Source organism: Carassius auratus, chromosome 46 (genome assembly GCF_003368295.1).
Source record: "Carassius auratus strain Wakin chromosome 46, ASM336829v1, whole genome shotgun sequence".
NCBI lineage: Eukaryota > Metazoa > Chordata > Actinopteri > Cypriniformes > Cyprinidae > Carassius > Carassius auratus.
In genome coordinates, this window is record NC_039288.1 from 9,778,774 (window position 1) to 9,922,952 (window position 144,179).

The following is a 144,179-nucleotide window of genomic DNA, read 5'->3' on the forward strand; positions in this document are numbered from 1 at the left end:
TTTCATCAAAAAACAACAACTTTTTGTAGCTGTATGCTGTAGAATTATTTGTTACTCGATCTGTCTAATTAGCACATAATGGCTACACTTTACCCATTTTTTTTTTTTATTATCTTTGGTTTTGAAATCTAAACCTTAGGTTATTGTTCGACTGAATACGAGCCTTAGCATAAATGTTTAGCATCTATGTAACCACACATTAAATTAAGCTGGTTTCTATATCTCTAGGAGAGGGATTTTTTATTATTACTGTATTATTAATTTATTTGCTGCCCTCCCCAGATACTAAGGAACTCAATTTTCTGTCAGTCTTTTAAAGAATCTTTGTCTTCTGTCTTATTCGCCACACTTGAATGCATTTTGGATCTTTGCTCCCCTAAGAGGAAAGAGCAAAGGAAGGACTGACTGGGCATTAAGATGCTTCCTCAGTGCTCAAAGAACAGCCCAATTCTCAAATCTATCATGGGACTGATGCCTCCTCCTACTTCCCCAATGACTCTAGTACCCGAATGCATGAGCAGACTGCAAGGCCTGAATGAGGTGTGATGTTATGCACAATGGTGCAATTGTTACCCACTGCTTGATCTTCAGTCAGATGCTGTTTCAATATTGACATAACATTTGATTACTGGTTAAAAAGGAGTTGATGTAAAACCCCAGGAACTGCATGCATGGATTTATTTTAGCGACAATTATACCAGACATGATGTGTGCAGACGTTTCAAAGCTGTTAGACAGTGAAGACATCCTGTACCTGTCTCCAAGGACATGTCTGCATTATTCTCCTCTTATTCCTCCTGCAGAAATCTGGTAGTCTGAAGGAATTCAGGGAAATGGATAATATCAAGAAAAGCATCATATGACACTCACATACGTGTGCACTTGAAACTGGGCATTTACTGTAAACCTTTTTCTAGTGTTAAGCAATCAGCTTATATTTTTTGGAGTTTTATTTCTATTTCAATTGCTAATACAATCAAGACATAATGGGCAGAATGTGAGTTTATATTAACATGAGCCCTATTGCGTCTTTCAATCCTCGAGAGAGCAGAGGCTATTCGACTGGTCCTGAAAGAGAGCTGATGTGCCAGTAATGCACATCAGTTTTCTAAATGGATAGATGGATATTGGCCACAGGGGGAGAGAGTTGTAGTGATTATTTGTGGCAGCATTATAGTCAATTCTCAGGTCACTCGATGTATTTCAGCCATGCGTTTTATTAAGTTTTTAAAAGATGGATCAAGATTTAGATGGCAGTCATAGGAGGCTTGGCTGGAATACTATTAGGCAATTGTTTTCAGACTCAGACCAATGTTTGCAGGCTTATGCAGACATTCCCACATTGGATTTGAGAAAGAATGCCATCTTATGAAGCAAAAGGGACTCTGTTGGCAGCTTCTTCAAATTCTTGAGAGAAATTATGACTGTGACAAGTTATCAGTTCTCTCTTTCTCCCTCCTGTAATGATAGCACTCAGTTGGATTGGATTTTAGCCAAATCCTCCATATATATATTCTTTTTTTATTTAAATTCTTGTATATAATCTTTGTTCTTTCTTGAATTTGATGGCTGAAAGGCATCTTTTTCCACATGTGCAAAGATTTTTTTTAAAGTTAAGTTAAAAAGGCTGTGAAAATGAGAAGCCGTTCATTTTGCTTTGAAGCAAATTTTTGATTACTCTGATATTAATGTTATGTGATGTTGCAGTGAAATGCGTAAGTTTTGTGTGAGTAGTTAAGTGTTTACACTTGTTTACTACAGTAGTGATTGTGAGTGTGAATGCTCCTCTTTAATGCTGATGAATGTGAAGAGTAGCAGGGCTGATGAAGTGCACTACACTTTGAGGACCATCAAGTGACATTATTAAAATGCAAAATTAAAAATATATATATTTTATTTCAGTTAAGAAAAGGTTGGTTGCTTTGTAATTCTGTAAATTAGGAATGTTGTATTCTCTGCCTGTTTGCGTTTTGACTTTTGATTATGTTTTTGTTCAGCAGGTCGTGTCATCGTGATTTTCCTGTGTTTTTTCTACTGCATCACTGTTCTTTCATTTGATGTATAGCTGCTCTTGACAAAGCTGCCAGCGTAATCCTATCCACCGACCACACAGCCAATTCTACAGATTGTTCATCATTAATTTGCTGGATATGGCTCAATGGCCCCTTGCCTTTGGGTGCAGATTAAAAGATATCCATCCAAGAAAATGTCAGTAGATTCCTTTTTGATTAAGGTGGGTGGTTTTCATTTGCTTATGAAGAAGTGCTCCCTGTCCTTTGTGTATGGTATTAATGGGTCAATTTGGCCCCCTGGGCCTTTATTACACCACTAAAATATGAGTATTTTAATAGATCAGACTTTCTGCTTGGTTTCTCTTTTTTCTCATTGTCCTCATTTTTCTTTATCATCTTGTGTGTGTGTGTGTGTGTGATATCTTCACAATTATCCAAATATTCTCTTTTAAGGAGAGGGGGGAAAACTTGTTTTGGTATTGTATTTGCCCAGAATATTTCATCATTCTTCAGGTATATTAAATTAGTACTTAAACATACACATTTATTAGTTCAATAATTTAATATACATGATTAAATAAAGTATCTTACTTAATAACAAATGTTATAAATAATTTATTTCAATAGAAATTCCATACATTGCTTCTATTAATCTTGATTCACCAAGATCACAAATATATATGATAATAATAAAATAATAATAATAACAATTGCCTCCATTCTATTGTAGGATACTGTCCTAATCTTGAATTAATCAACATTTTATATTTATGAACATGATTTGTCAAATCTTCAGTTTCAGAAATCATAGCACATGCAGTTGGACTCTAGTTAAATTGCTGCCATTCTTTTAGTTCCCCAAATGTTGAAATCTTTTTTTCCCTTTCTTCATCTGTGCAGGAGCCGCATCAGACGTGTTCGGCCAGCAGAGAAACATTGCTCATTTTCAGTACAGTGACGTTTTCAATTGGTCCACTTCTCAAGAAGGCTTGTTTGTGAAACTTCCATTAAATTTGCCACTGAAGCCATCTGTTTGCGTCCCATGGCGCTCTGATGAAACTGATCAAATTAGAGATCAGCGAGTAACAATACTGGCATGTGAATCTAGTGGCTGTGCCAGATTTCTAACCTTTTTCTTTTTTAGGAGTATCATAGAAGCCGGTTTGAAGAGAGAAAATGATAACAGAAATACAATGGCAAATGCCATGAGTCAAGCGCAGCTGTCTTGTTAGGCGTCTGGCACCAGAAAACCTGCCAGACAGTATGTGTAGATGTGATGTCACAATGAATGTTGGAAAGAGAAACCCATGTGACTGCAACAAATCAGCAGCTTGGATAAACACATTGTGTCACCACCAATCTGGAAGATAGATCCACACTAACGCTTTGGGTTTTGTCACACTGATTTCTTGTCATTGTAAAATTGAATGATGACTTCTTTGGGAAGGGATTACTTAATATCCCATCTTTGTGCTCTTCAACATAACATATGGGGAGGAGCGCCTCATCTAAAACTAGGCGCCTGGCAAGGGAATATCTGTATCTGCTCTCTCTTTTCATGTGGAAAATTACATGGCATCTTAAATGGTAAAGTCGGAGTCTGAGGAAAGCGCTTGCCAAACGTTGACAGATCTTCCACTTCTCTTCATTGCACATTGGTGTTATCTCACTACACACAAAATCTGGGGCAGAACCGAGCACCACATGTGGCATGGTTAATTCAGGCAACCATGTTCCTGTATTTGTGTGCGGAGTTAAAGAGCTGTGACTCTGGGTATCATTCTCGAATTATTGCATAGAAGTTGCATACTCTTCATGCACATTTTAAAATAATCCATTCAGTTTATGTATAACATCATATATCATTTAAAAAACTATTGACAATTTAGGTATGTACTTAATGTGTGCAGAAAAGAATGATCAATCATTTTGTTACATTGAAATAAGATATTGTAGGGTCGCTTGCTTATTCAAATTTTATAAAAATTAAGTATATGCAAAACATTTTCGTTTTTTGTCATGCATACTTAATTTTGTCCTGAATTTATCAATGAATCTTGATTTTTGTGTTTGCAAACAGGCTTCATGCACAAAAGTGCACATCGGCATGCCAAAGAGACTGGAGAACATGAAGGCATGCTGAAAATAAGACAGGCCCAAGGCCCTTTTCCCTTCTCCTATTTTTTAATCATGAAGGCAACACTGACTCTGTAATCAAGGGAAAAGCACCAGGCCTCTTTCCCGCAAAGATCCAGTGGCTAATTATTGGAGTGCTTTGAAAGGGTTAGCCGTTAGACCGTAGGGATCCATAAATCAGACTTCCCTCCCGCTTGCTTTCCTTACAGTTCCAGTGTCAGTATGGATGCAAAGAGGCCAGCACACCCTAAACTTGCCACTCGTTCACATGGACTGACACGTAAAAAAAACACAGCTGAGCCCAAACATATTAGCAGAATGGATTTAGGGAGACAAAGAAGGACGATGGTGCAAGGAAAAGGAAACCCAGAGGAGGGAAGAAGAATCAAGAGAGGGCCCTAATGTTCTTTTAGGCCTCCAATACTCAGTGAAGGTCAGCAAATGTTTCCAACACTAAGGGGGGGGGAAGGGAGCCAAATGAAGAAAGAAAAAAGTACTGTACAGAGCTGGAGTGGCGGCCCCAGCTTGTCAGTGAAGCAAGAGAGATAATCCAGTTAAAATGAGAAATGTGAATGTCAGTGCCTCTCCATTTGTCTACATTAATCCATCGGTAGATCCATGTGCACTAATGGTTAAAGTGATTAGGATTGATATTTTCAAGCTCCAGTAAAGCTACCAGATGCACTTGCGATATCGACAGAATGTTTTGTGGCTTTGCCTAAACCAGTAACTATTTTTAATCCCTTTGAAAATGTGAAGGGTCATGTGCTCATCGCTGGCTAAGTATAGATGCATATTTCAGACCTCAGAGTGTTGTTTATCGGGTGTTGAATGGGAAAGCTCACTGATCTGGCATGGTGACCGGTCTTTGTCATGTTTCACATAAACTGCGGCATGGCATGTTGAAAGCTTCCCACTGAGGGATCCTTCAACCTTTCAACTCTGTATACCTCCCACACTGAGACTCTTTTTCCACAACAGCTAGTCCTAGTAGTCCTAATGAAACAATTCAGGGAACTTCCGCCCAAAACTGAATTTAAAATGCCTGTTAAATTACATTTAAACTCCTGAATTTGAAATAAGGTAGCAAACAAAATGCAGAGTTTAATATAGAAAAGCAGAATTTAAATAACTTGAAATTCAAAAAAAGAATTTAATTTAAACCACAACTTTTAACTAGAAAAGCCGAATACAAATTCCAAATGTTGGCTTGAAGTATTGTTTGAAGGTTTTGAAAAATGTAAGTTTTTAAGGCACTTTTGTAAGGCACTTTATCCATATAAGATTAAAAGTGAAGTATTTATTTATGGACCGGTTATGTGGTAACATGGGCTTTGAAAAAGAATAGCCAAAAACCAATACTATTTAGATGAAAACATAGTTTATTCCTAAAATCAGTAGGAAATAATAGCCGATTAACAAGGTTGTAGAGGAACCTAACTCTGATTGTAAGCCTAAAACAGATATTTCCTGAAAAGTTATATCTCAATTCTGATTGGTTGATTGGAATGTTGTTCCAGGATCAACAAGGATGTTGATCCAGGAACATGTTGTACTTGGTGAAATCACGCTCGCCGTCTCTAAACTGTGGCTGTCACTTGTGACAGGGTGTGTGATTTGAAAGATTTGCAAGAAAATCTGTTGCCTCTTCTTCTGTGGCTCTGAAACGGCAGGATGGAGAATGCCGTAAATCGGAAAAAATGTCAGGTACTGATACAACATTTATCATAATATAAAGAAAAGTTAAAATATGAATTGCTTTTTGCTTCTTCTGTTTTTAGTTGTTTATGTTACAAAGATTGAAAAAGGTTTTGCCCTTTGACATTTAATACTACATTACTGTGGAATTTCAAATAATTGAATGTGCAGTGTGTGATGAGTAAAAAGCAGGTTGTAATTTCTAAATGGTTGTCACACTGTGAAAAGGTCTTAAAAGTGAGCCTTTCAGCCATCTGTTGCATTGCCTTTGACATTTAAGCTCCGATACTGGCTTTGAGTATTTTTGTGAACCTTAAATAGTGTTCTCTAGCTCACTGTCCATAAGAAACACACTCTTATTGTGCCCTTTCTTAAGGGTTGAATTGCTGGAGAAAGGTTTTGGGGACAGGGCAATGGAACCTAATTGATAAATGAAATTGTGAGATAAAAAAATGTCCCATGACCCAATTCCCAATAGTTGGACAACACAGTGTTCCATGTCACAGTGGAATGTGATTGTTTTTTGTTTTGTTATTTGTGTTCCTGTAGCTCAATTGGTAGAGCATTGCGTTATCAGGCGCAATGTTGGGGGTTTCAGTTCCCCGGGAACACATGATAAGTAAAAATTAATAGCCTGAATGCACTGTAAGTCGCTTTGGATAAAAGCGTCTGCTAAATGCATACATTCAATTTAATTTAATTTATATGAACAGAGTTGTAAAAGGGAATTTCAAACTAGATTTGATCTTTTGAATGATGCTTATCCGTGAAAAAAAAAAAAACGTATCATCATGATGCTAGGGTATTCGAGTTGGGTACCATTTGTTATAGTATCTGAGGTATTCTGAATGGTGGCGAGTGCAGTTCTGTATTGTTTCTAGGAGATTTTTAGTGGTTGTTAGTTAGTCACTTACTAGCACAAGTGTAAAGAGCACACCCTCAAGTCTATTGAAGTTTTTTGCTAATTTTATCATCCGCCAGATCCTTATACAATCTAAATCCACTTAGAAAAGTAATAGCACAACTTTCTACAATAAGCCACAAGATTTGGGGGGGTATTCATGTCTGTTGCACAAATGTTGCATGGTGAGTTGCGTGCCAATGTTTTAAACTTGTAAGAAAACTGTTCAATGCTTCTATATTGATGTAATTCATTTCAGAGCAGTTTTCCAGATGTGCAGTTGTATTAAAAAAGTGGCCTTTTTGTTTATACATACAGACTTTTGTTTATACAAACTAGCCACCGATATGGAGAGTTTGCTGAATGTGACAACATTATAAACACAGATGATTCCAGACCCAGCTGAGTGACCCACATTTCGAGCTGATGAATTTCACTCCATTACATGAGCCAGAATTTTGTTTATATAATGAGAATCTCTCCTTTTTTCTACGCTGCTTGATATATCTAAGCTCCCGCTCACTGACACTGTAATTGTTTTGTTAAACTGCAACAGGAGACTGGCACAAGTCTCCCTTGAAGAAAACCATGTAATTCAGTTTCTGCGACCGGGAGCTTTGATCGGCCGGCCATGCTACCATGTCTTCAAAGCCTAAGATTTGCAAAACCGGTCTCTGCAGGAGACTTTCTGCTATTACAAGCTCATCAGCATATGTAGCCTGGACTGAGACATATCTTCATTTAAGCCCATGTGGGATTCTGCCACCATAGATAGTGTTGGTGCTTCACTGCTTTTAATGTTACTAAACTTTGATGGGAAGCACTTTGGTTCCCAGGAAACGGAGCTGAAGTCTGTTTTGTAGTTCACACCCTCGGGGAATGAATTCAGAAAGTTTATGCATGAAGTCATTCAGTTCAAATGGTCTCAGACATGTGTTGGTTACTCTGTGAATGCAATATTTTGTCAAACAGGAACTTGTGTGCTTGCAAAAATAAATAAATATTTACATAATTGAGGGTTTCAAATGCATAATCCCTTTCCAAAGTCTAACTTTGCTGCAGGATGTTTAAATATAATGAAAACATTTTAAACATTTTATAATAGCATTTAGTACGGCATTTTGAGGAAGAGCTATTGATACTTTCTATGGTTTTATACGTTGACATGTTTTAGAATTAGACCTGGATAAGTTAGCTTTATATATATTTAATTTTTTGTTAAATATAAGTTGTGTTTGGGTAAGGTAAATATTAAGATATTAAGATAATTATAAAGATTGCATAATATTTTAGCTTTTTAGATTATTTTTAATATACTGTTTATATTTGTAATTATACTAACATTCTGTCTATCTGTCTGCCTGCTTTGACTACCATTTCTTGGGAAAGCTGGATTTGGATCAGACTAATCTCAGGAATTGCATAGCATGCGATCTGAGATGGATACAGTTTGATACCGTTTTCTAATTGAAAATCCTGGGGTTAGCGGTAATTACTGTATCTATTCAATGTGAAAAAAAGTACACACTGCTCTTTTAATATTCGCTATTTTCAAACAAAGCGACTGAAAACACTGGTCAGGCATCTTAATTTGTGCACTGTTCCTGATGACTTTGACCGGGAAACTTCTAATTAATTAAAACTGCTGTGCACTGAGGTTTTAATTAGGATAGCCAGTATGTGGCAGTGATATAAAACATAGCTCCAGCCGCTGGTTCATTACTGAAAATAATTGTGTCGCTTCCAGAGCGTTGCGGCCAGAGTCTGCCTTTCCAAATGTGAAAGCGTAGAAACTTGCTGAAAAAAAAAAATGGGTGTGTTAGGATGGTGACAAATGGTTCCAGGTGCTTTCTTGTCAGCATAGTGAGACGGTTTCCACACAAGCACGGTGTGAGATGTGGGTCGGCACACTGCCAATGATCCTGTCACCCTCATTCCGCACTGGGAATAAAATAATCCGTAAGCAAGTGACAGGGTCTGGGCTGGTTTAACGAGCTTAGAGCAACCTTACAGAAGCAGGTTGATGGCTAGCATATAAAAGAAAGGAGAGCGGCAGAGAGGTAGAAAGTAATAATGGTTTGAATTAGTAGAGCCCATCCTTCTTCCAGACTCTCTGTGCCAAAACTGATATAATTATCCACCTCCTCACCCATCTCCTCCCAGTGCACACCTCCCCGCTTGCTTTTTTTGTCTTTTTTTTAATGCACCTTCTTCTGATTAGTGTCACACTAAGGAAGCTATATAGCAGTAATTAGCTGAGCTGCTAAAATGCTTTTAACCCCACAAGCTTTCTCAGAGCATTGCTCCTAATATTAGATTAGGTTAATTGGTGTGCTATTAATTATTATTAATTAATGCTATTCGTTTTGTGGCCGCATTCTAACCCCCGGGCCATTATATTCCCTGTAAAACGAATGTGTGCGGAATGAATGCAGATTTATTTCATCAGGTATTTACGTCTCACTCACAGGCAGCGCCCCGCTGATGGGTTCTAGTAATGATGCGACATCGGCAGCTGAAATTACCGCATGTGTTTTGGGATGTGGGGTGGTGAATGGCGCAGACTTTACCATCAATTCCCAAGATGCATTTGTTTCCCGCATCTCCTGTGGTGAGCCTGTTTGTTATATGTCAGGCTTGTAACACCATCCTGCTGCTACAGAGCCAGAGCAGTGTTAAGCACCACATGCACAATGCACATGCAGACAAATCTCACTGTACTGAAAATGGAAACAATAGGTGCTTATCCTATAAGGGAATTCTAGAGGAACTGTAGCGTGTGCCTAGAATGCGATTACACTTCAAATACATGGATGTCGGCGGAGAACAACAATCAGTCCATTTGATGACTTTAGCTGAAATGACAGCTACATATATTACAGCAGACTACGAGAAAAGGACAACAAGTGCCTTTTTTCTTAAATATTCCTCTTTCTTACATGTTCAAAGGCATCGCATATGCAAAATAAGGACATATCTACTCTGTTTGCATGTCTGCCATCTCAAATGACTTTTAGTATGCAAGATTGCCTCCAGGGTTGCCCATCAGTTTAATCAGACAAACAGTTGTTTTGTTTCATAAGATGGTACTGGTCAACATTTTATAATCCACAAGTCAACAAAGAGATGTAATATTCAGATCGAAAAGCAACACTCTTGAACAAACCCTTAAAATAATTCAGAGTTGTATAGAGTAATATTATCCTCAGGTAGTGGAACTGAATCCATGGTCACAGCACATTACCTCTCCATTCATCATATTTAATGTTCACAATTTAGCAAATACGCCTGCAGTTTAAAATGATTAATTAGATTATTAATCAACATCACAATCAGTGAGAGGTTTATTTGGCGGATTGAATTAATCTTTCGAACAATTAGCCTTTACGCCATCAATGCATAGCTTGCTTAATGCAGGTAATATAATTTTTAATCTCCAGTTTTCTCAGCTAAATGGAGTTTTTTTTTAAATAAGAGGGCTGATGTAGATTATAAAGTCTGCAAGAAATTAGATTTGTTATTATGCAAGTCATAACTGAACTTAACTATGTAATTAAGAACTTAAAAAGAAACATTATTATAACCTTAAATCTTCATATGTTGGCATTCACATTTATTTCAAGCTTTAAATGCAAGGCAATTCATACTTTCTATTTAATAAAAATAATTTTAGCAATTTTTACAGTAACATTTTTTTTGACCAGTTTAGTCTAATATATTTTTTGTTTATATGATTTGGTATCTAAACTGACAGGTCTTTAAAATAAAATGTTTACATTGTTTTTCAGTCAAAATTAACAATAGTTTATGCATCAGATGCATGATTTTTTATTTTCTTTCCCTTTTTCTTTTGTTGGTTGAGAGAAAATCACTTATCACAGAGGAAAACCTGAGTAACTGCAGTCTTGATGTTGACTTGTGTGACACAGTAAGGGGGTCAAAAACTAGTTAGCTACATAACAATGTTTTTCACCACAGCCGTCTCGTTTTTCTCACCTCTAACACATGTCTAAACCAATGTACTGTAAGAACTGTTTCAGTATTGTTTGAATGTTTGCTGTTTAGAAAGCTACTTACAATACATTAACCACACACCCTTAAGTGCCTTGCTCAGATATAATTGTGATAGGATTCACGTGACATAGGGTGTTCTTTTTGCAGTTGACTCCACAGCAATAGCTTTCTGGACCATCACTATGTTGCTATCATAGTTATCCTTTATGCTTTGAACAGTTATTCCAGATGTAATGTACTAGCCGCTAGGCCTGTTATCAGAGGTGAACTACAGGGTGACAGAGGAGAATGGAAAAGGTCTAAGCAACCATAAAACAGGAGTCTGGTACAGTTTGAACCTCCTACGCCCCCCATCATCTACAAGCCAGTGCCGCGAAGACAATCGTGTCTGATCAAATCTGCTTCAGCTGACATGCTCAAGCCTTTTTAATTTCCTTTCTTTGATTTGAAATACACAATCTCATCAAGATAGAAGGAGCTTGAAAAAGGCTCATAAATGACTTCAATTAAGTTAAAATGGTCTGTATCCAAATTGGCTCGCTCAAACATTGATGTGTGGTCTGTGGTGAGTTTTGTGTTTTCATGTTTTGTAAGTAGGTTTATAGTTAATGTTGCACAATAGAAAAGAGATTACAATCACTAAATGTTTATGGAGATTTGACAATTAGATCTTTCTGAATTGTATAGTGCTGTTTGGTAATGATGTCAATTTGAAGGTCAATCTGGATAGATAATTTAGACTTTAAAAAAGTATATAAAAAAAACAGTGTTTCCAATTCCACATGAACATTTGCAGCCTATTTCACTTTTGTAAAGTGCTCTATTTCTGAGTATTTCATGGATTTTTTTATCCATCTGCAACTGATTGAATTGTGTAAAGTGGATCGTATGTGACGTGTGGAACCTCCTTTAAACACGTCGCATACAGACCACTTCACATAATGTAGAAAAAAGTAACATTAAAAAAAAGAAAGTCACTTCAGTAGGATTTTGCTAAACATTAAAACAGAAAAAATCGCAAGTTATGCAAAAATTTTTTGGATTCAAGGATAAAATTAGGTCTGTTATTAAACATAATCAAAGAATCTTTGGTGTTTTGTTCTAAACCAATTGCACAGTCATTCCCAGTCCTAAAAATGTTGCTAACAAGTTTCTACAACAGTTGTACAGTACGTCTAGCATGTCAACTCACATCATTGGTGTAGCTCATATTTAAGAGGTAGTTAGCAAATTATGATTTTAAAGCACACAGCATTCAGTAACATTCACGTAACACACAAATTCATCTAACTGTGTGCCATTTGTGTTTTAGAACAAAACAGGAAGTTTTCATCCACACAGAGGCCTTTGTTAGATTTTCTTCTTGCGTCCCTTCACATGTTCAAGATCTGAAGTTGTTCCTGCAGGTAAAGGGACAGGTCCATTGTCATGAGGTATTTTTTCCCTTACTGCCATGCCGGCTCTCACTGTCCTCTCTCTTAGTGAAGTAAGAAGTGTCACTAAACTGAAAAAGGCCTTGACAGGTTGATAACAATACTTTCTTTCAAACTGCTGTGTCCAAAAAAAAAAAAAACAGCACAAGAACCAGGGGCTTTAAGATAAGTGTTTTTTTTTTTTTTTAAATGCACGGGACAAAATGTGAATGCCATAGGAGATGTTGTGCTGAATTAAAGAAGGCATTGGGATGCTCAGAGACAACAGCAGGTGAAAGAATGGCAATATAACTAGAGCAACCGGGGAGTTTCAGTCTCAAAATTTTTAATTTGGGTCAGACGTGAGTTCACAGAGTGAAGGAGACAACATATTCTGTTGAAAAAGTGTTTCAGTTCTTCCAAGTCAGCATGAACATTCCCAGCCTATTTTGCCTCTGTAATGTGATTTACAGTATTTATATATATATATATATATATATATATATATATATATATATATATATATTCCATCAGCAATTGATTAGATTGTGGAAAGTGACCCATGTGTGATGTGTGTGGAAGGGAGGAGTTCAAGTGAAAGGGATTGATGATGTCATCCAAAAAAGAAAAGTCATTTTAGTTGGAAATTACATAGGAAAATAGAGTATCAGATTTGTTTGATTTGATAAAAGTATAATCATATTCATGTAGATATTTGTTGCTTTTGAATGTCTAGTTAATAAAAAGGCATTTTTGGCAAGTGGGTTCTTTGGATGAGGTCATGCTGAAACTAAAAACACAATTCTTCAAATCCTTAAAACCTTTTAAAATCCCTTTTTCTAGCCCCTCTGCCTTAAGAAGCAATTGATAAAGTATATCCTAGTAATATATAAAGAAGCAATTTCTTTGTGTGTGCTGCTTATCTTCCGAATATCTAAAATGATGCAATTTTCTCATTTGTTGACAGTTTTGGAATGGGCATATTCAAGTACAAGTATTAATATACAAGTATTGGAGTGGTATATTATGCATCAGTGAGACAGGTGGGTTGTCTCTTTAAGTTTCACTGTGCTTATTTTTTTACTTTCATAGGGCAGTTTCGATTTATTTTCTATGCCACAAAACATCTCTTTGTCCTTGAGCTGTTTGCTGTAGCACTCAATTCTCTCTCTCTCTCGTTCCATTTTAACACCCATTCAGCCACAGGAAGAGATTAATTAATGCCCAGCTGACATTTCTGTCTGTTTGTTTGTGTTTTTTACACTGTAATCTTAACCTGTCTTGCGGGAATGCCCATTAGGCTTCTACTGGAGCTGTGGATTAGACTGTCTGTGCTTCAGGATGAAAATGCTGTGCAGGGAAAATATAGAGCAAACCAAGACGAGACTATGAAAAAAATAGTAATGTGCTGCAGTAAGAAGCACAGAATTAGAATTTTATATTAGGATAGATGTATATCTAATATAAAACGGATTACAGACTTTCCCTGGGAGCAATGACATTTTAGATTTAAATGAATATGGCTGCTCTGTTGCCTAGTCTAGTTGAGTTTCACGTGTAGAAGCAGAAGAATCCACCCAACAATTCCTGCTGTTTTTAATTCTTTTTTTAGTTCTTTAACTGTTATTCTTTAAGTGCAACTGTTCATTTACTGTACAAGCTTTTGGTTTTATCTATGCAATCTTTATGTCTTACTAAAGAACACAGACTGAACATGGTGCTCTCTCTCTTTCTTTTCTCTTTCCTTCATCAGCCAAATCAAACTCCAGCAGTGCATAACATTAAGAATCTTTCAATAGAGTTTGAGAAAGGTCTCTACATTTTAAATCCTGAGTACAGCTTGCACAAGAACTTAATACTGTCTTTGTTCAGAAGAGGAAACTCTTCCGCTGTATCTTCCACTGAAGACGTCAGATGATTAACAGTCGGTGTTGAATTTACACCTGATTGAAAACTAAATAGGCTAAATGTAGCAATGGATATGCTGTAGTTCTCAGTGTGATCGTTTGTTTATCCAAGCCATTGTTTGCATTTTTATTTGATTTAATTATAAGCGAGGAAAGTCATCAAGTAGATTGGGCGATTTCTAGTCATTTATCGATATGACATTTCGCCATATCCATTACAAGGCCCATCTCTGTCCAAAGCATTAGTTACTTTTTATAGTCAGGAACAAATATTAATCTTTCACATTCACTGATTTAGATGTTTGTTTCTGTATTGGAGTTAATATTTTATTTATTTAGTGTAGGCTGTAGTGCAGACATATAAAAAATTGGCCTCTAAGATTTGAAGCAGCATATAATTGGCTAAACCCAAAGTTTTGATGTCTTGTTCATAAATTAAACAACCTGCTCTATCTGTTTTAGGATGAGGATCTGCTGACTGGCACAGACTTAAAGAAAATGAGCATGTTGTTTACTCAGTTTGGCACCCGAGTCAAAATACTGTTGCCTAAAGTCTATTTATTTAGGCTATTGTTGCCTTTTTCAATAGCTTTATAAAGTCATGCCAATAAACCCAGACACTAAGTGGTAGCCAGATACTGATATTGCTGAATATATAAAAAACAAAAAAAGAAAAAAGTATCTTGGTACGAAATCCGAATCCCAACAGGAAGTCTGTTATTTTGAATTTTCTCTGCAAAATTTGTGTAGTTTTTGCCATTTTCAGGGGTTGTACTGTACTTTAACTCCTAGAGATTTATTCAGATCAACACCAAACTTGGTCAGTGTAATCTAAAGGCCTTTGCGATGTTAAATTGCGAAGATCTTGAGTTTTCATTAAAGGGTGTGGACTGACAAATTTCAGTGTTTCGCCATGAAAAAGGAAGTTGCTTATAACTCAGACATAAAATGTCAAATCTGACACAAACTTCACATGTTCAATAAGACTCCTGACCTGAACAGATCTACATTTCCATATTCAGTTATAGTCATAGCACCACCTGCTGGCAACAGGAAGTGTCATGTTTTACGTTGTAACAAACTACTCCTAGAAATGTTATGACATCAACATTTTATTTTCGTCAGTCTAATCTAAAGGCCTGTGCAATGTTAAATTGTGGAGATCTTGAGTGTTCGTTAAAGGGGGTGTCCATGGCGGCGAGACAAAATTTGATGTTTCACCATTGGAATAGAAGTTGTAACTTAATCATACTGTCCAATCTGTACCAAACTTCACATATTCGGAAAAAGTCATGGCCTGAAGACATCTAGAGGCCAGTATTCAGTTATAATCATAGCTTTCTACTAACTCATACATACCATGTAGAGTTCCAGTGGCTTAGTAGTAGAGCATTGCGTTAGCAGTCTACTCGTAAAAGAAATGTGTAGCCTGAATGCACTGTAAGTAGCTTTGGATAAAAGCATCTGCTAAATGCATAAATGTAAATGTTCAATCTGCACTAAATTAAATATGGTTGAAAAAGTCCAATTATAGTCATAGCGCCACCAGCTGGCAGCAGGAAGATTGGAACATATAAACAGAGATGTATAGTAACGAAGTAGAACTACTTCACTACTGTACTTAAGTACTAAAAGGCGGTATCTGTACTTTACTAGAGTATTATTTTTTTCTACTACTTCCACTTTTACTTCAGTACATATTTTCGCTGAGTTGACTGCACCTGGGCTAATAACATTAACACAGAATCAGTTCAGAATCAATCACCAAAAGAATCAGTTCAGTTCAGACGCTCTGTGTCTGTCTGCTTCACGCTAAATCACACATGCGCAGTATCATCAGCTCCTCGGTTCACGAATCGGACGCGTCTGACAGAAACGGTTCTTGACTCGTGAACGAGTCATTATCTGGCTCGGCTCGGTGTTCATCTTCAGTTCTCTCTTCACAGCAGTTCAGTCAATGTACTGTTTGAGTCAATGAATTACTCCGGGATATTGGTTTGTTTTAACTCAGAGGGAGTGTCAGACACATTAAACAAGTTAACAGCTTAATTCATCTGTGGATTAATGCGTATTGGAGATGCAAACCATTTAAAACGATTCAGTTCGATTTGGTGAACTGTTTCAAAAAGATCCGGTTACATCGAATGATTCGTTCGCGAACCAGATATCACAAACTGCTTTGTTTTTAACAGTCTTACAACAGACACGGAAGAGAAGACAATGCTGAATAAAGTCGTAGTTTTTGCTATTTTTGGACCAAAATGTATTTTCGATGCTTCAAAAAATTCTAAATGACCCTCTGATGTCTTACGGGTTTGAAACAACTTGAGGGTAAGTTGTTAATTACATAATTTTGCAAATTGGGCTAACTAACCCTAGTAACCTTTTTTGTTTACAAGAAGTTACAGTCAAAGGAATTGTGATTTGTCATTTAGGTTAATCATTTGAAATAGTAAAAACAATATGTTCAAACTTTTGACTACTTTCTTTAATAGCTACATAACACAATACTTCTACTTTTACTTTCAGTACTTGAGTAGTAAATTTTAAAATAGACTACTTGCAATACTTAAGTACAAAAAATGTTGAATACTTTAGTACTTCTACTTAAGTGTGGTGCTTAAAGAGCACTTCAACTTCTACTCAAGTCTCTTTTTTGATAGAGCACTTGTACTTTTACTCAAGTATGGGTCTCTAGTACTTTATACATCTCTGCATATAAATGACTGACATTTTCCAATTATATTTATGACTAAATGCATATTTCTCACTGTTCACTTTTTTTACTAAAGCCACTCGCTGGTCGGGTACGAGGGCCTGTTCATCGCTGCTTGCAGCTTTAATTCTCATTATAATGGTGCAGAGCTCTTGCACATTTCTCAACAGTTCTGAATGCTACAAAAAAGTCGTTTTTCATTTGCCTTTTCCTCTACAAAGTGTACAACAATTATACAATATTTGACATAAACATGTTACCCTGTGTTGCATTGTAAGCACTCCAGATTAGTACAGTTATGATGATCATGCCTTGAAACGCTGATGTGCTTGCCCTGCTGTCTTTTGAAATTTAATTATAATGAGCTTGAGAGAAAAAAACTGCTTTGTATTTTAGAGGTACAGACTTTGCAGGCAAAGTTTGCTTCTGGCAAAATTATACTTTGTGTATGTTTAATAAGCTGTCAGTGCACTCCTCTGAATCTGCACTAGTACTATTTGGTCCTGTCACTCTTTAAAGACAAAGTCGAATACATTCCTGTTTAACCAACTGATTGGTTTAATCAAGAGTAGCGATACAATTTTTGCATCGGTAATGCCTAAGACTTACTTAGTTGTACTGTAGTTTAAAAGATGCTGGATATTAAGTAATACTATTGATTTGACTGCACTGAAATCAGATGAGAATAAAACCTGAACTGAATTGAGTTGGATGATGGAACTGTTGTCTTCTGTAGAGCTGCTTTATAGCCAGTTAGGATTAGTTTCAAAATTTATTAATTTTGCAAGATCGACACTTACTGAACTGAATAGGATTAACATTGAACTGACTTGTGCTGCTGAATAATAATAATAATAATATATTTTATTTAAAGGCATCTTTCAGAGCACTAAAGGAAACCATACACTTGAGTGATGATAATAGAATCAAGACAACAAACAACAAATATTACACTAAATAATTTAAAATTGATCAAAGAAAGCTAGTGAGTTTTAAGACATGATTTAAAAGTAGTCAGACAGTCACTTTCTCGTATAGATTGTGGAAGAGAATTCCAGAAATTAGGAGCAACACACCTAATGCCGTAGACCCCATAGTGGCTAAATGAACAAAAGGTACAACAAGGGAAACAGATGAAGAAGATATGAGAGTATGCTTCGGGATGTAAATATGAAGCAAATCAGAGAGATATTGTGGTGCACAATTATGAAGAGCTTTAAAAGTGAGAACAGGAGTGATATGCTGGATGGAGGAGGTTCTAGTTATTATACAGGCAGCTGAGTTCTGGACCAATTGAAGTTTGTGAAGGAGTTTGTAAGGTAGCCAAAGAGAAGAGAGTTACAGTAACCAATGTGCAAGGAAACTAGAGCATGTACAAGAATAGCTGTGGAATTTGGTTTGAGAAATGGATGAAGGTGGCTGATGTGGCTGAGGACCACTCCCAGACTTTTAACCTGATGGGGAGATAACAGAGTTACAGTATCAACAGAAAGTGAAAAACTGTTGGATTTTGACAAATTAGATTTGGTAACAACAAGGAGAACTTCTGTTTTGTCTATATTCAGCTTGAGCAAGTTACACGAAAACCATGATTTAATCTCTTCTTAGCAGCCCCCAAAAAAAGGAATAAAGAAGGGTAGAATTTGGCTTAGAAGACAAATAAAGCCAGGTGTCATCAAAATAGCAATGAAAACTGATGCCACATTTCCTAAAAATGTTACCAAGGGGTAATAAATAAATAATAAATAAAAGAAGAAAAAACAGAGCCTTGAGGAACATCATCTATAACAGGTTAAAACTATGATCAAGAATGTTTAAGTTGAACAAACTGAGTGTGCCCAGAGAGATAAGATCTGAACTAAGAGGGACACCAGAGCTTAATGAATGACAAAACTTGTCTTCTATGGAGGTGCTTATAACTGAATTGAACTTACACAGAAATTGTTAAATTGATCTGAATCAACAGTGAACTGGATTGAGCTGAATAATGACACTATTGTATTTTTAGAGCTGTTTTACAGGAGAATTTTTATATGTCATAAAATAAGTTTGCATCACTGGTCCTGTTTTTTTTTTTATTATTATTATAACTATTATTTATTTTTATTTTTTTACTCTGAAGCCGCTTAAAAAAAAATCTGTATTATACAAAGCACTAGAAATAAAGGTGACTTGGCTTCTACAGTGTCAAAATTGTCAGATTTTTAAAGATTTGTAAACATTCAATCCTATATCACATGTATCATGAATGTTGATTAGGTTCTTTTCTCGTGACAGCAGGCTAAAAGGCTCTCTAGAATTTTAATAATCCCATTAGGCAGTGAAGGCATTGTTGTGGGCTTTCTTTGAAAAGAGAACCTTATTTAACCCACCCATCCATCATCTGTTTAGCTGTGAGATGAATAGAATTTAATGTGATATGTACTATTCTTTAATTTATCTTTGACTCATCACATTGACAAAAGGTGGCTTAATGTTGGCCCAGGGCTGTTGCTTGAATTCACAGGGCCCAGGAAATCTTCAGACCCAAAGAGCCCCACTTGTCACAGGTCCATGCAACCGTGAACAGCAAAATTTAATTTATTACATGCCTCAGAAAGACAATTAGGCATTCTACATTTAAAATATGCAAAATCAGATACGTCCATCACTGTTTCTTTCTTTGTAAGCAATATACATGGAAGGAGGCGTTCCATTGAAGCTGATGTTAACAGAATTAAGTACACTAAGTTAACTTTTTCCCCCAAAGTGTAAGCTCAGCAGTCTTTTCAAAACGTCAAGTCTGAGGCCGGTAATCACTGGACGCCTGCGCAAAAGTAGGTTATTCATTTGAATTACAACCCTTGATAATCTCCATCTGGATTTTCCTTGACAGATGTTTCGTTTTGCAGCGCAACAGTGCAGTTGATTAACCACATGTGAAGGGGAAGCTGTCACACACTTGACACCAGTGATCCTCTGTCCTCCCTCTCTCTCTTTCAGTCCTCCATCCCCACACCTTCTCCATTAATCTTTTTATGCCTTCAAACCACCGTCTCTCTTTATGCATTACGTCCCCACATGCCAGTCTCCGTTACATGGTGTTTTTCAGTCAACAGATCTGCTCCACCACTGCTGTCCTTTATTACCTGAGGCCAGTGCCTAATATTTCATATGTCTTTGCATTACATTTCAGGGTTGTGTCCCTTGAAATGTGCTTAAAGCTTAAAGCTATAACTCTGTAATGTGCAGGCTTATGATTAAGTGATAAGAGCCCTTACTACCATAAGGTGTCAGGTGTGCCGTTGCCTATGATGCATGTTTTACCCTCAGATTCATTTAGATTATTGACTCGAGTGGAGATTTCTAGCAGCACTGTCCTTTATATAGAACAAAAAGTATCTGTACTTTAAACACATACATAGTGTGATATTTAGAGAAAGATCACACTTACATTATAGTATTTGTGTTACCATGTAAAATGTTGTGCTGGCTGAATACATGTATTTTATGTACAATGAGATTTTTTGATTTTAGGCCTAGAAGCATTATCTACAGTGGGACATGGCTAATGGTCATTCTTACCGCCTCATGAAATTGCTTAGCAGTGATGTATATAATACAGGTGACTCAGTTCTTCAGTTTTTATTTCGTGTTATATTGACTGGAAATAGAGCTTGGAATATTTTGTTCATAATACTTTGTGTTCAATGCAGAAGTAAAAGGAATAGTTCATACAGAAAAATTAAAATTACTTACCCTCTCGTCCTTCCAAATCTGTATGCCTTCTCTTTTTTTGTCTGCAGAACACAAAAGAATATATTTTGAATGTAGATAATCAAATGTTGGTTTCAATGTTTTGGTTACCAAAAACATAAAAAAAATAAAGATTTCTCAAAATATCCTCTTAAAATCCATTTAATTATTGTCTGTGCATCTGAATAAGTGTCTAATATAGGTTTCTTATGATAAATGGTTATTGTAGCACATCTATCCACAGACCTATCCAGACTAATAGCAGATGTAGAAGTTCCAGCCATCTATTCTCAGCTGAATGTCCCAGAGACGTGGGTAGAAATTAAGACATCAAGTTTATTTCAGAATCTTAAAACATTAAATGAGCCTTCTAAATTATTGTCGTGTATGACATAGCCTACTTAATATTCATGAATTACGCTTTCGCATTTAGTGACGTCAAAATTAGAACAACCTGTGAACCACTGTCTCCAAAGTTTAATTTAAAATTGATTATCATTTTAATTTATTCGAAATTTAATATGCTTTAATAGTAAACCTGTAATGTAGCACAATTAAAAACGCACAGGTCTCAGCTGGAAGACAATGCCCCCGCTGAGCTCCCCTCCTCCCCTCCTCCCATCTGGGAAGTATACAAGTTCTCCTCGCGCTTACCGCGCATCAGTCCGCTGTGTTCGGCGCTGAGCGCGGCATCTCTTCTCTGACAGTAGGCTACAAGCACTGATCTCAAAGGGCTTCGGATTAGGACTGAACGAAGACGTTTGACTTTTGTTTTTTGGGGAGTGAATGCGTACACGTTTCATCTTTGGAAATCGTGATGACCACTGTGAATGATATTTCGTCTGGAGACGGATTCCTGAGGAGATGTATTTTCCCATATTGTGTTGTATGTGGTGGGTTTCACGTGTTTGCGCACCACAGTGAGATAGTTTGACTGACACGTGTTCCCACGGACCGTTAAATGACCGGGATCCGGCTTTGGGTGATCTATACGATGGATGCAGCGAAAAGAAAGACCGTTGTGTGAGCACTGGGAGCGGGGACAATATGAAGTCTCTCAGAAAGTGGAATCCCGCCCGGACCATTTGGATTATTTATCCAGAGATGATTCTTTTTTCAGTTCTTTGGTTTTTATCTCTAACTCGGGCGGCCCCGTCTATAACAGCCGAGCAGATGGATATGGGGGTGGTAGGTGCTCTTTCAAACCTGTCTTCCGACTAATAATTATCGTGTAGGGAAAAGGCGTGAAAGAAAAACATGTGGCCTGCGGGTATAGATAATTACACGTATTAGACACGTTTATGAAATCGAAAATATATTCGTACTTACGCTCCCACGCGTCTGAATATAGGCTACACACATAACGGATTTATTTCATGTATTTTTTTAGACAGAAATCAAGTTGTTTCACACAGGACGATTCATAACCAGATCGTGCGTAAAGTGTGTTAAAGAAATAGTTCAACCAAAAATGAAACCATGTCATAGTTTACTCACCATCATTTTTTTTTCAAACCTGTATGACTTTCTGTCACACACAGAAGACTGGCGTTCCTCGGTCACCATTCATTGCATTTTTCTTTCCATATAATGAAAGTGAATTGTGATTTTGAGGCTGTCGTTCCTTTTGTGTGCCGCTGAAGAAAGTCAGTCAGAATCTGGATTAATAAATTGAGGATGAGAAAAGACATAAATGGGTTAGCTATCACTTTAAAAATCGTGCCATTCACTTGTGGGTTAACTTCATTCCTACCCGATTATGTGCGCAGTATAACTTACATAAACACATACGCAATATTCCTCAATAATACCGACGAGAAAGGTCGTGGATCGTAGTTCTGCAAATAGAGTGTCCTTTTCACGCTGGAGAATGTCGATAAAGTTATTATGGCCAGATGTCGAACTGTAGTAGCACATGTAGAACGCTATTTTTGTGATTGTCTGTAACTGGAGCAATAACCAGCCTCTTCTCAGGTACTTTTCCCCTCAAACTCACTTTCATTCTGCGCGCGGTTTCAGAGATAATCCTTGACGTGACATTTTCACGCGCATCCAGTTTTGGAGAGCGCGGGAACCGTCCACATATTTTCATTTGAAAGACAAATTGTCTAGAGAAATGTTTTATTTATTGACTATGATTTTTTTGGCTGATATTATGCCCATTTTGCAAAGCACATTTAAGTTATTATTAAAGTATTTAATTCACACTGGCAGTTCCTTCAGAAATGTTTCAAATCAGGCAAAATATATACATAAAAAATTGCTTACTCTTAAGTTGCATTCAATCATCCCTTTTTCATCCCTTCACATATTAAATGGTCATTTGCCCATTTATTTTTTGATGATGCACTTTGCTCACTTTGTATCATAGGTAAGAAACCAGCATTTTGAATTTAACTTAAAAGTTTTGTGTATGATGGATAAGTCTAGTGGTACAGGGTTTTTTTTCATTCATTCATTCATTTTTTGTGCAGAGAGATTTTATTTATTTATTTATTTAAAATAAACCAATCAATATTTACTTGCAACTTTAAATGACAGATTTGTTTTCCATGGGGAAAAATTCTAATATGGTGATGGGTATATGCATTTTAAATGTAATGGTTTGGAGAATGTGCAATTTAGTTGGACTGACCAATTTTAGAAACATTGAATTTTAAACTAGAATTTTTTTTCTACAAAAATCATACTTAATAAATAAAAAAAATAAATCCTTTCTTCCCCTATAATTTTAAAATACGTTATGCTTAAAAATCCAAGGTAGTCCATGTCCCCACACTTTGAATGGGCATAAGTTTGTGTTCTTGCATTCATATGTGTTTGGTATCTCGCTTGGCTATACATCAGTAACAAAAGCATTAAATTGTTCTGCTCCTTATTTGATTTTTCTCTTCAAAGAAATAGATTTTCCTAACAAATATCCTTCATCTTTTTTCCTATATCCAGTAACTTTCCATGTATTCATAAAGTACTGTATGTGTATTGATCACTTTTGTTCAGTGTTCCCTTCACTTAAATAACCTCTTGTAGTAGAAACTTTTAGCAGCATCCAGTAGGATTTTCAATTAAGCTCTCAAATGATTGGCAGAGAGTTTAAAGGCTTCTTTTTTAATGACCCTCAAAAATCTAATCTAGCGCATATAAGGAGGCTGTTGATATCTGTCAGCATGCGACACTGCATGCCATCAAATCTGATCATTAAATGTGGCATAGAATCTCTGCAAAGAACAGCTCTCTGTGGCAGCAGCTGATAATAACATGACACATACAGAAACATACAGACACTTCTTTCAGATCACATCTCCCATATCTCCTGCAGTATCCATATGGCTGTAGATGACAGTGTCGTTGTTGTTAACTTTGCACCCAGAACTATCATGCTTTAATGAAGACTAACAGAGTCTTGTCCACCTCCAGGGAGACTGGCCATAGCTTTGTGGGCTGTTGGCACAGCAACACTTGACAGTCGCATATAATGCTTTTAGAGATCTAAAAGCCACAGGTGATGGCACAAATAGTGGGGTATAGTTGGGATGGGGTGGGTGTTAAGTAAGGGAGTCGTGATGGAGGAGATGACCGTGTGGTTTGGTTACTGGTTTTAAAACTGTTGCTTGGAATGCACAGAATGGGGTCAGACACATGACTCTTTTCCCCTTTCGGGTTTGAACTGATGGTAAAAATTAAGGACATTATTAACTTTACATTAATTTTGAAAGATAAAGCTTGTGATTATGGAAATGGGTATTACATTTCCAACGAGTGCTTGCAGTGATTGGCCAATCACAGTGCACTGGGACAGCTGACCAATCAGAGCAGACTGTGCTTGTCAGAAAGAGGGACTTTGTAGAAAAAAACACATTTGAAAGAGGCGAGGCATAGCGGACCTACAATAATGTACAGTATTTGAAAAATAATGTTGGTTTTTTTTAACATTAAAGCATGTCAACATATTCTGTTACACCAAATACATAAATTAATGATCTTTAAAAAAGCATCATATGGCCCCTTTAATTGGTTTGTGGTGCATGCTACAAAGGTGTTTCTAGCTTTTTTATTTTGCATTACGTTGTTTTTCTGTTTTAAAATCCTCTGAGTCAAACTAATGTAATGTCTTTAACAGGAGCACCAGCTGGACCGCAGCGCATGGCCACCCTCACCCATGCTGTACTCATCATAGTACAAACTCTACCACATATTAGCTCACAAGTCCTGAATGGCACATCATCAACTGAGCCAAAGAGAATTAGCCACCTCTGCTGTCATGAGCCTGTCCATCATTCACAATGTCAATTTGACCAATGTTCTCATTCTCTGGCTCTCACTTCTAATTACCCAGAAAGACTTCAGCATGAGTGGGGTGGGCCTGCGATTGACATCCAAAGCGAGGTGGCTGAAAGCCAGCATAGACCAACAGCAGAGTAATCAAGAGAAAGGGATGAGTATGAGAGCACAGCCTTGGAGACTCAAAGGGGCCGCAGCATTTAGAGAACTGGTAAACATTAAATCAATAGCATTTCTCTTTGGCTAAGACAGACCTGTCTCTCCAGAATAATGTACTGTGGATTGATTTGCAGCTGCAGTAAATCAGGTGATCTACTTTTCGGGAAAAAACTGCCATTAGTTGTACCTGTCAGTTGGAATTGGCTACATTTTGCATTTCCCCATTGCTCAGACAGATATATAACAATGCAGCGAGTGGTAGTAACTATTCTTGTGCTGGGTGGGCCTGTAGTTTGTTGCATGTCCTACTTTCGACTGTCATTCTGGATTCTGGTGACCTCTGGTCCATTGCCAGGCTTCTGGGATTTGGGATTTGGGATGAGGAGATTATTTCAGGAACAAGGTCTGTGGAGAGGTGGCGGAGGTGTGGATGAGAATAGATTTGGCACAATGAGGCAGCAGAGTAATATGTCGAATTATGCACCTAAACCTCCATGCCTATAGTCATATTTTAGAATGTCTATTAGTCTGTCTAATTAGATTCTCTCACAACCTAGAAGTTATGGTGCGCAATTTCCAGGAAATCAGGTTTAAAGTTTGGGAGCCAGAGTTGCTGTCCCAACAACAACAACACTGATGTATCTTTTTTTCCCAAGCTATCACACTGTTTTTGATTGTGTCCAGCCCAGACTGGAGAAAAACACTAGGGAGGAATAGAAAAGGATGGAGGCTCATCACTCTCTTCTCGCTCCTTTATTATAACCCATTCGAAAGAATCCATAGATGGTGTTTGTAGATATATAGAGTGTCAGACAGACAGACCCAGTGCAGCTCATCTTTCAGAGAAAAGTATCTTTTAGGCTTTGTGCATCTTTCTGACCCTATAGCATATCTAGATAACATGAGCAGCAAACTGGATGCAGTATATATATATATATATATATATATAATCAGTACAGACCAAAAGTTTGGACACACCTTCTCATTCAAAGAGTTTTCTTTATTTTGATGACTATGAAAATTGTAGAGTCACACTGAAGGCATCAAGGGCTATTTGACCAAGAAGGAGAGTGATGGGGTGCTGCGCCAGATGACCTGGCCTCCACAGTCACCGGACCTGAACCCAGTCGAGATGGTTTAGGGTTGAGCTGGACCGCAGACAGAAGGCAAAAGGGCCAACAAGTGCTAAGCATCTCTCGGGGAACTCCTTCAAGACTGTTGGAAGACCATTTCAGGTGACTACCTCTTGAAGCTCATCAAGAGAATGCCAAGAGTGTGCAAAGCAAAAATCAAAGCAAAATGTGGCTACTTTGAAGAACCTAGAATATGACATATTTTCAGTTTTTTAATACTTTTTTGTTATGTATATAATTCCATATATAATTCCACATGTGTTAATTCATAGTTTTGATGCATTCAGTGTGACTCTACAATTTTCATAGTCATGAAAATAAAGAAAACTCTTTGAATGAGAAGGTGTGTCCAAATATATATATATATATATATATATATATATATATATATATATATATATATATATAAAATGAAATAAGTGTTTGTGTGTGTGTGTGTGTGTGTGTGTGTGTGTGCGCATTGTTTGATGAATTAAAATTTTTAAAGAACAGTATTTATCTGACAGAGATACTTTTTGGGAAAGAAATTTAAAGAAATTAATACTTTAATTTCAATGATCAATTAATCAGAAGTGATGGTAAAGACATTTATAATGTGTTTTTTTTATAATAAAAAAGCTTTCTACTTCAGATAAATGCTGTTCTTTTATTTGTGTGTGTAGTTTTATATATTTTTTCTAAGCCTGAAAAAAGTAGTATTGTAAATTTCTCTAGTGAATTAAAATTTAACTAACAAGACTAATTTTTTTCAAATGCAAGGGTTATGAATAGCAGCCATTTGTCAAAAAGTGTGGAAAAATGCTCCATATAACAGTTGAAACGTACCATTATATGCTTTTATGGCTGACACGTGTGTGTGTGTCTGTCTGTGGGTGTGTGTGTATGTGTATATATATATATATATATATATATATATATATATATATATATATATATATATATATATATATATATATATATTGAAGTGTGCTATCATTTTGTTCAAAATGTATACTGACAAAAGAAACACCTAAAGTAGCTAGTGCTCTGTGCACAGTAATGATGTATTTTTGGTATGAACATTACCAGCCAGGGTAGTGATTATGCTGAAAGCCTCAATGGATAAACCTCAGGAAATACAGTGCCCTGTAATATGTCAAATTCATGAGGGAATGAAAAGAGCAAGACCCTACACCAGTTGATTGGTCTGAGTTCTAATACTGTAGATCAAACTGTGTGGTAAAGGAGGTAAGAAGGATGTACTGTAAATGCACGCAATATTACGTGCTTTCCATTGGATTGCATCAATTTCAGAACTTCCGAACCAATGCTGCTGAAGTCCAAATTACCCCTACATTAAATCCATGTGCACCCTTGGTCTTATTTTAGCCCGGGATACCCCTATCCTCCCGAGGCAGGCTGAGATCAAGGACGTCTTTGCCATGGCAGTCTATGCAATCGACTGGTTCTTGCACTGGTTTTGTGTTGCTTTGGCCCACTCTTTCTCAGATTAAAACAACCCATGTCGAAACAGGCAACCATGAAAAACCATAAAAAAGCCCCAGCTACAACAAAGCTCTTCTTAAATTGCTTGCAGAATTGTATAAACTGTTGCTTTGAAGTTTATGAGAGTTTTTTATAAACACATCGGCAAAAGGCCAAGTGATTTTAAATAGCGTCCTGTAGATTTTGGTGACTACCCCATTATGACATCTACTAAGTCTGTTCACTTTCCAGGTCTTCAGAGGCACCCAGCAGGTGCTCCTATGGTTTGCCTCTCATTTGCATATTTTCAGTTTCTAACGAGATGACAGAGCAAGTGTGGAGAAGGGTGGGAAAAAAAAGGCCTTCGCAGACGCAAAGAGTGCCAGAGAAATCGTTTTGCGAAAGTGAAGTTTTTGATGTGTGCCAAAAAAAAAAGATTCAAGATGTAAAGTTTAAATGACACGGCTCCTTCCACTTCTGTTTACCGTGAGAATGGCAGAGAGAAAGAAAGGTATGTCTGAGCCAGTGAAGCCTGTAGATTTAGACAGATTCAGGATGCATGACTGCACCATGGTCAAATAGATAAAAGGCAGTATAATAAGGTATTCATTCTGTTTCACCATGAATTGACGACTTGCCACAGCATAGAATTTTTCTGCAGTTAAAAATGAAATATCAGGATTGTTAGATTTAATAAATGAGGCTTTCATTGAAATTACCTCATGAATACACAGGACAGGAGTTTCATGGAGAAACTGAATAAGGGTGCCACCACGCCATGATTTATGGATTTGGGATGCTGTGTTGCAAGAACATAGAAAAATAATGCAAGGGTTTGTGAAAGCGACACTCTCTCATGCATCCCAAAGTTGAGTGTGTTCCCATAATGCACCTTTCCCAAAGGGAGTTTTTTTTTTTGGTCTTTCCTTTGAAGAAATTTGACTTAAATAAACTGGATTTAGGTAAATAACTATATCACACAGCATTGATTTTATACCAGTACTGTCAATTTTATGTCAATGTTGGGTGGTAAAATAAGGAGCAAGTCTTGATCCTTCATCAGTGTGCCCTCGGCAAGGCTCTTAACCTCAGGGAGGCCACCTGTTCTCTTTACAGTCTTTTAGGATAAAAGCTAAAACCGTTTTTTTGCTCAACCTTCATTTTTTGAGCCATGTTGAATGCATGCATGTTATATAAAAATGATCCCCTTCAAATGTCTTTTGTTATGACCTATTTTTTATTTTTTATTTACTTGAATCCAGTGAGTACAATTTAATGGAAATGTGGCCAACATAGTTGCGAGAAACCACTTGACAAATCTAACATCTAATACTTCTGAGTGCACAGTGAATGATTAAATTGCTATAGAGCAGCCTTGGTTTCGGAATTTGTATTTTTTATTTTATTTGTTATTCATTTTCATAAACATAAAAAAAGTAATTAAAAAATGAAAGCCATTCCAATAAAGTATTCTAATCCATGAACTGGACAAACCCACTCCAAGATGAAACACAGCAGTGAAGATTTTGTTTTTTACAGAATGGTATTTAAACTTTATTGGTAAATATTTCAGAGAGCTCTCAGAACTCTGAACTGAAAAGGTTGGTTTTGAAAGGTTAATTTTGCCATTTATGCATCCTCACATTGTTCTAAACCTTAATGACTTAATTTATTCTGTGGAACACAAAAGATGATGTTTTAAATAATGTCTTGGGTGTTCTTTTCCATACAAAGTCAGTGGGGTCCAAAACAACATTAGAACACACTGAAAAAAAATAATAATCATGATTTTAATGGCACAATAACTCTAGAAGTGTTAAGAACAGTATGGAACTGTTTGGCCCTTGGTGGACCTTTTCACGGCATTTGAAAAGGGGAACATGGGACTGCTGTAGGGGTTCTGCTGAAACTTTGTTGTGTCTGAGTTCAGTGATGAGTCAGTTGTAGATGAGTCAGGACTGATGCTGCCTCCTTTGCCATTTAGACGGCATATTGCATAACTTGCCCCAGAGATCTTGAAATCAGTAGTGGAGATGGGAAGATTATCACCATCATAAGGTTTCTAGCAATTTTCAGGTAAACGATCTCAACAAAGATGAGCTGGAAAAAAAAAAGTGTAAAATAAATCCAGCATATGTTCAAAAATATGGTTGACGCCCACATTATCTGGCAACAGCTTTGCCATGATGGTATACAGATGGCGGTGGTACTGAAGAGACAATACAGAAATGATTCTAAAGGCGTCCATGTCTGCCCCCGCTAGCCAATTACACTTGTATTATTTGTCATGAAATTTGCATGTTTCCAAAAAAAAACAAAAAAACACAAGTAATCCCTACAGAGCCCACCAATGAATACAGAGGTAGAATCATTATTGGATATGATTCAGTACAATTAGTAGCCAAGGAAATAAATTATCTCATTCTTCTGTTTGTTTGTTTATCAGGAGCCTCTTGTGGCTGTTCTGAACTTTTTTGGCTACTGGTTTGTCATGTAAATGTCTCGCGGTTGCTAAAAAGAGGGCCTTTGGGCATTTTTTTTTTAAATAATTTCCTGTCTCGCTTGGATTGCTGTGATGAGTAGTTGAGTCAATGGGGCTGTCTGGAGAGAAAAATTGCTGTTTTAAGTGTGCTTTTATGATAATTCCTGTTTTTAGCATCTCGGGAAGATGAAATACAGAACACATAAGCAACAAATAAAAATTACAGCTCACAGCTGCCAAGCTAAGGTGAATATCTTACCTTTTAACAGTGTTGGGATGTAACAAAGCCAAGTGCACACTAAAAGACTTAGAGTCCTATTGCTTTGTGCATCAGTTCGTTTGAGAAGCGCTGTGAGCTAGTTAGGAAGAGAATGATCTTGTAGTTGAAACAGCTAGTCTGAGATTAGTTGTGCAGTGTGCACAGAAATAAGTATAGAAAACAAGTTTGAAATCTGTAGAGCCTGAGACTAGTGTGCATACTAAAAAAATGTTTTGTAGTGAGCATGTGCCGCAGGTTGGTTATGATCAAGTATTTTTTTTCTTGTTAATCTAGAAAGCATCAGATTGGGCAAAAATTTGTTTAACATGAGTAATCGATATTTTGTTCAATTTTATAAAAAAAAAAATATATATATTTTTTATATATATATATATATATATATATATATATATATATATATATATACACACACACACACACACACACACACACACACACATATATATATATATATATATATATATATATATATGCTCTCACAAATTAACTCAAAATGGAAATTTAATAATTAATAATTAATTACAATTATTATAGGGCAATTATAGGGCATTAGAGCATGTAATAAGTTCAGGAATTATTAAAGGGACATTATCCAGAGGCAGTGACAGAATCAGTGCACAAAACTTTTATGAACTAAACACTAACACAAATGAGTCTAATAAACATGCACACACACTCACGCATACATACATAAAGTAGATAAATGAAACCAGATAATGCAGTTATGGAAAATGAGTCAGTTAACCACCTGAGCAGAAACTATCAGCACCATTTCATAACGGGGTTTACAGCTTATACTAAACCTCAGTTTCGTTTGGTTAAATGTACAATACTTGGATTGCCTTGGCCACTGAACGAACATCAGGATGCAGTCTCAGAAGAAAGTGTTAATGGTTTGAAGGTTTGGTGGTGTTGGAATTGCGATCACATTCTCCCGGGTTTGAAGAGTGATGAACGCTGTGGTGATTGCGAGTTCTCTCCCGGTTGAAAAGTTGCAACATGGCTTGCTGCAACTGTGATGTCCTGCCAGTGTGGAATTTGTTATCTATTAATACAAATTCATAGATAACAAATATAATATACAGTAGGTCATATTAACTAGTTGTTCTATCATAAGCATGCATAAAACAGCATATAATACAAAATACAATATACAAGGAAGTAATAATTAAACATATTATGTTCTAGAGACGTTCGTCATAGAAGGTTTTCTATAATTGAATAGGTAAGAGTCCATTTTTATGGGCATTATGTGTCTTTCCATGGGGAAATGGAGTGAGAGCTGCACTGCTCACATTCCTTTGAGCAATAAAACTGCAAGTTATAAGTGTCGGTCAAGGCAATATCAAAGCACGGCAGAAACTGTGTATTCAACGCTTCAGCAACAACATATATTTTCTCCACCTCTTTTTATTTGCGAAGGTCATAAATCTTCTGGAAGTGATGTGTGTGCAGTGCTCAATGGCAGCTTTATTGGTTTGGTTTGTTGATAGTTATCTTTGTAAATATTAGTGTATAACTCAATGCCACTACTGTTTATACTACACTACAGTACAGATATAAACTAAATCGGGAGATACGGTTACTATTCAGAGGAGATTGAGACTATGTCACATGGGCATGTTGTCTAAAGGGCTGTAACTAGAGATGTTTAAAATAGATAAATGTGTATTTTAAGTTGTTTTATTTTATTTATTTTTTGCATTCACAAATTCATTAATAACTATCAGTTTTATAAATGCCAGCTTATGTTTTTTTGTTTGTTTGTTTTTAAACATTTCACAACTTGATATTTCAGTTACAATTTCTCAGTTTCTCAAAATGCAATATTATTTCTTTAAATTGTGACTGTAGCTCACTTTACAGCATCTCTGTCTCCATATCTACATATTGACTTTTTATCTTAGAATCTTTTTATCTTGTTTTTTTTTTTTACAGGCAGGAACAGACTCTCATGCTCTAGATATGTTCAGAAATTGACTTCTTAAAAAATAACATCCTGAGAAGTATTCACTCGAGTATGACAGCCAGTCTACTAGAGTCAAGGCTCTGAAAACAATCAAATATAAATTTGCCCCTTCCCATGTTTTTGTAGATGTTGATGTATTTGTTGACATTTAAACGTCAAAACATCTTAAACTGTAAAATCACAGACTCTTGTTTCAAATTTCAGTTTTTCATTACCTAGCAGAGCCTTTGCGGGCTTTAGGTAATTTCATAATCTGATTTTACTATACAGTTGACCTTCTCTGGTCGGGACTCATTTGGTTGACAAAAGCCACATTAGAGAGTATGTTACTTCTCAGGGCGGCCTTCATCCATCACCAGTGAACATCTGTGGTTATGCTTTGTTGAAGTGCCCTGCAGCGAGGCCCAATGATTGTGTCACAGGACTCATGAGTCTGGCCCCAGAAAAGATAGGAATTGAGCTAATGAGCTAATTAGCAGTTGTTAGTAGCTCAGGGCCCTGGGATGATTTGTAAGAGAATGGATGAGAATCGCTCTTTTGTTGTGGCGCCTCTCTAATGATATGACGGACCTTCCCTGATCACAGACTCATCCACAAAAACACTCACCCCCGTTCCGCTGCACTATAGAGGAAATAGACATCTAATTTCATCTGGTTCAAAACGTCTTGCAAAAACTGATTTACTGATTCTGACAGGGACACAAAAGCTATTTTTACGCCTTCATCACTTTATTCAGCTGTGTGTTTATTTATGTTGTTTGGAATAAGCTGAGATATTATTACGAGAATGCAAAAGCAGTCAATTGGCTCTCAGTTCCCACAGGACTGATTTAGCAGTGCTGGAAAGTTCTCATATAATTCTCCTAAAATGAGTTATTCAAGTAAAAGTAAAAGTTTCCTTGGTTAATGGGGAGTAAACAAGTAATAAAATATTATGTCTTATGTTGTGCATTTCGTAATTTATCAGACAGTGACATCTGTCAGTCTAACGCAGAGAACAGTGGTTGATAAAAAAGTTGACTGCAACTTTTCATATCTTCCTAGGCATTTGTTCATTTTTATGAATACACATATTCTCCTGTCAACACTCATTAGTTGCCAACATTCCTCATTAATGAAACCTTGAAAAGTATCACTGGAGTTTTCAACATGGGAATAAATTACATTTTCAAATTATGTGGAAAGTAGTTAATAATATTTCACAATATTACTCCTGAAATGTTATTAGAATTCTGTGATTCTGAATTCTATTCTGTGATGTAAATCTGAATCTTCAGCAGCCATTACTCCAGTATAAAGTGTCACACGATCCTTCAGAAATCATTAATATGCGTTTTTTTATTTTATCGTTTTTTTTATCAATGTTAGCAACAATGTTAGCAATTTTTTGGAAACTGCAATACTTTTTTCGGGATTCTTTGAAGAATAAAAAGTTAAAAAGAACAGCATTTATTCAAAATATAAATGTTTTCTAACAATATAAATCTTTGCTATCACTTTATCAATTTAACACATCCTTGATGAAAAAAAGCTTTAATTTCTTTCATAAAAAGAAATTAACTTTTTGACTTTTGAACTGTAGTGTATATTGTTAGAAAATATTTCTATTTTAAATAAATGCTCTTCTTTTTAACTTTTTATTCATCAAAGAATCCTGAAAAAAGTATGACAGCTTCCAAAAAAATATTAAGGAGCATATTAGAATGATTCTGAATGATCACGTGACACTGAAGACTGGAGTAATGATGCTGAAAATACAGCTTTGCATCACTGGAATAAACAAGATTTGAATGTATATAAAATAAGAAAATGCAGCATTGATGACCATAAGAAACTCCTTTAAAAAACATACAAAATCATTCTGATCCCAAACATTTGAACAGTATTGTACATATATATATATATATATATATATACACACACACACACCCACACATACACACACACACACACACAAACCGATATTTCTCAAAAATTCTAGCAGATTTTGTACAAATTGTGGATTGAAACTGAATGCAGCAATAATAGTACGTACACCAAAGAGTCTACTTTATGCTTTGAAGAGTTGGTTTCCCCCCTTTCAATTCTCAGGAGCTTTATTAAGAGTATATTACAGAGTTTGTTGGGAGGCATTGTGTATCTGTGTGACTTTTATGCCCACTGTGTTCTTTGTGGAGCATTAAATAAAACACACAGTCAGTGCTCTGTTCCAGACAGATTCTTTCCTCCATTTGTGAGCTTTGGCTAACTGCCATTTCAGACTGGTGGCCAAAAGGGATGCAACTTCAAGTGCTTATGAAGGCTCGGACTCACTACGGAACTTACTTTTAACCACTGTAATAGAAAATTGTTCCAGGAGTCAGGATTTGTTTACTTTAAAACCAATGCCGGCTCTTGTTTACCATTTCCCATCGAAAAAAAAAAAATCCCAATCATGAACGCTCATGAAACCTGACTACTAGCTGTTTTGATGTGGGATTTCATCTCTCCAATCTAACAAAATATTTGATTTGAAATATGTTGTTTGAAACTGTATATTAGCAATGGAAATACCTTCTTTCCAACTGAAGCAGGGATTTTCACCCAGAAGTCTTGAGGTATGTGAGTGAACGAGGTGCCCAAGCTTTGTTGAACAACCTCACTCACTCTCTCGCTTATAAAAGATGAGTAGGAATTAGAGAGAATATGTCTAGTGACGGAAGCAGGAAGCGTGGTGAGGAATACCAAAGAAAATTGGCCTAGCTTATTTAAATGTGCATAGCTTGTGCATAGTTGGCTCCTGCACACCACTAAATATGAATTGATTTGCAAGTCTTTCAGCAAATGTTTAGTAAGGTTTAGTAATGGCATTGCATTTGGTGTTCTCTTTGGGGGAAACGTAAAAAACTGTTTTTGTTGAATAAGGCTTTGAAACTCATTAGCCGTAAATACAGTTGCCTATCGGTGACCCATCTGTAGGGCCTTCCGCACTGCCGAAACCTTTTCATAGTACCACAGCTAATTGTGGAACTATACCACTTTTGGGCATTTTCGCACCGCCGGAAGTAGGTGCGATTTTAGTACCGAACTGCCTTTTTCGAGAGCCAAATTAGCTCCTACTCCGGAACAGAGTCTAACCAGCACAACTGGTACTCTCCGTGACGTAAGTAGACATTGTTTGACTCGACGCGTTTGAAAACGCCTTCACCCACCATGATTTAAAACACAGTGTAAACATACTGTAAACATACTGTCAAATTTTTTTGCAAATATGAAGAACAGCAATAAATATACGGACACTGAAGTGCAGGCACTTGTAGCAAATGTAGCACTGCCAGATGACGTTGGCGATTCTTAGTCCTTCTTTCCTTTCTTTCAATCACTTTACTTATACATCGACATTCCATGTCTACTATTGTGAAACCCACGAGACAGAACAAAAACACACCTACAATCAAAGCATCCTCCATCCTCCTGTTGTTAACATTGTTCTTTGTTAACGTTGTTAAATGCTGCCATCAAATGACATGGCTGTCAACCTGCTTACACCACTCCCTAGTACACACTGTCGGTGCGAATGCAATCCTTTAAATGGTACTCGGAAATACTGTAAATGTAGTTCTGGAACTAAAGTTAGGCGAAAGGCACTATTCACAGTTTTTGACTGAAGATCAAGGCTAGAACTTTTTGTAACACATTGGTGAGTTGAAAAAAACTTCATCTGACATAGTCCTCTTCACGTTATTTGTATAGGTATATTTATTGGCCATGAAAATGGTATTTGCTTTATTTTGTTGCAAAAAATCTATATATTTGTCACAACAGTCTGTCTGTGTGTGTGTGTGTGTGTGTGTGTGTGTGTGTGTGTGTGTGTGTGTGTTTGTCTGTGTGTGTGTGTGTGTGTGTGTGTGTGTGTGTGTGTGTGTGTGTGTGTGTGTGTGTGTGTGTGTGTGTGTGTGTGTGACATATTGGTCTCATCCGAAGGGTACAATGAATCAGCTTGCATGTGTCCACCAGTGGTTTCCACTCAAATTGAATGGAGTGTGATGTCAATTAGCCTCTGCACACTGAAGTTTCTGATGAGACAGATTTGACAAATTCTCAAATTTTGTTTTCACTTTTCTATATCTCATGAGGTTGTTTTTTAAGGATACAGTTTAAGGCCTTACAACTGAAGTACACATGGCCAAGCAGTGTATTTTATATATAAACACTTTTTCTTTTCTATTTCTTTTTTTCTTTATAGCGTCAACATAAACATTAAATGTGTTTTAGAACTGGTTACTCACACAATATGTGCAAAAACACCAGAACGAGGGAGTGACGCATCTGTAACTATATTTACACAAGTACTGGAGTAAACTCTACCCTCAGGAATTGCAATGGTATCTTGTAACCAATAGCTCATCCACCTAGAAAAGCTGTCCCACATAACAATGGATGATACAGACAACTTTACAGGTCAAATAATAATGGGTTTTGCCTGAAATATTCACGAAAGTGCTTTAAAAAAAATACAAGCTTCACATTTAGGCTTTTAAACTCTCCAGAATGCTGTCTTGAATAGCATCCATTGTAAGTGCATTACTGTAGCAATTAGTTAGTTGGATAGTTAGTTAGTTAGTTACAGTAGTCATCTTCTTAAATTAATTTGAACTAAGGGCTAAACCATTATTAGTACTAATAGTAATAAATAATAAATCAGTTGAAATAAATTAATAAATATTATTATTATTAATCTATTTTAACTAAGGGCTGAATTATTAGTTTTATTAATAATTTGTGACTCTTTTTTGAAATAAAATACAAGCATAAATAAATAATACAATTTATTTTAACTTAGGGCTGAGTCATTATTAAATTATTATTATAATTATTATTCATTATTCAATCAAATCAAATCGAGCTTAATGACAAAAATTGGTTCATTTTAGAAGAAATATCTAAGACAAAGTTGATACCTTAATGAAACATGACTGAGATCTCTACACACACACACACACACACACACACACACACACACATATATATATATATATATATATATATATATATATATATATATATATATATCGTTGTACTTTTGTAATACACATTTACTATTGCCCTGTTAACATGAACTTGAATGAATTATTGGCCTTAATTTTGTACTGCGAGTTAAATTTGCAGCCTAATCAAATATGCAATGAATATCAAAACTAAAACTATCTTTACCGCGCTGGAGCAGTCAGCTCCCTATAGCTCTAAAGGTACATAAAATGATCAGCATGCATAGCACAAACAAAGCCAAAACCTGGATATTTTAAGCAATATAGAAAACCTGGCTAGGAAATGTCTGGGAATAAGAGCACATATGATCACCCTTTTTTGTGGGAAATGTGTGGAATTCAGCTAAATGGAGCTAGGAACACTATACATCAAACTCATTATCAAATTAACAAAGTATTTAAAAAAAAATTGCAATGATCATTTAAATGGGATTAATTCTGCTCAAAAAGAATTTTATGAATTTTATTACAGTAGAATAAGTGCCAATATATTTTTTCTCTTTTTTGTGTTATTTTACAACTTAGATTATGATCTAGTCCTTTAAGGGAAAAAAATAGATGGCACAGATTTATTACTTTAAAATATATCAGAGTGAGTTTCTGTGTGTATTTACTCATATAAATTAAATTCATTTCAAAAGATTCTTTGTTTTACTTTTAAATTTTCTCAGTTAATTCAGTTAATGATTGATTCAACCTGGTCTCATGAGAAAATTACTATTTTACAAGTAGTTTTGCATGAATCTGTGTGATTTGATTTATACAAAAAGCAAAAAACAGTTTGCCACAACATCAAATACTCACTAATTGCCACCAGAGCCTGTTGGTTTATTCATACACATATGCTAACATTTCAGCTTTGATATGAGGATGAATAAATAATGACTTTTATTTTTGGGTGAACTATTCTTCCTAACATTTTGGAAGTGTTTCCTTGTCGCTGTCGCATTAGCTTGTGCTTTCATGTGGTAATAATCAGGGGCAGTTTTAAGGAAGACACATGCCACTCAATGAAAAATGAATGGGATTAAGTGCAATGCACAACACAGCAGCTGCAGGAAAGTCTTTGATTAAAAAACGAATATTGTTGGTGAAAGATTCATATGGTCTTTCTTATTCCAGAACATGCGTGTACAGTACCCAACCTGAAAAATGATCGGTTTATGTTTTTTTTTTTTGTTTTTTTTTGCCTGATGTGAGCTAGAAGAAGCTAAATAATGAAGAGATTGGGCTCCAAAAGTCAGAGAGCATTTAGCATTTGGTATTTTTCGAATTTTTTTATGACCAATTATAATTATCAGCATAACAATTTGAGTGAAAAGTTTAATTGAAAAATGAACAAAAACCCACTTTTGAAACCTTTATTTTTAAGTTGTCGCTAATTTACTCAATTGGTGACCAGTAATAATTGTATTTATTTTCTTGTTTATTCTAAATCTTTAAACTTTCCTGTTTAATTTGAGGCTAAAATTACATTTTAAATACCATGTTTTCAATCTCAGCCTTTTGGACGTCACTATATGTTACTGAAATGTATAAGCTTGGCAGGAGATTTCTTCTTTTACCTTATTTCTGCCACCTATCCAGTGCAAGGAATGGACTGACTTGCTTAAAGGGATTTTGTTGTAGTCAAAGCAATGTGCTATCATACTGTGCTCAAAAAGTGTCAAAATGTTGCCTCCCTCTCAGCTTGAGTTACAGCAAAGTCAGAGCCCAAGGAGACGAATCGATCTTGTGTACACAGCTGCTGTCATGCACAGATGCAGTACAGATGTGTTGGTTTTTCATGTTATTGATACATTGTTCTGTAGATGATTACACAGGGACACACACAAAAATTTGTCTGACTTTTTAAAGGACGTTGTTTTTCTATCCTTGCCACGCTCGATTAATATATACTGTAACATGGCAGGTTGTTCAACACAATTCCTGTGTGTTGGTGTCATAGGTGGTCTGTGTCTGAGAGATGATTGATTGCCGTCCCTTGATCGTGTATTAACTCAGTTCTGAATGCTTGAAGTTGTTACTGTATTGATTTATCTGGCCTGTTTGTTTGTGTTGCCACTGCGATGCCATTCTGAATATGGATGAAGAGCGAATTGCAGGTAGCTCAGCTTTATCTCCCGTTTTTTTTTTCATGCCCGCATCTGTCACTCACTCGCTCTCCCTCTCCTAATCTTTCAGCTTAGTCATTGCAGCTCATGAAGTTCAGCAAATATTTCAACAGCAAACTGAATTTCTTAGCCTATACGTCTTTGTGTGTTTATGCACTTGGTTGTGTAAAACAGCGCTTGAGTTTACAATTGGCTCTGGAATTCTGCAAGTGGATAAAACCGGCTTTTTTCTCTTTGACCCTTCCGCTTGTTTACAATCTCCCAATCCTCTCTTGCTAGATTGAACTGGGCATTGTGATAGATGGATGGCTGGGTTTCCATTCTCTGCTTCAGCTGTGATGTTGCCCAAATCCTTCCTTTCCCCTTACCCTCTTGATTACACCTTTTGTCAGCCACAGTGGGACGAGCTAATATGTTTATCTGGATAGAGAAAAGCAGCTAAATCTTTGGTCATGTACACTACCAGTCAAATGTAAGGACACGCTTGACTAAATTTGTTTTTTTGTGAACTTAAAAATGGTTACATGCATTTTTAATTATACACTGTGCCTACAAATTCATTTCATTACAACTAAAGTTTTGCAATTTGAGTCGGAAAATGCATTAACTGCTTGAATATCCGATTTCCATGATATGCCCATTTTTGCTGATTGGTCAACCAAAGGTCATAACCCCTGCCATCATCCGTTTTTCAGGTCTGTGCAACAGAATTATCATCAACGGCTTCTATAGTTGTGTGATTTCTTAAAGCATTTATTTCAACTACATATATTTTTTAATTAAACAACCAGACTAACAATGGCTTAATTATTATTTTTTTAATTGCTTTTCCATTTTATCTGAATGAAAAAGGCGCCTTTTCATATTTGTATACTTTCGATATCAAATCAAACAGTGAATGAACACAATGTACACAAACCCCCTAATTTTATTTTATTTTGGCTGATGGTCTTACTTGACATTTATCAGACACTTTTAATCGAAAGCGAGACTGAGTATACTCTCTGCTGAGCCAATCAGTCCTGCTGGAGAGAAGTGAGGTTAAGTGCACGAGTCAAATGTGTTTTAACAGGAAAGTGGGGTCAGAAAGGATCCATTTCTTTAAACACTCCTATGTGGAGTTGATCCTGTAACCTTTATGGTTACAAATACCATTCTATTTTTTATAAAACAATTTCCTTTTGGCATCTGCAATAATGTGTCTCAACCAAATGACGGCTTCTAGATGTCATTCTCAGAAGTATGATATGAAGGCATCTCTTGAGTAATGTTCAGTTGGGATGGGGCCTGGGATTTCTGCTTGATACTTTCTGTAATCCCAGAAGCTGGTATCAGGAGAGGAATGGAGGTGATATTTGGATAGCCTCACCAAGGATTTAGTCATAATTTCTTGTTTTGTAATCCTGCATAAATCTTATGCAGGATAACAGTAGGCAAAGAAAAAAAATGCTTTGGCACTTTGCCTCTGTTGAAAAGCAAATTTGATTCATCTTAAAATCCATGTTCTTTTATAGATAAACTTTATTTTCCCAGACTTTTTAATTGTATATTAATTGCACACTTTTTTGGGAGGAATTATGTGTCTCAAAATGGCCCACAGGTTTTTTTTTTTTTAAGAATTAGATTGAGACCTTTCCGTTCAAACATTTTAGAGATAACATTTACTTGAAAAGGAACATTATCTTCAGCTTCAGTTAGTATGAAACTGCTTTTTTTTCTACGATTTTAGACACTTTTGATAGACAAGACTTTTTTTTTTGCCTGTGTGCTACTGTATTACTGTATATTTATGTATTTTTGAGCTATATAAAAAATAATGACATTACAACGTTAATAATAAGAAATGTTTCCTGATTTCTGAAGGATCATGTGAGACTGAAAAAGGGAGTAATGGCAGCTGAAAGTTCAACTTTGCATCACCAAAATAAATGACATTTAAAGATATATTAAATTAGAAAACAGTTATTTTAAATGGTAATATTTCACAGTATTAAATTTTTTTACTGTATTTCTGATCAAATAAATGCAGCCATGGTAAGCATAAGAGACATTTAACTAAAAGATATATATATAATAAATATAATCATTCATACATAATATTATATATTTAAAATATATTGAGCATTTATAAAATATGCTCAATACATAATTAAATAATAATAAAAACATAAATAGTCATCTCAGATTGTGTGGTCGTGACCGCAAGGTTAAGCACCATGACCTGTGTGCTTCTGGCAGGTCTGCAGAAGTCACTGTAATGGAACTTTGTAGATTGAATATATCGCTCATCATCCACTTTCCCTGACATTTAGCTCTGTAAACAAGCTTTATTCACTGCATCCATGAGCAGACATGATGACAAGCCTGACAGGGATGTCAGTGTCTGGGGAGATCCCGACTAATGACTCACTTCCTCTCAGAATGAGGCATGAAGAGGCTTTGTCAGATGAGTCTGTTGACTGGACACAGCACTCTGGGATTTGCTGCTGTGTGTTTAGATGCTGCCCATCAGTCAGAGACAATTGCACTCTTCATCTGAGAGATGCAGCTGACTGACCGCTGTGATTCTCTCCATGGGGGCCGTGCGGAGGACAAGGGAAGTGCCCTGCCATTTGACTCTTCTGCTTGACCTTTCGGAGCTCAGTATGAAAGCTCCCCCTGTGATGACAGCTCTACCCAAACTTAATTATGGCAATCACGTGATAATGTGGGTATTTTAATCAGATGCTCTTTAATCAGAAGGTGAATGGGTGAGATGGTGGTCAAAAACAGCTAATTTTAGGTTCTTCCTCTCTCTGTCTTTCAGTGGGCAAAGCACTGAAATAATGTGAAAGGAAACAAAAAAAAAAGGTGCCAGGAATGTTAGTTTTAAAAACAGAAAGAAAAGATAAAAGACTGAATTTGCTAGGAACTTTGTAGAATGTTGGTGGCTTCTAATAAGGGATTCATTCTGGGTGGCTTCTAGGGTGCTGGAAATCTGATTACATGTGTTTATAAATGAGGCCCGCAGGAAAACTGATTGCTTCGGTGTTCATGTGGTCGCTAGGCAGTTGTGAGTAGTTACTAGCAACATGCCATTGCTGTTGCTGAGGCAGTCTGGGTGGTTCTTAAGGCGTATCTATGGTGTTACTAATAGTTCACCCAGAAATGAAAATTAGGCTGTGTTTTACTCACCCCCGAGGCATCCTAGGTAGAGCTGTAATCGGGCCTTAAAAGTTAGACCAACGCACCAATAAAAACGAGTCATTTAAAAAAATTAAATTAAGATAAATTTTAAATTAAGATGGGTATTTGGCAATAACGAAATTAAGATAAAGGCTCCGCCGGATTTGCTTTATTTAATAAAAGAATAATGCCAACATTAGCGTAAATACTCTGTCAACATTATGCATTTAAGACTCAATGAATATTTAGTTATCATTTGAAAAACCTTTACTCACAGAGATTAGGCTAGGTCTACATGTTTTTGTGGAGGAAAATGATTGAATCCACTGTAGATGTCTTCACCGCGTTCCTGCGCTCACTGATGGTGCGTCATTATTCACTCATTATTCTCATTATAAACACGGTCAAAACTTTTCCACACCTCAGAGTTTGCTTTAGTTGCTGGTGCAACCAAAACGTAATCACCAGAGGCAAGCCTCCGTTACACCTGCTCAGCATTCATTTTCGCATCTTTCTCGCGCTAATCGAAACACATCACATGACCGCTAGTTTACCTCGCAAACCGGAGCGCAAGCCCGAGCCCGGCCCGGCCCGAGCCCGCATAAGATGATAGAAATTAAGCCCGAACCCGTCAGGTCCCGACGGGTCCCGTCGGGTTCGGGCAAAGATCTTCAGCTCTAATCCTAGGTGTATATGACTTTTTTTTTTCTTCAGACGAATCCAGTCAGAGTTATATTAAAAATAGTCTTTCAAGCTCTATCATTGCAGTGAGCTGGTGTTGCATTGGTTCAGTCCAAAAGAAGTTAAATAAAAGGCGCTATTTTATTTAAATAAGGGCATATTTTTTTCATTTTTGGGTAAACTAACCCTTTAATACCCCGTATATAATGATAAAAGTATACTGTACTACAGGTATATATATTCTCTCTCTCTCTATCTAAGTTGGGTACAGGCGTAGCACTGTTTAATAGAGCATGCTGATTTAAATAAAATGCATGCTCAAAATGTCCAGCTGTAAAAAAGCAAAGTCCATGAGTCTCATTCACTAATAATTGTTCACAAGTGCACTTATATGAGCAGAAACAGTAATCATGCAGAATCCTCTAAACAGGTGCTTATGCAAATTATTTGTCCTCATCTTTGTTCTCATGTTGATGAATTTGGATTATTATAGATGAGGGAGCTCAGTCAACATAACATGTCCAAACTATGTTTTTTATATGGGAATTTCCACACAACCCTTCCTCTACAGGTATGAATGAGGAGAAAAGAGCTGGTCTGAACCGCTACATGGGTGACTTAATTGTGATACCTCTTAAGACACCTAATTTTTAATCAAATTCTAAGAAATCATTAAATAAATGAATATTTCAATGAAAAAAAATCCAAGATGGCAGATGAGGTATTAAAATTACAACCCGATCTCAAGGCAATTCGTACATTTTTCACGAGGTGGCTTATTCGTACGAATTCGTACGACCACACTCATACAAATTCATATGATTTTTGCCAAATCGTACGTATTTTACGAGTTGCACAATTCGGATGAATTTGTACGAATGACCTAAACCTAACCCGCCCCTGAGGTCGTACAAATTGGTACGAATAAGCCACCTCGTAAAAAACTTACGAATTGGTCGTGGGATAGCATTGTTAAATTAACATTTAATTCAAGAGTGACGAGCAACAACAAAAATATTTATACTTTTGTCCATCGTCATGCGTGGTTAGCTTAGCAATATCGTCATGTTAAACTATTGAATTCATTTGTGAGCTAATCAAAAGTGTGTCAAAGGCTGTAATAGACCTATTTCTGCATGAAATGTTCGCATACAGGTTTTACGCACAGATATGAATGAGATGAATGAAACGGACGGAGAAAATGAACCATTTTCCTTCATTTTGTTGTATTTAGTGTATCATACACAGTTGCACGTTTTCTGACAATATGGATTAGTGTAGCTGGAATTAGGTTCATGAAGGAATTAGAGACAGTTTTAGCATCCAAATGAAGTTACTTATACACTGCACAGATGAGATTTGGCAGCACATGAGTCTGGAACTATAATGAGAAAAGGAATGGAAAAGAATGAAATAAAGATAAAGGGATTACAACACGACAACACGTTTTTGCCCTGTTCTGCTGCAAACTCAGTGTAACTTTAGAGGATTAAGTCTTATGGCAGTTCCACTTGTGCAGCACTAGATAAGCCCTCGACCTGTGACCTGTGACATTTAGAAGGTTTGATCCTCATAGCCCCCAGTAAGGGGATTGGTTATTGCCTTTGAACTTATGTTTTTTTGCTGTAATCTGATAATGAATAACATCCCATCTAAAATACCTGTAAAGAGGTTTTTCTTTTACCATTTGCTAATAAACTCTTATGTTGTGGCTCCAGTTAGTTCAGTTAGTCATCTACAAAAAAACATATATGTTTATTGAATAAATGTGTTAACACTGTTAAACAAATGGGTTAACAAGTCTTAAACATAGATGCACTGAATAATAATAATAATAATAATAATAAATACATCGCTCTGAATTTGTTAGTAAATTTCACAAATAATTACAAAGAAATGGTAACTCATTGACTGAATAGTATTTTCTTGTTAGACATACTCCAATAATCTTTGTTTTATGTACAGTATACATGTCAAAAGTTTGGAAACAGTACTATTTTTAAATGTTTTTAAGAAAAATCTCTTTTGCTCACCAGGGCTACATTTATGTGCTCAAAATACATTAATCAGTAACATTTACATTTAATCATTTAGCAGACGCTTTCATCCAAAGCGACTTACAAATGAGAACAATAAAAGCAGTCAGGTCAACAAGAGAACAGCAACAGTATACGAGTGCCATGACAAGTCTCAGTTAGTCTAGTAACGAATGCATAGCCAAGTTTTTCTTTTTTTTCTTTTTTTTTTATGAAAGACAATAAAAGAAAAAGTGTTAGTATTAGTGACCCCGTCCACTCACAAAAACATGATACAATAAGTTCTTGTGAATTTAACCGTTTATTAACTGCTGTCAAGCCCTAAGTTGTTTTCTCTTTCGTATTTATATTATTAGAATGGGCTCACACAAACACCGTAAAGAATCTCACACACTACCATAAACAAAAACAAAAACGCTCCAGATAACGGCATTCTAAGGCGTTATATAAAGCCAGTGCACCTCCACTGCTAGATTTAATTTTTTGTTGTCTTTTTAAGCTGGTGAATTAAATACTTTTAAAAAAGGGGCGGGGCTGCCCGCCATTCTAACCAATCACAATTGATCAATACTGCGTGAGAATTAGTGTGTCTTATCCAAACATCTCCGGGAGCGAATTATGTCCTTTTTGTTGTTAAAAGAACAGTAACAGTAATATTGTGAAATAGTATTACAATGTAAAATAACTGTTTTCCATTTTAATATAGATTTTTGTTGTCATTTATTCCTGTGATGCAAAGCTGAATTTTCTGCATAATTACTCTTCAGTCTTCAGTGTCACATGATCCTTCAGAAATCATTCTCATAAGTTCTAATTAATCATTGTAAAGCACAACTTCGAAAAAACATGCATATATATATATATATATATATATATATATATATATATATATATATATATATATATATATATATATAAATGTATGCATTTGACAACCCTACAAACAAATTATGCTAAAACATGATCTTCGTGTTCCAAGTCTTTAACCACTCAATAAAATATCTCCTTGTGAAAAGACCTTTCATTCATATTGCCATTGACTGACGTCCCGTACTATTAGCCTCTCTGCAGCACATGAGTACGTTAACCTTTCTCGGGGTGGCATAATGATCCCTGACACCTCATCGGGGGTGAGGAGGAGCACAGAGCCAGAACTGACTGCAGGACACTGGAGAGAATTCTTCAAGTTAGATCAGGGCTATTGATCTGTATAGTAAACATCCTCTGTGCAACCAAAAGACTGGAAATGGCTTTGATACACACACAGAGCTGGGACTCGCTTGACACGTACATGCTCCTCAAAGTGTAAACACCTGCACTGAGTTTATTTTCAGTTTTGCACAGCATTGTCTGAGTTATCAATTCTCCTCTCGTATTCTATGAAGGTTTAATATCGCTTTCACTATTCACCCTGTGCAAAGAATTTAGAGGCTTTTGTATTTCATGTGAAGGAAAGCCTCACTGTTCTCACTAGCTTTCCACTGGTTCATAGTGAGACTGATAACATGCTTGAGGATTCTGAGCACCGCTGAACACTGCCCTTCACTGCTGAACACACTCGGTCATCATCACCTCTGGACTGCCAGGGTTGGTCCATCTTTTCTGGCCCCTCGGAGCAAAGTGATGCGGTTGATCAAAGTCAGCAACCCTGACTGAGTTGATCTTTTGGAAAATGTGGCCCAGTAAAGTCTGCGAGTCTGTGACATCTTTTTAGGTCACTCCTAACCATTAAAGGCTGTAAAATGACAATCATCTCTAAATGTAAGAGTCAAATGGCAGGTAGTGTTTGTGCTCGGACAAATTTGGACTTTCAGCCTCCTTTCAGTCTTATCATCTATCCAGTGTGTGCATGCGTGTGTGTGTGTGTGTGTGTGCACGTGTGTGTGTGCAACACTGTGATATTAAAAATGTCTAACTGAACTGAAAGATTGAAATACGATGAACATTTTTTCACTAAGGCATATAGCTGAAGATATTAAAGACGTTAAGATTTCTGTTATTATCTTGGGAATATTGTTAATAAAAAAGAATTTAGCCCATTTCTATAATGATAGGATTCACTTTAAACACACATTGCTCTTGACGGCTTAAGGAACAAGTATTATAACTGTTCAGCAATATTAATGAATTTTAAAGCAATGACATTACTGTACTGAAGTGTTCTATTTATTGAGATTTAGTGCATTAATATTTATTTTGAAAAAAAAATATTACAATTTAATAAATATTACATTTGCTCTCAGTTGTTATTAAATCACTTTGTACACTCTGTCTTGTAATAAATGTATTATTATAATCAAGACATTTACAATGTAAACTTAAATGATATTATTTGTAATGGATCTTTACATTCTTATTGATAAAGTTACATAAGAAATATTACATTTTGTTTAAAAATCAAACACTTAAGTCAAGCATTTTAAACACTACACTTGAATTTAGGCATCACAACATCAGTACAGTATTAAAAATGGATATTCAATTTGAAATTCGATTGAAGTTGAACAATCTTATTAAATCATTAATGTTTTTAAGATTGACTTCAAATGAGTATTAGATGATGGCAAAGCTAATGAATGTAAAAAATAAACTTGCAAAAAAAGAGTAAAGTATTCTTATTATTGGCACATATGATATCACATGATAGATTTAAAGTAATTTATTATCACTGCCTTAATTATATTTATTATTTCTGTTTCAATACATGTCTTTTACTAACTGCATGATTTGTATCTTCCAAGAACTGTACATTTCTGCCATATGGCCATTACTGTGACATATTCACCTCTCATAATAAATTACTCTTAACTGTAATGTAGACACATGCATCTCTAGTGAAGCTGCTTTGAAACTATATATATTGTGAAAAGTGGTATACAAATAAACATGAATTGAATTAGAATAATAATGCTGATATGTACAACAAAAGATGATATATTAGTAAACCCTCTTAATTATCACACAGCAGGTTGTCCTTCTCTGGAACAGTGGGTGCACTTGTACTTTGAGTTTTTGGATATCTGTGCTGCTAATAACAGCATTTGACTGTTAGTGCGAGTAGTGTGTGTGTGTATGTGTGTGATATGAGATACTGAGTATACACAGTGGTTCGTCATGCATCGATATGTCAGCCAGCGGGAAAAAAGCTCTCACAAAGAGAGTAAGCCTCTTCTCCATACTTTTAAACAGCTGCACAGAGTGTCAATATACAAATTATGTCAGCTGGTAGAGAGGAGGGAAACTGAGAAGACAGCAGTCAGCGTAGCATAGCGCCACATAGCTGAAGAGGGTCATGATTTATCAACTCGTGTAATGACAGCTTGTTAATAGTTGTTAATGCAGTCTTTTAAGCTATAGGTGATATTTTCTATTGTGATTTTTTAGAAAATCACATCATTTATAAAATTACATTTTGTAGTAGTATGGTTTTATGTCCAAATGTCTTATAATCTGTAAAACTGGATAGCAGGATTGGGATTGGCCTTCAGTTCTTGTTTGATCAAATACGTTTGATCTTTTGGGAAATCTTATATTGGATGTAACTGTGAATAGAATTGAGTTTATATAAATACAATTTTACGAGTTTTTTATTAAGCATTATTTATCTAAAGTGTTCCTATTTTATTATTTTATTGTGTTGTATTCTGCTTTTATAGCTTGATAATTCAACCATTTGCTCACGCTTTCTATTCTTCGGAGCTGTTGCAGCATCTCTTTTGGAGAAGCAGCACTCCAGTCACCTCTCAATCTCCTCCTTGTTGGATCTATGGCATAAGCAGCAGTTTCTGAGAGTGAGAGTACCCCTGGGTGCTTCAAAAGTGATCACTGAGAGCAAATTTTCATCCTAAAAGCGCAATTTCTCTAAAAGAGCTTCAAAGGTAGATTTGTGTGTCAACAACATGTCTTTCCATCTGTGCCCTTCTGGTTGTTGTTTGTGGATGGTTTATGAAATTTTTGTGAGGACATGGCTATCCGCATGTTGAGTTTGTGGCTTGTGTTCTTATTTTACAGAAAGACAGCAAGTGACGTCAGCTGTTTTTTGCCATTTTACTTCAAGGTATGGGACCTCAATTACATGCACTGATGGAGAGCAAGGAGATGTTGCGGGAACAGTTTCACCGGATAAATTCCCGTGGACTTCTCATTCCTCTTCCTCTTTTTCAGCAGAGTTTCTGGGTGAGTTTGAGAACCCGCCTCAGTGCAGGTTTGATCTCTCATTCAGAGCTCATGATAAAGAAGTTGTCTATCCTAGCATCGGAGACAGGTCTGACTGATCGAGAGCAGATGACTCTACTGAACTGGCACTTCTGGGTGCTGTGTGTCAGTCTGAGTCTGACATTGATATGGCAGCCTTTCTTACACGGGCAGCAGAGAGGGCTCTCTCGGTTGGACGGTTCTTGGAGACCGAGTTCCTTTCTTCCTGGAAGTGTGCTAGGAGCCAATAAAATCATTGAAGGAACTTTTCCGCTCTAACATGATATACTGGTCCCTCTGTTCTCACCACCCTTGACAGCAGTTTTAAGGAAAGTATATACATAGGTCCCCAGATGGAGAAAGCGATTGCGGTGCATTCAGAGCTGTGTATGCTCTACACACCTTGGCTTTCCTGCAGGTGTTTAGGCCAGGGTCTGCACAAGGGTGGTCCCAACCTGGAGCATGCAGGAACTGTGTCCGGTGACTGACTATAGCCTCTGGGCTACAGAGTTCACGACTCAGGCCCTGGGGAGGGTGATGTCCACAATAGTGGTCCAGAAGCACCACCAGTGGCTCTACCTGACAGGGATGCGGGTTCTGAGAAAGTGTGCTTTCTTGACACCCCCATTTTCCAAGTTGGTCTCTTTGGCAACACTATCAGAGAATTTGCCCAGCAATTCTCCATGATCAGCAAGCGGGCAGAAATATTCTGCATCAGCTTGGGTCGGGTTTTATCAGTAAAACAGAAATTAATTCTTCGCTGGGTCACACTACTCATACAGTGTTCCTGGCCATTGGTATCACGATGGCCAGGCACTGAAATTGAGCCTCCTTACATTTTTATGCACCAGGTCTGATCTATATGGTCTATTTGTGTTCTTTACATCATCTCTAGTATTTTCATAATACTAAAGTAAATTTATAATGCAGTGCTAATTGACATAGCCTTTATCGCAGTACAGAATATATTTTGTGCCTCTTTCTGTAAGAAGAAACCACATCAGATCAGAAAATTAAATTATTTAAAAACACTCGACTGATGTTGTGGAGTCAAATTATGTCATAATGTTCTCAACAGTAGGTTTATAAATACTTCTCATTAACTTTGAGAGGATGTTTGGTGTGTGGTACTTAATCAGATGCACGGGATAAGTGACTTAAACTCACAGCGTTTGCAGAGATGAGCAGCATTTACTACTGTCGCTGTGCCTATATTTATTTAATAAAAAATTGCACCCTGATTCGATGATCGCATCAAGCCAAATTGCGATTTCAGTTTGATTTCGATTAATCATTCAGCCCTAGTTACTTTCAATGCATAACCGAGATGATTTTACAGCGTGGAAATGTTGGCGTTATATTCGCACTTATAGCTAGTATATATATATATATATATATATATATATATATATATATATATGTATATATATATGTATGTATATATATATGTATATATATATATATGTATATATATATATATATATATATATATATATATATATATATATATATATATATATATATATATATATATATAATTACTAAATATTGACTTATATCATAATTCTTTAGTGACAAAATATTGTCTTATTCTGAATTATTAGATTAAATGTTGGGTTATATATTTATGTAAGTGCTCCATGTGGTTGACCCGGTCACCGTGATTCTGCCAAGTAAGACAAGTTCCTGGATCAACATTATTTTCCAAAAATATAGACTTAACCCAGTCCCTACCCCTAAACCTAACCCTACCCATAATTTATCCCTAAAATCAGTGGCAAATGATAACTGATTACAAAGGGTGTCGAAGCCCCTACCCCTGTTTATAAGCCTAAAACTGATATTTCTTGAAAAGTTAGATCTCAATTCTGATTGGTTGATTGGAATGTTGTTGCAGGATCAACAAGGATGTTGATCCAGAAACATGTTGTACTTGGTGAAATCACACTCGCCTGGTTGACCCACTCAACCACATACACCTTAGACACTACTTTTATTTTTCTGAGTCGTCCAGTGAGTGTAGCACTCCATAAGCACACTGCATACTTAGAAGTGATTGAAGCACCTTAATTCTTAACTACTCTCTAGCCTTGTTACGGTTAAGTGTGGTAGAACTTGATTGCAGAGCATTGAGTTTAGCTATAAGAAGTGAACACTCACATCACCTCCTCATTTTTTTACTGGGTAAGTGAATAAGCTACGTGATGTATAGCCATGTATGGTGACCCATACTCTGAATTTGTGCTCTGAATTTAACCCATCCAAGTGCTCACACACAGCAGTGAGAAGTGAATACAAACACACCGTAAACACACACCAGGAGCAGTGAGCAGCCATTTTTGCTGCATCAGCCCAGGGGAGCATTTGGGGGTTCCCTTGCTCAAGGGTCTCACCTCAGTCGTGGTATTGAAGGTGGAAGAGAGTGCTGTACATTCACTCCCACCACCTACAATTCCTGCCAGTATTCTGACTCTCTAACCATTAGGCTATGACTGCCCCAAATATTGGCACTTAAAGGAAAAGCCTACATCATCATAATACCTCAAGTCAATCAGCTTTGACATTTTTAATCAATCTCTTTTGCTCTCATAATTAATGTAGCCATGATGGCATTTTTCTAAAAGATGAAGGTGGCATGATTAATCAAGTGAGAACGCTTTCAGAGATCATACATTTTAATGAACCATATTACAGTGTCTAGTGTTGTTTTTTAGCACAATGCTATTTGAAATTTAATCCATACACAAACAGTTTGCCGGCAAGTCTGAGATGCCATGCGGCTGGGATGTCTCCATGCTCTGTTAAGATTGCTGTGCTAGCACAAAACAACTTCATTAATGGAATTGGTTAAATTGTGAGGAGATGATCCCAGTTATTGATCTGACTGACAAACAGCATTAAAATTCAACATAGTCTGGTTTATTGCACAACAATAGAGAAAAAAACAGACTGGAGTGTGTCTGAATCTTTGGTATTGCCCTCATTTTCCAACTCAAATCAATACCAGTCATAGTCATTCAGCACAATCACAATATTCATCAATGTCAATGAGCTGCAGAGTTGAGTTAAGGTGACAGGGTGCTGGAAGGGGTGGTGATTTTCTCTTTAAAGTCTGTGGTGGTGATTTCATGAAGTTTGATCAATTACTCTTTACATGGAGCTATATATTAGTGGCTAACCAATGTGGATTTTGATGGGTTTTACTCATTCTTAAACATTTAAAGCTGCAGTAGGTAACTTTTGTAAATATATATTTTTTACATATTTGTTAAACCTGTCATTATGTCCTGACAGTAGAATATGAGACAGATAATCTGTGAAAAACTCAAGCTCCTCTGGCTCCTCCCAGTGGTCCTATTGCCATTTGCAGAAATACATCGCTCCCGTTAAGAAACAACCAATCAGAGCTGCGGTCCGTAACTTTCTTTGTGTTCAAAATGTAGAAAAATGTATATAATAAGCAAGTACACCATGAATCCATTTTCCAAACCGTGTTTTTAGCTTGTCCTGAATCACTAGGGTTACACCTATAATAAGTGTTTATATTCGGACTATTTTAGATTGCTTCGGGGGTCCCGCGGCGGAGTAACCCAGTACCTTTGTGATTCTTCATAGACATAAACAGAGAGAAGTAGTTCCGGCTACGATGTTCTTCCGCAAGACGCAAGCAGTTCTGTTTATTAACCGCTAGAGCGTCAAAAGTTACAGACTGCAGCTTAAGTTTTAACAAAAAAAATATGTTTTATTATTTCTGTATTTTTTTGTATAAGACTAACCAACTAATACTATAAAATATAAAAAAAAAACAAAAAAAAACATCAATCTGATTACTGAAGGATGATCGAATTTATTAACTGTTTTTTTTTTTATTTCATGCGATTTACAAATGACTGACAGGATGAAAAGTGAAATCGATGAAATTGGAAAATACATGATTCCCAATGGAAATAGTTTTCCCAAGAAAAAGCTTGAACTTTCTTAATCACATTAAAACTGATGAAGCACCTGGGATATTTCTTAATAACTTGCCAGTTTTTCATGTTAGAATTAGTGCGTCTAAGGAAAATGCGACATCTGCTCAGAGCAAAGTAGTGAAATCATTTGAAATGTCTGTTTATTTAATCGAGATGGTGTTAAAAGAAAACAAACTAATAGATTAATATATACGATTTTTCTTTAAATATTGCAAGTGTAATATACTATACTATACTGCAGAAGGAAACATTTTGCTGCCAGGTAGCTGTCAGAAATCTACAATTTTAGTGAAAGTGCCTACTAATTTTGATCAAAATGATCTTCACAACACCTGTTTTCTACCATAGGATTGGCTGAGCAGGTTTGGTTATCTCCCGCCCCCTGATCCTGTGAATGGACAATTACAGACTAAGGAGGCTTTGACGAGGGCCATCAAAGCTATGCAGAGGTTCGGAGGCCTGAAAGAAACTGGAGTGCTAGGTTTGTGCATGTTTTATTTTCATAATAAAACTCTGTCCCACGTTGTCCTTGGTTTTTGTCTGTCTAGTTTTAAGAGTTACTACCATGGTAATTCAGATTGCTTTGTAGTATCATGTTAATCTGCCTTGCTGCAGCTAGCAAATTTTCATTTGCAGTCTACAGATCCAGAAAAACATCACGCTATCTGCATTCTGCAATTATATTTGGATCTGAATTTATGTGTGCTTGTATGTTTCCCTGCAGACCAAGCAACCTTGGGCTTAATGAAGACCCCTCGTTGCTCGCTGCCAGATATGTCAGAGCCGGATGTGTCAGCAGGGAGACGAAAGCGAGCACTAGCTCCTCAGAATAAGTGGAATAAGAGGCATCTTTCATGGAGGTATATTCATTTTGTTTGAGTGAATCCTGTCAGACAGCTATATATGTCATAGATGTATTTGGTACATATGAATTCCATACTTTAATTATAACCTCAGTGGTAGTTAGAGCTGATGGAAAGAAACAGATTTAGTGAGGCAACAAAATCTTGGCCAGGGTTGAAAATTCTGAACACACTAGGCTGAAAACGGAGAATGGCATTTTGGGGCAATTAAGCTCAAATCTTTTAGTGGCTGGAATGTTGATGCATCCCTAAAAAGAATTTAGATTTATATTTTGATTTCATAACTAGAAAATATTAGGGTATTTTCTTATTTTTGCTAGAAAATATTGATATAATTTATATTGAAGTATAAAACATTGTAGCTAAATTTATAGCTCGAACATATTGGGTTATATTCTGAATTATATTCTGACTTTATGGCTAGAAAATATAGGGATATTTTCAGATTTTACAGCAAGAAAATATTGGGTTATATTCTGATTTTATGACCAGACGATATTGTGTTTTTTTCCAATCCTATAGTTGAAACATATTGGCTTATATTCTGAATTCATAGCTAAACATATTGGGTTTTATTCAGATTTTATAGCTAGAAGATGTTGGGTTGTTATTTAGCTACAACATTTTGACTCTTATTTCTTAGCTAGAAAATATTGGGTTATATTCTTATTTTTGCCAGAAGTAAGAATATTCATATTTTTATAGTTAGAAAATATTGGGCAATTTAGTGACTTTTCAGCGTTACAGATTTTATAGATAAAAATGTTGGGTTATATTCTGATTTATAGTCTAATTTGAATACCAGACAATCCTGTGTAGATTCTTATTTAGAAAATATTTGGTTATATTCTGATTTTATATTTTGAAAATATTGGTTTATATAGTGTTTTTTTTTTTTTTAACAAGATTTGATTACTGATTTTGTAAGTAAGAAATAATGTGTTGAATTCTAGATAATACTGGGTTATGATCTTATAGTATAATATGTTCTGATGTTATTGGTATAGAGTATTGGAGATGAGTGTCCGAAAGCCCTCAACACAGAATCTTCCAATTTCCATCACTGAAACTTTCCAACATGCCAGTGGTTTGTGAGGCTCTGTTTTGATGACAGATTAACAATGTGAATGTCTCTTTCCTTGAAATGTGTGTTTATGTTGTGTGTGTAATATTGGGCTTTGTTTACAGACAGTCTTGGGTTTTAAACCATGTTCTTCCCTGTTTCTCATTACAGAAACCCACTGTGATCTCTCATTCTCTGTGTTGTCAATCACACAGGCTTACGCTCATCCCATTCACCTTACCTATAGTGTGAAATAAAACCCTGCTACTACCTGTTGTGTTTCAATTGGTAAAACATCAAAGTTTAGGCATGTTTGTTAGTTGTAGGTTTATTTCATGACCTGGTAAATTAGATCTCTGGGATCTCTGGCTGGGAAATCTATTGCAATGTGATCTGTACAGCATTTGATGATGAAACCTTTATTGCCCCGAGGGGAATTTGTTTTGCACTCAAGGGAGCCACATTTTGACTAAGGAACATGTCTAATACATTTTTTGGTGGAGATATGTTTTAAAATTTATTGGAGATGAGGTTAAAAGAAAAGTTTACTCAAGTTCACTTGTTTTCCAAACCCGGATGAGGTTTACGAGCTATTGCTGAGGGCAAGATTTTCAGTGTATAATCAATCAAATTTTGCTATATCACCAAGCAAATGAATATATGCTTTTTTTCTTCTTTTTTTTTCTAATAAATCAAAAAGCATTCATGTTCCTCAAACAGTTAAGCATGGTGCTAGCAACGCCATGGTCTTAAGTTTGATTCTCAGACAATTCATGAACTGATAAAATATATACTCTGAGCCGGACACACCCGGGCAGCTGCTGCAAAAATCGGTTTGCATAACCAAAGAATTTCTGCACAAACTGTAAGAAACCATCTCAGGGAAGCTCATCGGCATGCTCGTCATCCTCATCTGGGTCTCGACCTGACAAGATAAAAAAAGTTAAGCTTTTTTTATATAATATTATCTCTCAAATATTGTTCACAAATATTTCATATATGGCATCGTGTGGGTGAGTGGTTTTCTGATGTCGACGTTGTGGATCAAGTTGCCAATGATGGCGGTGGGGTTATGGTATGGGCAGGCGAATGTTATGGATAACGAACATAGGTGCATTTTATTGATGGCATTTTGAATGCACAGAGATACCGTGACGAGATCCTGAGGCCCATTGTTGGGCCATTTATCCACGACCATCAGCTCATGTTGAAGTATGATAATGCACGGCCCCATGTTGCAAGGATCTGTACACAATTCCTACAAAAGTTGAAAACATCCCAGGTCTTGCATGGCCAGCATACTCACCGGACATGTCACCCATTGAGCATGTTTGGGATGCTCTGGATCGGCGTATACGACAGCGTGTTCCAGTTCCTGCCAATATCCAGCAACTTCGCACAGCCATTGAAGAGGACTGGACCATCATTCCACAGGCCACAATCAAAACCTGATCAACTCTATGCGAAGGAGATGTGTTGCACTGCGTGAGGCAAATGGTGGTCACACCAGATACTGACTTATTTTCGGTATCTGCACATTTTAGAATAGCCTTTTATTATGACCAGCCTAAGGCACACCTGTGCAATTATCATGCTATTTAATCAGCATCTTGATATGCCACACCTGTGAGGTGGATGGATTATCTCGGCAAAAGAGAAGTGCTCACCAAAACAGATTTAGACAGATTAGTGAACAATATTTGAGATATAATATAATATAAAAATTGCTTAAATTTTTTTGTGTTCCACTGAAGAAAGTAAGCATACAGATTTGGAACAACATGAGGGATTATTTTGAGTTGAACTATTAAATGCAGAGACATTTCTGTCATCCTAGAAGTCATTCAGATGAGTTGTGAACATCTTCAACATACAACCAGATGGTCCGGGATATATTGCTCAAGAAAGCTGACCTCACAGACATGCAGCTTAATAAACCTTTGGCTTTCTGACTCAAAAGAGTCATTCGAGAGTTTGACCAGCGGCGATTGCTTTAAGACTACACAGGAAGCATGGCATGCCCTAAAATGTATGGTTTTTTTATGAACAAAATATTCAAAATATGCATTTATACATTTTAAATATCACTCTTGGTACATTTGAATACTGTAGTGGATACAAGTGATATATTACACAACACTGTCATGCTGGCCTTTGAAGATAATTTTATGTGATGTGTGTGACTCATTTAGTCATTATATAAACATCATATAGTGAATGTTCAGAGATACAGATGGAGATAGAAGTTTGCTGTAATATTTAGTTTAGCATTTATAATCCTCTTTACATTTGTAATATTGCAGTTTACTGTTTAGTTGTTTGAAAAGCAGCTTTTTGGGAGCAACATTGTGTAGGCCTATTTTTTTAGATGTTGAAGTCATATATTTGAAAATACCTACACATTTTGCAGTTTGATAACTTATATCTGTGCTTGGTTCCATTTCTTAGTTCGTTGCTCTTAGATTTTGGATTATTGTTGTATGACCTTCATTTTTGCTTAAGTCTGCCTTCATTGTGTTTTTGAGTTTGAGGAGACCCCGTCGTGTGACCTCCACAGAGCCGCCCAGCACTGGCTGGGGTGAAATGACTCCTATAACGGAGCTGGAAGAACTCTACCAGTTCTCGTACAAGTCATCTCAGGAGCTTTGCACCCTGGTTCAGTTGAAGTGACAGAGGTGCACCTTTACACCAGCCGAGAGGCCGGTCACTTTAATAACAGCTTGTTTTAGAAGGAGTGATAAAAGGCCTTTCCAAGACGATTGAAAAGTGTGTCAGGAAAGAGACAGACAGACAGACAGGAAGGGAGAAAGACTATGATGGATTCTGTGTAATTATTGCATTGTACCATCTTATAGGTTTGTGTGAGGAGAGATCTTTTAAAATAGGCTTGGGAAAGAGAAGAGTTGATAAGAGCAAAATATACCAACAAAATATAACTATAAGCTTTGATCAGAAAAGGATGACAGGTTCTGGCCTTTTTATACGCATCAAGATTCTTAAGGGAAGCAATTGTTTCTACTGTTATATTGCAGATGATATCTAAACATCCTTAAATATTAATTTAGTCACAGCAATATGTAATGTGTAAGATAGTAAAATTTTTACCATCCCTATCCCATTGCAAAAGTTTTTTTCCTCCTAGTTTTTTTGTTGCATGGCTTCTTTTAACAAAATACATTTTTTTATGACATTTCATGCTTTTTTCACCCATATAATGAAATTCCATAATCATTTCATAATGACCAAATTATTGAGTTGAACTTGAGAACAAAAATCAATGCATGAATATTTTTTTTCAGCAGGCTCAATCAGAATCAGTCAGACTGAATGATTCATACATGGTTCAATCTGAATTGTTCATGTAGCAGACTTCAACTCACTGACTCCATTCACAGGGGTTCTTGAGTTAACGCGTCAGCAAAATGAAAGATTCTCAATAATGACTCAGTTCTTTTTCTGTTCCTCTCAGAAAGCTTCAGGAGACTTTGAATACAGTGTACAAGTCACATGGTCCACTTTTATGACTTTTTTTCGGTCACTATACGTTTGTATGGATATTGAGATTCTTAAAAATATCATGACAGAAAGTCATATAAATTCTGAATGACATGAGAGTGAGTAAAATCTGACAGATTGTTTTACTCTGGGTGAACAATAAATGTAAGTTTCTTTTCCTAAAGTATTTATATTTTTCAGACAGTTTACTATAGACAGTTTGATGGTCTCTCAGTGAACACTGATGAATAGATGATTGATCGGCCTGTAAGAATGCAGGTTCAGAGGTCCAGCTGTCTACATATGTATATTCAGAGCATCAGTCACAAGCTGAGACGTCCTCTCATCATGACTCCATCTCTCCACGTTAGACCCTCACCATTCTCTAGGGCCACCGCCTGCTCGTTTACACTCTCATTAATTACCCAAACAGATTAGAAGTGATTGCTTTGAAGACAATATGTTTTCCCCCCAGACTCACATTGTGTGTCTCTGGGGTTGATTTCTAAAGCTGATTAGTATAGAGAGCAGTGTGAAATGGCTTTATGATAAGCATCTCTTTCCCCTCCATTACTCCCATCACATTTCTGTCTGTCAAACCCCTTGACGCTTCTAATTCTTTCCACGCTGGATAAAAATGGAAACATCTCTCACAATAGCCCAGTACGGTCTGGGCGAGACCCAATGAGAGTGTGAAGGAGCTGTTGTGTGATTTCACTATCATTGGCATCTATGTGTTCGCTTGAGCATCTAGCCCAGATGCTGCCACACAATGAGGGCGGAGGTTGTAAATCATCATGCTGTAGTTTAGCCAGATAATCCCACCCATGTCCAAAGGAATCAAATGACGATAATCCACCAGGGTTGGATTTCTTTTCATCCCTCATGGCACGTGCCTGTTTGATTAGGGAGAGTAACTAAAAACCATATCAGTGAAACGAGGGGATCTTTAAAGGGAAAATGCACCCGAAAGTCAAAATACTGTTATCATATATTTATCCGAAATCTGCCTGACTCACTTTCCTCAGGGAAAACAAAAGAATAATCAGAAATAATACAAAAGTACTAAAGCAAAATAATTTTAACATGCAGGGTTGTGTGATAAATGAAGACAGAAACTTTCAATCTTCAAAACGGATGCAGAAGCTTCATACAATTGGTCTGATATGATTTGTACATTATATTCCAAGTCTTCTGAAGCCGAACGATAGCTTTGTGTGAGAAACAGATCAAATGCAAGTCACTAATCACTTTATAATCTTGTGTGATTTAATTCAAGAACTATATTGGTTGATTCATGGATCAATTGATTAACTTAAAAAAAGGACTCAAAGGAATGATTAATTCATGAATTGGACATTGCTAAAAAAAAGAAAAAAAAAAAGATGAATGCTCAAAGAGGGTTATAAAGATTTTCAGTGAATAACGGATTAAGGTCCGGTCCACACGGAGACGCGTTTCAGGAATACGCAAAAAATTTTTATCGGATAGGTGTTTCGTCCACACGGATCCGGCGTTTTCGTAAGGTGAAACCGCTATTTTTTGAAACCGGGTCCCAGAGTGGATAAATCTGAAAACGCCGTCTTTGCGTTTTCGTCTGGACGGCTAATCCGTATATTTTCTGAAACGATGACGTCATCAGGCCACGTCTCCGCCCTAGTCAGACACCTCTACGTCACGTAACAGCAACAAAAACATGAACAAACACTGAACGATTGTCTTTTTATTAACTAACATTAACACTGATTAATAAATGTATTGTACCATGTTCGTTTGTGTACCACGCGCAAGGTTTATGAGCATAGTCCAAGTCTTCTTCTCTGTTTTTAGTGTATCTCTGTGGCAGAATTACAGTGCCACATACTGGTCTGGCATGTATACTACATCATTTTGCGGTTTCGTGTGGACGCGGATATTTCTTGAGACGAGGAAAAAAAAGATCGGATTGGGGTAAGCTCCGTCTCCGTTGGGACGGTGCCTAAATTTCTGTCTGTTTTCACATTTTACAGAGACTATTTTTAGGAATCGTTCCTTTAAAACCCCTGTCTGGCTGTGTGCTGTTGGCACCTAGATGTGATTGATTTGATATGCGATTAACACCATACAGTAAATGTCCTGTCTGGACCACTGATCTGCAGGGGTCAGACCCGCTGTGAGAATTACCAAGGAACAGAGGAAATGAGTTCTTTTGAACTTGTTCGCCCTGATTTTTATTTGTCATTTTCTCTCTTTTCATCCCTTTCCCCTCTTGTCTGTCTAATCAGTCTCGTATCACATGGAGACAAAGAAGGGGGATTGTGACTGAAAATTAAACTTCAACATTTGAGCGTTTACATACTGCTGGGATGGCCAATCTTCCCAGAGGCACTTTTTCAGGCTTTCAGGTTAGCTGCCACTGCTAGTGCTTGTATAATAACCAGACGACATAGAGTAAAAAGCAGCCTTGATTATTTTTCAATTTATGCTGGCCGTCTATTGAAACCCTGCCGAGGGCACATTATAGCGAAAATTGATGGAAAATTGAACTAGAAATTCATACCTCCTTCCATAGCTCCCTACATTTTCATGTGATCTCATATTAGGGTCGTCATACTTTGGCTAGGACAGACTGAACTTATTGCATGTAAGCCTGTTCTGACGGGACATTTCAGTGAAACAGAATAGATTGTGTAAGAATAAAAAAAAAATGCACTAATTAAATAATTGGGAAGAAATTGCAGGACCCCCTGAAAAGTCTGCTTTCCTAAATGTATTTTACCTATTTAAAAAATTAAAAAGAAAAAAAAAGACAGAATTTGCCATGAGTCTCAAGTGTTTCTACGCTGAACATGAGCACAGATTTGACTCCATTTCACCTGAAATTCCCTTTCATACTTTGGATTTTTATTCTTTGCTGTGTGTGGAGTGCTTAGGATGTTTACTGCATTTCTGGCACAAGTCAAGCAGAAGAGCAATGGGGTGATATGAATTCATGTACAAACCATGGGAGAATGTTAGCACACAAAGAGGTCACTTAGCTCATTGGAAATGCAGCTGGGAGCGACACTGACCTTGGCACTACTGTGTGTCTCCTGCCTTTTCTATTGAACCAACACACTGTAAACTCAACCGTTATCACATGTACCGCCATAGAGCTTGACAGATTATACAGTACATGCTGACTTTGAGTAACCGGTGCCAATATTCTACCAGCACCCAAAGTCTCCTAATAACTCCTCTGGAAAAGTCAGTGTTCTGAAAATGTAATAGAATACCAGAACCGGCTCTCTAAAATTAATTTCTCATCGATCTGTCTCTGTACATGGAAAGAGGGCTGAAATTGCCCTTGGATGAAGTGATTACCATGATTGTAGGGTGTAGTTGACCTCCAAATCACCCTTGTTTCTGAAATACCTTGAGTGAAAGAAAAACGAGGGAAAGGGGGAAGATGATGTTGTATAAATGTATAACCGTTGAACTAACTTTGAGTTAGAAAGAGTCGGGAATGTCTTGTCCTATTTATGCATTCAAAGCAGTGTTGAATTTATCTTTTAGCACTGCTGGTGGTCTCAAAAAAGGATTCTTGTCTATTTCAAGTATATGTTTCAAACATGAACTCATGTATTTGGTCTCACAGGGTCAGGACGTTTCCAAAGGAGTCAGCTTTGCTGGGCCGGGACATGGTGCGGGCGCTTATGTACTACGCCCTGAAAGTGTGGAGTGACATCGCTCCTCTCAACTTCCATGAGGTGGCGGGAAATGAGGCAGACATTCAGATTGACTTCACTAAAGCTGACCATAATGACGGATACCCTTTCGATGGACCCGGTGGCACAGTAGCCCACGCATTCTTTCCCGGAGAACGATTCACAGCGGGTGACACACACTTTGATGATGATGAAGCCTGGACCTTCAGATCGCCAGGTAAGATAACATGACATATATAAATGAGCAGCAATGCATGTTGCGTTGTTCGCTGTGTTCAGCAAAAGAGCTCTTTATCTATTTTAAATAAATGAATTAGTTACAGTCCTGCTCAAACATTTGGAGTCAGTAAGATTTTTTCAAATGTTTTTAAAAAAAGTCACTTTTTTATTTGATCAAAAATACAGTAAAAACAGTATTATTGGGAAATATTATTTCGATTAAAATAACATATAATTATTAAAATAAATAAAATATTAAAATAACATTTTCATATATTTTTAAATAGAATTTAGTCATTTATGGCAAAGCTGAATTTTCAGTTGCAATTACTCCTGTATTTGGAGTCACATGATGTTTCAGAAATTATTCAAATATGCAGATTTCTTATTATTACCAATGTAAAAAACATTTGTGTTGCTTTATGTTTTTGTGAAGGTCATAATATTTTTTTTCTACAGGATTTTCAGTGTAAAAGGTTTCACTTTCACTTTTGATTAACTGAATGTGTCCTTGTGGAATAAAAGTAATAATTTCTTTAAAAAACTAAATCAAAACTGCTCTTACTGATCCCAAAGCAGCAATGTAAAAAAAAAAAAAAAAAAAAAAAATTAAAGCAAATTGAAAGCTATATCTAAATAAATTAATCAAAATTAAAGTACAAAAATATTATATGGGTTGTTGTGTACCAAAAAGTAATATATAACCGTTGAGATATGATTGACAGGTAAAGATTTCCTGATTGGCTAATGGTCTAACTGGCTAAAAAGAGTGCTGTCCACCCCTGTAGCTCCTTTTTTTCTCTCTCTCAGACTGTCACAGAGACAAGGTGTGATTTCTCAAGACATCTTTTTTTCTGTCAGGTAATTGAGACATTTTGTGTGCATTACTCCAAAACTGGATCCCATGTGGCAGGGCCTGTCTGAAAGCAACAGACGCTGTTGTCTCAGTTCCTCACTCTTTTCTCATAGGCCATAACCAGACCTGACCATCTCCAAGATGCACCACCTAGGTAGCCAAAGTTGAGCAAGTTTGCCGAGAGGCTGTGTTAACCAAGAGGCTGTTAATTTGCATGGGTGCAGGTGGGTTTCCTTTTACCCCACCCTGCCCATTCAGTATGAACTCTGTTTGAATTGGTTCAAACGACCCTTTGCATCCCTACTGTACTCTCTTGTGGCTATGGGCCATATGCTCATGGACAGCCGTAGAGTCTGCCCCAATTAGGTCCCCAATCAGACGAGCAGCTGTTTACTCCATCCTTTGGCAGGTGCGGATGTAGTATGAAGGACTGAATAAGGAAAGAGAGCAAACGAGAGAAAGAGAAATGGGGAGGGAAAGGCCTACTTAAAAATCACAAGCCTTTCACGACCCACTTACACCATCTCGACATACACAGCTGAGCGTCAGACCCACTCCTGCACCTCTTTGTGTGTGCTCAACTGACCCTTCATCAAAACACTGCCATTTCCATGTTTCTGCTTCATTAGCTGTCCATCTAATGACCACCTGCGCCCGGACCTCCCATATGCTCATCAATTATTCCTAACTCGTCATCACCAGTCATTATTTATAATGCGGCTTTGTAACAAGCCCAAGATTTCAGCCAAAAATGTCCCAAATTACTGTGTTATTTTGGGCTTTCCATCTGCCCTCTAAGATCGTCCAACAAGACTATCCTCATTTTTTGACTGTTTATATAAATGCCAGACTTTATGTTGCACTCTAATGCAACAGTGCTTTAAATTACTTTTTCTTTTCACATCAGTCAACACTTCATAGTGGACATTGTCAACTAAAAAGACCAAATCTGATTTTTGCTTTCTTTTTAGGGGGTATGGAGTTTAGGTAGACATAAATAATAATTTATATGTGATACACATATATTAAAATATATGTTAAATGCTTTATTTCATAATCATTTATTGTTATATATCAGTAGCCATTAGTCCAGTCTTCAGTGTAACATGATCCTTCAGAAATCATTCTAATATGATGATTCGGTTATTATCAAAAAGTTTTGCTGCTTAATATGTTTTGTGGAAAGTGTGAAACATTTTTTTCTGTAATATTTGATGTATAAAAGTTCAAAAGAACAGCATTTATTTGAAATTTAAATATATTTTTTTCATTATAAATGTCTTTTTTAATGTTTAATGTACCGTTTCTTGATAAAAGTATTAATTTCTTAAGAAAACCTTGCTGACGGCAAACTTTTGAACAGTAGTAAATATGCATTCAGCCACACACACACACACACACACACAAAAAAAAGGAAATAAAATAAAGAAACCTTTAATCGTAACTTAGCACATAAACAATGTATAGGCAATTTTTTCAGTAACAAGTATGTCTTTTTTGTGGTTTGACCGCTTGACTAAATCTTTGACTAGGCATAGAGAAACTGTATAATAAACATCACACTTTTTCAGTTTGTGCAGTTTAAGTGACGAAACATGGAGTAATACTAAAATAAAGAGCTGGATGTATTGTTTGGAAAGTGAGAAAGAACTTGTTATTAAGCGGTAGGCAGAATGTGAAACAGAATTTAGTAGTTTACAGCATGGTGCCCGCGAAAGGATGTAAATAATGAATGTGATCCTTATAATAACACACACACAGCCTCTTTCTGCTGCGAACGAAACGTCCACGTGTCTACAGATGATAGTTAAAAACATGCCTGCGATTTCAGTTTCATTATTGAGTTTCAGTGCTATTTGTTTCAAAATCCTACAATATTTAATTAAAATGTCATCTTAAATCATTAAGTAACAGGGAAAAAAATAATTTTCACCTTAAAATCAATCATTTTGAAGACGCAGAGCCTCACATTTATCAAGAACATGAATTTTTAATGCTCAGATGATTGAACTCCTCAAAAAAAAATACAAGTTTGATCATGCAAACGTTTCTTTTCCCCTCCAGCTCAGTCTGGAGAACTGTGAGCATATTGTTTTTGACACAACAAGAACTTTCTCTTTGAGGGAACAGAGGAAAGCAAGAGGAAAGAGGAAGCTCTGCTGTGTGTAGGGTATAATTAACTCTTAATGGAGACTTGACAGAATCCAAACGGCTCTGTTTTTAGACTGTGGCTATCCTCATACTTGTTGCACAGCAGTGGAGGCGTCCCGTTTTCCCATGGGTCATAAGAGTGGAATCGCAGGAGTGTCTCTGTTGTTAGGACAGCAGGCAGATTGCTTTTATTAATTATTCCTTCACTGGCTGCTTACTAATACAGACTGATTGCTGTGGCCAAAATAAAAAGGCTCATTAAGCAGGTTGTTATTTTATAAACTTTTCGCAATTTGGCCCAAGCCCGTGATTCACTATTGTATTTAATGTCTATGTGCGTGTTATGTTCATGTTAATTGTGTGCATGACAAAATGAGGCAGAAGACCATGGTCCATTATCGTCCATTTAAGCGAGCCGCCAGTCATTAGCAGTGAGTATTGTTGATTTCCTTTCTGCAAACAGACTGCGAGAGAGAGAGAGCGAGAGAGCGAGCGCTTTTTACCTTTAAGAAATCATCAATTTCCTGCCAGTGCTTCACCGACTTTAACGGATTAGTTCCATCAAAAATGAAATTGTTTACGCACCGTCATGTCCTTCAAAACTAGTAGGCTATTTTCTTTTGTCATTCTTTCTTTCTTTCTTTGTATAACACAAAAAAAGGAGAAATTTTGATAAATTATATAGGCTATTCTTTTACATGCAGTCGAAATAAATGGGAACTGAAGCTTTCAAGATTCACAAAGGACATAAAATCACAACAACATAATATGAAAGTAGTGCATTTAACTTTTCCGCTTTGTTTCAAATCTTTTGAATCCATATGATCACAGTACTGAGTTAGTTTAACTTCAGAACCAGATCAGTTTGATTCATGAATAAACCATTTAGACTTGTTTTGTGAAAAGATGTTGAAAAGTTAGTTGAACTAAAAAACTGAACACCTTACTTAAAGCCTTTATGTATGATGCATTATAAAATGTCATTAAAGGATATATTGCATATCATTATTCATAATATGCATTGTAATACATTATATCTTGTCAGAAATAATTATAACTGAATTTAAAAGGCATTGTGTAACACTGAATTGATAAGTGTTGAAAACTGTGGTTACAGTTATGCATTAGATTGTACAATACATAATAAAAGTACATTAACGGACATAATTAGTGCATTAGAACTACTTTTATAATGCATTATGCATAAAGGCTTTAAGTGTGTTACTCTGAATTTATTAACGAATCATTCAGACCTGATTATAAACTGATGTATTTAAAAGATCTGACTCAAAAGAATGATTCAGTCTTAGTGATTTATAATTAAGAGTTGTGAAGAATTCAATTGAATAAGCACATTCGGATACAGAGTTGTCAAATTTTGGAAGATTTTAAATATTCTTATGTATGTGATATGTGTGTTGTATTGTGCTTTTGCATCTTTTTGAAGCTTGAAAGCCACCACAATTTATTGCAAAAAGAGCAACCAATACAAAACAAGAAAGAAACTCATGCAGGACATAAGGGTGAGTAATTGATGACAGATTTTCAGTTTTTGGGTGAACTATTCCATTAAAGCCATTCTGATCTGATAATCCCAAACACATGTATTTGTGTACTGAACAGAAGGTACTTTAAAACCATAACCTTCACTCAAACAAGCCTTTGAAATCCAGGCCCAAACTGTTAACATGCACAGGCTAAATTTCAGTCTTTAAATAGTTTACACTCATTTATTTCAGTCATCTGTGACAGACACCTTCAGTTTTCTTCTCTAGGCTGCCATGTACCAGATGTTTCCTGTGCGTAAGGTCTTAATCAGATTTCTTCACATCCATCTGTCATCCTCCACGTCTCCTCCTTTGGACCCGGATCAGCGCTAAGTTCATCTGGATGAATCTCTAGCTTGTGCTAAACAAATTAGCCTCTAGCAATCAGATACAGCTGTTGCTAACCAAACGTTGGGTAAAACTCATCAGTCATGAATCTTCCTCTAAATCTGTCGCTTAAAGGGACAGTGCAGCCAAAAATAAAATGTCTGACATCTATTACTCACCCACATGTCCTTCTAAATAAAAAGTGATTCTCTTTTTAAAGGAATAGTTCATCCAAAAATATCACCCACAGCCAATCCAAGTTGTAGTTAGTTTCTTCATCAGAACAGATTTGGAGAAATTTAGCATTGCGTCACTTGCTCACCAGTGAATGGGTGCCGTCAGAATGAGAGTCCAAACAGCTGATCAGAACATCACAATAATAACTCTAGTCCATCAGTTAAAGTCTTGTGAAGTTAAAAAGCTGTGTGTTTGTAAGAAACAAATCCACCAATAAGGCATTTTAACTTTAAACTGTGGCTTCTTGCCAAAATCCATAAATCATAACAGTGAAAATGTCCTTTCCCTGTTGTCCTCTTACATCAAAATGCACTGACATATTTATTTAGAACTGTTTTGGATTGTTTTCACTTGTTCAATTGATTTGTGCATATTTCTCTCCTCATTTGACAAGCCAACTTTTTCACTGAAGAAAGCAATATTATGGATAAAGGACTCATATTTTAGCCGGAAACAACAGTTACCGTATTTTATATATATATACCAGACTATAGTCAGGTGCGACTTATTTATCAAAATTAATTTGACATGAACCGAGAGAAATGAACCAAGAGAAAACATTACCTACTCCAGCCGCGAGAGGGCGCTCTATGCTGCTCAGTTCTCCTGTAGCCTACACTGAATCATAGAGCGCCCTCTCGTGGCTGTAGACGGTAATGTTTTATCTTGGTTCTTGGTTCTAAATAAATGCGACTTATAGTCCAGTGCGACTTATATATGTTTTTTTCCTCATCATGACTATTTTTGGACTGATGCGACTTATACTCAGGTGCGACTTATAGTCTGAAAAATACGGTAGAACTCAAAAACATCTTAATAGACATATATTTTTAACAAGCTTTTTGCTTTACAATTGATCAAATGGAGTGTTGTGGGTTATTGTGATGTGTTTATCAGCTGTTTGGACTCTCATTCTGACGGCACCCATTCACATGCGGGGAATCCATCGGTGAGCAAGTGGCGTAATGCTACATTTCTCCAAGTCTGTTCTGATGAAGAAACAAACTCTTTTAAATCTTGGACGACGTGAGCACATTTCCAGCAAAATGATTTCAAGTTGCACGAACGAATGAAAGTCATATGGGTTCGAAGTGACATGAGGGTGAGTAAATAATGACAGGATGTTCATTTCCAGCTCTACCGTTCTTTTAAAAAGACGCACGGTTTGAGTTTATGCCTGCACTGTGACTTTCCTCATCAAAGTGAAAATCTGCCATGTCTGGGCTTCTTTTGTTTTGTGTATTCTTTCAAGCGCATTACGCTAATGCAAAAAGCAGGTACCCACATGAGGGAGTAGAGCCTCCGTTAGTGATACACAGCTGCTTTTAAGTCGTAATGAGCAAGTCATTGATTTAATCCTCGGTTTTGCTCAGAGGAGCTTGCATTCTGCTTTTACAGACCTGCTGCGTAAGGCAACTTCATGCGTCTTGGCATTTTCACAGTTTGTAGAGCTCGAGGTCCTATTCTGTCTGTCTATAGATCTCTTCCTGTTTGTTTGTCTCTCTCTCCATTCCAACAAATCCGATGACACTTTCCTGGCTCTGGCTGCATTTTTGTTGCCATCCCTAGGGGCCATTTAACAGAAAAGTGTGAATGTTTTTACGGCTGGCTGCATCGTGCGGATCTGTCTGTGTACTAAAGCGAGATAATGAAAAAGGTGAGTAAGGTTTAATAGCACAGTCCTCCCTGTCAATCACCAGCTCATTGTGTTGAAAATGACAATGTGGGTGGACGTCCTGAACTATTCACAATATAATCATCATGATTTCCAGGACATAATTGCACCGGATGTCTTCATCCTCATGAAAAATCAGTTTGATGTATAATAGAACAGAAAGGAAATCCGTTTTCAGTTTGACTTAGATTAGATTACATGGAGAGCAAACTGCTGAGGTCTTTTGCTTCTCAGATTGTTCTCCCCGTGTGTTTCTCAATATTTTCTCAAATTGTGCTCATATTTGCAATGTCAGACATCGCATCAAATTATGTGGGATTTCATGAATAAATAATGAATAAAATATATGTATTTGTAGACTAATGTAATACTATCTATAAACTGCTCTATAAAATGCTGTTAAATGTGTAAAGCTGAAGCGAAATATAAAACTATGGCCAACAATAACATAAAAATAATTTGTGAATTATTTAAAAATTAAAATAAGGTAATTATTATTTGTCACTTAAAAAAAATATTTTGAATAAATGTAAAAAAAAAAAATGAATTTTTATAATTATTATATATATATATATATATTTTTTTTTTTTTTTACATATTCCACTGTTTTTTTCCTCAAATGCATGGTGTTCTTTTGAAATGTATTTAATTTTTTTTTATTATTATTAATTTATTTTTACACTGCTTTTCTCTCAACATTTTTGCAAATCTTTTAGCGCCAGTTTGGTGTCTGGGTTTCTCCGGACCCCAGTTTAAACAAACCTCTGGACTAAGCAATACTTTCTTCCTCTGGTTTGTTATTATGAAGAAAAGGCTTTTTTTCTTTAACATTTCTTTATTCTGTCTTTTCTCATTAGATTCTCATGGAATGGATCTTTTCGCAGTGGCGGTGCATGAGTTTGGCCATGCCATAGGGCTCGCACACACTTCTGCCATTGAGTCTATCATGCGCCCTTACTACCAGGGGCCAGTGGGCGACCCGCTCAAATACAACCTCCCGTACGAAGACAAGATTCGTGTCTGGCAACTTTACGGTAAGAAAGTCCACCCCTCGGTCACGTCTGGCTCCTTCCTCTCCATCAGTTAGCTGAAAACAGGCGCTGTGGCAGATTGTCAGACTGTGTGAGCTGAGATCTTCAATCACATGTGGACACCCTGCTATCACTGTTTAAATCCCTGATGCCTTGGCATTGTTGGAGAAGCAAAAAAGTGACAAGTAGCAACAACAGTCTCTCTGCAAGTCATTCAGACAGATAGATTCTGTAATCTGTCAACAGTAAACACACAAGGATGACACTAAGAATGAGTTGTGCCTGCTGATAGTGCAGTTATTGCCATATTCACTAAAAGAACTGGAATCAGGTGCCACAAATATGCCAGCAAAATCTTCATAACACAGTTTTGTGAATTCTTATCTTGTGCATCTATTCTGAGTGCACAGATATGGATAAAGCAGCCATTGTATTTAATGTATTTAGTAGAACCAATTAAAAATAGCATTTTCTGTTGCTTAGAGTGCAAAATTAAACCCAGTTTTTAAACATTATTATTATACTTTATTCTTTTAATATATGTATTAAATGCCATTATATTGTATTTTGTTATTTTACTGTGTTTATTAGATTTAATATTTTATTTTATTTATTATATTGTATGTTAATGAATGCAATAATATATAATATTATATTTAAATCCAGTGAATATTATATTAATTATATTCAGACATTATTATTATTATCATCATCATTATATTAATTCATACATGTGCCAATCACTGTTATTTTACTCTCACTGAGATACTAATATAGATTTTATTATTATTTTGAATTAGTTTTTATTTTTATATTAAATTTTATTTTCATTTTTGTTAATGTTTTAGTCCATTTTATTTTTGGTAATTATTATTATTATTATTATTATTATTATTATTATTTTAATATTCAAATGTATTTGTATGGGAAATAGTGCTTTGGCAACTAGCTGAACAAAAAAAAAGTTTACTTTTTTAATTAAATTTTATTTCAGTTAACAAATAATACCAGCACAAGTTTTAATGTGTTTAGTTCTAGCTAACTAACCCTGGTGTTAAGATGTATTGCTGAAATAACAATATATTGTACGATTGTAATATGATCCCCTATGTGCTTTAGTTATTTATTATTAGTAGTTATTTAATTAGTTAATTTGTATTTAAGTTTATTTCGTTTGTTTTAGTCAGTTGTTATGGAAAGAGTGCATCCATGTTACTTTCAGTAGTTCTCCTCCATCACTTCCCACTCACACCACCTTGTTTTTAGCTGAAGTGCCCATTTCTAATTTGGAGTGATTGGCATGGCATGCACCCTCTGCAGGCTGCCCTTTTCTGGGATCTCACCAGGCAAATAACAGGCCCCAAACGAGGGACGCAGAGAGCAGAAGTGATTTGGTTTGTATAGGGGCACTATTGATTTAATTATATGGCAGTGTTGAGCCAGGCTAGGAGCACAGGGATTAATTGGTCGTAACCATGATTTGGAACCTGCCAATCAACATGCAGAATGCTGAACGGTGCTGCAAACACACATGGTGGGAAGCAAAGAGATAGAGTAGTAATGCAGGTGAATGTGGGCCATATAATATATCTATGTGTGATTTCTGCAATTTAATGAGTGTGCACATTAAATACCACTGCTTTTTAATTAATTAACCCTTATGTGCTGCTGAGATTGATTTTACTGTCTTTATTTTAATAATAGTATTTCATAGTGAACTCTGCTTGTCGGATTGATCTCTTGAGAAACAAATCCCAGTAATCTCAGGTGTCTTCTTGTGTCTCCGTTCTCTTCCTGTATTATATATCAGCAGTTGATGTACGGTAACAGTCTCATTTGTGTCTCCTTTTTAAAGAGGAGTATCTGAAACAAAGTTAAGTAAAAAATACAACATAAAAACTTTGTGCTCATTAGCTTATTTTTACTTGCACATTATTACTCATATATTATCTGTCTTATGTGGCAATGCAATACTATTTTTTCCTGAGTCTGGCTGTTTTCTCTAACTTTGAGTGATTATTGGACTGTCATAAAGTTTTTCCAAAAGTAAAGACTGCATTTATTGTGTGCTCCTCTCAGAAATGAGGCGGTTTTATGCTTTTGTGCAAGTTGAACTATAGCCTTGTGTTTTGTCAGGTGTTCGGGAGTCCGTATCGCACACGATGCAGCCAGATGACCCCTCTCAAACGGCCGAACCTCCCGTTCTGCTTGACCTCCCCAAAAACAGATCCACGATACCGTGAGTCAACAAGCATGCACCCACAAAACCCACACTCCTCTGGCCAGCGTGTCTTGAATATTTTGAATCGCAGACGTAGCAGTCTATCATATAGAAAGAGAGTATGCATGGACTTCATAATGTGCATGCATCTGCACTCAACCTTCCTGAAGCAAATCAGAATGACACAAATTACAGACTCAATTCCTTACTCCTAGTAAGCAAGCATTTGGCTACCCTAAGAGCAGCGTGCACCTCTCTTTTTATCCATCTTGATGGCAGACTTGTGAGACAGGAAGGTTTTGTTTGACCAAGGTCAGTAATAAATATAGCATTACTCTCAGAGAGCTCATCTAATAAACTGTGAATGAAGATCTTTGTTAATAAAGTGTAAGATGAGTTCCGGCTCACAAAAGCAGCTCTGTGACCGTAATTGCTCCATCATTAGCATCCCAGTCACGTCAAAGTGTTAAGCAAGTCATTAGCCGAGGGGATAACGGCATAACGCATTCAGAGATTCTGTTGCAAGCTGGTTATAACAGCTTTATTGATTTGCCCAATCTTAAACCAAGCACATAATAAGGACTGGTTGCACATAGCCATAGCTAGCCAAAAATATTCACATGCAGACTTATGGTAAAAGTGCTAATGCTTTCAAACAAGCACTGATGGCTTGGGCTAATTCAAAACTGAATATTTAAATGGTGGCGTAAGAAAGTAGTGCATATTTTAGAGAACCAGAAAAATGTGTCAGCTGTAGTATTTTTTATTTTATATTTTAATTTCTTATATATTGTTTTATTAATTTATTTTAGATTACATTTACTTTCTATTTTATGTTTATATTTTTATAATTTAATTTGTATTTATTTATTTAATTAAAATTTTCCTTTTGTTTTTATTTGTTTTAAATAACTTTATTAAATTTTTTAATATTATTACTTATATATATATTACTTATATATATATATATATATATATATATATATATATATATATATATATATATATATATATATATATATATATATATAGCCAGCAAGAGTAGTTGAATCTTTAGCTATTTTCAAACTCGTTGACTCTGGATCATGTAATTATTCAAAATTACGCAGCATTGAATTTATTCTTTATTGCATTGAGGCACATGACCACCTCAAGGTGTGCATAAATTTTAAATAATTCAGTGGTCTGTCGTCAATTATTCCTTCCATAATCAATGATTTACTCATGTAGACACAAACACTTCTACTGGTGAAAGTCTTGTGCTCTACCTTCACACACCTTGCTAAGTTTATCCATTTCATTTCTTTTCTCTTGTAAATTTTTCCCAGACCTGCCCATGATGCCCCTGACAGATGCACTAGTTACTTTGATGCTGTAGCCCAGATTCGAGGGGAGGCCTTCTTTTTCAAAGGTAAGAGCACCCTGAATTCCACACTGAACTCAATAGCCATAGCAATAGACCAAGTATAAAGTAAATATCTTGCATTGTTAAAATAAAATGAATGTAATAAAAAAGCATAATTGCATGGCTAAAACTGATACTAAGATGATATTAAGATATTAATAACTGATATTAAGATACAATATATATTGAGTTTATTTTTGAAACCTGTTTAATTATCCCACTTGAATTAGGTTAAAAGTTTAAGCATGAACATTTGAATAAAATAAAATAATAAAAAATAAATACATTTTCAAATTAAGGACTTCAAATCAGTTTTGTGGACACACACACACACAATTATTTTATTTATTTTTTAATCATGAATTAGAATTTCTTGAACTTGGACTGCTGTGACATTGTATTGGTTTCCTGTTTAGTCATGGATGTGCTCTCTCCAGACAACTGCTGTCTGCATTTTGATATATTATCATTTGTGCACTGTATTTGCTTGGCTGCTTCTGCCAGCTGGGCACCGTCCTCCACACTGCACCCGGGCATGCGCACAGTCCACGCTTTATTATTCACTGTCCCTTTAACATCATATGATAGCACATAATTACACCAGAAGCATAAACACACCAATAAGCACACATTCTTACTGTCCAACCTCTCGTCAGGGAAGTATTTTTGGCGTCTGACGCGTGAGAAGCATCTGGTGTCATTAAGGCCAGCTCAGATCCATCGTTTCTGGAGGGGGTTGCCTGTTAACCTGGACAGCGTGGATGCTGTATACGAGAGACCTGGAGACCATAAGATAGTGTTCTTTAAAGGTAAATACCTGGATTTCATCTTTTAGTAAGTTAATATTTAATGTCACCCTTCAATATAACCTTTACTTTAATTATTACTCATACATCTTGACTGGTTTGTCAGAATGTCAAATCCTTAAGTATAAAACTCTGGCACATAACTCATCCTGAACTGAATGAGTGCAACTCCTTAGCATTGTGGTGTCGAGAGTTTTGCACAACACATTAACTTCAGAAAATGTCTAAATCTAGTTTAGCACTGTGATTTTTTTTTTTTTTTGCTGGGGGCAGTCAGTAATCAGAGGTAATTCCACAGTTAAAGAGATCAAGAACATCTATCAAAAGCTCTTTAAAATCATTTTGTGCAGTATTTCAAAAAGACCCTCTGATAATGTAGTTCATTCCAAACATTTTAAGTAAAATACTCCCTAGGGCGTAAACACTCACTCGAAGAAAAATTCTCTAAATTATTGGATTTCTCAAGTTATGTAAATGTCATTTTTAATAAGAGCTAGACTATAAAGCAAACAATGTCCTTCAGAGATATAATGCGAGTGTGTTTTGAAGTCGTATCTCAAATCCAATTTCAGCTCTAAAGCAAGCAGGTAAACAGAACTTGTTATGTATATTTAGAGCATTTAAATGTATTTCACAGCAGGTCTGGGTTTTCTAATCTGGTCTGCTGCTAGCCTACAGTTTCCCACCTCACAATAAGTCATTCTAAATTCTTCAGGTGGTAAATATTGGGTGTTCAAGGACAATAATGTAGAAGAGGGCTACCCACGGGCTGTCACTGACTTCGGGCTGCCTGCGGAAGGAGTGGATGCAGTATTTGTCTGGCTGCACAATGAGAAGACCTACTTCTTCAAGGACAACCGTTACTGGCGCTATGATGACCATCTGCGACACATGGACCTCGGCTACCCAAAAGATACGGCGCTGTGGAAAGGGATCCCACCTCAACTGGATGATGCCATGCGGTGGTCTGACAGTAAGTATTGTGAATCGTACAATGTCTCTTGAATTTTAAGCAACTCTCCTGGATGTTATCCTTGAAAGCTTGAATCGTTTTCCTTCCTGGGTAAAAAGGCCGACATTAATTTTCATTCTTGTCTAGGTTGCATACCGGTTTGCTTTTGAACTAGGTGGAGGACAGCACAGCCAAAAACGTATTTTTTTTTTTTTTGTCTGCAAAAAAAAAAAAAAAAACGTAACGACACAAAACATTAAAGACAAGTAATTTAGAGCATGTCTGTTAGCTTTAAGACTGTTGATATGTTCTTAAAAGTTTACAAAAACAGCTTTTGGAAAATGGAACAAAAATGTTGGTGTACGCAGATAAATAAAACGGTCTCTGAAATGAGAACATCTTGCCACCTAAATAATTAATACGCTGTATAAATGCCCCAAAATAGCAATAGCAAATCAGTTTTTTATGTCCTTTTATCTTTTTAAATGAGTTTCGGTGTTTTGTAATATTTTTATTTTTCTGTTTTATTTTTTAGTAATTTTATGTCTTATTTTTTCTTTAACTTTAAGTATTATTTCAGTTTGTTGACGTGACAAGATTTCTCATTTTCTTTTTTTTCCCAGATATATTTCAATTAACAAACTTTTTTTGTTATTAACAAAACACTTTTAATAGTTTTGGTTAATAATAACAACACTGTTCAGCATGCTCTCAGCTTCCAGTTTCAATTCAAAACTCAGTAAAGAAAACTAGGCTTATCAAGAAAATAAAAATCCTTATAGTAGCCACTTTCCTCTTAAAATTAATTAAAATGAACTCATATTATCTTCTATCATGTTCAGTACATATTCAGTAACAACTCAAAAAGTGGTCTTTAATGCTGTATATGTAATTCAGAGGGATTGTGCACAGTTTTACGACCCTGATTCCTCTTGGAAGATATGATTGTATTTAGGTGGAGAGGATGTTAGCCAGGCAGGTGTTTGATTGTGTGGTTGTCATAGCAGCAGTTTTGAGGTCTATGTGAGCAGAATGGAGAAAGGGGCATAATGTCCTGTCATGCCTAATGCATGGCATTGTGTCTAATGCACAGTGAGCTCCTTGTGTCCTCTAAAATGAAGAGCAGACATTTGAAATTTTGTGGTGGAACGAATCAAGCCTGTGTTAAATAAAAGCAATGCTTGCAAAGCACATAGCCTAAGTACTTTCATGTAAAAACACACATACAGCTTCTTCTATTTCCTTCTTTCCATGTTGTCTATTACTGTCAAAACTGAGTTGATGCATGCAATAATTCAAAAGGTTAACACTGTTAACCCATTTATTAAATTTGACCAACCCATTGTCAGCATATTCCAATTATGCAAAATGATTGACAGGTAGAAAGCCTATTTATGATTTTTTTGGGGGGGGGGGGGGGTACAGGCTACTTTCTCTTTTTCTTTTGCTCTTTGTTGTGTGCCAACCCCACAGGAAGAGTTCTGAACGAGGAGTGAGAGCAGGCCACAGTGACAGTCCCTGGCCTCCGAGGGAGGGAAAGGGTATCAGCCTGAGGAGGTGCTGGCAACAGTATCCCCTTCAAATAGTCAGCACTGAAAGCCAATTTCACCTGCAGAGTGAGACAGAGAGAGATAGTAAAGCTCTTTTTCAGATGGGACAAAGATGCAAGCATTAGGCTGAACCTGAGGAACAGGCTTTCATCAAGTTGCAAAATGTGGTGATATCCATTGGTGATTCTAGACTCTATCTAGAGGGCTATTGTCTCGTGTCTTATCCTCCGTAAAACAATTACTTGAAAGTGAATGAATAAATGAATGAATGGGCGGCCTCTTTAAAGAAATCTGAATCTTAATATTTATTCAGAGACACTGGAGGTGGAACATTATGTAGAATGAAATCTATGGACGTTGGAGCTTGTATAGCCATGGATCATATCATATCATCCATCCATATCAGTAACCCAGTGTGTCTCTATTGAATTTCTTCAACTTGATTTAACAAATCTCTTCCAAAGCAAGGCTCTTTTCCAAAGCAATGCAATTCTTCAAATAATGATCTTTAGTCTCTAATTCTGAGCCAAAGTCCTCAGGATCCTTAAAAAAAACTGCCTCACAATCTTGAAAGGGAAATGAACTGGTAATCGCTTGATTATCAGTCAACTTATTCATGAAGGCAAAATTGGACCGAATCCAAAAAAAGGAAAAAGGATAAACACCGATGGCAGCAGAAAAACAGAAATCCAATAAGTAAAAAAATATGAAAAACTTCTGTGCCAATTGAGTAAAATAGAAAATATAATTGGGTGCCTAGATTCAATAAATGGAGAAAAAGAAATACAAAAAGAAAAAAAGGAATCCACACAACAAACAAAATACAAAGATCAAGGTCCTTTGAACAAAAATATCTTTTTTTTTTGTCAGCCAATCAATTCTCCAACAACTACGAATGTGAAACAGACCATCTGTATCCACAGAATACAGACTTGAGAAGCACTGCTCAAATCATATTCGACTACAGTATTACTGGGGGTCAAGCCCCCCCAAGGCTCAAATTCTAGTATTTCCCAGGGTGGTCTCAAAACAGGAAATAGAGTTGACAAAAGCCGCAGAGGGAAAAGTGAAACCATAATAATGTGTATGGCAGATGAAAGCAAGTCTGAAAAATCCATTCTACGCATCAACCTGCATTTTATTTCCTGGTATTTTTCTCTTTCTCTCTTCCCAGGAGCGTCATATTTCTTTAAGGGAAAGGAGTACTGGCGTGTGGCAGGCAGTGATATGGAGGTTGAAGCGGGTTATCCGCGTCCCATCGGCAAGGACTGGCTGATGTGCACAGAAATGCAGTCGGACTCCCCGGAGATGCAGAACAACTCAAACACAAGGCTTCACGGGCAGCACCACGCAGACCATGCGGAAAACGGCTATGAGGTGTGTTCCTGCACTTCGGACACAGCCTCCCCGTTGGGGACGCGACTGACCTTCTCGCCCACCTGGGTTTTAGCGCCGCTCTGGACACTCACACTCGTTCTCTCCTCTGCTCCTCTCTGATAAGTGCAGAGCCACAGGCCTGTTCTGAAAAAGACTCCAGGAGCAGAACATACAGCAGCCTGTGGGTAAAGAGAGTGTTAAAATGCTCTGGAAAAGCCTTTTGACAGCACCGGACTGATGGAAAGGCCTCAGCACTTCAGTAAAGAGAGGGATTGGATCACATTCACATTTTCTTTTTCTGTTCAGTTTTTTTTGGGGGGGTGGGGGGTGATACTTTGTTTATGTTTTTTCTAGAAAATGGAAATTCTGTTATTATTACTATTATTATTATTATTATTATTATTCTTTGTGGTGATAGCTATTGCTTATCTGAACAAAGGGTGAAAAATGAAAAATTGCTGCAGATGTAGATGAGTTTGTTTCTTCATCGGAACAGATTTGCATAACTTTAGCTTTACATCACTTACTCACCAATGGATCCTCTGCAGTCAATGGGTGGCATCAAACTTCTGAAAAAAACATCATAATAATCCACAATTAATCTATATATCTCAAGTCCATGAATTAACATATTTTAATGTAGTGTAAATCTGTGTGTTTGTAAGAAACGAAGACATTAAATGATGGAACTGGAGTCTCATTCTGACGGCACCCATTCACTGCAGAAGAATCCATTCGTGAGTGATGTAAGGTTAAATTTCTACAAATCTATTCTGATGAAGAAACAAGTTAAATTACATCTTTGATGGCCTGAGGGTGAGAAATATTCAGCAAATTCTCATTTTTGGGTGAGATTTTCCTTTAAACCCAAGTATTAAACTTCTACGCATAATTTGTCTCACACCGTTTGTGCTACAGATATGAATGATATCTCAAATCGTGCCGCTCAACGAAGTGTGCTGTTAATTTATCAGACCTACCACTTCACCTGACAGACAATAAAACAACCGAAGAAATCCTGCAGGAGGGTTATGAGCCATATTTAGGATCCAAACTATCAGAGACTATCAAAAAGTCTTGGAATGCATCCATAAGTAACCCTTGCAACCCATCGTGCCAGTGTGATTTCCACCAACAAGCATCGATATTTTTATTATGAAAAGTACAAATGTATTATTATTATTATGATTATTCAAAACATGAGAATATTCTTTAGCAGATTGATTCAATTATTTTGTGTTTCAGAATATGTCTTTATCAAGAGATTACAGTCACCAGCTTTCTGAGGCGTATCCAGGGAGAGCCAGTAATAGTAGATAATGATGATAATGATAGCGATAGTAATAATAATGCTGATATCGGGAAGGCAGCAGAAATCTCATGAACAGGGCTCCCGGCTGGCTGCAGTTCATAGGCATCATGGGATACCATGAGCCACAAGCTAATAACCTTCCTGCGCTTCAAGTGCTTTAAAAAATCCTGTCACTCATCTTTATTGGCACCTTTTCGACTTGTTTCTTACTAAAAGCGTAATCCTTTACTAATTCTACGGGTTCCTTATTGTAACCGTCTTCTCGTCCTCTCTGATCCACCATAAGACTGCCTTGTTCTAAAGAATTCTATTTAATCTCATCTTCAGTACCCACTGTTTTAGTAAAACCACCACAAAATCATCACTCTAAAGCAATGAGTTACTTATGATAGCAATCGACTGTATTTCTGGAAATAAACACCACTGTTGTGTTGTTTATCAAGGTCATGCATGAAGCTGGATTCACAATGCCTGGATCACCACAACTAGAACATTTAGTTATAAAATTGTTTTTGTCTCGTTACAGTCTTTCCACAGTCAGAGAGGGTTATGAGAAATAATTCAACAAGACTGGGAGGATGTTTAACTCATATCCTGGGCTACTGAAAGTGCACTATGAATATATATGTTAAGAAAAGCTTATATACTATATATAAATACATATACATATATATTTCAGGTATAAAAATAAACTTTTATGGCAGTTGCAAAAAAAACAAAAAAAAACAATGTACATTCTGAGCTGTCTTTTATAAGGTGAAATATTTTTGTAGAAAAATAAAGAAGAATGAGCAAACTTGCGTGATGAGTGCTGTAATTTCATGTCACACTGAGACTAAAACCGAGCTCCACGCTGCTTTCCCCCCACAGACGTGACAGCTGCTGTCACGCGACGGCGGGAGCGCGTTCACGCCGCTGTTCTGTGCACCACATTCACCCAGAGATGCCAAAATAACATCACGCCACCAATCACAATTGTATCAGCACCCAGAGCTCTGTTGGTATGATGTTCCTGTTTGTTTATGTGCAGACATCCTACAGGTATTCTTGCCTTAACTTTGTTATTTTGTGCCTGCCTTACTGTAAATCAAGGACAACGCATATATATGTCACAGTGTGTATGGAAACTAACCGTCGCCTTGGAAACGAGCCCACTCCGCGCCATATATGGGAAAACCTGTAGACGTTGTTGTGAGTGTGCACGAGCGTGTGCATGTGTGTAGGCTATCTGTGTGTGGGTGCCTATACAAAGTTGTTTTAAAAAGTGCTGAACGTAAGACCAATGACTCTGAATAATGTGCAGTTAGTTACCTTCCGATGGCGATAACAGAAATACTTTGAGCGGTAAAATGTTTCATCAAAGGTTCCAGCGTCTGCCTGGAGACCGTCAGAGCCCGTGGGTAAGCAGACAAGAGTGCTCATGTTCCAGTCATTGAAACTACATTTATTCAGCTCAGGGACTGTGTGCGGCATCCTGTGAAGTACCGAGTGAAATTTCAATAGGTTTACCGCTTTCTTTAAAGGTGAAAAAATGGTCAGGCTGATTCTACGCACGTGCTTGAGTGAAATCAAGAGGGCGGATTGTAGTCCTATATATAACCAATAGCCGGTTTATCGTGTCAACCAGAGTTGGACAAAATTCAAAATTGAGAAAAACTGCCTACTTTTAAGTGTCAATTTGAATTGAATTGGACATACTCCACAAATTTACAGAATTGTAATTAAATGAAATTCATAATTGATGATGAGTTCATCTATCTATTGCTTTCATATAGGGTGTATATCTATCCATCCATCTATCTGTCCATCCCATCCATCCATCTATCTACATCATGTCTGTCTATTGCTTTCAGATAGGGTGTATCTGTCTATCAATGAAAAGTTTGTTTGATCCTTTTTACATTTCAATTCGTTTTAATTCTGCTTCAGTTCAATTTCAACGGCATTTCAAATTCAGTTCTGAATGGCGCACAACCCTGATGTCAAAGCATGTCTCATCATCTTTTTACACGATAAAATATAAACCTCTCTGCCAAAGCAACACCAGCCCCCTCTTCCTCACTCCTCCAGTGGTTGTAGGCATAAGACTCAGGGTGTTTTGAACACACTGGATGACAATTACAAGCAGTAAGAGTGTCGCTGGTTCCTCACTGGTGCTGTAGGTTTTTTGAACAGAGCCACAGCAGGGGAATTCACCAGATGGTTCAGGCAGAACCAATCCATTCCCTTCTGGGCCGATGTAATTCATGAAGCCACTGTACATAAGGCAAGCCAAGTGCACACAGAGCTCAGGTTCTGTGCTGGTATTGATAGTGGTGATTATAGACAGTTTCAGCAGGTGGTCATGAAGAGTCACCCACCTGCGTGTCTCAGTTCTCAACTGACAGTTCCTGATAACCTTTTGGCTCTTACACCAAAGACTCGGGGGCTGCGAGTGATGGCTTGTTTGTCACAAGTTAAGCTCCTCCACAGTTCCTTTTGATAAGCTGGCAGGTGACTCATGTGAACACTATGATTTACATGCTCAGAGGTCTTTCAATTTGGAGCGGCAGCACTTTGATCTCCACAGTACATCTGCGACATTACTTTCCTACAGCTCTGCCTGCTAGCTTCAATGACACAGGAGAGATCTGGCATCTATAACATCGATTTATCTCCAAACGTAATTTCCCATCATGTTCAGCTGAAGCCCTTTCCTCTGGTGCAAAGTGACTGATCGTGAAAGACCTTTGAGTACAAACAATTTGAGTGGACTGGATTCATAAATGTGAACAAACACGGAAGTTGTTGAGATCAGGAGCAACAAGAGTGAAATTTGCAATTTGATGGTTTTCACTATCTTGTGAACTGTCCCCAGACCGATTCCAGCTGCCAAACTGTGCTTATGCTTTGAAGATGCTGATGTCCCCAAGGCTCAGAGTCTTCTGCAAGCCTGCAGCGTCCTCTTGTGGTTGAATTTAACATATTTTAACCCACATGTTCTGGCTGTGCTATCTATGCTGCATAATAGTATTAAATTCTTTAAATTTTTGAATGGTAGTATATGCTATGGTATTTATATGGTACTCCAAGATGCTCTTAAGAATACCAAGGTAGTACCATGCTAAATGTCCAAACAAATATGGCATTACCATGCTACTGTGTCAAAATACATGGTACATAATGCATTTAGCTGTATAGTGTTTCATTTTGTTTTTTTATTAACATACCATGAAGATAATATTGCACTTTGCTTTCATGCCATATTGTATACTTGCTATGAGACATTTACTTTCTAATAAAGCAAAAACTTATCCTATGTATTCAGTTTCCACTTCTGTGTTATTTGCAGTGAATGCACGGCTCTCTTTCGTTGCAGGTAGAGTAAAGAATGAGGAAGGTCATTTCTTTCAACTGCTTGTTTTCATCTTTTTCCTAGTATTCAATAAACAGTCTATATGAAATTCCCAGACTGTTTCAACAAATTTCAGAATCACATAGAAACACTGCCCAGTGTCAGGGTTTGGAAAATAAATGGATAAGACAAGTTTTTGTGAAACTATTTTATTCATCTTGTTTTAAGGATGTGTGTGTGTGTGCGTGTGTGTGTGTGCGTGTGTGTGTGCGTGTGTGTGTGTGTGTGTGTGTGTGTGTGTGTGTGTGTGTGTGTTTAAGAGAGAGAGAGAAGAGTTCAGATGCAAAAGCCTGTGCCATCTAAAATTTTCTTCTAAAATGAGTTTCAATTATTTTACTTTAATGGCAATGTATATGTCCTTTTCTATGCCATTAAAATGAAATAAATGTGGGAGCTTGATAAAATATGCTAATTTTAGATGAAAATTTCAAACAGCACTTAGAGGCTTTTGCATCTGAATTCTTCAATATATGTACTGGAAAATTAGACAAAAAATATTTTTAACTTTTAAATGTTTTAAACAACTTTGTCATACATTAAAAAGTTTAATTTTGCTATTCCAAACTACTCCACATGATGGCAGCTGAAGTACTCTATTCTACAGAATAACTACACTTCGAAAATATGGTTATTAAAATATTTCCAAAGTTTCGAATTAACTAGGCTATTTTAAAATTCTATAAACACAAGGTGAATTGCTATTTGCTTGTATTCGTTGCAGTTTTGCTGTTATCACAGTGTTTTTGCTGTGTTTTCTGGATGAACTCTTTTCAACATCCCTGTCAGTTTGAGTCGTTTTCAGTGTTGTTGTTGTTTTCAGTAAAAAAAAAAATATATATATATATAAATATAAAAATATATATATAAATATATATTAAAACCGCTAAAGTGTTACTAATTTACTGTTAAAGTGAATTCCGTAAAAGTCCTGCATTTCAACAGTCAACCCATTGACAGAACAACCCGACTGCTTTACTAATATTAATACAAATACAAAATTATCAACGAAATTTCCATCTTATTCATGACACTTAGTTTCATGTTAGATTGCTTTGTTTATTTTCGTGTTACTGTGACGCGCCCGTGGCATCGCTTCCTTGACGTCAACACCGAGCCTGGTTGAAACAGTAGCGCGCATGCGCAGCGCTGCAGACCTCGACTAAATTAAGGTCTTTGTTGAGACTAATATACATTATACAAATCTTGCTCGAGCTTTTCAGATATCTCATGGATATTTGGTGAAAAGACAACCATGTTACATACAGTGGCGAGCCTGGTGTAACCACGAACGAAGGAGAGGATGTTAGCAGAGCTGACAACATCGGATGTACACAAACAAACCCATCGCTAGCGTTTTAAGGTAACGTCAGTATTTTTTTTTTTTTAGCGTAGCTCGATTTTATTTATTTACCAGATACGACAAGCCGACATGGGAAACTTTCATGATTAAAAGGAGTAGATCTCTTCACCTCCAGGATATCATGAAAAAGGAGAGGAGTATTTATTTGGAAAGGCTGCCCATGGCACGCAGAAGTGGGGTTCAACTTTCCAACAGCCTCGTCCAGACGGAGGAGAAGAGGGAAGCAGAAAGAGGATATTTGTGGGCCAGCTTTATTTCACATAAATAGTCAATCTGCAATATTTGGGATCAGGCGGGAGATGGAGACCGTTGGGAAATTCGAGTTCAGTAGGAAGGACCTTGTAGGACACGGTGCCTTCGCTGTGGTATTTAAAGGCAGACATCGAGAGGTGAGAAAATATAATAAAAAAATGTATATTGCATTGTTTCCGTCTGCATGCATTGGTGCCATTGTGTATTATATAAATATACTAGTTGCAGGACTGACATACCACCTTAAAGGCCTCGAGCACAACAGATGGAGGCTAGAATCAGACAGATGGAGGCTAGAATCAGAGATTAAATGTCCAGTCCAGTCCAGTAGTATTATTGGGCGATATGGAATCCATGAAAACCCATTACATAATTCATTCTCAAGCTTTAAATGTGTAATTTTTTCCTTTTTAGATATGACAGTTAATCAGAGATGGTGAAACGATAGATCTGACAATAGGCATGCACGGGCATGTCTATAATCAGATATGTTTTTAATACAGTATAGACTACAAGATGATTATGGTTAACAACTAAAGTCATTAAACGTTTCAGAAGCATGATTGGGAAGTTGCAGTCAAATGCATAAACAAGAAGAACTTGGCCAAATCTCAGACTCTTCTGGGGAAGGAGATCAAGATATTAAAGGTACTTTTTGTTTGTATTGGCAGTTTGTTGCATTTCCAGAACATAATAATAACACATTTGTGTGCATATGAATTCTCATTTGTTTTCTTTAGGAACTGAAACATGAGAACATTGTTGCATTGCATGACTTCCAGGTATGTTGATTTGTCCATGAAATTACTCTGCAGATATGAGAATGGACAGTTTTCAATGCAGTCATCTAGTGAAAGTGGTTACAACTGTACTCCTTCAAATGTATTAAATAAAAAATATTTTACTAGGTATTATGGGCTTAAAAGGTTCAAATATATGTTTTACCATCCCCAAGGCTGTTTCATGGCTTCCTTTGCATTGATTGGTTAAAAACAGTCACATGTTCTTCTGTTGACATGACATGTGCACTTGTTTTTAATAGCTCTGTTGCAGGGCATTGTGGGTATTGGAGTCTTGGTTACAAATTTACATCTTATTATATACTAAGGCCTAAAGATTACAAAGTTTATATTAATGTGTAATGCTGAGAACATAAAAGCCTTTCTTGCAACGTTGCAAGTGGAACCTGTGCAGCCAGACTGGAGAAATGGTTTCATTGAAATGTTGACATGTTTTTCAAACACTCTAGTTTTCGGTATTGGTCTGCCCTGGGGTCATCGTGAGGTCAGGAGTGTTTTTACTTTTGAAAGTAAAAGCCAGTGGGGGTACAATAGACATGCAAATTGTACCTCTAACCAGTTGCTAATGCTTCAAAAAATCTTCTTCAATACAGTGTTTGTTACTGACTTCTGAGCTGATGTCCATAGTAATTTGTTTGGCTATAGTTAATCCCTGTGTTATTAAATTAGATTTTAAAAAGTTATGAACATAATTATTTATATAAGTTCTTATTTAATAATTTTTATATGATTATTTAATAAGCCAAAGTTTAAAATAATTAATTTTAGAGATGCTTCAGCTCAAAATTTACCACCACACACTTCTCTGATCTGACCTCTTCTCACATCTCCTGGATAGTCACATTTCTTTCTGCTGTGGTGTTGACTGTCTGTGAATTGAATGGCATTAAAGTTCTTGCTCTGTGAGCTGCTTGCCCTCTTGCCACATGTGACAAACTTGTGCTTATTTGTGGAGGTTGAACCTTGCAAGAGTTAATCTGGACATCTTTTTCTTTCAAACACAGAAACAAGCTTTTGAGCAGAGCTGTTTTAGTGTACTGGGGCCATTTAGTTAGAAACATAATTACATTTAAAAATTAAAGTTCTTTATTGGCATCTATGGTTCTATGAAGAAAACCTTACTAACATCCATGGAAACTTCTTATTTAGATTTTTTAAATGTTCTTCAGACTGAGAAAAAAGTTGGTTCTTTTAAGAACTGTTCACTGAAAGGTTCTTTGGGGAACCAAAAATGGTTCTTCTATGGCAGGAATCCTCAAATCTGGACCTCGAGATCCACTTTCCTGCAGAGTTTAGTTCTAACCCTAATCAAACACACCTGAGCATGCTAATCAATGCCAATTAATGTCTTTGGGATCATTAGACAGGTGACTTTGATCAGGGTTGGAGCTAAACACTGCAGTGCATTGGACCTCCAGGGAAAGATTTGAGGAAGGGGGTTCCATGGCATTGCTGTAATAAACAACAACATTTGCAACCTTTATTTATAAAAATGTATAGATAACTGTGAAAGTTGGTTCTCAACTATCAACTATCAAGTGCAAAATATAAGGGTTGCGTTTGAAATGACCTGAGCAAAAAAGCAATTGTGTAAAAATAACAAAAACTCCTCTCCAGAACCAGTTTAGTATGGTCTCCACTGCCTCTGTGGTTAAATTCAACATAGCAGATCTCACTGGTCTGCTGTAATCATAAGCATAGCTCACTTTATCACCCACATAACCATCAATCATCTAGGCACCAAGTTGTCTGTGAGTGATGTTGAGGCTGTTGGACTTTCCCAACTGAATTGCCAAGCTCGTTCAAGCACTAGTTGTCATTAAACAGCAATGTTTGACATAGTTTCAGTCTGACTGCACATCCGGCAAGAGACTCTTCGTTGTCAGAAAGTAAAACTTCAGCAACGCTGAGTCAGCAGCATATGCTAGTCACGGATCAGTCGATTCGGCTGATTGGTTGAGGCGGACACCAGATAGGGGGAGGTCATCTGTTGCTAAGTGATGGGGTCATTCCAAGTGGGCTACTCTGTATTTTTTTCTATAGGCCTCTGGAAAATGACAGGATTATGGGGCCATAAAAGCTGACCTGAAAGCAAACGCAACCTGTCCTCTCTGATACTGATTGTCTGGATATATTGTCTGCTATTATAGTTTTGCAAGATGGCGGAACTACACGGAAGCCTCCGTCGACCTACCCGTCCCATGTATATAAAGATAATAAATTCTTCATTTACAAGGATTAGTTTAAACATTGGCATAGGTATTTGTACACCATTGAGGGCATATTTATGAATAAAAATATTGATTTTAGATAATAAAATACCTAAAAAGTTACTTATTGTCCCTTTAATCTTCATTAAGTTACTTTGTAATATTGTGATGACTAAATTAATTTGTAGCAAATTAAATTAATTTGCAAAAACTAATTGATTTTAGTTTTGTCTTAATAAAAAAAAAATCTTTCAATCTCTAATTTTGTTAGCAAAATAACATATCATTCTAATATTGTATTGGTTAACCTCTACTCAACTCATTGTTAAATTTTAACAGAAAACTTGTTATACACTCTAGCAACAACTCAACGTGCACTAAAACATGCTAGCATTATGGTTAGCATTTCTCATATTTAATGTTATCAGCAGTATCTGTACTCTCTTGTGTTTGATTGAGGTTCAGTGCCGTGCGCTGTGTGGCTGCCTTGAATAAAAATCTGTTGCACGATTGAACTTTAACATACAGTGCTAATGAAGCCTGTGACCTTTGCCCTCCCACTGGCCTTTATTAGCCCATTATGTCCCTGCGCAGAGAATACACACTCAATCCATTTGGGGATTAGTGTCAGCCCACCGCATTTACAGTGCACACAAATAAGCTGTTAAAACTGTTTCCAATGCCCTCTGTAAACATATTCCCACACAAGTCTCAGCATGATATGTTATGCATAGATCCTTTGAATATTCTTATTAAAGAAAATGAATTCATTTACTGTCTCGGCCACCTTTCTGTCCCGGTGCTGAATCTAATTACTCGTGTGTCTTTTCTAGGAAACTGCAAGCTCCGTGTACCTAGTGATGGAGGTAAGTGGCCCTGTTTTCCCAGTGTCTTTTGTTGTTGATCTTGTCTGTCTTTTATCTGGTAATGCCTGCAATTAGCCATATATTGAGGCCAGTGGAAGACAGCTGCACAACCTCCTTAGAGAGAAACAGACCTGAATTCAGGTTGTTTTGTGTGACACAGTGAGGATTTGTAAAGTTTTCCAGTTGCTATGAACCTCAGTGTCCTGCAGATGCCACACCACCATGTCAGTTTTCAGAAAAGCTCCATGGAAAGTGATTGGGGCCACTGGGAATCCCATCAGTGGTGCACAAAGGAAAATAAAGGCCCATCTTTACTGAGTGGCTCGTTTTAATATGCATCTGAATTGTCTCTCTCTGTGCAGTGAACCAAGCCCCATTCAGATGCAGGTTTTGTCATACAGCATTGTGTGGTGCTCTTTTTCATAATACAAAGATCAATGTTCTTTCTTTAACTGCAGTACTGCAATGGGGGAGATCTAGCTGACTACTTGCACTGTAAGTGGCACATTTCATTTATCATGCATTGACCCCTTTTTATTTTTTGCTGTAGATTTTCTGTACACCAGCCTCCTTTGTTAATTTACGTGTTCGCTCTTAATACATCATTTGTGTTTGACTGAAATAAATTCTGCTTTCACAGAGTAGGGTTGTGAAGATAATTAGATAATTGTGTAGGGTTTACGTGATGGAAAAAAAGTGATATCAGTTTATTTTAAAAGCTCAGGAAGTTAGGCCAGAAGAGTTTCGGGTGTGTATTTATGTAGATATGTTTTAAAAACCCATTTGAATTAATAATGAATTACTATGCGGCTCTTAGTTGATATGCATTGCACTTTGGAAGGATTGCCTTTGAATTTGCCTGTAAAACTGGTAACAAGTTGTTACATTGACTGTATATAGCATAAACAGTGCAGAGTCAAGGCCAGGTGATATAATATAAATCGTTATCTCTTTTTTTACTTTTTTGATGGTATGCTGTTTACGAATTTGAGCTGAAATGACTTAAATGTTAATGGATTTTTGTAAATGAGATTGACTTTTTAATGCAAGACATAAATTCATTAACAATCTAGTTTAATGTTAAGATACACTCAAATGTCAGGGGTCAGTAAGATTTAAAAAAAAAATACATTTATATTTTTATTCAGCAAAGATACATTGAATTAAATTGATCAAAAGTGATAGTAAAGACTTTAAACATGTGTTGTTCTTTTGAACTTTCTGTTCATACCATGAATACCATTTAATAATAATAACAAATGTTTTTTGAGCATCAGTTATATAGCTTAAAGTTATAGCTGCTGAAAATTCAGCTTCGCTAGTACAGAAATAAAGTACTTTTTAAAATATAATACAATAGAAAACTTTAAATTGTTTTAACAGTTTGAATTTTTTTTTTTTTTTTTTTTTTTTTTTTTACAAATAAATGCCTTGGTGAGCATAAGTAGTTTTATTTCCCACAGTGTTTTTTCACCAAACATTAAAAAGACATTTAATCATTTAAATTTATGTGTACCAAATGGAAATTAGTAAATAATTAAATCTTCATAAATATATTTTAAACATTTGATGGCTATATGTTGCCCAGCCCCGGTGAAATCATCTTTACTCTAATGCTGTTTTAGCTAAGGGCACTTTAAGTGAAGACACCATCCGAGTATTCCTGCAGCAGATCACAGGGGCCATGAGGGTCCTTCAGGCCAAAGGGATCATCCACAGAGACCTGAAACCACAGAACATCCTGTTGTCCCATCCTGCAGGCCGAAAGTCCCACTCCAACAACACCTGCATTAAGATAGGTGTGGCCATCTGTTGTATTGTTTTTGCATCAAAGCATTAGAAACTCTAGATTCCACATTCATATATTCAAGGAGTTCTGGCATGTGCAGACCAAGCCTGTTTTGTAACCTTCTAGATGCATTATGCTTGAGGATTTGACTTTAAATGGCCTCTAAATCTATCTCAGATTGACTGACAAACTTGTCTGCAAACTGAATGGCTTAAGGCCAGTGATTACATTGTTCAGTGATATGAAAATATATCCCTGTAATAAAACAATATATTGACTTCTAAAATCACTCATTATAAACCACTCGAAAACTCATTTGCCATTACCCAGAGTGCATTGCTTCACCAGCACCGATTCTAAGATCTTATTTCGATCTCCTCAGCTGACTTTGGCTTCGCACGGTACCTCCAGAACAACATGATGGCCGCCACACTCTGTGGGTCCCCCATGTACATGGTATGAATTGTACAGTTCCTTCTCAGACTTTACATACATATGCATGATTGTGATTCTAACCCTGAAATGCCATTCACCAGGCACCTGAGGTTATCATGTCACAGAACTACGACGCCAAGGCTGACCTGTGGAGTATAGGGACCATTGTGTTTCAGTGCCTGACTGGGAAGGCTCCATTTCAGGTGTGTACCATTCTGGCACTTCGACTTAATTAGACATTTTTAAGTGTGAGATATGATTAGGAACTTTGTCCTGCCATTAGGAATTTCTTTTTTTTTTTTGTGCTATGTTAATTTTGTTATGATTGTCCGTCCATCCATCAGGCCAGCAGTCCCCAGGACCTCCGATTGTTTTATGAGAAAAATAAAACTCTTAGCCCGAAGTAAGTGCATCTCTTATTGAGTCTAATAGCTAATAATACTATTCTGCTACACCATGTGTAAAAGTCGCTCTCTTTCCTGCTCTCTCTCTACAGCATTCCCAGAGAAACTTCCAGCCATCTCAGACAGCTGCTGCTTGGCCTCCTGCAGAGAAATCATAAGGACCGTATGGACTTTGGTCAGTATCCTGAGTGTCTATGCCCACTAGATGATAAGGCAGTGTTTGTTATTTAGAAGTTTAGTTTTGGCAATGACTTTCATTAATTCATTGTGCAATCTTTTTAAGCTGATTGTGAAATCTTTGTGTTTTTGTAGATGAATTTTTCAGACACCCTTTCTTGGAGGCAAGCTCCTCTATGAAGAAGTGTGAGTTATTGCACTGCCCTTTAAAACAATGTTCTGACTTATTATTATTTATAATATATTTAAGCTATTTTATTTTCTATCAGGTTAGCATTCTTGCTACTGAAATTTGGTGTAATACCCTGACTCTGTTCTATCAATAAATATTAAAAAACATCCAAATTAAACTGACAAAGAGTAATACAATAAGAAATATATATATAACAATTGCGACATAAAATAATGATAAAGGCCACGCACGGAAGGTGCTGTTGCCCCTCTATTGCATCCATTATTTTTCTCCGTCGTATTATTTTTCCCCAGTGGGAGTCTATGGGAGCCCTATGAACTGTTAATAGGAAAATGATGAAATTTGGCACACTTGTGGTGATGGCCATTAATAGTGAAATTACCAACTTTGGGGCCCCAAGGACCAACTTTATAATGCCACCACTGGTTCAAAAATGTACTTTTCCCCTTTGCTTTGAAACTTAGCACACCTGAGTTCTCATGCTGTTCACATTCAATAGCTTAAAAGTACAATAGCAAAAAAGTACAGTATTCTGTTTATTTTTTATTTTTTCACTACTCCTTCAAAATGTACATTTCTTGAAATTCTTATGAAAATTGGCTCAGATGATCTTCAGACAGAGCCGCACAGAAATGACTGAACAGAATATTGATATTCATCTTTGTAGCACATAACATGTGGCACACTTATATACAAAATCTTAAGAGTTTTTTGTGCTTTTGATATGCACATTGTGGAGCTTTTGACCATTCTGTTTAATGTGCATATAAGTGCTTGTAGTGGCTTGCTGCACCTTCAGTGCTTGGCCCCGAATTGCTGCTTGCAGCTATATTTTCTTACAGTATCTCTTATAACATGGTTGAATGACTGAGAAAAAAAAAACGTTTGCAATTTGTGTAACTGTTGAGAACATGAAATGAGATCCCACCACGCTGTAAAAGGGTCCGCATGGTGTTTTGGTTATTTGTTTATTTATTTATTGGGTTACAAAATGTGGGACATTTCTAAATCTAAAATCCATTTAATTAAAATTAGGTCATGTTATTTTTTACTACAATGATTTGAATATAAACTACGTAGATGTTGAAATGATGACACTACATGATTGTTATTGTAGGATAGAGTTGAGAAGGTTGAGAAGATCCGCTTAAAGTCATCGGACATCATAGTGTACTCTATATATGGAACGTACCCTCCATCTTAAAGTATATTATATGTGTGCATGTCTGTGTATTCTTCACAGCTGCTCCAGTGACTGTGACTTGCTTTCCCAACTCGGCCTCTGCAAGCTCATGCAGCAGTTCATCAACTTCACACCTGGCCTCTCCTCCTGTAAGTGTGTGTCTGTTCATGTCCAAGTAATTCTTTTGTAAAATAAATTTTGGATCATTGCACAGATAAGTGCTGGAGTCTCAGGAGTTTTTGTCCCATCAAGAAAGATAAATAAGCACAGCAGCCAGCTGCCTTCTCAAACAAAGATGCACTCTCTTAACATTTTATGGTGGCTTGTAACACTAATCAGTGGTAGGAGCCATCTTAATCAGCTCTGTATTTTGTGGTTTTTATGGGTCTCATGGTATCAGAATGCTGTATAAAGTCGGTGCTTTAGAAGAAAAGAAATAATACTGTCACTTTTCCATTACTATTGTTCAAAAGTTTAGGGTGAGGAAAGTTTTTTTTGTTTTTTATTTATTTTTTTTATCTCACCAAGGCTGCATTTATTTGATCAAAAATACAGTAAAACAATAATATTGGGAACTTTTATTACAATTTCAACTTTTTTGCTTAATATTTTTGTAGAAACCATGATACCATTTTTTCCAGATTTTTTTTTTGTTGGATGGAAAGAAAGTTCAAAAGAACAGCATTTATTTGAAATGTGTTTTATTTTATTTATTTATTGATAACAATTTCATGTTAATTTCAGTTATCAATTTAAGTAGTAATTCAAAACATTTTCATAGTTTTTCAAAAAAAAAAAATCCATAAAGAAGAATACATTATATTTAAGTATATTCCATTAAATGTAGTGTAATTGTTATTATTATTCTTTTTTTTATATATATATCTGCTGTGTCAAATGTCTTTATCGGGTCTTTTTTTTAAATATATTTTAGTCTTTTAAAAAGTTACATTCACTATGTAACTAATCCTCACTATGTAATTAGGGGAAGTCGTGGCCTAGTGGTTAGAGAGTTTGACTCCTAACCCTAAGGTTGTGGGTTTATTTTAGTCTTTCGTGCCGGCAATACCACGACTGAGGTGACCTTGTGCAAGGCACCGAACCCCCAACTGCTCCCCAGGCACCGCAGCATAAATGGCAGCCCAATGCTGTGTGTGTGTGTGTGTGTGTGTGTGTGTGTGTGCACTTTGGATTGGGTTAAATGCAGAGCACGAATTCTGAGTATGGGTCACCATACTTGGCTGTATGTCTAGTCACTCACTCTCAGGACTCATCCACTTTTATATTTTGTAGCAATCCCTTGCAGAGATCCAGCAGGTCCGTGCAAAGGCATTAGCGTCCCCTACCCAGGATTCTCCAGGATACCTGCTGAAGGACTCTGGAGGTGGCGGAGGTGGCAGCAGTAGCAAGAACTCGTCCTGTGACACTGATGATTTTGTCATGGTTCCAGCTCATTTCCCCAGTAAGCCTGCAAGAACTTTGTCCTGCCGGCTATTTTATTGCCTTTCCTTCTCCTCAATTAAGAAACATTGTGACTGTCCTGTTAAAGTGGAATGCTGGGTATTTATCATCTGTTTTCCCTCTGTCTGTCTTTTTAGGTGAGCTTACTTGTGACATGCCAACAGGAAAGGTTCTCCAAGACAGTTTGATGTATTGTGGGTAAGAGCTCACTTTAACAGTTTACAGGGGGAAAAAATCTGATTTGTTTACAGACAATAAAAAATCGGTTTCCTACTTGACTATAAAAGTTAATCTGTCATTTGCATACAAGTCAAAAGTTTATTATGACAAAAGCATAGGCAAGGTTATGGGTTTGATTCCTAAGGACAGACATGTTAATACAAAAGCCACTTCCAGTTTCATAAATGTAGATGTTAACTATAAAAATACCTACAATTTGCACTGCTGTGGTGCTCATGTAGCTGAAGCAGATTTGAACCAGGCTTGCAACATGATTCTCCAGAAATCATTGTAATATGCTCATTTGGTTCTCAAAAACTTTATTATTCATGCTGAAAACAGCTGTGCTGATAAATATTTTTGTTTAAACCACATGTTTTTTCAGGATGTTTTGATGAATAGAAAGTTCTAAAGAACAGTATTTATTTTAAATAACGTAGATTAAAATTGTAAAGGCTGTGTGCTCTTTACAGCTTGCATAATTACAATTGCAGTTTGATAAGGTTAAATGGGATACGTTTCCCCAACAGTGCATGAGTCCACTGTTATAACTTTCTCCATCTCTTTCATGCTTTAGGAGTTCTCTTCTGGCATCTGGAGGTCAGTGCAGTCAAGGAAAAACCCCGCCACGCTCTCCCTCCTACAGCAGTACCCCAGGACCTAGTGGGTAAGATCACAGCCAGACGAATGTACGGCACTAAAAAATGACTAACAAAATGACCTTTTTCATGTTTTTTATTTTATATGTATGTATTTGGTTTCTGGGTCAGTGAAGTTCAAGGCCTTTGCCACAAAGGATATGTTGTAGATCGGCATGAGGATTGCATCTATGATGAGCACAGATTGTCCTGTTCTCCTTCATTATTAAATATGGCACATGAAACCCAAAGCCACACACAACATGCAGCCTCTGCTTCTGCCTGTTTCATGGTTCCCATCCCATCCAGAAATGTCCTTTGAGATTTGAAAGGATTTTATTTCATTGATCGGGTGCTGAAAGATTCCCGTCAGTCTTAATTGCTCCATATCTTTTACTCGCGTCTTTTTATTCCCGCCTCATTCTCAGCAGGCCGAGTGAGTTTTCTGGGAGTAACTTCGGCAACCATGGGCAGTCTGTACCCATTCCAGTCCCCACACAGATTCACAACTACCAGCGCATGGAGCAAAACCTCCAGTTCCCAGGTCAAGAGGGCTCTCCACAGTGAGTGAAAGCATATTCTTAATATCTCCTCCTTGAAATTCAAGAATTGGCTTTTTAATTCACTTAGCCATGCTCCACAGGAAGTTAAAAATGAATTTGATTTGGAATGGCAAGCAGAGACATTTACTGAATTTTAATTCAAAGAAGGACAACACATTTGAACAACAGAGACAAGTTTTGCAGCAAAACCTAAATAACTGCATCATTTATGCTTTCATAGGGCTCGGAGATAAATGATAACTATCACCCAACCTTATGAAAGCCAACCCAATTATCCATACATAATTTACCTCAAAACAATAAAAGGAGTTCGTTATAATGTTCATGCGCCAAACAGTGCAACAGATTAAGCTATAGCGTTAGTGCATTTATAACAAATGTATTTAGACAATAAACATGTTACATTTTTACCATGTGTATTTATGTGCTATATATGTGTGGTTTTAACTGTGGTTATCTTGAATTAAAAGTATGCTACTATGGAAGACCAGTGATTAATATTAGTAAAACGGTCAGCATAATTACATTTCACCATATAAAAATGAGGTTATTACAATTTTTGCAAACATAAATTTACATGTGGATCCCAACTGTGAGTGGCTTTTAATCTCCACTTTTATGCCATTGGGCGCCGATCAGACTTGAGAGCTGGTTAATGACATCACAGGAACTAGGAAGGTGGAAGTAAAGAAGAAGAGAGACTCTGGGAAATAATAATAATAAAAAGAGACAATAACACAAGCTTATTTCAAATGTACATTTCTAAGAGAAAAAAATAAATAATGTTATTCATATTCAGCCCGCACTGCAAACTGTGCTGAAGATACGCATCATCAATTTAGGCAACACAAACCTGTTTCATGTTTTGAAACAATATCACTCAGAAGAACAAGCAGAAACTAAGAAATACATTTTTTTGCTAAGATATTTATTTTTGTTAAGGATAATTGACTGGAAAAATGTAAAGAATTCAAAAACCTGAAGTGTTTGTCATGTTCTGACCATAAAAAGTAGTTTAATTTAATTAATGGTCTGGTTTCTACAACTTACAGTGCCTTGAAAGAAACTTAAAAGAACTAAAGAAATTGAATAATTCAAATGTATTATTGGCTAATTCTAATTTATATTGAAGTAAATAATTTGGGAAAGTATTGTTCTAACATAGTCTATAAAATGGAAGGTAATTTATTAAACATAATTAAATACAATTTTCTGCAGTTTTCTTTTTTTGTATAATAACAGAAAAAATAAAGTACAAAAATATATATATAAAAAATGTATTATTAAAAATTACAAATAAAGTAGTACATGAATTTCTTCTTTTACATAAATTCTTATTTGAATTGTCTTGTATCTACATTTTCATTGAATTTTTATTCAGTTCAATTGGAATTTAAAGGCATTTATTTTTCTTTCCTTCCTTCTGTCTTTTTTTCTTTCGCAGGTCTGGCACGGTCCAGAGGTGTGGTAGCGGGAGTTTTCTGGCCTGTGGAAGGACCGGGCCTTCTCCTCCTCAGTCTGGTTCTGCTCTCACTTCCCGCAGGCTGTCTACAGGAGGCACAAAACCCTTCCAGCTCTCTCCACAGGGTAAGTGCCGCTTTGTTCTGCCCAAATCCCTAGTCATGCCACTGTAGCTAAAGATGATTGAAGAATCCTTGTGTTTCTAAATGAACTCTGGCTCTCTCTCTCCTTCTCTGCTTTGCTTTGGTCTCAAAAGTGGGCACAATTCCTGAGTTGCCAGGCCAAGTTTGCCCAGTGAGTGCAGAAACGAGTCACAGGGGCTCTCGGGGTGGAGGTAAAATCATTCTTCATCCGTTTCCATAGGTTTTTTTTTCCTTTTTTTTTCTAGTGGGACATCAGTATTTCATAGCCCAATTAATTTACCTTTTGTAAATGTTGCATGTCAAGAAAGCTGGGAAACAATGCTTTCCTCTTTTCCCAGATTGTGAATGTTGAATTCGTTTTTATTTAGATCCCTCTTGAACTCTTCCTGTCTGTATCTGCTTAGAAACCAAGGCTCGGCCACAGCAGCAGGGTCTGGGCACTCGGCTCAACAGCGCCCCCTGTTTGCTGGAGGCGGCTGGTGGGTGCAGACAGAAGATCAGAAAGCAGCATTCAGACCCAGTGGTGGCCCCTCAGGGAAACGTGATGCCCTGTAGGACCCTGCACTCCTCACCCAGGCTCAGTGAACTTATGCAACGCAACCCCCTACCAACCATCCTGGGTTCTCCTTCCAGAGTAAGATTTCATTCTGTCTATTTGTATGTTCATGAGCTCTGTCTAAACTGTCTATATCAGCATGAGAGCAGATGTTTTATATATATGTTTATGTCTTTGATTTCGCAAAACCTTTCGGCGAGTGAAAAATCGGGCTAAAACTGTACAGTATGAACTCGGCATTATGCTTACTAAGACCCCGATCAGACAGAACGTGTTTTTTGCAGTGAGAGGCACCTTTTTTAAATGTATTTCTACTGGCAGTGAGCATTTATGTGCCCTGTGCGCTTCGTGTTTTAGCCGCCTGCTGTGTCTCATGTTTTTTGGTAAAAAAAAAAAAAAAGGGAAAAAGAAAAGCACCATCATTCTTTCTTTTTTTTCTTGTCCAATCGAATGAATGGAGAGGTGGGCCTTCTGTTGGGCTGACAAAAGTTTGCTGGAGCTTGGACACTGAAACCAACCAAGTGGCAGCCTCCCGCTCTCTCTTGTGAAGCCTATACGGAAGTGACTTAAACAGTCATTCGTCAACTGGCCGCAAGAGGGAGACATTCCCATAGACTCCCCATGTTTAAATGCCTAACTTTACAGCATAAAAAAAAACGTTTACAGCCTGGTGCAAAAAACGATTTAGGTTTATAAAGCTAATTTTGCCCTTCATGACAACTATGAGGGGGGTCAATTTTTTTATAACTCATCCGTTTAAATTATATTAAGCCTTAAAGTTATGCATAATTAAGGGCATGGCCACTTGAGTGACAGGTGGATTTTTTTTTTTTTTGAATGCTGGTGTGAGTTCTGTCTGATAAATGCGAACAAATAATGTAAAAATATAATTTCCTTTCTCCATCCCAGGCCATGCCACCATTTGAGTTTCCCAGGCCCCCAAGTTCCCCAAACATGGTCACATTTCTGACCCACCAGGGCCTCAGACCAGCTCAGGGAGAGGCTAGTTACCAGCCTGAAGAGAAGAAAGGCTTTGGGAGGTATGTGAAGAAGAATTGAATGTTTTTTTTTTTTTGCTCCTCTTAAAACCCCAGAAATCTGTTTTCGCTTAAGAACCTCTTAAGTTACAATGACGCTCTTCAAAAAGCTGGTCAGTTCTCTTAGTTTTGAAATAGAGCCCCGGATTCAAGCTGATACAACCACCCCTGTCCTGTACATTCCTTCTTGCTTTTATTTTTTCTCCTCTTTTGCTTTCTCTTTTATAATCTTCTTCACTCTTTTTCTTGTCGGGGCAGGTCTCAGAGTGTAGGCCGCCTATCTGATGTGTTGCTGATGGCGGCGTTTGGGGGGCAGAGAGGAGAACGAGGCAGCATGGACAATCTCAATTCTGACAGAGCCATAGACATCACAGGTGAGTTCATTTGACAGTTGTATTAATTGGATCAATATATAACATAACTCTTTATTGTTATTTTTTAGAATGTAATCACAGAAATACATTTAAAGCTGATTTGTTTATCAGTCATAACTTCAGTCTTCAGTGTCACATGATTCTTCAGAATTCTAATAGGTTGATTTGGGGTTCAAAAAACATTTCTTATTATCAATGTTGAAAACAGTTGTTATTTTAAAATGTTATTTTTAATGTGAAGTTATATACAGTTTTCACAAAAACTCTTGTTTTTCTGCTCACAGCACCACCTGGTGGTGGAGGCTTCGTGGTGGGCTCGGGTAGCCCTGCTCGAGTGGTGTTCACCGTGGGTTCTCCTCCCAGTGGAGGAACACCTCCTCAGAGTTGTCGCTCAAGGAAGTTCTCAGGTGAATTATTTTGTATTATTATTATGAACTTTGATCCTTCTAGGTAGCACTGACCTGAACCCCTCTGTGTGTCACAGCAGGCTCTTCAAGCTCCATTAGTCCAGTAGGGTCGCTCACCAGCCGCTACCCACAAACAGGCATTTGCATGGACGGCTATGAGGGGTCCTCAAGTCCCCGCTATGGTTTCACTGATCCCATCTCAGCAGTGACTTTTGAAGCCCCTGAACTACCAGAGGAGACCCTAATGGAGGTTAGCACCAAAATGCGGCATTGCTTTTTGATAGATAGTCAAGTTAGCAAGTTTATGTTTGAGTCGAATGCCCCACTTCTCTCTCCACCACAGCAAGAACACACAGAGACTCTGCGCAGGCTTCGGTTCATGCTGGACTTCGCCCGCTGTGTGGTGGAGGTGGCAGGAGCCCGGGGTGGAGAGGCTGCCCAGGCCGACCTCTCTTCCACCAGCCTGCTCCAGCAGCAGAGCTTGGTTGCCGACCAGATCAGCTCTCTGAGTCGAGAGTGGAGGTGAGGAGACATCTGCTCATTGCTAATCTCTCCAGCAAAGGATCACAGATGCTGTTTAATATACACATGTTGACAGCAGGACAGTGTCATTAGTGTTGTATAATAACCAGCAACTTTAAAGTCCACTAAAACCGAAATAAAAAGGTCTATAGTCAGGTTCTGTGTTGAGTGGTGTTAAATATGTGTGCATTTATTTTGTATCAGTTATGCAGAACAGTTGGTGCTTTACATGAAGATCGCAGAGCTTCTGTCATCTTCATTACACACAGCCATGGAAGGCATCAAGCAGGGAAAACTCTACCCCTCAACCACCGTCAAACAAGGTCAACACTTCAGACACACTTTCTTCTCACCACGATCGTATAGCACAACAGTTACCATCCATAATTCCCATGTATTTACGCAACAGGCATCAAAAATGTATAGAAAAATATTTTAAAGTATTTGTAAAAAAAAACAAATAAATAAAAATTATACATATATATATATATATATATATATATATATATATATATATATATATATATATATATATATATATATATATATATATATATATATATATATATATATAGTAATTATTTATAATATAATAATGATTTTATAATAATAAAATATGTAAGATTTAATCTATTATTATATTTATACTATTATTGTTTTAAAATCATTAAAATCTGAATATTTATATTTTTCCCGTAAAACTCTTGATGATAATTCCTTTAATACAGGTACAATGTAATATATTTAAGAAATTAAAGTTAAACAAAAAATATGATGTTTATCGCAAAATATTTAAATGTATAGACATTTGAAGGTATAGGGCAAGCATTCCCAAACTTTTTTTGTCAGCTGAACCCCTTTAACCTAAAATATTTACTTCAAGTTATCTCCGAGGTTTTAAGTTAATATTTAAACAATATGCAGCACATTTGCATGTTAACGGTTCTCTGACAATAGTTAATGTACACATGATATGCAGGTAAGCAAATAAAATGTTTGTTTACTTTTTTAGTAGGTGTTTATCTGATGTGTTTGTTTTAATATTACATTATTATATATATTATTTTACATCATCATTTTTTTTAACATTATAACTATAATTCACTTAATTATGAAGCCGAGTTTGGGAAAACCTGGTGTAGAGAGAATGACCCAGAGTGCTTTATGGGATTAAGATATATTTATACCGTATTTTCCGGACTATAAGTCGCACTTTTTTTCATAGTTTGGCTGGTCCTGCGACTTATAGTCAGGTGCAACTTATTTATCAAAATAAAATTAATTTGACATGAACTGAGAGAAGAAAACTTTACCGTCTCCAGCCGCGATAGGGCGCTCTATGCTTCTCAGTTCTCCTGCAGTCTACACTGAAGACATAGAGCGCCCTCTCGTGGCTGTAGACGGTAATGTTTTCTTTTGGTTCTTGGTTTTAAATAAATGCGACTTATAGTCCAGTACGACTTATATATGTTTTCTTCTTTGTCATGACGTATTTTTGGACTGATGCGACTTATACTCCGGTGCGACTTATAGTCTGAAAAATATGGTAACTTTTTTTTTTTTTTTTTTTTTTTCAGTGGTCAGAAGGCTGAATGACTTGTATAAGTCCAGTGTGATGTCCTGCCGTTCTCTGAGTGCTCAACTGGAGCGATTCTTCTCCCGTAAACACAAACTCATGGACCACATCAACAGCATCACCGCAGAGAAGCTCCTCTTTAGCCACTCGGTACAGATGGTAAATAACAACAATATCAGGAATCTTTGACATTGTGACTTCCAGGCTTTTATACTCGGCTGTAAAATCACTTTGTATATATGTATGTTTTATTCAACAAATTTTAGTTTATAAAAATTTATTTAGGATGTGCCCTGGTCTTACAGGTACAGGCGGCTGCTCTAGATGAGATGTTTCATCAGGGAGAAGTATCGGTTCAGCGTTACCATAAGGCCTTGCTGCTCATGGAGGGTCTGTGTCTCCTCCTCACAGAACAGGCTGACATCCTCAGCATTAACAAGTGTGAGTAATACGGTAGCACGTTTTCTCATTTAAGATTCTCTTTTTAAGATCATTTACGTAACCAGTGTGATGTTTACCTACAGGTAAGCAATGCATCGAACGCCGTCTTGCCGCCTTGCAGTCGGGTCTCTGTGTGTAAAGCCTCTCCACCACGCTGCCGTTACACCGCCAAGATTCCCGTTCCTCCCTTGAGCAGCTTTCTCCATCTTTTTCGTCTCCAGCTTTCTAAAGCGCAGTGGAGGAGAGAACGGCCCTCTTATTGGACCAAGTTATTGACAGCTGATGACGTAATAGTGGAGAGATGCAAAGTTGTGTTGCCACTTTACAAAGTCGTAGGCACAGAAGGACAGAATAATACCTGTGTCTGTAATCAAGATGAAACCTGTTTCCACAATTATTCTCTCACCGAGTTTAAAGTGTAGTAGAAACATGTTTCTCTGTGCACATGCTGGCTCAAATAGGCTTGGTTGCACGTTATAAATGGGTTGTGCAATCTGAATTAATCGTAGATGACGTTTATCCATCTCAGAACATCAGTTTCTTATTTTTTCCTTAGTTTGTAGTCAGAGATCTGCACATTCACTACGTAAGCTAGCAGAGAGACATTAGGAAACACTTTTAAGATTATTACTAGTGATTTAATAGTGCATTTAGGCATGATTTGAAGTTGAAGTCATTTTGGTTGGTTGGTTACATAAGAGGCCCAAGTACTCCCTCACTGGGGAGATTAATCAGAAATTCAGTGACCAAATTACAAGCCATTCAAAAACAATAAAAGTAATGTTGCCAGTTATTTAAAAGACATTCTCATTGTTTCACTGGAAGCAACTGTATAAAGCCAGCGATATCATTTGTAGCACTTTAATGAATGTTTACCAAGAAAGACCATGTGCGATCCCTTTTTTCTCCTTTAAAATGTCTAGGAAATGAATACTGTGTGCGGTGTTTAGACATCTCTTACGACCTGTTCAGTTCCTTCTGTTTAAAATAGCTATTATTGTGTTTGGCAATCATTTGTCTGAATGTAGTTTGGCTTTTTTAAGTTAGTCACATTAGGGCAAGACATAAAGTTCCTGTGCCACCACAGAGAATTTTAGCTATTATTTGGTCCAAATATTATGCCAAAAAAAGGTCTTTAGTAGTGCATTTCCTAGTTTAGATAACGGTGGTATTACTGTTGGCCCGCTCAATATTAGGTTGGCATTGTTGTTGGCATCAAAAATGACAGAATTGAAAAGGAACTCTTGATTATACCTCTTATTGGAATCATATGTGTGCCCTGATGACCAGTCCTGCTCCTGATTTCCATCTAGATTAAACTGAGAATTTAATGCCCATTTTTAGTGTTTGTTCTAAGGACAGAATGTACTTCCTTTTGGGTCGTGCATGCATAGTTGTTCATGTGAGCTGTGTATAATCTAAAGCAGGTATATAAAAGACAGGTCTTAAGATAGTAGTCAAATCTAGCTTGCACTGTTTGAGGACTTTTTTTTTTTTTTTTTTTTTTTAGGTAAGACATTCAAAATCATGTGTGATCACATTTCCTTACTTTCTTTCTGTGTAGAGTTACACATTGTGGTTTTTAGCCTTATTTCGACTGTGTTGTATATGAACCGCGTGTTTATGTGCTGAATATATTTAAAACATTTTTAAAATGTGCCTTTGAAGAAAAAAGCAAAAACCTAAACACTGAAAAAAAAAATATTTTGCTCTGTTGAATTTCCTTTCTTTTTGTACATTGTCAGTATGGAGTGAGTGAGTGTTTTGACTGGGTTGAGATGCAGTGGGATTGATTAAGTTTTGCTTCACTTTTTTATGTGCATGTGAATGTATTTGTGTGTTCAGGTATCGTACATACTAGTTTGCTTTGAATAAACTGAAGTGCGGTGTCATGATAGTGAGACTTAAGCTCCGGAGCTTCCAAAGGCCAGTTGCCATCAGAGTAACATGCATTTTTCATACCAGTTAAATTGCAATTTTAACACCTTTGTTAAAATACTAATAGATTTTTTTTCTCTTTCTCTCTCTGTCTGGACAATTTGAGGATTATGCTGTATTACGATATAAAGTGAAGTGACATTCAGCCAAGTATGGTGACCCATACTCAGAATTTGTTTTCATATTTCATATTTTCCCCATTCAGTGTATTTGTTGTGCTTTTTTAACTGCATAAAATAAAAATCCATCAAATGTTAATCGTCGCCTAAATGGCTATCCACTGCAACACTTTAAATCACTATGTTTGGTCATCTGACTTGAGCATCACTTTATCATTGATCTGCAGACACTAAAACTTGCAATATGTGAGCTCAGCAGTTCTGTATCTGACGTCCTCATATTGTTCACCAGTAATAAAGACACACATCTGTTTTATCTTGATCTCTCAGTATCATGTGTACATTTAGATTGTAAATTATCGCTTTAAAACTTGTACATTTAACAAACACATTGAGATTTGCTTTACGTCACCCTCTCCCCACCAAAGATATGAACGTTCCAAATTGTGACTGTTGTTAAACATTTACAGTTGTTTGTTCTTTAAAAAGTCCTGTACACACTCTTTCGTGTCTATATAATATGTAACTTTTTGCTTTAAACAGTACAGCACCAATAAAAGAGAACTGAAATAAATGGCCTAATTTTTGGTTTTAAACTCCCTTTACCTTTAAGGCTTTGGGAGAATGGAATGTTGTCTGTGATCAGTAGTCTGATAAATATTTAAAATAGATTTTTTTATTTATTATTAACAGTTTATATAAGAATTTTACATTTATATTTTTCATTTAGATGTATTTGTTATTAATTTCTATGTTACATTTCATACATTTTAATTGAATAAATAATATATGTATCATTTTAACATATATATAACATATAATTTATATTTTAAATATTAAATATATTAAAATCATTAAATTGTTGTTAAATAACTAAAGTATTTAAATATGATTAAATGATTACTATATATATATATATATATATATATATATATATATATATATATATATATATATATATATATAATTGTAATTATGTAAAATGAATATATGTATTAATATGATTAACTGTAAATCAGGGTTATTATAATCAACTACAACAAACTGAAATAAAAACCATAAACAAAAATTCCTTAAAATAACAAACTGAATTAAATCAAAGTTAATGCAAACTATATAGACATAAAAAAATTAGAAAACACGACAAAATTACTTAAACCTTGACTAAAATAAAAATGTTAAATATAAAAATAAACACTCAAATTATTTCTGATTTAATATATTCATAATCTCACATATAAATAATAAATATACAAATATCTCACTGATACTACAGTTGGGGGAACTTGTAAAAAGGTTAAAACATGTCTCATCCTCTAAGTCACTTTTTATTTTGAAAACCTGGCAACCCGTTTTAGGTCACGCGATATTCGGCGAGATGTGAAAGTTCAGCCACTCCACGTGGGTCTATTAATGGTACAGGGGAAGTAAATAAGTGTTTTGCGCTGATGATAGATCATAGTGCTGTTAAAGATACTCACGAAATGAGTTTTCTGTTCTAATTTCACTTATTGTAGAAAATGGCAGATGATGTAAAAGCAATCGAGCTGGTTTTGTTCAAAAGGCACTGGTGAGATCCTCACTAAAGAGAGTGATGAGATCTGGATGAGATGCTGAGGTGCTGTCGGATCATTCAGATTTTATCACGTCACACATTAATTCCAGCTCTTAAAAATAAAGGTGGGTTCCTTAAGAATGCGTTCTGCTGTAAAGTAACCGATGAACGATCATTTAACGTTCGACTGAAATGCTCTTCAGGGTGGCCAGAAGATCCTATATTAAATTCCCGTGGATTTTGCATGTCCTGCAAGATGACTGAGGAGTCAGCAGACACCCAAATCAAAGCTTTGAAGAGACCAGCAGATACTCTCGCTGAGACCGAGCATGAAGACAAGAAGCTTAAAACAGACCAGGAGGAGAGGAAATACCCCAAGAAAAAGGTGGCCCTGCTGATGGCATATTCAGGCAAAGGCTATTATGGAATGCAGGTGAGTTCTGATGATGAAGCATAGTGATGTATATGTGGCTGTGTAGTCCAAGCATTAATATGTGTCCTGTGCATTCAGAGAAATGCAAAGAACTCTCAGTTCAGGACCATTGAGGATGAACTGGTCACTGCTCTTGTGAGAGCCGGATGTATTCCAGAGGGCCATGGAGATGACATGAAGAAGATGTCTTTCCAGCGGTGTGCACGGACGGATAAGGTGAACCTGATGCTCAGTTACTCATGTTCTCCAATGAGAGATTAAAAAAAGCTGCCTTTTTCATAGTGAGTGCTATTTGTTATAGTTAACCGAAACTACATCTAAAACTATTTATTTTTAAATCACACTTGAAATTTAAATATATTATTTGAAATTAAATAAGATGCATGTAAAAACCATAAATGTATTTTAATCTATTTATATCCTTCCTGCTTTGAAAAAAAATATATGTATAAAAAAAAGGTTATAAGAAAGTCAGTTATTAAAGTAATAATAAAAAATATGTTTAAAATTATATATATATATATAATATATATATATATATATATATATATAATATTAATATTATTATTATTATTATTAATTTTTTTTTTTTTTTTTTTTTTTTTTTTGTTGTTGTTGTTATTATTTAAAAAAAGAGTGTAATTGGTGATGACTTCTCTTTGCATTACCAGGGTGTTTCTGCTGCAGGTCAAGTTGTGTCTCTGAAGGTGTGGATGATTGACAACATCCTGGACAAAATGAATGCACATCTGCCACCTCACATAAGAATTTTAGGTCTGACCTTAAGGTTTTTCATTTACAATTTTCCTGTTCAATTACAGTATTATTGATACTATTATTAATGTTATTAATCAAATATTTGTGTTATTTGTATACTGTTATTGTGTTTATGAAAATTTTGAATCCGCTTTTATTGTTCTATTTTCAGTTTCCATTTTAGTTTTAGCAATTTGTATTGCTTTTGTTATATATATATATATAATATTTAGCTTTTACACATTTTTATTTAAGTTTTTGTTTTAGTTATTTTAATACTTAAGCTTAAACTTATTTTATTTTAGTTAGTTGGCAAGAGCCATTTCTAATTTTCAATTTGATCATATCTATTATTTTTAATTATCTTATTTCAGTTAACAAAACAATTTTATTTCAGTTAACAAAACAAGCTTTTAATAGTGTAAGTTAACAATAATAACTCTTCATTTAAATCTTTTTTAACTTGCAGGTTACAAAAGAGTCACAGGAGGCTTCAATTCCAAAAACAACTGCGAAGCCAGAACGTATTCCTACATGCTTCCCACTGTGTCTTTCTCACCAAAGGACTATAACCAGGAGGACACGTCATTCCGTCTGAGTTCAGAGACCCTTCAGAAGGTCAACCAATTATTTGGCCTTTATAAAGGAACCCACAACTTCCACAACTTCACATCGCAAAAAGGTCCACGGGACCCCAGTGCCAAACGTTACATCACCCACATGTCCTGCGGAGAACCGTTTGTGAGACAGGAAGCTGAGTTTGCCGTCATCACAGTAAGAGGCCAGAGCTTCATGATGCACCAGATCCGGAAGATGATCGGTCTCGTGATCGCTGTGGTTAAAGGATATGTGGATGAAGAGGTGATCGAGAGGAGCTGGGGAGAGGACAAAGTTGACGTTCCCAAGGCTCCTGGGCTGGGGTTGGTGCTGGAGAGGGTGCACTTTGACCGCTACAACAAACGCTTCGGAGGAGATGGCATCCATGAGACTCTGGAATGGACTGAGGAAGAAGAAGCCATCGCTGCTTTTAAGGATGAGCACATTTATCCCAGCATTGTAGAGACTGAGCTCCATGAGAAGTCCATGGTGAACTGGATGGCTACACTCTATATCCATGATTTTGAAGCCACGGCCACAGGAAACCAAGAGTGCAAAGTGGGTAATATTTGACTGGGTTGTTTAAAGTAATGATGCTAATATAATTAATAATTTATATATATATATATATATATATATATGTATGTGTGTGTGTGTGTGTGTGTGTGTAAATTAGTGTAAATTAGAATAAAATGTTGATGAAAGAAAATTTATATTCTGCCCTGTTGTGTATGGATTGAACAAGGATTATAAACACTATATTTAATTATCCAAATGGCTTTTTTTTTTTTTCAGGATGATGACGAAGATGGAAATGTATCTGACTGAATCACTAAGAAGCAGACTTCTGTTGTGTTTAATCTTTATTTTGGTTTTTGCTTGTATGCTAACATTAATTTTCAATATTTCTAAAATAAAAATATGGTTTTGTTAAGGCTTGTTGCAGTTTTCCTTTAAACAGTTTCCTTTCCGTTAAACAGTGTTGATATCTATTATGCAAGAACGTGTACTGTTCAGTTTAGACCCTTTTTTCTAATAGATTGTTACTGTTTTATAAATGAGTTATACTTTTCTGTATTATAAATATTTGGTGCTTTAGAAAGTGCAAAAAAAAAAAAAAAAAAATATATATATATATATATATGTTTGTTTGTTTTTTATTATGATTTTATTTTTGGTCTCACTCAAGACACTAGAAAGTGCCATCTTTTAAATGTAATAAATTTCCTGAAAATGTTTTTCACCTGAAACCAAAGCCTCTGAAATATGGAAATCACTCTGTAATGACAAATCGTTCTGATTTGTCCAGCTTAATTCGTATCACGTGACGACTGTCTGACACATGCTTGAATCAGCGCTCTTGACACGTGACCATTATAATGATATTGAAAAGTTGAATTGGAAAAAAAATTGAAAGTACAGAGTGAAAAGTTCTAAAGGTTGAATTGTCTCAATTCGTCGTAACGGCTTCATTCAGTTCTACCAACTTATTGTTATTTTTCGGCGGTAAAACACCTGCTGGCCACTAGAGGCGACCTCATCCTTTGACATGAACCCAGCAACACATTTTTAGTGAAACAATCATGGCGTCGTCCACGGAAAGCAACGTGAAAGGAGAAAACAGTCAGGTTTCTTATAAGAAAGTTATAAATACTAAAACAGTTCGTGTACTTCAAAACAAGAAACACGCTAACGACATATTCGACATCATTGAATATTTGCAGGTATGTGATTCTTGTTTCATAGTGAACTCTAATGAACTACACCTAATAATGTTTGGGTCCATCAATCACTCAATAAAACCTACATTTTTTCTTATTCCTTACAGTCCGAAAAGGATAAAGAAATCATTTTCGCCAGCAATGCTTGCAGTAAGATTTTCTGTCAGTTGTTCTCCAGAGGAGATCTTTATGTTGGTGATCTGCCTGAAGAAGAAGACCTCGTGAATGGTAAATTACTGCATCTTAAGATCATTCAGTAAACAAGTTTAATGTATTAGACTGACCTCTGACTGTGTATTTTACCAAGAGGAACACTTATATAGGACACATTGCATATATGATCATTACATATTGTGGATGAAAAAACAGCTATGTTATGAGCTTAAATGCACCCCATTTATTTATTATTTTTGCAATAAAATCTAAAAAGTAAACTTAAACGGTTAAATTTCCAGATGATCGCAGTGCTGAAGAGAAGTACCGTATATTCATGAGACACCGTTACAGCAGCTGTGTGGAACTTCTACTGGAAAATATAGGCCATAAAGCTTTCCAAGTGAAGGTGAGTGAATTTTGTGGGTGATTAGTGTGTGTTAATTTATGTAACATGATGGTTTCGATTTTTAGTCTTTAATGTACTTGACATATACGGTAGATTGGAATATAACTAATTAACTATAAGAGTCAGATATTCAATAACATACAGACCAGTGTTGAATTAATAACATTTAACTCATTCATTTTTATATTTTCAGATTTTATTTTCATTTAAGTATTATTAATAATAATATTATTTTTATTTATAGCTTTAATTTAATGCCAGTTGTAGTAATTTTAGTACTTCTACTTTAATTCTTTTATTTTAGTTTTAGCAGTTTTATTATGTGCATTTTTGTAATTTTATATTCCATTTTTATATTTTATTTTTATTTGAGTAAATTTGGAATGTGCTTTTTTTAAATATTCATTTATAGCTTTACTTTTGTCAGTTGTAATAATTTAAGTACATTCATTTTCATTTTTTCCAGGAGACGTCTCTCTGTGCACTGATGAAGTTTGTTGCAGCAGAAGGCAAACACCCTCTCCAGAATCTTGATGAGCACTTTAACTTTCCCAGGGAGCTCTTACAGGTAGGTTTTCTTTACAACTACAGACACTGACATGTGTTGCACACTAAAGTCATATAGGACTAAAGCTTATCCCTCTCATGTGCACAGACGGTGGTGGAGCATCTCCTCTCAGAGAAAGAAGACATGTCACTGCTCATCTCCAGGTTTCAAGAGTTCTTGGAGATGGACGATGTGCGCTACTACGTCATGAGTTCAGTGCGAGACAACATTTACAGAGTCATGGCCAGAAACAAAAAGGTCAGTGTGGTTTGTTTACATTGTCAGTTTTTTTTTTATTTTTTTTAATTTAAATTATTATTATTTTTTCTGTACATTTATGCATACTCAGTTTTACGTTTTTATTCTTTATTACCAGTTTCACAGACTTATTTTTGTAATCAAATCTGTTTTTTAGGCTGTGATTCCTGTATATCAGAATAATGTTTTCACACTCCTCTCAACCATCAACGTACCCAGCGAAGCATCAAAACTGAAAAAATTCCTTGTCAAACAAGATTGTAAGTTAGCTTAATTTCCACGCTATTGTCCCAATAAAACATTGCCCTTCATAAATACCAGTTCTCTCTGCTTTACAGACAAACTTGAAGAATGGAAAGTAGCCAAACCAAAGGTAAATACTTAATTTTACATTTCTGCATTTATTTGTCCAAAGTTCATTCTGAAATTATAAATGTATACATTTTTCCATATAGGAGCATAAACGAGCTTTTGAGCAAATGTGGTTGGTGTTTCTCAAGTTCAAGGTAAAACAACCCTCACTATAATGTCACAGTACACTCCCTGACAAAAATCTTGTTCGCAAACTCGACTTCTAGTTGGAGTTCATTTGGAGTCAGAAGTGGCTTATATGAAAGGCAAAGGCCTCTAGATTATGCTTATTTTACCAAAATAAAATCTTATCATGCCTTAGTTTTTAATTATTTAATTAGGACAGAAAGGTCAGACTTTACTCTGGTTTTTAACCGGTCTTTTGGTTTTCATAGTTACCTAGCAACATGTACAAGAAGATCCTGGTCATCCTTCATGATTCCATAATGCCACAGATGAGTGATCCCACGCTTTTGATTGACTTCCTGAGCGCTGCCTATGACATCGGTGAGTCCAGAGTGTAAATTATTATTATTATTCATGACATGATCTGTTAGATGTCTGTAATGCACTTTTCTCTCTCTGTTTGTCTCAGGTGGGGCGATCAGTTTGTTATCTCTGAATGGTTTGTTCATCCTCATCCATGAGCATAATTTGTAAGCATTAAACCATTTCAAAAGGAACGATTTAATATTTTAAGATCCAATATCTTTTTTTAAAAAAAAGCCTTCTCTATGTTTGTTGTGTAGGGATTACCCAGATTTTTATAAGAAGCTGTACGGTCTGCTGGATCCCTCTATCTTCCATGTGAAGTACAGAGCACGTTTCTTCCACCTGGTGAACATCTTCCTTTCTTCAACGTAGGTTTACTCTTTACACTTTTATTCTGGGTAAAGATCAATATGAGCATCAGAACATAGATGTTGTGTTTTGTTCTCAAAAATAGTAACCCATTTGCTCTGACAGACATCTGCCAGCCTACCTTGTGGCAGCGTTTGTGAAGCGTTTCGCTCGCCTGTCTCTCACAGCGCCACCTACATCTCTCCTCATACTTTTGCCATTCATCTGTAATCTCATCCGCCGGCACCCCTCGTGTAGAGTCCTCATCCACAGACCCTGCACTGCAGAAGGTATATTATTATTCATTTAAAGGTGCTGTATGTAGGATTGACACAGAGTGGTTAAACTACCCTATTTTTCGGACTATAAGTCGCACCTGAGTATAAGTCGCATCAGTCCAAAAATACATCATGATGAGGAAAAAATACATCATGATGGGGAAAAAAACATATATAAGTCCCACCGGACTATAAGTCGCATTTATTTATAACCAAGAACCAAGAGAAAACATTACCGTCTCCAGCCGCGAGAGGGCGCACTATGTTTTCAGTGTAGACTACGAATCACTGAGCAGCATAGAGCACCCTCTCGCGGCTGAAGAAGGTATTTTTTTCCATTGCTTAATTTCTCTTGGTTCATTTCTCTCGGTTGATGTCAAATTAATTTTAATAAATAAGTTGCACCTGACTATAAGTCGCAGGAAGACCCAAACTATGAAAAAAAGTGTGACTTATAGTCCGGAAAATACGGTAGGTATTGCAGTCCAAATTCAAAATATTGGAGAAGGTTTTTTTCACCCAGCCCCATTTCATTAGACTTGATGCACACCAACAGGAATGAGCACACATGACAGTGAATTAAATGAAATGCATTGTTTTCTCTGACAACTGGCAACCCGGAGTGCCAAAATACAATTGGGTAAACTAACAGAGGGCGGGTTTCACAAACCAAAAACAAAGACCGACAATCTGGCCCGGAACGCACATTTTCAAAGGAGAATAACTGACTGTAGCATTGTTTTTCAGATAAACAAATATGCTAACTTAGCATGTTTCCTAAATATCTTCAAACATATTATGGTACGTTTATGCTTTAGTAGAGTAAAAAACTTGCATACAGCAGTGTTAAAATATATATACACATTTGTATATACATTTACACATATGTATATGTACATATTTTATGAATGTATTGTGTGTTAATTTGTATTTATTTGTCATTTGTATTATTTATTTATGTGCTTGTTTATTTACAAAAAATATTATGCATTTATTTGTTGGTTTAAAATATATTGTTTTTATTTAAATTAGTGTTTATTCTAACAATGAGATCATTTATTTATTTTATTATTTTTAGTATAATTCTCTTAATTCTAAACAGAGTTTATTAGGTGGAATACAGGAGCACTTTTCTTTTTTTCTTTTTTTTTCAGCATTAATTCTGAAAAATTGTTCTTGTTAATGTTTTCAATCAGAGCCTTGTGACGACCCGTATGTGATGGAAGAGGAGGATCCTGCTCAGTGTCATGCTCTGGAGAGCAGCCTATGGGAGATCAAGGTAAGCCTCTTCATATTGTTCTTTATTTGATACTTTCCTTTCTGACGTTGACATTCTGACCGACTTACCATCCACAAAGAATTAACTTTTGACTATTTTAAAAGGATGTCTATGAAAAAAGGCCATATTTCTCTTAGACTTTGCAGAAGCATTACCATCCAGATGTGGCCAAGGCTGCAATGAAGATCAACGAGCCACTTACCGAACAAGAGGACGATATCAGTGAGCTGCTAGAGCTCTCTACATTTCAGGTAGTTAGCGAGAATTGGTATTTTGATTCTATTTTATAGTTATATTTGCCATGGGTTACAAATATAAAATTGTTAAACTAATCATTATCCCCTCCACATTTTGTATGGCAGCTAATGGAGCGAGAACTCAAAGCTGAAAGGAAGACGATACCGCTAGAGTTTGATACACCCACAGAGCTCCTGAAGAGCTCTAGAGAGGTGCTCGGAGTGCACTTTTCTCTAGAGTAACCACTCTTATTTGCAAATATGATCTTTCCAAAATGTGTTGTTTGTATTAAAAAAGTTTGTGCATCAATTGTGCTTTCCATAGGCTGAAGAAATAAACATTTGCACAAAATGAGCATGTGTTGTGGCCTCTAGTGAGTGTTGATCAGAGTGTAAAACAGCAGTACAAAGAATTAATTTAAAGAATACCATGGTACAAAGTACATGGTAGAATCATTTAGCAGTTATACTAAATCATGTAACATTTTTTCAACACATTGATGGTTAATGTAATGCTACCACAGTTTTATTGTATGGACAGTTTAACTAGTTTTTCTTTTTATTGCTGTAATCTCAGTACTGTATACATTTCCCCTTTTCTTAAACTTCTTCCAATAACAAATACATCCAAACAGCATACATTAAATTATATAGAAATAATATGTATGTTTTGCATGAGCACACCATCATACTTGATGTGATATAAACATTCTGTGTTGTGATTATGTTCCTTGCGCTTGCCGCTGCATGTATTTAAGCTCCGCCCCAGTAGGTGTCGCTAATGTGAATACGTTCAGTACGTCAAACACAGCAGTGGTAAATGAAGTGCTTTTCTGTTGTTGTACTGAACTTCGCTGTAGTATTAGGATTTTTCAGTCCCGCTTTTGCAATTATGTCTGCCGAATGTCTCGCTAAAATCCCAGAGGTTGATTTAGATCCCAACGGTGTCTTCAAATACGTCCTTATACGGGTGAACAGCAAAGACGACGATTCATATGTTGATATTGTGAGAGGATACGCATGGGCCGAGTATCATGGTAGGGATTTATTAAAATGTTTGAATGAATGACAGGTGTTAAGGGAGAAATGGCATGTTTAGCATACTGAATTGTGATTGGTCTCCTTTGTTCATATTCCTTTGTGATTGGTCTTTTGTTTCTTACGACAATTAATAATCTATTTTGCATTTCATTTATTGCTATTAATTTATCTTTCTTGCTCTGTATTAGGTGTTCAACTTCTAGCTTTAATTTTACTAACGTTTTTACTGCAAAAAAAGCACTTGAGTTTGTTTAAATACAGATGTGTTTATTTTCATATACTTTTAGATATGTATTACAGGTTTTAGGAACTTTCTCCACACATTTGATAGGAGAACAAACGTTTCTTTGTGTCTAGCTACAAAACCTTCATAACATTGTATCTCCTCCAGCTGATATCTATGACCATGTGGCTGAAGAACTGGAGAAAGGTGGAGGACTGGATTGTGAATGTCTCGGAGGTGGAAGAATCAAACATGACAGTGCTGCAAAAAAGATCCACGTCTACGGTTATTCTGTGGTACGTACACATGATGCTCCAGTGTTATACGATTATACATTCCTTGAGTTAGTTCCATTAGTTCAACCAGTTCCTCTTATTTTTCAGGGATTTGGGAAAGCGAATCATTCTGTTTCCACAGAGAAGATAAAAAGCCATTACCCAGACTATGAGGTGACCTGGGCAGACGAAGGGTATTGAATGGGTTACATGGGATAAATGACAGCTGCGAATAAGGACACTATTTCAAACTGAACTTCTTAACGTAGCTTTCAAGTCTTGATGTGCCAAGGCTGAGAAAGTACAGAACTTGAATACATTTCTGAGATGGATGGATGGATGGATGTATGGATGGGACGTTTACTCCAAAACTAGAAAGGTCACACTCATGTCTGATTGGTTTTTAATTTAATGTGTAGATTAACACATGGCAGCAAACAAAGATAAAGTTTATTTACTAGTTTATTTTATATTCCTTTATGTCCACTGGTCTTTAAATATGATGAAATAAAACAGGTTATGTACTTCGTCCAAACCATAAAAAGTTATATAGTGCAATGTTGATATCCTGAAATGATATTAAAGTCCAGAGAAGTGTTCTTTGAAATTCCCACAATCACTTATTTGTAATTAATTTAAGCTGGAAGAAATGTTTGGATGTACTGTTATCTTGCAATATCTTGGTAAGGTAGATTACTGTGCTTAACTACAAAATATAAATTGTGATTTAATGATTTCTAAAGCACCATACAATAAAAGTCTTTCATTATCTGGCTCGGCTCGGTGTTCATCTTCAGTTCTCTCTTCACAGCAGTTCAGTCAGTATACTGTTTGAGTAAATGAATTACTCGGGGATTTTGGTTTGTTTGAACTCAGAGGGAGTGTCAGCCACATTAAAAAAGTTAACAGCTTAAGTCATTTGTGGATTAATGCTTATTGGAGACGCGAACCGTTTAAAACGATTCAGTTCGATTTGGTGAACTGGTTCAAGAAGAACCGGTTACATCGAATGATTCGTTCGCGAACTGGATATCACTAAACTGCTTTGTTTTGAACTAGCTCACAACAGACACGGAAGAGAAGACAATGCTGAATAAAGTCATCATTTTTTTTTTTTGGACCAAAATGTATTTTCGTGCTTCAACAAATTCTAACTGACCCTCTGATGTCAGATGGACTACTTTGATGATGTTTTTATTACCTTTCTGGACATGGACAGTAGACCGTACACACCGCTTCAATGGAGGGACTGAGAGCTCTCGGACTAAAATATCTTAAACTGTGTTCGGAAGATGAAAGGAGGTCTTAATGGTTTGCAACGACATGAGGGTGAGTTATTAATTATATAATTTTGATTACTGGGTGAACTTACCCTTTAACTTCTTCGAACAAGTAGTTCAATCCAATCCAATGGCATTTTATATATATATATATATATATATATATATATATATATAATGTTAAGAGATTTCGTGGTATCAGTTGTTTGGGTTCTCCATGGACATCACTGAGAAAGATAATTTGTGGATTTTCTTTCAACTTAATGGATTCTCTCTATTACAGAATAACAGGTTCTTGTAACTATGCCATGCATTATTTTTTTTATTTTTTTTTTGAGCTGTTAAGTGTTATTTAGTGCTGTCCCATAAATTTAATTGAATATTGTATCCCCATTCTGCATATGAAAATGTCACATTCTCTCAATTTACAAATATCTTAAAGTGTAAATAAACAAATTGAACATGTATGTGGATGAATGATAGATAGATAGATAGAAAAAAACATTCTGAATGTAGCACATTTTTCATATACGATGATGATATATTTTCTTTTTCAAACTTGACACTACAGACGCTAAACCGAAACCAAATCACGAGGTCTCTTAGCAACGGCGTCTCCACGGCAACATCCTCCCAATCCGTCTGTCAAAGGGCTTCAGGTGGATAATTCAAGCAACAAAATCCTCACGCTACGTCAACAGTGAAAGATATAAAGCTTTGCTGTGTTCCGAATGAAAGGATTATAAAAACCAGTGGAGAGGAGAGGAGCGAAATATCGCGATTTGTTTTTGAGGCGCGTGACGGAGCTGCAGTGACAGTAATGCTGTGACTACATTCACTATTATCTGTCTGTGCAGCCTGCATTGCTTTAAAAAAAAACGGTCAGATAGTGAACACTTGCACTGATCGGCAGGATGGACCCTGGTGTGCTCATATTCTTACTTTACGTCATGATAGCTCACGAGCTGGTGTGTGGATTGATGCAGTACAGGAGACAAGCAGCCAAACCTAATAAACGCCTAATGTGCTGCTCCAGGTAAGAGGTTCACCTCGCTAAAAATCTCCCTTGAGTTAACTCTTTTTCTGACCAACCTCCTCATTCTTGATATTCCGTAACGTTATTCCTTCTGTAATGTAACCTAAATATGCTTCTGCTTACATGTAAAGTGAATATATTTAACATGACTGAAGCAACTTTGATTAATCCTTAATAATGAAGTGTTCATTCTTCTGGGAAATCCAGCATTTTAAGTGTTTCAGTAAAACACTGAAAAAAAAGACTATTTTGCGTGTGTCTGCGCCACAATAACTGTAGGCTATCAACTTTATTTTTACCCACAGTTCCCGTGTCTGTCATGGACCATGGAGAGTCAGTAGCCAGCCGGTGTGGACAGGGAGACGAGACTTGAAGAAAACTGGACGTATTGTCAGAAAAGCGTGACACGAGGGCCGCTGCGTACTTTTGATCCACAAACGTGGTTCTCAGTCGTCCTTTCTGCACTGTGATCAATCACTGATGGACCGCTCACTGCCAGTTCATGATAATATCATTTCAACTGTGATGCTCAAAGTTTACAGTTTTCCTTTTCACTGTAATTGTGGACATCTTTACTTAGAGGTTCATTTTTAGCTATGGTTCACCTAGAAATTGAAATTCTGCCATCATTTACTCACCCTTATTGTCATTGTAAAATGAAAACGTGTACTTACTGTGAGTCACAATGTTTCAGATTGGACATAAAAGTGATCCAAGTCTTCTGAAGTCATATGATAGCTCTGCATGAGGAGCAGATGTTTTTTTGTTTGGTTTTTTTTTTTGTATTCCACAGAGAGAAAAAAAAGCTTCTGGAATGTCAGAAAATAATGGCAGAATTTTAATTCGCGAGTGATCTAATTCTAGAAGTAGCAATGATTGCTGAATCCCATTTTTGCTTAGTGATTTGAAAGCTGCTGTTTCTACCTAAACTGAATATATTGTGTGCGGTTAATATGTGTTTGCCAAATGTATAGTTCAGTCCCAAGCAGAGGTGATTTGAGACCTCTGATCACATTTACCATGTAAAATCACTGTGCGCTTGATCATGGAAATTAATCCCAGATTGCAGCAATCAATCTACATGGCATCACTTTTAATAAGAATCATCTGTTAAATGGGTTTCCGACCACAATTTGTATATTTATTGTTCAGGTTGCTGTTTCTGCCCTGGTTACATTTTGTAAATGAAATTCTTGTTTTGGATGTGATAAGTCAAGTGTACATGGAAGTTCACACCAAACCTTTTTACCCGACTGTGTATTGAGATTCATTAAATATGGATTTCAGCATCAACTGTAATGTGGCGATCTATTTTGATGTCTCAGTATCAGCAGGTTTGGGAATTATAGTGTTTAGCAAGCACTTATCAGTTTCATAGGTTAAAAAAAAATGCACTCACACTCACGCCAGATTTGGATATATTTAGCATTGCATCACTTGCTCACCAATGGCTCCTTTGCAGTGAATGGGTGGATTATTGTGATGTTTTTATCAGCTGTTTGGACTCTCATTCTGATGGCACCCATTCACTGTATTGTTGGTAAGTAAATGACAAAAATAAATAATTCTGTTCTGATTCCTTTAACACAGAAGGATATTCAGGTGATTGTGGTTTGCCCATTTTGGTTTTGCTTTTGCTTTTCTTTGTCTCACACTATCTCATTAACACAATCAAGATCCTACCACAGCTTGACAAGAATGCAGATGGGTCAGGAAAACTGGTTGCATTAAAGGAACATCATTAAATGTCATCATCTTTATCTTCTCTCATATTTTCTTTTGTTCTCTGCCAGTAAATGTTTTTATTTGTTCTATTTATTAAGCCAAAAAGACACCCATACACTGCACCCATAGTGAATGTACAGTACAACTCAACATTTCATGTCAAATCCGAGAAGTGACCATCCATAACAGCTATCACTCTTCTGTTGTGGAATATGGCAAAGGAGATTTGCTTCTATTCAAACATAAAATCATCATTAAAGTTGGGTGATGAAGTATGGCTTACAGTTGCTGTTCCAATTAATTCCAAAAGTGTTCAGTGGGGTTCAAATGTTTGTCTTGTTTTCCAGTTCAAAAACACTCTTAAATTAACATTTAACGTTAATGTTTAAGAGGACAAAATACCTCAAAAATTTTTGTAGTCTTGTTTTCTGAAACATATATCAAAATGAATTGAATTTCGCTTGAAACGAAAAAATATCCATCAGTGGAGTTAGAAAAATAATACTGTTCTCCTTTGAATTAGTTTTCTTTCCAAGCTGACGTATTTAATTTATCTCTTTTCATAATTATATATTTTTTTAAGCATAAAATCAGTTATTTAGATGATTTTTCTCCCCCAAAACAAGACTTAAGGCACTTTGTTTTTTAAAGTAAATGTGTCTTGGTTTATTTATTTATTTATTTTTGATATTTCCACCGGAAAACATGACAGAAATACTGAGTATAAAAATCAAACATTTTTGCAGTGCAAAATTATTTATATATATATATATATATATATATATATATATATATATATATATATATATATATATATATATATATAAACCATTGATACTGAGACAAAGATTGTAGCTGATACTAGGCTTTCTATTTAGTTTGACTTGTTTTGTTTATTTTTATTTATTTTTAGCTGCAAATATCTTCAACATGTTGCTTAAGCATGTTTTGCTTGTTTGTAGAGTAATTACCCTACAGCGTTTTAGTGGCCTATTAAAATGAGTAGTGCTTCTATGTACTAAGATGCAAACAAGCTGTTTCTTTTTAAATCATAGAGGCTGTTTTTGCTTCACCAGTTGTTTAATCAGCATTTATAATCAGGTTATTACAACAACGACCATTTCAGCAGGTTTGGGACTCTTGTTTGTATATTGGCACATCAGGGGCTAACCTCTGGTCCTCAGTGCTTTCTTTGTGCTGATGTCTCTGTGCAGTGGAAAAAAAATCTCTCTATAAGCATCATGTGTAATTGTGTGTTCATGGGAGCTGAGGTGAGAAAAGCGTTGAGTTGTATTATTAATCAGTGAACACACTGGTCATCCTCAAGTCTCTAATATCGTATTAAGATACATTAGACTATAACAAAGTGATGCATTCCAACAAACAATCAATGCATTTTTAAAGTTAGTGCACAAAGTTTAGAACAGGTTCTATGAGTTGTTGTTTTTATTATCTCACGAAGTGAAGGTTGGAAATCATCCATATTATCTACGTCATCTATACAACATATCCTCGATAAAAGGCTGCCTTAGATTTGCCTGTTTTATTAGCGTGTCAGTCTTCATATGAAGTGGAGTTATATATACACCTCTGAGTAAGTCATCTTTGATTCGTACAGTTAATTTGGTACATTAATGAGCATTGAGATTTTGTTTGTTGCTTGCTATTGCAATCAATAACATTTTTAATAATAATAAAAATAATTATTTATCTTCTGATATCATACTCTCAGTAAGCAGAAGAATATTTTTTAATTGAATATTTAATGTCATTAATACTTATATAGCCACTACAAAACAACAAGTCTTTCTTTGTTTTTCTATTCTGTGTTTTCTCTAAAATCGTACATTGCTGAAAGTTGGCTTATGACTTGTCTCTTTACTTTCATTTTGAGGAATGTTTAACATTCATATGTCCTTTCTTTCAAATAAATTGTCATGCTGTTTTATTAAACAAGTAACTTGCTGCGGTTTCTCATACAAAAAAATCATCTTTTAAAAAAAACCATTGAAATGCACTACACATTAACACAAAGTTTTTGTCTTGCTTTATTTCTCCAGGTTCGTTGTTTCTTGTACATCTGATCCAGTATGTCTTATGTATCAGACAGCTCTAGTCTCAACAAGGCCCTGCGGCAGCAGTATCTCAGTCTGCCCCAGGGAAACTTCTGTCAGGTCACTTACGTCTGGATCGATGGCTCTGGAGAGGGTCTGCGTAACAAGACTCGAACCATGGATTCAGAGCCAAAGAGCATTGCTGGTAGCAAAGTGTAGACTGGTTTCACTTTCCTTATCTTGAACGTTTTTAATTCTTTTTATTTTGTTTTTGTTGTTGTTGTTCTTCGACAGATATACCAGAATGGAACTTCGATGGTTCCAGCACGGGTCAGTCTAAAGGACACAACAGTGACATGCTACTGATTCCTGTCTGCATGTTCAGGGACCCCTTCCTCTTGGACCCCAACAAACTGGTGCTATGTGAGGTGCTCAAGCACACCCGAGAACCTGCAGGTAGAATTTATCCACTATAATAATTATGTAGTTGGAAAAATAAAAGATGATAAAATTTTTTTTACAAATGTAATAATTTCGGGACTCAAATAATGCATCTCAGTGCAGATTTTTAAATATGAGGTATTATACTTTTTTTTTTAAGTCAAATTAAAAAGTATAGCTGGCGAGTCCCATTCGCCGCCTTCCTGGCATATGATTACACTGTTTAACTTTTGCCATTTTTACAGCAGCATGTGTAAAACTCTTTTTTTTCAAGAAATCATTTTATCTCATTTAAATCATCATTAATAGCTATATTTATGTCGGATTCATTTAACATTTGAAGTTAACATTTTAGTTTTTAGTTAAGTAAATAAATTACACTTTAAAAAGCCCTTCCAACTAAAGTACAGTACAAACCTTTTTTTGTTAAGAGTTCTATAAACACCCAATTTTATACAGTTAAAATACACAGAAATTAATTTGAGTTCCAAAATTTCTCGTAGTGATAATACAAATTAAACGGACTGAAAAAAAAATGGTTTCTTTCAGAATCGAACCACCGTAACTGCTGTAACAAGGTCATGGAGAAGGTCAAAGACCTTCACCCCTGGTTTGGCATGGAGCAGGAATATACTCTTTTTGGAGTGGATGGACACCCTTATGGCTGGCCCAGGCTCGGATTCCCCAAACCACAAGGTTAAATCTTGTATCAAGCTGCTGGAAAGATTTTTTGAATGCCAAACGTATTACAAATGTTCCTCCTACCTGGCAGATATCACTAAAATCTGTATGATGAGAATCCACACCGGTTTTTCTAAACACCGAAGAAGAATCTGGAAGCAGGCCATGTTCAATTAGAAAACACTTTCAGTTTGTTAAACAAAATTGCATGTCTTGGTTAGCTTACAGAGCCAGAACAGGCGAGATGTGTGGTTGAAGGTTATACAAATGAAGTGCCGTCTGTGACATCTTTATACTTAAAAGATTGCAATGTTTTTTATGTTCTGTCTCTTTTCTTTCAGGTCCGTATTACTGCAGTGTTGGTGCTGACCGAGCTTTTGGCAGAGACATTGTGGAGTGTCATTATAAAGCCTGTCTGTATGCTGGCATCAAAATCAGTGGCACTAACGCAGAGGTCATGCCCTCTCAGGTAACTACCGTTCAATTCCAGTTACAGTTAAATTACATGTTCTGAATGGCCAGTCTGGATAGTTTTCTCTCTCTTCAGTGGGAGTTCCAGGTGGGTCCATGTGAAGGAATTGAGATGGGAGATCATCTATGGATGGCACGTTTCCTGCTATACAGGGTGTGTGAAGATTTTGGAGTGGTGGCCACCCTGGATCCAAAACCCATGACAGGAGACTGGAACGGAGCCGGTTGCCACATCAATGTGAGCACAGCGCAAATGAGAGAAGAAGGAGGAATTGAGTATGTACTGAGTAATACACACACTCATAAGTCACAGAAAGACTTGTGTTAAAGCCCATTCACACTAATTGTTCTCATAGTGATTCTAGCTATATTGTTCCTCTGTGTCGTTATCAATAAAATTGTGATGTGAACTTACATTACCATTAAAGTCATCCTTGGAGTGACTATATACTGACCTCCATGATTCTTTTCTCTGGATCAGGCACATTGATAAAGCCATTGAGAAACTGGGCAAGCGCCATGCAGAGCATATCCGTGTCTACGACCCACATGGTGGTGAAGATAACAAACGGCGCCTCACGGGTCGCCACGAGACCTCCAGCATCCATGATTTCTCAGCAGGTGTTGCTAACCGCGGGGCCAGCATCCGTATCCCCCGTCAGGTGGGTCAGGAAAAGTGCGGTTACTTTGAGGACCGGCGTCCTGCTGCCAACTGTGACCCATATGCTGTGACCTGCGCAATGGCCCGCACATGCATGCTGGAAGAGGAGAAAGATACCCATGAACTTAAATAACACAGTTTTGGAAAATGTATTTACACTCTAAACATTTTAAAATTTTCTTCTTAAAAGAATGTTTTATGACACATGGTTTTCGATTTATTTGTAAAATAAAAAAGCTATTTGAAAAATAAAATGCATTAATTTAAAAACAGTAAAAGCAAGAAAATGTTGGCAATATTATTACAATGAAAAAAATAACAACATATTTTTAATAATTTAATTTAATCTTGTGAATTTAATAAAAGGTGAATTTCCAGCAGCCATAATTCCAGTATGTAATGACACATGATCCTTCAGAAATAACTGTAATATGCTGATTTGGTTAAACATCTTTTGTAACATTATAAAATACAATCTTAATGACCCCATACTTTTGAATGGTAGTTTTTTTCTTAAGCATGAATAACCATAGCACACATCATTCAAACTGAGGAGACCTGCACATACATTATACACATATAAATTCTGTACTAATAAACTGAAACTGTGTGTGTGCATGCGTGTGTGAACACTTTGCACTTTGCACATGTACACACACTCACACACATATATGATGAGCCAAAACATTATGACCAGTCAGTTAGTAACAGGTGAAGTGAATGTCATTGATCATCTCCTAAAAAGGCCACATATTAAGAGATTAGATAGTAAGCAGACAGTCAGTTCTTATAATCAATGTGTTGGATGCAGGAAAAATGGGTAGCAATAAATATCTAAGCAACTTTGACAAGGGCAAAATTGTTATGGCAAGCTGACTGCATCAAGATATCTCTGAAACGGCAAGGCTTGTGGGTTGGCAACAGGGTGTTGGGCGCCCGGGGCTCATCTATGCATAAGGGCAACAAAGGTTATCCTGTCTAGTCCAAGCCAACAGAAGGTCTACTGTGGCACAATCACACAAAATTTGAATGATGGTTATGGGAGAAATGTCTCACCCATTGCAACACACTCTGCTGTGTATGGGGATGTGTAGCCACAAACCAATCAGAATGCCTGTGATGACCCCTGTCCACTGTCAAATGCTCCAACAATGGGCATGCAAGCATTGGAACTTGGAGCAGAACCTCACCTGATCCAATGAGTTCCATTTTCCTTTACATCATGTAAATATATCCCGGGGAAGTGATGGAACCAGGATGCACTGGGCTCCCTCCAGACACGTATGAGAACTTTCAAATCTCTCTGTGAAAGAGTGGCAAAACATGTCATTGCAACTGGCAAATCTGGTGTAGTCCATGAGAATGAGATGCTCTGTAATACTTAAGGAAGCTGGTGGCCACACAAGAAACTCACTGCCACGTTTGATACTGAACTCCTCTCCTTTATGCAGGGACACATTGTTCCATTTCTGAAATGCATAAATGAAAACTTTGCCGAACTTCCCATTTGTAGTGACCTAAAATCAGATTTACAGAGATGATTCACACCAAAACAGATAATTTCGCTCTTTCTTCTTTGGAACAATGTAGTTTCAAATATAGTTTGAACATTTGAATGAGTTTTGCAGGCAATTGCCAACAGTTTGTTAATGTTGGAGGAGCTGGAGAAGCATGATGTATGCATAAATGTAAAAGTGTGTAAACATTGTAAAACTGCTCATGCTTACCCAAATCCTTATCCAAATTTTTATCTTCGAATCGAACCACCGTAACAAGATCATGGAGAAGATCAAAGAGCTTCACCCCTGATCTGGAATGGAGCAAAGAATACTGTATACTCTCCTAGGCGTGGATGGACACCCTTTTGGCTGGACCAGACTTGACCAATTCATAAGAAGAATAACGAAGTGCAGTAAACGCTGTATTTAAATTTATTTAAGTTACATTCGAATAATGTGACAACAATTATTTCTTACAATATCAAGCAGCATGACCGTTTTTGTACATGTTAATTAAATAACTGGAATCGAATGACAATTGTTTATGATTGCTGTTATTTTGTGTGTCCGTTAGGGGGCGTAGTCGGCAAGTGTTTAGAACTCGGGTAACACTTTGAACAAACCTAAATGTTTCAAGTGTTACTGATTTCTCATTTGCATATGTCGGCAGGCAGATAGAGTTATGGATTTTTGCTGATTTGGTTGGTTATGGAGAAAGTGCAGCGTAGTGCTGTCAATACATTTACATCATAACACTCTTTTTTTTTTTCTTTTTTTTTGCTTTTAGTAATTCAAAAATACACAAACTCAATGCAATTTATACAGATACACCTAATCTATAAGGAACATATTTTCAATATTCTGAATAAATCTGGATATTTTTGAGGTGCTTCAAAAGTCGAAAATATGCATGTGGTGTAAGCAAGAACGTTTTTTTTAAAGGATAATTAATTTGGCATAATCTTGATTTTAATTATTATTATTTATAATATTATGAATTACCACTTATTTTTGAAGCTTTTTTACATAGATAGATAGATAGATAGATAGATAGATAGATAGATAGATAGATAGATAGATAGATAGAAAGATAGACAGATAGATAGGCTATAAAATGAAAATCATCACAGTGATGAATGCTTTTGGATGTGCATGACAATCTTTCAAGAATTATTAGAGTTGTAAGAATGTTGTAAGAAAAATGCCTTTGCGTTCATTCTTGTAAGTTTATAAGCATTCAAGGGAAATATTAAATACATTATGTCATCACACGATTATTTGAAACAACCCTAGGATCATAGAGAGCAGGGTGAGTCTGACTATCCCTATGACGTCAGCGCTCTTGATGGGCGGGGACATGAGAGCCGCAGGTGGGACGTGAAACTGGCCGCATTTACCCCTAGTTTACCGACGATCTCATTTTCCGTGAGGATTTGAGTGGTGCTTCTGAAAGACATGGGAAAGCTTCAGGAATTCGAGATCACTTTCACTAATAACAAAGTGGTCTACAACCCCGGGGAGTCCATATCAGGAACTGTGAGAATTAAAACACACCACTCCTTACAGTTTAAAGGTAAGCGACGCTGTGTCTCTTACACATGCTCTCAATAGGAAAAATGATTTGCATGGACAGCACAGCTGGCAGGCTTCGGGGTCTCCACGTTCAAGTAAAATTAGGGTGTTCAAGTAATGTATGTCAACATAGACGTGTCGCATGAACGTGTTACGTGTTTGAATGGTGACATTCGGCATCCTTTGCTGGTCCGTTTCAGTACAGTTCATGTAAATTTACGGGAAATGGGAGCTGTGATCGGAAGACATCAGCATCTTGGCTCTTGTTTTAATGAACGTCAGTGTACATCCTGTTTCTCCTGCGTTACTGGTTTCGGTTCGATTGCACAACCGAGCCACATTTCAACAAGTGGGTTTTGATGTTTGTTTGTCATCTCTTGATTTTCATCTTTAAACGTACACAAATGAGCGTGCCTTCAGAACTGACAGGCGAAAAGGTCCTGTTGCGTTCATCCAGGACGCGTTCAAGCGTTTAAAAACGCGACTGAATGTAGGCTAAATGTAGGCTACTCCAAGCAAAAAAGGAAGAACGCTTGAACGACCACGAATTTCGCCAACCTGTTTTTCAAGTTAGCTGAATTATGTCAGTGCTTTGGTCATACTAATAACACAAATAGGAATATATGTTGACATTTTTGAAGTAGTCGTATTCAAGGACATTCTCGAGTTACATTTCCTTGTAGCATCTCTAAACAGTAAGATGGCTCTTGAATCAAATGTTTTGTGATATGTAAATCTCTAGTAAAGTGCTAAATAATCAGTGTTTTGATACTCTCGAGCGGCCCACGTGACTAATGTACTACAGTTTGCGAGGGTTTATTTAGCGCGCTCTAATTTATAACCAAACTTTTGTTGTTACCTTAACGAAAATAGGGTTTAAGCATTATAGTAATAAAATTAAATGAATTATATATATATTTTTTAAAACCACACATTAATATATACATAGCCTACCTTGCCCCCTCCCCAAACCATTGTCTTTACTTAGGGGCCTTATCAACTTTAAATTCTTAACAAGGGTTTAAAGAACCCAGTTGTAACAACTCCTATACGTTAAGAAAACGTCTAAAAGAAAAGTTATAATAGTGAGAAAATCAACACCTCTGGCAACCCCGCTCCCCACTAACCACTATTTTGCATATCGCTGGTCACTGGGGAAAGAGATAAGAAAGTAGGTTATACAAGGTGCTTTACACACTGAGTGAATGTGCACAAAGAATGCATTGTAACTGTTTTCACTGAAATCTTTGGTTTTTGGGTGTAGGCGAGATTCACGGAATGACACGCCAGGGGAAAAAAAGAGATTCAGATGAAACAGCTCTATAAGCGTATTTTCCTTTGTAGTGTTTCTCTTATTGGGAAAACACACTTGAGACTGATCTGTTGCATGAAGTTGTTGTGCTTTTTCACTCAGCTCTAGAATCCCTCCCTTATTGTGACACTAATGAAAAATGATCGACACTTCGTGGTCATGTTTCAGTTCCTCAGTGAGAAAACGCCTCTTTGTGTTTGATCACACTGTGGATTGCCAGTTTTTTGCCTGCTTGAGTGTTTATCAGTTGAATGCGTGACAGATGACATCACTATTATATGGGATGATAAGGTCATGTGACCGGTGTGGTTGGTAATTCTCTGCTGGCACTTTAATTCATTAGGTCTTCCCGCATTTCTAGTACTTAGGGAATTGGCTCAGTGCACCCTTCACCTTGATTTAATGTGGAAAAAGCTCCTCTAATGTGGCAGACATTGTGCATTAGCATAACAAAACTGCTAGCTGATTTGAATCGTGGGTAACCTGTATAGTCGTAGTTCATACAAAATGTATTTTTTGTCAGTTTCTTGCCTTCATCAACCTGCAAGACAAAAAAAAAGGGAGATTTTCTGTTAATTTCTCCTTTTCATGAGGCCAAGTAAATGTTAAAATGACCAAATCCAAATTCCCATATTTTTCTCTATTTGTTAAAACCTGTTTCTCATCAGTGTCATATTACACTACCCAGAATGGACCTGAACACTTTCTTGCTTTGGCTTTCTTATCTGTCTCTTTTTTTTTTTTTTTTAAGTTTGGCCACTTTGATAAAAAGTCTTTTCATGGAGACATCCTTCTGTTGAAAGACATTTTCTTATTTATCGCACCCTGTATTCAGTGTATAGGGTTACTGGTTAACAGACTTAACAGGCAAGACCGTCTCAGCTTTGGCAGAAGTCATGTATAATCTCTCAAAACATGAAACTATGAAAGAAGGGCTTTAGCCTTAATCAGTCAGTTACAGAAACTCTAAAGAAGACATGATTGCTTGAATCTCAAACATAAACACTCTAGTCTCAAGTACATTTAAAGGGATAGTTCACCCAAAAATGTTAATTCTGCCATTATTTACTCACTGTCATGTCGTTCCAAACCTGTATGAGCAACTGAACAGTTGCTGGAAGACACTATGAAAGTCAAAGGCTACCTGTTTGGTAACCAGAATTCTTTTAAATATCTTCTAGTGTATCCAGCAGAAGAAAGCAGTTCATACAGGTTTTGAACAGCTTGGGGGTGAGTACATTTTGACCGAATAAGACCAGTAAGCTTTTCTTTTGGCGCTTTGAAGAGCTGTGTGATTTATGGAGAAAGTATTAGAGTTTTGTTTAGGATATAAATATTTAATTTTGACCCAAAGAAAATAGCTTCATATGCTAAAGCCAAAATATAAAAAATACTCAAAAAGCCCCTGGAAGAAATCCATGTTTACAAGTTCCTTTTAGCTGACACAGCAAAACTGAGACTTTTTTTGTTTGCAAGGGTCATATGAGATTTATGTCCAATAAAATCTTCTAAAATGACAACAGTTGAAAAACAGAAAAGGTTTTTGCCAGGATGTGACACAAATTAAATATTAGCAATTACAAAAGGCAAGACCTTCTAACCATGCTGTTCAACTAGGGCTGCAGAATTTTGAAATCAGTTTTGAAATCTATTTGCTATTTTTCAGATAAAAATAAATATTTTTTAAAGCTCTAGGTTTGATGTACTGAAAAGCTTGGCAGTTTTTGTGATTATATATCAATATTGACATATAATAATAATAATAATAATAATAATAATGATAATAATAATTATTAATATTATTATTATTATGTGTCCAGCATTTACTTTAAGCTGACTGTTAATGCATGTGTTGAATAAACACAGTGCCACACTGCACTATAAAACATGTATCAGTGTATCACATATGTTTATTTTATTCAGTTAAAGCCTTTGCGATTGGATGAAGAGATTTGGGTTTTATTTTGATAATCATGAAGCCCTACATCCAACGTCCTGTTTCAATAGGAAATATGTCAACAGATCATGATAGAAAGCATGTTCTCTTTACATCCAGCCTGGTATCAAATGCATAATAATGATCGTGATAAGCTTATTTGTAATGATTTAGAGCTTTTTGTCTCTCTGTATCTCAAGAGACACACACATAGACAAGCCCATCTATTCATTAGCAGTGGACTGACTGGCCTGTAAGGCAACACCACTGATAAAACAAGATGCTGTTCTGTCCCATACTGGCTTTGTGCGAGTGTTTGTGAAGAGACTTCTGACTTCTGACTCCTGTCCCTCATTATGACAGGGCATTTAGCACATTTACAGGCAGTACAGAACCTACGCCCTTGTTTGTGTCGAAATATTTTAAACACTATTGAACACAAACATTAAGTTCAGCCAGAGGCTGTTTGTCCCTTTAATAACGGGAATCCCAGGCCTCAAACATCATTATTTATGAGTGAAGCATGCTTTATTTTGGAGGAGTATCCACCCAATATTTAATACTTAATTACTGTTCCTAAGTATTCAGGATAAATTTAGAGCAAGTCATCTGAGTACCATCTAGGGACAGAACCATGGTATGTCTAGCTTCGAAAGAAAGTTTGAATATTTAAAGCTATTTCGGAGAAGTCAACCTCAAAAAACTTACAATGACTTACAATGGAAGTGAAAGAAAAACAGAAAAACAAATCATTTTATAAAAGTAATAATATATTAGCATATTAATTATTTATGAAAATAAAAGATTTTCCATAGTTGTGTTCGTGTTTGTTCAGATATAAGAACCAGTTGACCAGTTTGCTGTCACTGACCTCAAACCTGGCCTGAAACATCTTGAGAAATTCCATTGAAGTTTCATTTCAGTTTCATAATGAAACCGTTCTGTTTAAGCAAGCCAAGTCCTTTTTGACTCCTTGTGCTTCCGAATTAAACATTTCTCTGTATATTCAAGGCCGGAAACTCTAACATAGCTGTGTGTCCCAGCAGGTGTATAGGCATAGTAACAAGAACTCCATGACTGCATCTGCCATCTGCAAATAGCAAATGTTCTGAGTCACAGTGAGAGTATGTGTCTAGATTTGGATGTTTTTCAAAATAGAACTACCTGCAAACTGCAATCGTGAAGTGTGTTTGTGAAAGTCAAATAATTGGCTACTGTATCACCTGAATATTTCTGGTTCATTTTAACGGTTAATTTCTATTTTTGCTGCACCTCAGTGTTTTAAAGTAATATTCTTGGTATAAGACACTGATACAATGTTGATTACCAGAAAAAAAAAATGTTTTACTTTTTCCCCTTTTCTTAAAAAACAAAACAACAACAAAAACACACAGTTAATAGCTTACCATGGACTTTACCATGAACAGAAAAGTGAAGCTTATAATTTTATAAAAGTAATGATATTCAATACTATGTAAAAACTTAAATTAAGTCAAAATTATTAGAACATTGTTTGAGCTCTAACTGTTTTTAATGGAAGCCGATTTTTTATAAAATCTTAATGGGTTTATGGCATTGCATTGTCAACCAATATCTGGAATATTACTTTAAATCAAAGGTGTGATGTATAAAAGCTTTTGTCTGACACTAAAGATGTTTTATGTAAATGTTTAACCTCCGGGTTTGTTAGACCTTTAAGTGATTGTTATAGTGAGGGATCTAGATTGGCAGTTATTTGTCTCGCTGATGCCAGTGGCACCCATGTTGGGACCTCACCTCATACCTTGATTTTTCCTGATTTCGCCTTCCAGCGCTCCTGTAATGCCAGCTGCCCTCATCTGGGCTCTTTTTATTATGGACACAGCATCACGTGGCTGGAGAAATGCATTCTCTCATTCTCTATATGTGTGTCTTCCTGTTTCCTTCTCTTTCTCTCCAGGAGTGAAGAAGAGTGAACATGTCTATTTCTAGGTTTTACTTTTAGATAAGACAGATTTTTCCACACTGTCTTGCTGAATAAGGGATGCAGCTGTAGCATTTGATGGGATACATTTACTCTCTTTTATGTTTGCGACTAATGACACCCTTGACTCTTTTAGTGACTGTTTTTATGTGTACGCTTTCAACTCATACTTAAGCAGTAATGATTAATGTTGGACATGCGGTACATCTGGCCTCACTGAATAGATCTGGTGAAATATTAGAGTGCTCACATTGTCTTATTAGTTTCAAAGGGAACCAGCGTATCCTTCTGTTCCATAACGGGGATATTTCATGAAACTGATCACATGTGAGAACAAAAGACTTCCAGTCTCTCAATGTAGCGTTTCCTGTTTTAGTTCCTACTGTTTTATATATATATATATAAAAATCCTGTAATTTGCTCACCCTCCTGTCATATCAAAACCTGGATTTCTTTCTTCTTTGGAACCCAAAAGAAGATATTTTGACTTATGTTTCAGTTGTTTTTTGTCCATATAATGACAGTCTGTGGGGTCCAAAACAACTTTGACTAAAAACTGACTTTTTTTTGTATGGAAAACACACACACTTGTTTTTGTGAAAAGTGGGGACATCCCATAGGTGTAATGGTTTTTATACTGTACAAACTGTATATTCTATGGCCCTTCACCAACCCTACACCTAACCCTAACCCTCACAGGAAACTTTGTGCATTTTTACTTTCCCAAAAAATCTCATTCTGTATGATTTATAAGCGTTTTGAAAAATGGGGACATGGGTTATGTCCTCATAAGTCACCCTCTCCTTGTAATACCTGTGTCATACCCATGTCATTATACAGAGTTGTGTCCTGATATGTCACAAAAACAAAAGCACACACCCCCACACACAAATTGTCTTCTCTTGTGTTCCACAGAAGAAAGGAAGTATATTATGTTTCAGTAGTGTTCAAGGACAAAGATGAAAATGGTTTCCACGTCCTTTTACTGTAAAACCTCTCGGAAATTTCATGCTTAACCTTAATGACCTTTCTTTGTCCTTTCTCTTTTTCTGAATAGCCCTCAACTCAATGACTGTAAGAGGCCACATTATTCCACACAGTATTCCACACAGTGGAATAATGGCCTTGCATGGAGGCTGGAATGTCACACATTCCTCACAAATAGTGTTAAGAATCTTCAGCTCTTCAGATATTCTTGAACAGCACCCAGTTGTCCAATCACAGCCCTTGTTTACTTGGTAACCAAAAGCTTTTGTGGTGAGCTTTGGAATTTTGGAATGTCCTCTGTGATGTGTTTGTTTGTAAGTGTGTGCATTGGATCGAGAGTGTTTTATTGAGGCAGAGATGAGGATAGCCTTCACCTGGCGGCAGGTTTATGTCTGTTATCAGGCATATCTTATAAGAATGTGGTTGCTAGGGCCACCTGCATTCAGGAGTACTGGTCCCAGGAGACGTATGGGGTTTCCCAGCCCCGATGTCTTTTGTGTGCAGGTGCCCTCTCTCATTCATGCTCTCTCAGAGGACAAAGACGCCTTTACCTTCCTAACAGAGTGAGCTGGATTGATTGTGAGGGAGTTTAAGAGCCCCATGGTCTTAAAGGTCCCGTTTTTGTGATCCCATGCTTTAAACTTTGGTTAATGTGTAATGTTGTTGTTAAGAGTATTAATAATATCTGTAAAATTCTAAAGCTCAAAGTTCAATGCCAAGCGAGATATTTTATTTAACAGAATTCGCCTACAAAAAATGACCCTTTTGGACTACAGCCCTCTAGTTCCCTGCAGTAATGACGTCACTAAAACAGTTTTTTGAATAGGTGAATTGTGTGAAAGATTTTCTGTGTAAATACTTTTTTATATGCGAAACATGAACACGTTATATTGCACACTTTAAACACAATCAAAGCTTAAAAAAAGCACAAAAATGGGACCTTTAAGTATAGACCACATAGTTTCAGGACTTGATGTGCATTCATGTGTTAGATGTGATGTGCGTTCAGTACAGTGGCGTAGCCACGGGTGTGCCAGGGTGTGCCTGTGCCACCCAGAGTGGCAGCTGGCACACCTAAAAATAGATGCAGAATTATTTTTTATAGTCTCAATAAAAAATGTTTACTAAACTTGGGCTATTGTTGTTTACTTAGAAAATATATATATATATTTTAAATCAACCCTTTAATGCATAAATTACAAATATTTTAACTGACCCCTTGATTCCATGGCAACGCATCATGATTGTCATGTGACACGCCGCAGCCACAAACAGATGTATCGGTATTCGTTTTTAGTTTTTCATTTTTTATTAAAATATATACACAAACTTGCTTACCATGTCAACTATCTGAAATTCCGATTCTTCGTTTAAAAACCTTTATAAATTTTCTTGATCTATAACGAGATGAGCGCTGCAGTTCAGAGACCTGTCAGCCGGATTTAACGTACAGCACCTGAATTCCCCAGTTTCTCCCAAAATACATGAAAGGCTGTTTAACTGGACAAAGAATAGGGTAAACTTTATTGTTCTGCTATGTGTGTCTGATATATGAATAAAACACGTCTGCAAATTACTTTTGATTAGATGCTTCCATAGACATCACTGTATTTTACAAACTACCAGTGTATTTTTTTTACTAGTGATTATGTATATTTAAATGTATGAAACCTAAAATAAACATTATGTGGTTGAAAACACTGATATATGACAAGTGCTGAGCGTGTCCGTCTCTGGCTCAGTGCCAGCCAACGCGCGAAAGCTGTTTGAATCTGGCTGTTCTGTGACGCCACTGAACATTCTAAATCATACTCTCAGGGGCACAGAAATAAGAATCCAATATATGGTGCAATAATGGTCAAAATGTTAAAATGTAATTTACATTTTAAATTATTTTTGTTAAAATATATCTTCCGACATTTGGACTGCCAACCAATCAGCAAACAGCAGCTGACTGTGACCCCAGCAGTCTATGATATAAACAGATCATTTTTGATTGCACATTGCTAGCTAGCGATATGTCGCAGAGCTCCTTTCTTAATTTTTTTTTTAGCAAAAAACCTTGGCTTGATGGACAGCCGGACACCTGATGAGGATGTTTCTCTCTCCCCGGGCCCAACATCAACCGATAGTGTTGCCAGATTGGAAATGTCCAAGTATCGTACCAGAAGTTCAAAATTATCGTACCAGAAGTTCAAAATGATCGTATTTGGACGAAAATTATTGCATTTAACAATTAACTACATGTTGACCAGTGGCGTAGCGCAAACTGCGTTGGCCCACCCACAAGAGTGGAGGCGGGGCCCCTCACCGCATTAATTAGATGGGGGATTCACCTTTTCATTCAAAATCGTGAATTAGTACTGTGGAATTTAATAGTATGTAATTATTACGTATTTATTTATTAAGAACTTTTCACAAAAAAGCATATCATTCACACAGCCGCGCCCACGTTAGAAGCAGTAATGTCCGTGATGACACTGCTCGCAAACTCCTGAGTAATGTTACCCGTGCTCGCTCTCGCAGCTCCTTCCCGCTGATTTGGAAGAAATATGGATGAAATTTTCGGTAGTTTTGCATTTAATTGCTTTTTTCGGTGTTGGTTAGTCCGTTTTTGAGCTCCGCTGACAGATTTTCTTTTACTCATTTTGCGCTCCTAAGCTTCACTCTCTAAACAGTTGCGGAAATTCTTCATCGTGATTGGATAACAAGGACAACAGATATGGTCATAATCGCCAAACACGGTAGGCTGCAATTAATACCAAAATAAAAGTCCTATACGTTCACGTTATAAAAACGCTTTAATTATTTATTCGTGTCAATTTTGACTGCGGGCCCGTCCGCTACGCCACTGATGTTGACACGACCTGAAAATTACCACTATGAGTATGGTTGGACGGAAACAGTGCAACAAAAATACTATCCCATAATTTTGCACAGTAATATGACAATAAATGTGGCACACCCAGATTTTCATATGCACACCCAAAATCTATTTTCTGGCTACGCTACTGGTTCAGTATTAAAATTCTGTCTGATTCCAGTCAGCTGATAATTATTTTCATGTCATTCTTGAGAGCAAATAAATGGCTTATGTAGAAATTAATGTATTCATCTTTTTAAAGACAATCTTGAACATTAAAAAATGGAAAATGTAATCAATGTAAAAATGGGGGAAATTAAGATGCACAATTCAAGGGATAATTGTTTGTTAAATGTTGGTAACCAAACAGTTGGCAGTAGTTTTTGACTTCCAATTATATTTTTTGACTACCGTCAAATATTTGATTACTTACATTTTTCAAAATATCTTCTTTTGTGTTCATCAGAAAAAAGAAGATCCCAGGAGAAAACAAGTGGAGGGAGAGTAAATGATGGCAGAGTTTTAATTTTGGGTAATTATAATTAATTGGGTAAAATAATTATCAGTTTTAATAAGCAATATTATACAATATAAATTGGTTAGAAAAGTAATTGCACATCTCTTCTTGACAAGCTCTAAACATCTGGGTGAAGTTATTATCCGAACCATCTCAACTTGCATGTGCTCTGAAACACTCTCATTAATTAAATCAGGTAGTTAAGAAATGCTATCTGTCCTCCCAGCCCTGAGGATATAGAGCAAAGAGAGGGGCCGATTTGTCTGTGTCATTGAGAATTTAATTACAGATCTTCCATCTGGCCGCCCAGAAAGGCTCTTTTCCCTTTCCTCTGAATTGAGGAGAACACTCATGATTTTCATTAGTCTATATATTGAGTTCTTCAATATACCTTAATTACAAGGCTTTTTTTGCCTGTTTAAAAAAAAAAAAAAGATAAGATAAATATATTTGAATGTGCTTTTCTGCTTAAAATCCATTTTCCATTTGGTCAACATAAAATTCAAGACTATATAATATAACAAAAACATCAGTGATGGTGATGATTGACATTTCAATGCATTTCCCAGAATTAAGGACACAATAGGCCTGCTTTTTCCTCTGTATTCATTGTAGCTCATTAGAAGCAAACCATCCTTCAAAGGGAAGGACTGTACTTCCTCTCTTTGTATTTAAACTTGAACAGACCATCATGTAGTGAGCTAGATGAATGTTTCGGTAAATTATGGATGATCAGTTTCTAGGCAGAATTTACCCTCCAAATGAAAATCTCTCTACTTTTTCTGAATGAGAAACCTTGTAAAAACCATATATGAATATGGTGATCATTCTGTACAGAGATGGGTTTGCCTCTGCCTTGCATCATAGTTGCTGCATTGTAATCGTTTTAAATTTTTATATATATTGAAATTAAAGGCTATTTTTTTTATTAAAAAATGTGTAGATATATATGTGTGTGTGTAAAAATAAATATACAAAAGAAGATGTTTAACATTTTGAGAAATTATATTTAACATTTTTCTTTTTTACATACATATTACATGTAGTATAATAAATGTTCTTGTTCATAATCTGTATCATTTCAAATTATGATTATGGATGCAGCTCTCTTCCAGTAGTATTTTGAGTGATTATAGTGTAAAATAGCTTTAATGTAATCTTAATGATAGCATCCCATTCAGCGAGTAAACAAATGCCTGATAAATTATTGCCGTCCCTTTATTGAAATATAAATTAATCCACCTGAAGCTCTTATTGCTGTGTTATGTTTTGGGTGTGTCCTCTGAGATCCTGGTTTTATCTGAAGCGAAAGCTTCCGTAAATATAGGGAGAACAATCTTGTTTATACCAAGAAAAAAATATTCTCAGTGTGCATGCTCTAATCTCAATCCGCCTTTTCTCTGTCAAAGCAGATGTGTGGCCAAAAGCTGTAATGTTAAAGTGCCTTTAGACTGACAACAACAAAGGAGAAATCCTTTCTCTTTCTTCCTGAAGTGGATTCATGTGCCCCACACTTCTCTGATTTGACCAAGCCAAGTCATAAAAATCAGGATTACAGATAGCTTGAGTTAATCTTTCCCTCTCTGTGGCTCACAGCTTCATTCAACATGTTGAGATGCTTCATTAAAAGTAAATTTAATATTCTAATGAAATTTGAAGTTTTTTTCTGTGGATGCCAGTTCACTGACTTTTTCTGTGCTGGCTGAGAGATGGCTTGTTTTGGTGAGGTTAATAAAGTTTAGGAAGATGCATGGCACATGGTTGAGCAGAGGATCATGGGAAAGGATGGGCTTTTGCTTTAATTGGTGGGAATGTTTGGGGTCAGTGGGGTCAGCTACTAGATACAGTAGATTCTTGTTTTATGGGTTATTCGGTAATGCATTCTATTAAATAAATTCCACAAAATTGTGTTAATCACATTTAGAAACTGTAATACTTATCATGTCAGTAATGTAAAATTAAATCATTTTGAATTGGCAATAAATGATAACGCATGCATTCATTTTATTTGTTGGATTTGTTTATAAGAATTATTACAAGATACTTCTGTTCAAGATAGTGATTCATTTGGAAACAAATGCATCAGCTTTTCCTAGTATGACATATCTTTATTCTTATTTACTCATATTTTGCAAACATTTAGATTATCTTTCTGAGTATAATCCTCAACTTTAATGAGTGTATGCCATGGTTACTATCGTTAACTAAAACCAAAACTAAAGAACATTTTCACTGCTTAAAATTACAACTTATTTGTTTGCAAGGCAACATTTCTAATTTTTGTTTAAAGTTGAAGTACTAAAATAAAAATAAAAAAAATAAAATGTAATTACTGTATAGGCACTAAAAATAAAAAAGTCAGTAAAAACACAGAACAAAATGACTAAACCTTGAAAAAATTAAACAAAAAAATAAAATGAAACCAGAAAATATAAACATGGAAATTAATTCAAAATATTAACAAAAACTGTATCAATGATCTTAAATTAACAATGCTATATGTATTATACAAACAAACACACACACATATACACACACACACACATTCCTTTAAAAAAGTTTAAATAGAAATATATAAAAAATAGCAAATATTTACATTACTCCCATCGAAAAATCTGCAATCCACACTGCTCTCGTTTTCATTCTTGACCATTCTCTTGAAAGTGTGACCAATGATGTGAATGGCAGATGTATTCTAGTCTCTTGTGCTGTTGAACTGAGCAATGATCTGTGGTGCCAGTGGATTAAATGCAGTAGTAATCTCATAAAGGGAGTCGTGACGGGGTCAGGAGCGAGACTAGACTGAAGAGGGAAAGCAAGAGTGTCTAATTGCTCTTGAAGTTTTAATGAGGACATGGGAGTTCAGTTACCCTCGAGCATCAAGGATGATGGAGCTCCTCAGTCGATGACGCCACGCTTATGATGAAACATGGTGTTAGAGTTCAGCTTCACTATTTAGTTTGTTGTTTGTAGTTCATCCAAAAAGGAAATCCTGATGTTGTTCAAACACATTATGGTTTTCTTGAAGATTGCGTCTCTGCGTTCTTTGCTTCATGCTGTTTAATGTTGCCCTATCGTGATTTGGATGGGTGAAAGGCAGAAACAATCTGTGGTGAAACTTTGCGTCACTGTGAGACACATAATGTTTCATAAGTCATCCATTGTGTGCTGGGTGGTGATGTAGTTAATGTGTCAGTGGGTGAAATAAACCAGTTCACTGCTTTCAGCTGTTGAAACCAAATGATTATCAAGTCTGATCTCAAACAGATGATTAAAGGGTTCTATTGTATTTTCTGCTACAGGTCATAGTCACATGATGCTGTCTTCTTTTTGAATGAAGCACTTTTAATAGAACTTTCGTCTCTTCTACAATCTATTAATCTCATTATTCACACTCTTGACCAATTGAAATCGACCCTGTGCTTGCTGTGATACAGTCCTTCTTTGTGTTTTGGCCTAGGGATCAAGGACTTCTTCTGTGTGAATGGTTGAGAGAAAAACCTGACTGTAGACAAACACACTGTAGCTCTTTTGTGTTTTTCCACTCCAGCTGAACTGTATCCAGCCCAACAGTAAACAAGGAAATATCAGTCTCTCCCCAAGCCCAGATGTCCATTTCTATGCCAGTGCAGGCGGTCCTTCATACGTGCTGACTCACTGTTGCATTGCTCCCATGTCACAGGGTCAAAAGCTCTCTGACGAGTTTCAGAATCCATCACTGATTGGATACAAAGCTGCCAGAGCTGTTTTGTTTTGTTTTCTGTTTTGCTTTGTTTTTTGTTTTGTTTTGCTTTGTTTTGTTTTCTGTTTTGCTTTGTTTTTTGTTTTGCTTAGTTTTGTTTTGTTTTGTTTTGCTTTGTTTTTCTTTGTGTTGTTTTTAATTTATTTTATTTGATCAATTCTATTTATTCATTTTAACATCAGTTTTACATTTCTGAATCCACTTACATGATAAAACAATACATAGAAAGATGAAACAATACATACATAAAATATTTAATTTTAAATACAAAATGCCCATCAAGAATTTTATATTACTGAATAAATAAATAACCGATCAATAAATAAATTAATAAATACTTATTTTATTGTTTTAAGACAGAATGCCCAATACGATTTTTACATTTCTGAATAAAACATAATAAAATAATTTATTTTTATTTAAAAATGTAAAAATCGAATTTATCGGGTTAAAAATGTCATCGTTTTAATGAATGTTTGAAGTGTATGTTTTAAGTTAAACAAGGAAGTCTGCTATACACACTTGTTGTCTTGTAGGATGAAGAAGATTTAAGCAGAGCAGAGCTTTTAAAGCCAGTTATGCATATAACCGAAACTTAGAATCGTATTTCAAACAGAAAATAAACCTTTCTGTTAGATCTGAGATGTTTAGGATAATTCTTTTTTTTCTAGGTTGTTAAGAGTTAGGTTTGTGCGTTTGAATATAGTGTTGGAAGAGTATGAGAATAGGTCTTTGTGTATACTATTCTTAGATATAAATGTATTGATAATAGATGGGTGTCGTTTGATGACTGGCAACAGTGTTGCTTTGCGCTGCGTGTGTTAGGAAGCAGGTTCAGCCCATGCTGTCTTCCCATGTGGAAGGGTTGTGATAAACACAGGAGACGCTCTGGACACCCACTGCGGTGTTTCTCTGGCACATGCGCTGAACTGTATAAACTGCCAAGAGGGCTGGACCAAATCCAGCGTGTCCCCTCTGAGTTAGATCCCAGCACACAGTGTACAGCTTGAAAGGACTATTTCATCCAGAAATGAATTTTCTGTAATAATTTACTTTACCCTGATTTTTTCCAAACTGGTATGATTTTCTGTCCTACATAGAACACAAAGAGGATTTCTATTATATGCTTGTTGATCTTTTCTATATGCATTTGTAATAAACGGGAACAGCATATGTCCTATGGACTACTTTTGTTACTGTTTTATGGTGCGTTCACATCCTATATGAATGTTAAAGCTCCAGTGACCATTCATGTAATACATTGTGTTCGTATGGAGCTACAGTGAATGCAGCGGGCCTCACCATGTTTTAAATTTAATGTCCATTTTCACTGTCAACATGTCCTTTTTATTTATATACTTCCAAACAGAAGTAAAGCTGTCTCTACATCCTCTCTTTGGTTGTGTTTTTCCTGTAATAGCTGAGCGTTTCAGTCATGGCTGACACAGTAACACAAGTTGTCAATCTCTCTGTTTTACATCTCATACTTTAATAAACTCCTCCTACAGTTTTAATCAGAACATCTTCAAATTTGATGAGTGTAATCATAAGGCCTTGCGAAGATCCTCCTTGACTTTTCTTCAAAGGTCATGTCCCTAGCAGCCTGACAAAGTTTTTTTTGCCATGAACTGGAAGTTGCTGTAACTCAGGCAAACAAAGTCCAATCTGCCCCAAACTTCACACATTTGATAGGAATTCTGTCCTGAACAAATGTCCGTGCCAATATTCAGTTATAGTCATAGTAGAAGTCTGGGTAGAAACATGCTAAAACATGCTAGCAACACTTAACTAAGTGTTAAAGCATGCTATTAATGCAGTGAAACAGGAAGTTGCTGTAACTCAGGCATACAATGTCCAATTTACTTTAACCATAACATGTCTAATAAGAGTCCTGGCCTGAATACATCTACATGCCAATATTCAGTTATTAGCAAAAATAAGCCATAAAGTGCTAAACATGCAAGAAACATGCTAAAGCATGCTATTAATGCCATGAAACAAGAAACTGTTGTAAGTCAGACAATGTCTGATCTACAGGCCAATATTCAGTTATAATCATAGCATCACCTGCTGGCAACAGGAAATTACTTGTTTTACACTAAATAAAAAAATGCAAATTCTGATCTTCCCCAAACTTCACTTTTTGGTAAGAGTCCTGGCTGGAAGACATCTAAAGACCAATATTCAGTTATAATCATAGCACCACCTGTTGGCAACAGGAAGTTTGGCTCATAAACATGATTTTGACATATTCCTCCTATATATACCACCGTTCACTGTTTTCCTAAGGCCATGAGGCGAAGGTGGCTCCAGGTGCAAGGGTCCATTTAACACTGCCCTCTAGTTCCTAGTGGTAGAATATAGTTAGCATAAAGTTTCCTTATGCCAGCAGATGGTACACAGCAGATGGCACTGGTGCTTTAATGCCTATTTATTAGTTCATGAATCGTCTGATACTCTGAGGACCGTCTCTCCTTTGGATTTAGTTGTTTTATTTGTGCTAGAGATGGAAGTGCTCTCATGCCAATGTGCCAGTGAGGGCATCTCCCTTGTCCAGTGATATGCTGCCATCTGCCACCATTGTTTTGTGTCTGTGGTGCTGATTTAGACTGTGTGCCGGCCACCCACAGACAGGCTTTAACATTCCCCCGCCGTGTGTTATGCCTACCTTGATTCAAACCCCACTTCTGCCTGTCTGAAAATGCAAACTGACATTTTTTTCCTCTGTGAATTTATACCCGATTTCATTCATGATGGGTCTGCTGTGGCCACACGTGTCCGTAGCAGTATATCTGTCTGTCTGGAGTGGCGCAGAGCTCTTCGACTTGCATACTAAAAACGTAAGCTTGTGCCAGGACAGAGTATCCCATTACTGCAAATTGTAAACCGTACAATACAGTTGTTTTACTGATTTTTGCAGAGTCATTGATTATGTGCTGCATGCTTGTGTTTAATCCCATGAAATCAAAATGAGATTTCTGTAGTTTTTAGTCCATGTCCATTAGATTTGTTGTAAACTGTATGCTAATCTACTTATAAACAATGATAAAACTAGCAGTGACTAAAAGTACATATGCATTTAAAATGAATAGTCTTTGACTCTCAGCAGAACAAACTAATGAATGAATGACTTTGCACTCATTCAAAGGCTTATGCAAATATATGTCCAATCTAATGTTGAATGTCCCTCCTACTAGTCTGATTTCTCATCGAATATATACAGTAGAAAATGGTCACAGTTATGATGAAAATGAAAATAAAATGGACTGACTATTTACAAAAAACATAATGTGTTCCTCATCAATTTCCTGTTTCAATAAGAAATTCACTGCAAATTTTTTTATGTATCTTATGGACTCCCTAAAGGGAATTGGTGATGGGTACAAAAGAGATTTTATGTTTCAGAGAAATTATATTAATTATATTTATTATAAGAAATTATATTTCAGTGCTTTAGCATTCATGAAAATTCGCGAAACCATTTTGTTCCCGAGAAACGTTGCATTCTTTTTAAATCTTTTGCATTATCCAAAGAAACATTTGCATTGGTTCGGGAAATGTTTGCTTTTGTTCATAAAACATTTGCTTTCGCTCGCAAAACGTTTGCACTCACTCCAAAAAAACGTTTGAAACGTTTATTCGCAAGACCTTTGCATTTGCTTGCAACAGTTTGCTTTATTAGCAAGACTTTTGCATTCCCCTGAGA

At 36.4% G+C, this 144,179-nt stretch overlaps 7 protein-coding genes across 12 annotated transcripts in view; all 7 read left to right on the top strand.

The window, feature by feature from the left end:
• The first annotated feature begins 21,184 nt into the window (after window positions 1–21,184).
• LOC113064108 (matrix metalloproteinase-17-like) lies at window positions 21,185–79,098 on the top strand. The gene is made up of 10 exons (XM_026234671.1): window positions 21,185–21,719; window positions 53,839–53,971; window positions 54,215–54,350; window positions 62,528–62,814; window positions 70,467–70,643; window positions 72,777–72,879; window positions 74,190–74,272; window positions 74,923–75,075; window positions 75,788–76,045; window positions 78,749–79,098. The coding sequence occupies exons 1-10, from the start codon at window positions 21,579–21,581 to the stop codon at window positions 79,069–79,071; spliced, it is 1,794 nt and encodes a 597-aa protein (XP_026090456.1). The 5' UTR covers window positions 21,185–21,578; the 3' UTR covers window positions 79,072–79,098.
• Window positions 79,099–84,770: 5,672 nt separating this feature from the next.
• LOC113064109 (serine/threonine-protein kinase ULK1-like) lies at window positions 84,771–105,103 on the top strand. 6 transcript variants are annotated; one of them, XM_026234674.1, is made up of 29 exons: window positions 84,771–85,017; window positions 85,117–85,406; window positions 85,825–85,917; window positions 86,010–86,051; window positions 89,113–89,145; window positions 89,604–89,640; window positions 90,771–90,944; window positions 91,317–91,390; window positions 91,471–91,572; window positions 91,714–91,772; window positions 91,866–91,948; window positions 92,086–92,136; window positions 93,387–93,475; window positions 94,620–94,788; window positions 94,925–94,985; window positions 95,584–95,673; window positions 96,073–96,207; window positions 97,652–97,794; window positions 97,925–98,002; window positions 98,216–98,445; window positions 99,277–99,407; window positions 99,663–99,778; window positions 100,063–100,185; window positions 100,263–100,435; window positions 100,529–100,707; window positions 100,912–101,030; window positions 102,285–102,442; window positions 102,589–102,724; window positions 102,808–105,103. In XM_026234674.1, exons 2-29 carry the CDS (start codon window positions 85,317–85,319, stop codon window positions 102,861–102,863), a joined length of 3,024 nt encoding a protein of 1,007 aa, XP_026090459.1. In that variant the 5' UTR covers window positions 84,771–85,017; window positions 85,117–85,316; the 3' UTR covers window positions 102,864–105,103. The 6 variants fall into 6 exon arrangements, with proteins under 6 accessions (XP_026090459.1, XP_026090457.1, XP_026090460.1 ...); XM_026234672.1 differs by having other exon boundaries at window positions 85,133–85,406; XM_026234675.1 differs by having other exon boundaries at window positions 85,133–85,406; window positions 100,266–100,435.
• A 1,056-nt stretch (window positions 105,104–106,159) lies between these two features.
• On the top strand, window positions 106,160–109,056 carry LOC113064110 (tRNA pseudouridine synthase A-like). The gene is made up of 6 exons (XM_026234678.1): window positions 106,160–106,461; window positions 106,540–106,769; window positions 106,848–106,985; window positions 107,441–107,543; window positions 107,995–108,680; window positions 108,918–109,056. The coding sequence occupies exons 1-6, from the start codon at window positions 106,392–106,394 to the stop codon at window positions 108,948–108,950; spliced, it is 1,260 nt and encodes a 419-aa protein (XP_026090463.1). The 5' UTR covers window positions 106,160–106,391; the 3' UTR covers window positions 108,951–109,056.
• Window positions 109,057–109,575: 519 nt separating this feature from the next.
• LOC113064112 (nucleolar complex protein 4 homolog) lies at window positions 109,576–114,549 on the top strand. The gene is made up of 15 exons (XM_026234679.1): window positions 109,576–109,846; window positions 109,951–110,071; window positions 110,299–110,405; window positions 110,872–110,973; window positions 111,061–111,210; window positions 111,368–111,470; window positions 111,549–111,583; window positions 111,666–111,716; window positions 111,957–112,068; window positions 112,157–112,217; window positions 112,311–112,421; window positions 112,528–112,691; window positions 113,876–113,958; window positions 114,096–114,209; window positions 114,321–114,549. Exons 1-15 carry the CDS (start codon window positions 109,706–109,708, stop codon window positions 114,435–114,437), a joined length of 1,572 nt encoding a protein of 523 aa, XP_026090464.1. The 5' UTR covers window positions 109,576–109,705; the 3' UTR covers window positions 114,438–114,549.
• Window positions 114,550–114,968: 419 nt separating this feature from the next.
• On the top strand, window positions 114,969–116,505 carry LOC113064113 (14 kDa phosphohistidine phosphatase-like). The gene is made up of 3 exons (XM_026234680.1): window positions 114,969–115,231; window positions 115,627–115,754; window positions 115,842–116,505. The coding sequence occupies exons 1-3, from the start codon at window positions 115,015–115,017 to the stop codon at window positions 115,932–115,934; spliced, it is 438 nt and encodes a 145-aa protein (XP_026090465.1). The 5' UTR covers window positions 114,969–115,014; the 3' UTR covers window positions 115,935–116,505.
• A 4,796-nt stretch (window positions 116,506–121,301) lies between these two features.
• Window positions 121,302–124,370, top strand: LOC113063734 (glutamine synthetase-like). Its single transcript, XM_026234061.1, has 7 exons — window positions 121,302–121,368; window positions 121,835–122,033; window positions 122,123–122,284; window positions 122,819–122,965; window positions 123,292–123,419; window positions 123,498–123,697; window positions 123,903–124,370. Exons 2-7 carry the CDS (start codon window positions 121,865–121,867, stop codon window positions 124,213–124,215), a joined length of 1,119 nt encoding a protein of 372 aa, XP_026089846.1. The 5' UTR covers window positions 121,302–121,368; window positions 121,835–121,864; the 3' UTR covers window positions 124,216–124,370.
• A 2,567-nt stretch (window positions 124,371–126,937) lies between these two features.
• The window catches only part of LOC113064114 (arrestin domain-containing protein 1-like), a 32,017-nt gene continuing 14,775 nt past the window's right edge, over window positions 126,938–144,179 (top strand). The window contains exon 1 of the mRNA XM_026234681.1: window positions 126,938–127,154. Within this exon, the coding sequence (XP_026090466.1) occupies window positions 127,037–127,154 (118 nt within the window). The 5' untranslated portion in view covers window positions 126,938–127,036. The remainder of the gene's footprint in view (window positions 127,155–144,179) is intronic.

Excerpts from the sequence above, each read along its gene's own strand:
- LOC113064108 (XM_026234671.1), top strand. The coding sequence starts at position 21,579 with ATGAAGTCTCTCAGAAAGTGGAATCCCGCCCGGACCATTTGGATTATT. Across the intron at positions 62,815-70,466 it reads CTGGACCTTCAGATCGCCAG|ATTCTCATGGAATGGATCTT; the intron begins GTAAGATAACAT and ends TTTTCTCATTAG. Across the intron at positions 74,273-74,922 it reads GGAGGCCTTCTTTTTCAAAG|GGAAGTATTTTTGGCGTCTG; the intron begins GTAAGAGCACCC and ends ACCTCTCGTCAG.
- LOC113064109 (XM_026234673.1), top strand. The coding sequence starts at position 85,317 with ATGGAGACCGTTGGGAAATTCGAGTTCAGTAGGAAGGACCTTGTAGGA. Across the intron at positions 85,918-86,009 it reads AGGAGATCAAGATATTAAAG|GAACTGAAACATGAGAACAT; the intron begins GTACTTTTTGTT and ends TGTTTTCTTTAG. Across the intron at positions 102,443-102,588 it reads TTAGCCACTCGGTACAGATG|GTACAGGCGGCTGCTCTAGA; the intron begins GTAAATAACAAC and ends CTGGTCTTACAG.
- LOC113064113 (XM_026234680.1), top strand. The coding sequence starts at position 115,015 with ATGAAGTGCTTTTCTGTTGTTGTACTGAACTTCGCTGTAGTATTAGGA. Across the intron at positions 115,232-115,626 it reads CGCATGGGCCGAGTATCATG|CTGATATCTATGACCATGTG; the intron begins GTAGGGATTTAT and ends TATCTCCTCCAG. Across the intron at positions 115,755-115,841 it reads ACGTCTACGGTTATTCTGTG|GGATTTGGGAAAGCGAATCA; the intron begins GTACGTACACAT and ends CTTATTTTTCAG.
- LOC113063734 (XM_026234061.1), top strand. The coding sequence starts at position 121,865 with ATGTCTTATGTATCAGACAGCTCTAGTCTCAACAAGGCCCTGCGGCAG. Across the intron at positions 122,285-122,818 it reads GCACACCCGAGAACCTGCAG|AATCGAACCACCGTAACTGC; the intron begins GTAGAATTTATC and ends GGTTTCTTTCAG. Across the intron at positions 123,698-123,902 it reads AGAGAAGAAGGAGGAATTGA|GCACATTGATAAAGCCATTG; the intron begins GTATGTACTGAG and ends TCTCTGGATCAG.
- LOC113064110 (XM_026234678.1), top strand. The coding sequence starts at position 106,392 with ATGCTGAGGTGCTGTCGGATCATTCAGATTTTATCACGTCACACATTA. Across the intron at positions 106,462-106,539 it reads TCCAGCTCTTAAAAATAAAG|GGTGGCCAGAAGATCCTATA; the intron begins GTGGGTTCCTTA and ends AATGCTCTTCAG. Across the intron at positions 108,681-108,917 it reads CAGGAAACCAAGAGTGCAAA|GATGATGACGAAGATGGAAA; the intron begins GTGGGTAATATT and ends TTTTTTTTTCAG.
- LOC113064112 (XM_026234679.1), top strand. The coding sequence starts at position 109,706 with ATGGCGTCGTCCACGGAAAGCAACGTGAAAGGAGAAAACAGTCAGGTT. Across the intron at positions 112,069-112,156 it reads GAGCGCTGCCTATGACATCG|GTGGGGCGATCAGTTTGTTA; the intron begins GTGAGTCCAGAG and ends TGTTTGTCTCAG. Across the intron at positions 112,218-112,310 it reads CTCATCCATGAGCATAATTT|GGATTACCCAGATTTTTATA; the intron begins GTAAGCATTAAA and ends TTTGTTGTGTAG.